We start from the raw sequence: 144,179 nt of genomic DNA on the forward strand, positions 1-144,179 counted from the left end.
GCAAGGATTTTCCAATTTGATGAGAGTTTTGTATGCAAGGCAACTTTGGTATTTTTAACTGCATCATAAAATCCCTATAGCTTGCACTTACTGTTTACTACAAACACCCTTCTAATATCAATAAAACTCAACCATTCACAGATTATCAGTTTCTCTTTTCAACTCTGAGAACCATGTCTCTTTTGAAGGCCTGTAAAAAAACAATTCCCATGTGTGCATACTAAAAGATTGACATACATGATTTATTGGATTCCTAGAAGCAAACTCTTGGCTAATGAAGGAATCACTGTTCCATCTTCACCGGTCAATGTGCAAACAGAAAGGAGCTGTTGTTAACAAATACCAAGGCTCCATCACCATTGCCACAGCTCCTTAAATTTCTTTAAAGGTTCTACAAAAACTTAGTTATGGATGGTTTCCACTTTTTTAAATTGCTACTAACATGTGAGACCAAGCCTAGGAAGGGTTATACCATGAATTGATTGTAGGCCCCGTACTTCAGCATTACGGGACAATGTTTAATTGTGTCTACACTAGCTTTCGATTTTTTAATTTAATTTTCTTTTCTTTTCTTCACTTTCTATTTTGTTCTTTTATTATTTATAGAAATTAAAGTTAAGAACACATGTATACATTACTTAATGTCAGGTCTAGACTCTAGACTCTAGAGTAATCAGAGCAATAAGATATGCTGCTGAACTCCAAGTAACTCAGGAAAGAGGCAAACAAGAAGTAAAGGATCATGCCAAGAAGTAAGCACCTCACCTGTCAATGTACCAACAGAAAGACAAAGAAATATGACTTCAAAGATTCCTCAAAAAATATTCTATTGCTATTTGTAATGCTACGGGAGGAATCACCATTCTATCTTCACAAGTCAATGTACCAACAAAAAAGACACTAATTAAATTAACAACTATAGAGCCCTCATCATCATAGCTTCAGATTCCTCAGTAACTAAAAGATATATACATAGTGAACATGGTTCTCCATTTCTACCTCAAGCCAGTGTACTTGGTTATCATTCCAGTCCAACAACATGACTATTTATCCTTTTAACTCTGTAGTCACCCAAAAACGGATGCAAATTGAAACAAATCCTTTAGTTCTTAGATATTTCATGCATTCTTGCCACTACCTCCATTCGTGATCCTCCAAAATCTGGATCTTCAGATCATTGACTCACACGTTTACATTGACAGTTTTTCACCCCTAAACTAACCACCAAAAAGACTATGAAATTTTTTTCTTGCCGTGTTTAAACAAGACTCTACTCTACCCTATCTTTCCATCCATTTACTCTTCCATTGAAGGTAGCAATGTGACCTTTTCTACTAAATGTGTCATACACGGCTCAAAAAACTTAAAAGAAAATTTTTGGAGCATTTGCTAGATTGAAACCTAACTACTTGTTGGAAGTTCTCAATAATATTGCGATACAAAACATAACTTCCTTGTTATGAAACAGCCCTCACTTTGTAAACTTCTTAATCACTTCTCCTTTCTGTTTCTATTTGTTTTTAATGGGGAGGTTCGTATCTGTTTCTATTTGTTTATCATTAATAATATATAAGAACATTTTTCAGTTCTTCTCTTAGGTCCTTTCAAAGAGCTAATACCAAGAAAATTATCTAATAACATTTTCCAGTTCTCTTATACTCAGTTAGGATTGCAAGAAAAATCTTTCTTGCATAAATTCTTTCTCGAGAACCTTTTTTCCTTTCCACAATTTAGAGGGAGATTACATAACTATGGTTAATTAAGAGGGACAAGATAAAAAATTGAAGGTCCCTCTAAATAAAAATTGAATAGGGTAAGTTCAACTTATCTTTTTTAGTGTAAAAAAGTAGCAAAATTTAGAAATATTTTTCCTTTCCAAACTTTTCCAGAAAATTCTTGCAATCCAAACATGGCCTTAGGTTATGTCAAGAGCTGCCAAGAACTGTTATTAGGATTCGACTGAAGGAAATCCCTAAAATCCGAAGCCCGGTATCGGTATTAGAACTAAAGAATTACTACAATAGGAAGCTAATACAAACAAAATTAGATTAAAAATTAAACTAAACAGGTTGAATTGCACATCCTCATAGAACCCAAAAAAAACACCAATCCAACCTTTTTCACCAACAATATGATGAATCCGACAACAACCCATCAAACCTAATTCAAAAACCCTAGATTTTTTCTATTCAAATAATCAAAACCCAGATGGGAAAAACCAAAATTCAAACCAATCCAACCGTTTTCACCAACAATATGATGAATCCCAGAACAACCCACCAAACCTAATTAAAAAACCCTAGATTTTTTCTACTCAAATAATCAAAACCCAGATGGGAAAAACCAAAATTCAAACCAATCCAACCGTTTACAACAACAATATGATGAATCCCAGAACAACCGATCAAACCTAATCCAAAAACCCTAGTTTTTTTCTACTCAAATAATCAAAACCCAGATGGGAAAAACCTAAATTCTCCACAGAATCCAATCAAAAGCAACAAGAACAATCAAACGGACAAAGAGCCGTACCTCCAGCATCCGATTTTCCTACTCCAAGTTCATCTGCAGAGTAGATGGTGAGTCCATCTAGGGTTTTATGCCTCGGCCGAGGTTCTGGATTGAAAATTCCATCTCCTTTTGAAGAAACCTTGTTCTCCTTCTTGTTTTTCTTCTTTGTCTTTGTATCCTTCAGGGGTTTCGTATTCGCGTCTTTAGCTGCTTCTTTTTCTTCTCCTTTTTGTTTTGTGTCTGATTTTTTACTCTTCTTCTTGGAGGAGAAGATTTCTTCAATTTCTTGGCCTAGTTTTTGCTTTCTTGAAATGGGTTTTTGTTGCGTAGGAGTCGCCTCCGCCTCGGTAGTGGTTTTTTTGGCCATGGAATGAACTGAATATCTCTTGGGTATGATGGTGGCCATACAAACCCGTATTTATCAAAAAGTAGGGTATTGCACACTCCATAGGATGATCCAAACCGTCCATTTGTAGCTATGACCTAAAATCATTTCAATAGGATGATCCTAACCCTCCGATCTATTAAAGTTTCCAAATGTGCAGTCCCTCAATCGATCAAGTAGATAACATACCTATATCCACTCGGTCGGCCTAGAAAACAAATTTGTCTATCGAGTAGATAACATATCTATATCCACTCGGTCGGCCTAGAAAACAAATTTGTGGAGGTTTATACCAGCCGATTTTAACCTCGACAAATCAAAGGGTTGGGATGATCCTATGGAACTGATTTTATTTTTTTTCACACCCTATCTATGTCCGTGCCCATCAAATTAATGGTTTGTATCACGTGAACAATGTGGGTCTCCACTATATTTTGGGCCGATTTTAGCCACCAAGCCCACCTATGAGATAGGACTTTTTGGTTATTGTGGATTGTCTCCAATCACCTAAATCAAGGTGAGACAATCACTTGTAATCCTTGTATCCTAAATCAAAATATATGGAAATTTTCATCGTTAAATGCAAACTTTTCTATTTAAATATAACATGAGTTTTCAAAATGCGTATATGCTATTGCATGATGATATATTATCTTTCAGGAGAATTTATACAGATCGGAGGGTTAGGATCATCCTATGGAAATGATTTTTGGGGCACAACCTATTTATATTGGAGTCTGTTTTGAATCAGTTCTCCAATTTGGAGAATGCAGACATGGTCCTTGTTAACAGTTTTGAGAAGCTGGAGGGTGAGTGGGTCTTAATTTTATTGTAATTTTTTTTCTGGTGCATATGGGATAAAATTATTCAGGCTATGTTTTTTTTTTTTGGATTTTAAGAACCGAGTGTGAGTCCTAACTGATTATTGGACTCAAAATTAATAGGGGTGTCCATTCGGTTTTAACCGAACCGAATAGACCGAACCGAAATAACCGAACCTAATTCGGTTAATTAAAAATGGGAACCGAAACCGAAACTGAATTGCTCCCAACCGAAATAACCGAAACTGAATAAATATTTCGGTTTTTCCGGTTAGTTCGGTAAAAACCGAATAAACAATCAGTTGCTGTTGAAAAAATGATTTCCAAGAAAAAGGCATGCATGACTTCACAACTGCAATTTCTTTTGTTTTAATTTCTAGCACAACAGCACACTTGACACAAATACAACTATACAAGGTACTCTCTTTAATCTATATAAGAGAAATTATATGGTTGTCGACCGTCAAGTCCCGTGTATAGAGAAATTATATGGTTGTCGACCGTCAAGTCCCGTGAAGGTGGTGACGTGGTGTGTCAGATGTACTACTACCCTTGATATTTGATCCAACAGCAGCCTCTTAAAAAGTGGGTTGCTGTTGGATCAAATATCAAGGGTGGTACCGTTTTGACGGTACTTGACAGAATGACAGTCGGGCACCATATAAAAACTCTTTATGTAAATGAACATTTAACAAGAGAATTTTGAACAGAAATGAATGTGAATGAAAAGCTTAAAGCTATATAGGAATTGAAACAATATTCATTTATTTTTAATTTTATTTTTTATCTTTTTCTGAAAGATATTGACTTCCATTCAAAAAAAGATCTTTATATAATTCACACCATGCATCATAGAAACAGATAAACATAAATAATGTGAAGACAGATTTGTGTAGATTACAACTATAAGAACTATTACATATATCTTGCTAATTTTTACAAGCACCACTCAAATATATTGATTAAATAGGCCACAGTAAAAGACCAATATCCTAGACAACAAAGAGAACAGCTTTGCTGACAAATGCAGTTAGCCAGTTAATGAAAATCATATGAAGCATCAAGTCCAACTTTTTGACAAAGATCATCTCAAAGCCACCAATATGAGCTTAGACTAGAAAACAGTTTCACACCATTGACAAAAACATTTGAGAGGCATTTGGTGTTCAGAATCATCTTTTGGCATTGGAAGAAAAAACCAACTTGAAAACCAATTCTAGTCTACTCCATCATCACGTTTAAAATTCAATCAAGATCTTGAAAAACTCATTGATTCATATCGACTTGGGTGACTAGTTAGGTTGAGTAACTCGATACTTTTAAAACCAAAAGTCTCAATACATAACTCAGAAAGAAAAAAAATTAGATTGTACCATAAGCATGTTAAACACAAACTACTCAAGATCTTACCAGAAAAACTCATTGATTCATATCGACTTGGGTGACTAGTTAGATTGAGTAACTCGATACTTTTAAAACCAAAAGACTCAATACATAACTCAGAAAGAAAAAAAATCAGATTGTACCATAAGCATGTTAAATACAAACTACTCAAGATCTTACCAGAACAAGTTTCAAGTTTTTAACCTTCGACCAAAAGGTCATAATATTCAATGATCAGAACCCCCATTTAGAAGTGGAAGAGAGGTAGTTGGACATATCACCAAAAACCACCTACTTACCAAATATCACGTATCTCCCAGGCTCATTTTTTACTATGCCAAGGAAATGATTTTTCAGTGTAGTATCTGGGAAAAGAACTGCCGGGACCTCAGGATTGCTAGTTTCAACAAACTGAATTTCGTTATTAGTAGTTGCTGCTTTCACAAATTCTTCATATTCGGGTCCCTGCAAAAGATCTGACCTAATTAAACCAAATTCAGTAGTACAAGAGATAGGCATAAGTGATAAGACTTATTTGATGGCCAAAATTTACGTGCATGCAATTTCACTACGATTAGAATGGAATATTTAAAATTAAAATACTTAAAAACTCAACAAAACCAGATAGGGCTGATCTTGAAGATAAAAGATTCTGGACGAGAGTAGTAGACACCTAAATACAATGGAAGTCAGCAACAAAACAAAAAAAATCATTAAAAAATATAATGGAAGCCAGCAAGCTGGGTTTTGGTGTAGAAACTTTATCCATTATTTGTGTCTTTAACTCGCATGTGTGCTCAGAGAAAAAATGGAAAGGCTACTTACCTTGTCTTTTCCTTTTTAATTGGCTGCTGAGAACGTTTTGGGAATTGTAATAGCTTTTGACAGCGGCTTAAATAATAAAAGACAAGTTCAGTTTGTCTCGTTATCAAAATATGGTAGTGGGAATATCAGTAGCCTAATGGAAAATATCAAAATTGACAATACAGAAGTTAATTTAGATGCAAGATCATGTTCTACACTAATTTGTTCGCAAAATCTAGGTCAAAGAGTGGTGAGATGAGCCCGTTGTTATAAAATTTTGCACTTATTTCCATGGCTAAGCAAGAACAGAGACTGTAGAATACTCCTGCATTCAATTTAGATGCCCTTCTAGAACTTATAAGACATAATAAACTTGCTACCCTTCCTTTTCCATAAACTTTCCAAGGCAAAGATACTTTGGATCAAACCTGAAAATCATAAACCTCAGGCTTCAAAGATCTTTAGTTGAAGAAACATCCCCAAGGACCCCAACGACCCCAATGTTTGAAAATTTTGCAAATAAGAAAACAAATATTAAAAAAAAACAAGTTCCAAGTCAAAAAATAAAATAAATAGAACACAATGAAAAATTTAAAAATAAAGAAAACAAATTTAACATTTTCAATTGTTTCAAGATCCTCTAAAGCTTCTTCAACATTAACCGAAGATGATCGGAGCCAATCTTGACAACATATAAGAGCTTGTACAATCTTAGGAGTCAAAGAACTCCTAAATGTATCAAGAACACGTCCTCCCGTGCTAAATGTAGACTCCGAGGCAACAGTAGAGATGGGAACCGCCAACACACTTCGAGCCACTTGTGATAAAATAGGAAATCTAGGACTATGAACCTTCCACCACTCTAAAATATCAAAATCATCACTACATTCTTCGGTGTCTTCACTTAAATATCTATCCAACTCTGATTTGTTATCTCCAACACCCGATTCGATCTTGTGCTTCTTATACATTTCTTGCAACACCATCTTCACACATTGTTTCGGTTGTTGAGATTGTGAGTTTTGAGAATTCTCACTTGAAGTTGATTGCCCCAAGTGAACTTGAGGTGTATTGACTGTGTTGATATTGCCCTTGTTGAAGTCATTAGACAATTCATATATGGCATCAAACACTCCCCCCCCCCCCCAACTCTTTTCCTTTTTCATCTCCATACATTGCGATAAGTGCAAACTTCACAAATTCCAATTTATGTCGGGGGTCAAGAACAACCGCTATATAATTATCTTATTCATCTTATCAACGTCTCCCCAATACTTATCATACTTTTCTTTCATTCTTATGGCCATCATTACCAACTCAAAGTCTTCACTCTCTCTCCATTGTTTTAAAAGGCATTCAACCTCGCTAATTTCATGAAAAAAAGTATTAGATGTAACATACAAGGAGCCTGAAACCCGTATGGTGAGCTCATAAAAGTTTTGAAGTAAGGTCGCCATTCTTCTCACGTTTTTCCAATCTTCACAATCGGGCTTCCTAATCCCATTCTCATTCCCTGAATCAAGTTCACTACTAAAGAAAGGATCTTGATCATCATACTTATCAAATGCCTTTTCAAATTTTTCAGTTGTACTCAACATCAAGTAAGTTGAATTCCATCTAGTAGCAACATCTAAACACAAGAAGCTCTTGCTTTGGATTCTTTCGGTCTCAACACACTCTTTGAAGACTTTCAACCTTGCTGGAGAACTCCTCACATATTTAACCGCCGCTCGAACCCGTTCAACTGAAATTTCCACCTCTTTCAAGCCATCACTCACAACTAGATTAATGATGTGTGCAATACATCTCATATGGAGGTATTTTCCTTGTAGAACACTAGACCCCCAATTAACAATTCTTCTCCTCAGGTAACCAACCGCAACATCATTAGAACTTGCATTATCTACGGTAATGGTGAACACTTTATCAATCGCCCACTCAAGTAAACACTTCTCAACCGCCTTTCCAATGGCCTCACCTTTGTGACTAGAAATTGGACAAAAGTTTATTATCTTTTTGTGCATTTTCCAATCATTATCTATAAAATGAGCTGTGAGACACATATAGTTGATTCTCTGCAAAGAGGACCACGAGTCTGTGGTGAGACAAACTCTTTGACTCGAGTGTTTGAAGAAATTTTTCAACTTCGTCCTCTCATCTAAGAAGAATTGGTAGCAATCCCCCGTAATTGTCGAACGTGATGGGATATGAAACCGAGGACACGCAACCGACATCAAATGTCTAAACCCTTCCTTCTCTACAAATTTGAAAGGAAGCTCATCTACAATAATCATATAGGCCAAGGCATTTCTAATAGCCTCTTGATCAAACCTCCAAGTAGTAAGGGTACGAATACCATCCCCCTCTTGACCCTTGATCTGTTGGTAATTCAACTGTGCTTGTTTTGTGTTTATATTGGCGGGAAACTTTTTACATGAAGGTAGGTGATTCCTAAGTGAGGTAGTTCCATTTCTTTTTGGATCACAAAATAACTCATTCTCACAATAGTTACACTTAGCCTTATGATCACCCTTCTCATTAACAAATTTGGTAAAGTGGTCCCACACATCTGACCTTGGCTTCATCCTCCTTCTCTTACGTGAGGTTGAAATTGTTTGGTTTGAGTCAATGGGGTTTGAAGATTCCTCGCTCAAAATAACATTATGAGCCTCTCCTTCGTGCGACATCTAAGGAGAAAAAGAAATGTACGTCATAAATGCATATCAGAATATCAAACCACTACTCAAATTGCAAGTAAATGGTCACTTTAAACTCAAAAATTGCAACTACATCTCTATGAATAGATTAAAGAAGAAGAAAATGGCTCCAAAATGAGAGCAATGACTAGTACATGCAACTAATTTATAAGAAGAATATGGAGATTTTGAAAGAGACTGCAATCTTTTCTCTATAAAGACTGAAAATAAAAAAAAACTATATACCTGATATTTTTACTGTTTATCTCTTCTCCTTCTCTTTTTCTTGTTCCTCTATAACTTCCCCACAATTGCAGAGTGAAGTTGAGAGAACCCAATCCCACCACTGACCACTGTATCCAATCCAATAACAAAAATTACACAGATGCCACAGTCGAGCTGATTTGGAAATATGTTATTTTCTAGGAGAACTAATTTTGGAACAGGCCTGTAATAGCTATTTTATAGGACAAGAACTAATTTGGAATAGGCATGTAATAGCTACTGTAGGAATTTAAGAATTTAAGGCCCTGTATGATTAGGATTTTGATAACGAATTGAGAATCCAAAACTGATTATTGGACTCAAAATTAAATAAGGACCCGTTTGGATACCTCCCATTTTGTATTTGGATTTCGAATTGAGTTTTGACTTTTGAGTACAAAATGAATAGATCCGACAGCAAAGGGACTAAGGGAGAGGTTGAGGAGCAAAGAGGGTGAAAGAAACTACAAGATCTGTGGATTTCCAATTTCTTATTTCGACAGCATATTTAGAAATCTGATTTTTTCACTGTCAGCTGCTGAATTAGGGATCCAAGATTTTGATCCGATCCAAATTACAATGCAAAAGCCAAAAAGGGCTGCAAATGTGAGAAATCCAAATCAAAAGCTTCTCGGCATCCAAACGGGCAAACGGGCCCTAATCAAGTAATCAGATTTGGACTCACAATCATGTATTCATGTTGTCAATATCCAAAACATACAAAATCAGTTTCTCAAAATCCAAAACATACAAATATACAATCATGTTCTCAAAATCCAAAACAAACAGGGCCTAAAATGGGAAAGAACAAATATTACTTTCAAACATTTTCCCCCTTTCAACTTTCAAGCATGAAAATCAGAAACCCTCAAACCCATATCATAAATTTCCCCCTTTCAAGCATGAAAATGGGAAACCCATATCATAAATTTTTCCCCATTTCAAGCATGAAAATCAGAAACCCATATTATAAATTTCCCCCAAAGAAATTAAAATAAATAAAGGTACATGTTCGAGGTTGAGGACTTGAGCCGTGGAGGTGGAAGAAACGAAGAAGAAAACCCTAGGTTAGGGTCGTCGGATGGTGGACCCGTGGAGCCGTGGTAGGAGTTGAGCCGTGGAGCCGTGGAAAATGGAAACTTGAGCCGTGGAAAACCCGTGGTACGGTGGTAGCCTGGTAGGACTTGAGCCGTGGTGGAGCCGTGGAGCCGTGGAGTAGGGTTGAAACTTGAAAGTGAAACGAAGAAGAAAATGGAAAACCCGTGGTAGCCTGGTACTCTGGTAGGACTTGAGCCGTGGAGCCGTCACCCGTAGTCCCGTAGAGTCGTGGTGGAGGCGTGGAGGCGGTGGTCCGGTGGAGGCTTTCTAAGTGAGAAGGAAGAGATGAGAAGAAAACAGAAAGTGAGAAACCCTAACCTAAGTCCCTAACTCTAAAGGTAAAGTACTCTCACGATTTTTCTTTTCTTTTAACTATAATATTCACCCCTTTTTTACTTGGGACACACCCCATTGGGCATTGACCATTGCTAATTTGCTACTTCACTCACTCCTGGCTGTCCCAAGTGATATAATAATTCGGTTTTTTCGGTCAAACCGAATGTTTTCCACTTAAAACCGAAACCGAAACCGAAAACCGAAATTTGGCTTCCATGAAAACCGAAACCGAACCGATTGATCTTCCAACCGAACCGAAATAACCGAACGAATTCGGTTCGGTCGGTTATTTCGGTTGTAACCGAATAATGCACAGCCCTAAAAATTAAATGTAAATTTGAGTCCAATAATCGGTTTTCAACTCAAATCAGTTTTGAAAATATGAGACAAACAACAAGGCCGTAGATTATGAGCTTGTCTTACTAAGGCCCTGTTCATATTGTGTGCCCCAAACCGACTATTGGCCTCAAAATTAAATGCAATTTTCAGTCCAATAATCAGTTTTAATATTCATTCAGGGGAAATAATATTTCTACTCTCTTGTTCGCCTTTTCCAGGAAATGATTTTCTGATTCTTTTGACAGAAAATGAGCTTAAAATAAAGGGAAATGATATCAGGGCAACCATATTTTGATATTTTCCCGAATCCATCTTGTCTTTTAGTGTTTAAGCAGCTGTCAAAAGGTTGTTAAATTTCCCAAAAAGCTCTCACGAGCCAATTAAAGAAGAAAAGACAACTGGGTTTGTGCAAATATCAAAATAAGGTTGGGCTGATTATAAAAAAAGGCATGGAAATATCATTATGAAATATCTTAATAATCTTCTAACAAGTTTACCTTGTCATGTAATTTCCCAAAGGTGGTAAGCTGGCTGGAGGGGCTTTTGCGAGTAAGGACAATAGGGCCTGCGGTGCCATCCATAGACAATATCATCAATGGTGATGAAAACCACTGCAGTGTCAACCTTTGGGACCCAAATAGCTATACATGCATGAAGTGGCTAGATGCAAGGCCAATTGGGTCAGTTGTCTATGTGGCATTTGGAAGCATAGCAGAATTAGAAGCAGTGCAAAGGGAGGAATTGGCATGGGGCCTTAGAGGGACAAACTACTACTACTTGTGGGTATTGAGGGAGTCAGAGGAGAAAAAGCTTCCTTCCAAGTTTGTGAAGGAGAGAATAGAGAAAGGGTTAGTAGTGAGTTGGTGCCCCCAACTGGAGGTGTTGGCTCACAAGGCCGTGGGTTGCTTTGTGACACATTGTGGGTGGAACTCTATATTGGAGGCACTCAGCCTAGGAGTGCCAATGGTGGCCATGCCACAATGGCCTGACAAACCCACTAATGCTAAGTATATGGAGGAGGTGTGGGGTGTGGGATTGAAAGCTAGGGTTGATGAGAAGAGGGTTGTGAGAAAGGAAGAAGTGGAACAGTCTATAAGAGCAGTGATGGAGGGAGAAAGAGCACAAAAGATTAAGAGGAATGCTTGTAAATGGAGGGAATTGGCAAAAGAGGCACTAGAAAAGGGTGGAAGTTCATATAAGAATATTGAGGAATTTGTAGATAAGCTTTTGAGTAAGATCTGATACTAGTTATCTATTCAACTTTTGTAATAATGCACCTTAATTACTGTTAGTGCGTTTACCCTAAAAGCTTGTCGTTGTCGTATTGAAACTATGTTTTATTGACTTATGACATCTATTGGGTACTTACAGGAGTGTGTAATGCGCTTCTAGACGCACGTCTGTCCTTAGGTAACATCATAGGATAGGTCATGCACGTAGAGATTATGTGGCAGGAAGATATGGCCATCCAGTTCATTGCAGACCTATAATGTTCCTGGTTGGAGTTGAGATTAGACATCTCGTACCTGTACACAACCAACATCGATTCTGTCTCCATACACGTATTGGGGTGGCCTATCTTGGTCACTGGGGTAGTTGACCCTAAGTAGGTGGAATGGGTGCAATGATTGGATCACGTACTGAACTCACTTTATAGAATAACCTATGGACATGGATTTGGATAAGGTTATTTTGTCCAACAGGGCCCTTGGAAATGTCCTTAGAGTTGAGGGGTCATTTTGGTTTGTGGACGCAACTTATGGCTTTGGTCTAACTAACTGTAGTCCAAATAGGATTACCAGAGGGTAGCACTGGGTCATCGGGTAAACTCATGAGATCAATAGTTATTCCCAACAAGGAATCCTCCACCTCTCTTGTAGAGGAAGTTCATTTACACTTTCAATCTCAACTACGCCCTTTAAATAATGACTGGCCAGTCGGTTTGATAAATTATTTATCAAAGGTTTTCTGAAAAGCATTAATTGTTTTCAAAAGGTATTTGCAAATGCATTTGCAGGCCCAAGCTTGATAGATCGAAAGGTATACCATTGAGTGGGCCCAGGGATAATTGATGTCCACCCCCTTAGGACCCAACTCGGTAAATGTAGGATTGGAAGAAGAATATGCACATTGGATGTGCATGTGGTATTTAGATATGATGGTCTTATTCAGGGTAATGCTCTGGTGGGAGCCACTTGCCTAATGCAATCATAGGTTAACTACATTACTTGAAATCGTAGTTGGGCACATGGTGGGCCCTACCAGAATGACCATTGGATCCCTGCGACGATCCCACTCACAACTCGCTCGACCCTTTTGGATTATTAGACAATCCGGGTTTCAGATTTGATTGTACGCGTGGAATGGATTGGATCCACTGTATGTGATACAGGAAGGAGGTGCACCATACATAGCTCGCGTGCATAAACATGTACTAAGGAGGAGATGCACTATATTATGGTGGGTACTTGTTTTAATTAACATGTGCTTAATTAATACTTAAAGCTTATTGGTTGATTCATGTTTAAATCCTATTGATTGGGATTTAAGTGCATTAATTGGGCATGTGCTTAATTAATGCTCAAATATAATTGGATGTGAGTAAAGTGAATCATATTGGCTAAGGCTAGCTTAATTCGCATGTGCAAACCCTCCCTCAGGCGTTAAAACCCTTATGTTCGGGCATCCAAATCCGCAAAATTGGGGTTTTCCCCAAGACCGCAAATTAGCAGATTTTGCCGATTTTTCACATCTTTGAGGAATCCTAACTTCTTCATTTGACCTCCGATTTACACGAGGTTGTATCCAATGGAGAAAGAGTCCTCAGTAGCTAATAATTCACTTCAGTAGAAAAAGAAAGAGATGGGGAATTTGGCTGCAACACTTGGAACACTATAAATAGAATCAAAGAGTGAGTCAGAAAGAAAAGATAACAAAGGCTTCCAAATGTTAAATGCTAAAAAACTGGGTATTGACATGGGAACCCCAAACAAGCATCTTATGCTCATCTTATGCATAGATTTAGAAATTCCATTTTGTCTGAACCTGCTAGGTTCTCTCGGAGGCAATTGATATTATCTCTAAGGGAGATGATCCCCCCTAAGGATAATGCGCCCCCCTTTTAACGTGAATTGTGTTGGGTGGGGGGCTTGTGAAAAAATCATCTCCCTAACTCTAATGGCATTTTCCATATTGACACCATTGATTCGGATCTAAGACGCACTATCGGATTTTATTGCTAGGTCTAGATCGCGATCCCAAATAATTTCAGACCTTAGGATACGGATTCAACGAACATGGTCCGAATCGAATTGTTATGCCCAAATCCAGTTCATTAACATTGGATCCTTTGGATACATCAGATCCTCTAGGGTCCATCAACAGCCCTAATATTATCTATGGTTATAACAGAAACATTCAAAGAAATCAACAAATTAAGTTAATGATTCTGAAAAACTTAGGCGTTCTTAAATGAAAATTCAGAAAAGTTAGAAACCCAAATCCATAAAATCACAGACGCAAAATGCTAGATGAGTAGGATTCTTTGTCGACTGAAGCCAGAATGGATATCTTGGAGGGTTTCTTCAATTTCTTATCCGTCCATTACTCTTTCGAGGGCGAATAAGGAAATAAAAAATTAGGACAATCCAAGGCACAATTATTCTAACTCTAGCCGCAGTATTCTCTAGTCCATTAAGAAAAGACACAGAGACTTAAAACTAATCAAACCAGACAACTGGAGTCAATTAAAATAATCTCCCTCTACTCCTATAAAATGTGACTCCTCCCTTATTCACATTAGTCTACAACAATATATAGACTTCAGAGAAAAAAAAATTATATAGGGATGGAGAAGAAAGAGAAAAGAGATAAAGCCCCCCATGTTCTAGTCCTCCCCTTTCCTGCCCAAGGACACACAAACCCAATGCTCCACTTTGCCAAACGCTTAGCCTCTAAAGGCCTCGAGGTCACACTAGCCTCCACTATGTCCATTACAAAGTTGATGCATTTCGGGCACGGCTTCGTCAAGGTCGAACCTATCTGCGATGAAGAAGGTGCAGCTGACTTCAAACATTTCTTTACCCATGGCTCACAAATGTTAGCCAGTTTTATAGAGAAACATGAATGTGACTCTAAGGATTATTTCTCTTGCATCATTTATGATAGTATTATTCCTTGGGCTCTCGACGTGGCCAAGCGACTCGGCCTATATGGGGGGCCTTTCTTCACGCAGTCGTGCGCCGTGGATGCCATCTACTATCTTGTGCACCAAGGAAAGCTGGCTGCGGAATTGGTAGGGACACCAGTTTCGGCATCTGGGTTGCCTCATTTGGGCATATCAGACCTTCCATCTTTTGTTTCAGCGCCCGAATCCTACCCAGTTGTCTTGGAGTCTCTTTTGGAACAGTTCTCTAATTTGGAGAAGGCAGACTGGGTCTTTGTTAACAGTTTTGAGATGCTGGAAGGTGAGGTGGGTCTTAATTTTATTATACTTCTTTGGTTGGATATGGGATAGTGATTTTTAGGCCCTGTTTGTTTTGGATTTGAAGAACCAACTGTGAGTCCAAAACTGATTATTGGAATCAAAATTAAACATAAATTTGAGGCCAATACTCAGTTTTGGGGTCATTATCAGTTCTTAAAATCCAAAACAAATAGGCCCTTAATTGTATTATGAGGTTGTCTTACTAAGGTCCAGCTTGCTTTGGATTTTGAGAACTGGTTGTGAGTCCAAAACTGATTTTTGGACTCACCATCGGTTCTCAAAAATCAAAGACATTAGGACCTTGGTTTTGAATCTAATAATCAGTTTTGGACTTACAATCTGTTCTCAAAATCCAAGACAATGGGCCATGCTATAATGATTTGACCAAGCAATCCTAAGGCCTTATTCATTTTGGATTTAGACAATTGAATTTGAGTCCAATAAGGTCCAGTTTTGAGTCCAAAAAAGCCCGGTTGGTTTTGAATTTTGAGAATTGATTTTGAGTCCAAAACTGATTATTGGACTCAAAATTAAATGCAATTCTCAGTCCCATAATCAGATTTTGGACTTCTAAGAATCCAAAACGAACAAGGTCCAATGAGTTCTGGACTCAAAATGAATAGAGACTAACTGTTTTATTCATGTATATTTAATGTTAAGCTTTTGGAAAATGATCCACATAATTTTCATTCGAATCTTAAGATGAGTTTTCAGGTTTTGAATGCACTTTGTTTCTCAAATACGATCCATCAACATTATCAAAGGGAGAAAATATTCTTTCAAGAAAAAACAATCACCTGAATATGAAGCGTACTCTAAATTTAAAGAAACATGTAGGAAGCATTTGGGAAGCACGCTTCTTCTAAATTTGGAAAGTGAGAAGAAAATAGCATCGGAAGCAAGTTTTCGGGGAAACGAGCTTGCCATCCAACTAGAAAGGATCCGGTTATTATGGTTATGATCGTCCAGTCAACATGAACGGTCCAGATTGAGACTCCAAAAGTGTCAAATACAAATTATTCACCTTTGATTCAATGCTTCATTCAAGGGAAATGATATTTCTACTCTTCTTCTTTTTCCTTTTCTAGGAAATGATTTCCATGTTATACTTGGTTACTTTTGGCGTATCTATGCCCATTTTAAGCAAAAAATAGGCGTAAAATTTGTTTTATGCCCATTTGTATGTAGGAAGAAACACAAAATTTTATTTTTACACCCATTTTATGTCAAACGAAATAGAGCCATTTCTTCCTACATATTGATGGGTATAAAACTAATTTCACACCCGATGGGTGGAAAATGGGTGTAAAATTTGTTTTACACCCTCTATATATATGTCCAAAGAAACACGACCATTTCTTTCTACATACAAATGGGTGTAAAACAAATAATACACCCATTTTATGTGGAAGAGGGGGCTTAAAAATTGTTTTACACATATTTTACATCGAAAGAGAGAGAGCCATAATGAACAAAGAAAAACAAACGAGGTGAAATGCTAGAAAAGGCATGGAATCTCATTCCCCTTCATTAAATTTCTTAAAAATCTTCTAACTAGTTTACCTTGTCATGTAATTTCTCAAGGTAGTAAGCTGGATGGAGGGACTTTTGCGAGTAAAGACGATCGGGCCCGCGGTGCCATCTGTATACTTAGACAATCTCATCAATGGCGACAACCACTGCGGCGTCGACCTTAGAGACCCAAATAGTTACACATGCATGAAGTGGCTAGATGCAAGGCCAATTGGGTCGGTTGTATATGTGTCATTTGGAAGCCTAGCAGAATTAGAAGCAATGCAAATGGAGGAATTGGCATGGGGGCTTAGAGGGACAAATTACTACTTCTTGTGGGTAGTGAGGGAGTCAGAGGAGAACAAGCTACCTTGTAAGTTTGTGGAGGAGAGAATAGAGAAGGGGATAGTGGTGAGTTGGTGCCCCCAACCGGAGGTGTTGGCTCACAAGGCCGTGGGTTGCTTTGTGACACATTGTGGGTGGAACTCTATATTGGAGGCACTAAGCCTAGGAGTGCCAATGGTGGCCATGCCACAATGGTCTGACCAACCCACTAATGCTAAGTATGTGGGGGAGGTGTGGGGTGTGGGATTGAAAGCTAGGGTTGATGAGAAAAAAGTTGTAAGAAAGGAAGAAGTGGAGCGATCTATAAGAGCAGTGATGGAGGGAGAAAGAGCAGAAGAGATTAAGAGGAATGCTTGTAAATGGAGGGAATTGGCAAAAGAGGCATTAGAAAAGGGTGGAAGTTCAGATAAGAATATTGAGGAATTTGTAGATAAGCTTTTGAGTAAGATTTGGTACTAGTTATCTATTCAACTTTTGTAATAATGCACCTTAATTACTATTAGTGCGTTTACCCTAAAAGCTTGTCGTTGTCGTATTGAAACTAGACCTGGCAAGATCATGTTCATTTTGACTTGGTTGGTGTCGGCAATCATGGCGAAGCTAGAGGGGCTGAAATTCAAATAACCTTCGTAAGGTGGTGTTCAAGGTGAGGATGTGGGGGAACAGTGAGCACCCTATTCATCCTCAAGAAGAGGTTCCAATTCCCAAATTTCAACTGCAAGATAAATTGATACCGTTGTTTGGCCGAAACCCCATCTATTAAGATGATGCACCTGTGCAGCATTGGACAAGACGTGTTCACCTATGTTTAGTAGAAGAACTAATTTGAACATGTTTTCTATTAAATAAATAAAATTTTCTTCTAGATGTGGCATTTTTTCAGTTGTCAAGTACCAGCTAATAATCTTCATTGTTAACGGGGCGAATTTAGTACCGTCCTATGGTGCTCGTGCGTTCATGCACGTATGAGGGTACGACATAGGTGCCTCCCTTGATATTTGATCAAACGAAAACCTCCGAGATAGTCAACTATCGCAGGATCAAATATCAAGAGTTGAATGTGCATGAACGCTCGAACACCATATAAAAACTCTCTCTACATGTGTATATATATATATGCATCCACATGTGTGTGTATACAGATACACACTCCCCGACTCGGAAAGCTTCTGCCTACACCCTCTATCTAAATCATCCGCAATGGCTCCTTATTTCTTGCTCCGAGCTTAACGGTCGCTACGAGACTGTGGGTCTCTCTCTTAGTTATATGTTAAGGCTCTTTCTCGTCGTCAAGGTTTTGATCTTTGAACCAAGCATAGAAATTTTCGATTGACTTGGTGAGTGACCGACTTTCCTCAACTAATGACATAGCGCTCAAGTAGTATGGTTCGGTTGCTACGAACGTTACACCTGCTCTGTGTGGTGTTCTCGAGGAAATGAGGAACAGCTCTGACCTTATGTTCCTCCATGGGCATAAGTCGCGCTTCTCCATGATGATATGGACCCAAGGAGACGAAATGCGGGTCATATGCTACATTATTGCGAATTCTCATAAACGACGGCACTCTGTAAATACATTGTTTATTCCAGAGATTCTCATTCCATAGATCGATGGACTGATGTCGCTCCTGAAATTGTACTACCCAATCTCTTCTTTCTTCCATTGTTCTTTCTTGTTCCATCTCTGCAAGCTCCAATTTGTATCTGGTCTTCACTACCTAATACTTAACATGAGAAGCTAAATCAGTGCTATATATATAGTCATCTAAGATGTTATTATTCTTTCGGGAAACCAAAGTAATTCAAACATATATAGTCATCTAAGATGTTATTATTCTTTCGGGAAACCAAAGAGTTGTTGGAAACTAATTCAAACGGTGGTAACTTCTGGGGCCCACCTAAACAAAATTTAGAATTTTTTATTATTAGGAAAGTTGTGTTGAGTCGGTTGGGAGTTTCCAAAGTGAAGGCTTCTTGTGTTATTTTTATCAATAATAGTACTTTTAGAATTTAGCTAGAATTAGGAAAGTGAAAACGTGAGTTTTTTTTTTTTTTTTTGGAGTGTTGCCGTATAGCAACAAGTATATATATATATATATATATATATATATATATATATATATATATATATATATATATATATATATATATATATATATATATAGTGCTATGGTGTAACGTAGGATTTATGAGATGAACGAATAAAACAAAAAGTCAGTGAAAGTTTGTCTTCTTCCTTTTCTTATATATTGTTTTTATTATTATTTTTTCTACAGAGTGGTATCAGAGTAGAAGTTCTTTCGATTTCCATAGAGTAGAAGTTAGATGATAAAAGTAGAAAGTGTATTTTTGTTGGCTATAGTGTGGAGACAAAATGGTACCGACTTTATGATCCTATTTCCAAAAAATTGATCATAAGTTGTGATGTTATTTTTAATGAAAAAGAGGCTTGGAATTAAAAACATGATGTAGAAGCCCCCTTATGTGTTTTAAATGAAAACACATCATATGAGTCATCTCGAGAGGTTAGGCTAGGGTTTCGTCACTTTCGTGGCTGCTTGACTCGAGTGGAAGGAGAGAAAACAAAAGAAAAAACAATGAATCAATATTAATGTTTAGTCTTTTTTTATTCCATAAAAAAAAGACAAAAAAGAATCAATCAATAAAAAAGGACAAAAAAGAATCAATCAATAAAAAAAGACTAAACAAAGACTAAGCAGTAATATTGATTCTTTGTTTAGTCTTTAGTGAATGAAATGTTTAGTCTTTTTTTATTGATTGATTCTTTGCTTAGTCTTTAGTGAATGAAAAACAAAGAAAAAAAGCTAACCCTAGTTTTGACGGGGAACCCGCGGGTACCAGGGCCCGTCCCAGACCCACCTGCTGGTCACAGGTGCAAGCCGGGTGCGGGTCTTTTTTTTTTTGCGGGTAACAAAATTGGTACCCGTACCTGCAAATTTTGCTACAGGCCGGGTGTACCCGCGGGTACGGGTGCCATTTTGCCGGGTCTAGTCATACAAACCCATATTTTTTTAAAAGTAGGGAAGGGCCCCCTACATAGGATGTTCCAAACCGTCCATTTGTTAGGCCACAACGTAAATAGGCTATGCCCTAAAAATCATTTCCGTAGGATGATCTTAACCATCCAATCTATAGATGGACTTCACATTATGAAAACTTCAATAGATCGGAGGGTTTGGATCATACTATGTAAATAATTTTTGGGGCACAACCTACTTCCGATGTGGCCCAACAAATGGACGGTTTAGATCATCTGATGGAGTGGGCCGCACCGTACATTTTGAAAAATACGGGTTTGTACAACCACCCATAGTATAATTTTTCTTTACAACGTAATCTATGTGCAGACTCCACATAAAAGCATAATCTTTAAAATAAAAAAAAAAAAAAAAAAAACTCACGTTTTAGATCATCCTATCGAGTGGGCCACCCATCATTTAAGTCGTCTCATGATGCATATTTATTATAAAATTCTTTGGGACCCACCTTGTTCGAATACCCAAATGTTTATTTCTTGGGTGCAAATAGGCCTTTCCGATAAAATCATCTCTATAGATGATCCTAGTAGAGGTTTATATATGTTGCCATCCTTCTATAGATTAATTGGAGGGTTAGGATTGTCCTATGGAGAACATTATTTGGGCAAGGCTAGTTACATTGGGCCCAACTAATCAACTAATGAATGGTTTGGATTCCGAATAAAGTAGACCCAAGTGTATGATCTCGGCCTGTAGTTGCAAGTATTTTTCTTTTTAAACTACTATGTTTCACCTTTTCAAAGATAAGTGATATATTCACCCCTATTTTACTTGGGACAGCCCCCTCTAGTGTATTTATGACTCCTATTTTACTCTAGAGGGGGCTGTCCTAAGCAATAAAGGAGACAAATATATCATTTACCAATCTATATTCCCCGAGAGAGAGAGAGAGAGAGAGAGAGAGAGAGAGAGAGAGAGATAGAGAGAGAGAGCTGTTTAGTTTATGTTGGGGCTATCTAGTAGGGGTGCAAGTTTGGCCCTGAAAGCCCTCACCTGCCCTGAGCCTGAACAGGGTCAGGGCTGGATTTTCTAACCCTGAGGGTTGGTTAGGGTTCATTTTTTTAGACCCTGACTCAGGTCGGGTGGGTTTTGGGTTAATGCCTCGGGTACCTTGACCCGGTCAGACCCTGAGTTTTCTATTATCGAATTGAACCATCTGGGCATGTTTCTTTTGCTAATGTTTTCTATTATCTTGGATTGATGTTTCTTTAGATTATTATTATTAATTATCTCTGTTGCCCGTCATGTTGTTGAATTCATATTGTCGTATTTTGTTCCCTTTCTCTGTTTATTGATCATTTTGTTCCATATGATAAGTGGTTGCTTTATTTTTAGCACTCTTAACAGGTATTTGCACTAGGGACAATTAGGGCCGGCCCGGCCCGGCCCTGCCCAATTAGGGCGGGCCAAGGCCAGCACAATACCCTGTAGGGCGGGTAATGGGTTGAGGTTTTCCGGCCCCGACTCAGGGTCAGGGAGGGTCAGGGCCGAGATAATAGGATCCAGTGTTGGGCTAGGGTTTTGTAAAACCCGACCCAACCCAACCCTGTTGCAGCCCTACTATCTAGTTTATGTTCATATCTTACCCGAGGGGTGGAGGTATCATTTATTTAATTATTTTCTCGAGCTATGTTTCCAGAATAAGGGGTAGAGGTATCATTTATTATCTTGCATAAAAAATTATATGCCCTTGTCCCTAGTTTATGTTTATATCTTACATGAGGGATATCTTTTTGGCCACATACATTTACAAGACCAACAATTTCAATTACGCACACATACATGCATGTACGCATGTGGGATCCAAAAATCGATCGTTAGAATTGATTAATATATGGTGAGTCTCTATCTAGTCGTTCTCATAATAAATAGGAAAAATAATAATCTCTCTCCCTTGCCCCAGCATTTCTTTCATCCCTAGTGTTAGTCTTTTTTAGGGAAATGACTTCATTTTCATGAAAGGACAAACAAAAGAGATGAAAATACAGTCATTACTTGGTAAAATCTAACAAAGGTGCAAATATTGGAAACATTGGCTGAGATATCACTTCCTATGATCAAATAAAGAAATGATACCTCCACCCCATTTCCTCAGCATTACTACGCCTTTTGTTTCTTTCAACATGAAATGGATGTAAAACAAATTTTACGCCTAGTGACAGAAAATGTAATATTTGTTGAACCCCGATTTTGCATTGAAAGAAACATAGCTGAAAAGACACATAAAATGGAAAGGAAAAGACAAGCAAAGAGATGGAAAGGAAAAATATTTCTAAAAGGGAGATGATGAATTCGCACCCCCTTTAGGATGATTCGCACCTCTTTAACATGAATTGACGTCAAACAGCATAAAAAAGCGTTCAAAGTCCCAACAATTCATGTTAAATGGGGTGCGAATCATCCTACAGGGAGTGTGGTAGTGATAAATTCCCCCCTTTTATGACTTGGGACAACACCTTCTAGTATATTTATGACTCCTCTTGTACACTACTAGAGGGGGCTGTCCCAACTAAAAAAGGGTGAATATATCATTTCCCTTTACAAAAATATATCCTTCAGACCACCCGCGAAATGCCTTTTGCGAAGGACGCTAGCAATTCCCTTACAACATTTCCCTCATGCCAATGCTCACGATTTCGATAGCCATACCAGTGATTTGGAGGAGATCTCTCGAAAAGCATTTAGTGCTCATTTCGGTCAACTCTCCATCATCTTTCTTTGGCTGAGTGGTATGTACTCTTGTTTACTCCCCTTCGTTTCAGAAGTTGTTTCTATTTCTACATCTGTTTCTTCCTCACTTTCCCCCCTTTCTTCCATTTCTGAACTAGTCTCTATTTTTTGTGACATAAGTCCCTCCCTACAACTCATGAATTAAGAATACTCAAAATCATGGAAAGAAAAAAATCCAAGAAAAATGTTTTTTGTCATAAATATTTTTCTTGTAGTCCATTTAGGGTAGGGGTGTAAACGAGCTGAGCCGAGCTTGGCCCAGCTCGGCTCGGCTCGTTAAGCTCAAGAGCTCGGCTCGGGCTCGAACCAGGCTCGAGCTTTGCTCGGCTTGCGAGCCTTACCTAGCTCGGGTTATATTAAGGGCAATCATATATTCACACCCCTCATCTTCCCTGGATAGCCCTATCTAGTGTAATTTGACTACTCTTTTTACACCACAGGGGCTGGTCAAGTAACAAATGGGGTTCCAAAAAAGAAGTGACATATTTTGCCTCCCCTTTTCACTCGCTGGACAACCCTTTTAGTGTAAATATTAATATATAATATATATTTAAATATATTAAATCCTTAACGAGCCGAGCCCGGCCTAGCTCGGGCTTGGCTCATTAAGCTTAACGAGCTCGGCTCGGCTCGGCTCGTTTAGGATTCAAGCCGAGCTTTTACCGAGCCGAGCTCGAGCGAGCTTCCGAGCTGGAGCCAAAATTGACACCCTTAATTCAGGGTTAATCAAATAAACAAATACATGTGCCAAAGGTGGCGAGAAAAGGAGGTTACGGTCTCCTTCTCGAATACGAAGTTGTCATATTATATAGACTATGGCCCTCTCATTTTCCAAGAAAGGTCAGATCCTTCTCATTCCATTAAATGCTCTCTCTCTCTATCACAAGTTTCTTACACCTTAATTTTTTCAAAAAGGTCCTTTATCAGATGAGACATCTGCCATGGGAACACTGCCATAGCTGCTCAGGAGTATTCTAATAAAGGAAACTAACCTTCTAACATCTTAAAAGCATCATAAATTCAAACCTTCTTATTCACACCCCATGCAACCGGTTAAAAAAACCGTTGCTAGGTTTTTTTTGTTCCGGATTTATGTGGGTAAAGGTTTAGTGGTCACATCAGCTTTTTCTTGCCAACATCAACAAAATCTTGTCTTGAAAAGAGTGTTCTCTCTTTCTCTCTCTACCCTCTCTCTCCACTCATCATAATATCTTTATCTAATTAATGCTTGTCCCCTCTTTTGCCTCCTACATTTACCCACATAAATCCCAGGAAAAAAAAAACCCGGCATCCAAACAGAGCTATATTTTAACTAGAAAAGAAGTGAATTTCACGGTTACCGGATTTTATGCCCTATTTGCATGGACCCCTGGTCCTCTCAAGGTCCTCATCGTATTTGGTGCGTTTAACCCCAAATAAAATGTTTTTCTTTTTTTCCCCTTACCCTTTGTTTGGATTGCTAGAAAAACATTTCTAACAGAAAATTTGTTTCTTGTGAAATTTTTTTCTTTCCACATTTTTGGTGGGAAATTCATACAATTGTGGTTAATTTAGATGGACACCAGCATAAATTGAGGCCATGCTTGGATTGCAAGAAAAAACATTTCTAGCGGAATTTTTTTCTTGGGAAATTTTTTTCTTTCTCAACTCAACTCAACAAAGCCTTTGTCCCAAACGAGTTGGGGTCGGCTAAATGAATCCTTTAGAAAAATTTCATGTTTTTCTATAGGATTCATTTCATAGAAGAGTGGAAAAGTTTACGGCCGACTGCCAACCTGACGCCAACCTGACGCCAACCCTCCTCCTTTATCCTGGCTAGGGACAGGCTGTGAAAAATACAATTTTTTTCTTTCCGGGGAAATAATATGATTATGGTTAATTTAGAGGGATATTATCATAAATTGAAGTTCCCTCTAAGTAAAAATTGATTAGCGTTGGTTCAATTTATCTTTCTTCTCGTGTAAAAGAAGTAAGAAATTTTAGAAATATTTTCCTTTCCAAACTTTTCCCAGAAAAATCCTGCAATCTAAACATGGCCTGAAGGTCTCTCTCTAAATAAAATCCTGCAAATTAAATAGGTCAAGAAGGTGCCTAGAGTTAATGGTTTATGCAAAGAAAAACAAGTAGACTTCTTTCACAGCATTGTAACTGTGAGGTGGCTAAATCAGATTCACATAATCATTGTCAATGGCATCGAGCAGAGCATAGAGATAATTTTCAAATCCATTACCTGTATCTATGGAAACCTACGCTTGAGAGAGGAATGATGCAAATTGAAGCTAGAGGTGATTTGGTTTGGTAATATTAACCAAATCTCTTTTAAGAAAAAGATAGCCTTAACCAAAATAGTCGATAAGGCATGGAATCAAAGTCTGAGGAGGAAGAAATAAAAGAAGCATTATTTTTCCTCTATGTATGTATCATTTCATCATGTATTATGAAAGGCAAATGAGGTTGAAAATGTATTAGTTGAGGAATGCGTACGTCAAGATTGCTTGGTAGTGGGTATTCAATTACTTTTGGAGTTCGCTTCAATTTTTCTAATGTTGTTTTGCTTTGGTTCTAATTGTATTATGACCATCTTCGTTCATCCCGGTAAGCTTCGGTTCTTTAAATGAGTTTTATTGTTTAGAAAAAAACAGTATTTGAAACAAGTGGTGATGGGACAATGGGTTAAAGATGACTTTTAGTCAAACAAATATTGAAAAAAGAATTTTCTTACAAAATAATACTTGGGTTGATTGCCACAGAGATGGGATTTTTTGTTGGCAAGCCAATGACGACGCGCTATGATAACCAGACAACTACTTATGTTTCTAGGAATCCAATATTCCACAAAAGAGAGCTAAGCACATCGATGTAGATTGTCATTTTACTTTGTCTGAGATCTATAGATCAGTTGGCAGATATAGTTATGAAGGTGCTTGGTTGTAGTCAATTTGGTATTATTTGTTTCAAGGTAGGCATGTATGATAGCTATGCACCAGCTTTAGGAGGAGTGTTAAGAGATATGGTAGTTCAAATAATCTTATATTAGTTTTGTATGTTGGTCATGTGTAGGTTATTGGGATTGAGCCTCGAACTCAATGGTAAAGGAGTTGTTCTTTGACCTAGAGGATGGTGGTTCAATCCCAGATTACCTATCCAAAAAATGTTGTTCATGTGTAGTTGACTTAGGATTAGGCCCATTATATTGACTGTATACTTGTAATTGTTTGTTCTAGCATATATAAAGAAGCCTTATGGGAGTCTGTTTAGACTTCACTCCCCACAAATTCCCTACTTGCCTCTATCCCTCTTTTCTTCATTCCTTCTTCCCTCTTCTTCTCTTCCTCAATCTCCTTGAATTGAATAGTCTTCTCCAAGTAGTTTCTTCTTTCATTTTACTCCAATGAAACTAATAATTTTTTCCTCTTCATTTCATCATTTTGAAGATTCTCTCTCGTAATATTTATTGTCAGAGGCTGAGAGGCTACATTCTGATAGGCTGATTTTCATATTTGAGGATTGCAGTTCTCTTCTTTGTGGACACTTATATGGTAGGTATTGCATAGAGAGATGGATTCGAAGATGCCGAAACAACAGTGGGAAGGTATTTGTTTTATTGTCCTAATATCATCACTTGGTTGATTATTTCTTCTTTTTCTAGGGAAAGATATCAACTATTATTTCTTCCTTATTTACTTTTCTGGTTGTCTTTTGCAGTGTCCTCAATGCAATGATAAGTGTAAGTTGAAGGATATTATAGATATTTATGCACCACAAGTAGTTGTGGTAGATGATGATCTGCATAAGGTTACTCTTTTGTTTCACTCAATGATTTTACGAAGTCATGATTTTCATTTTGATTGAATGAGTTTGTCTTGCCTGCAGGAAGTTATTTCTCCAACAACCCACTTCCCTCTTTATCCCTCTCACCCACCTATTTATGACAAGATGAGGACACCCATTTTCACACCCATCTTATCTGACCTCCGTTCCATCTTCTTTTCTTTTTTGAAATAGCGATTTGTATTGATTTGTAGTAAATGACAAGGGAGCACCCGAGAAGGGACAACCCCAGAGAACAAAAACAAGAAAGAAGACGAAAGATACAACAAAAATAACAAAATTATATTACGGGGGAAGATGATCGAACCAGAGAATACTCTCCCTCCCAACTCCCTGCTTGGCTAACACATCCGCCTTTTTGTTTGCCGACCTCCAAACGTGATTAAAGACAATATAGTAAATATTTTGTGTGTAATTTCTCGCTATTATTTTCATTTATCGTGTTTCACCCATATTTCTAACTTGAATGTGCAGAGTAGCAAGTATATAAATGATCTCGTGGTAAACTTCTTTCATATAGTAAATATTTTTGTCTTCCAAGTCGATGATAGAACGGACTTGGGTTCCAACACTTTCATGCACATGTTGGCCCTTGCTTGGAAGTGCATGGTTGGAGACTTGTTGGATTCTAACGAACAACCAGGAACAGTATATCTTATGCCCGCAACGCTGTTAAATAGAGATGCCAAAGTGGAGTTTGAAGTAAGCGAAAAAAACAGCCTCAGTGGATTTGCATTCGACAAAGAGAAAGGAATCCTTAACCTCCCATTGATCAACATCTATGATTGTTCTCCGTCCTTACTCCTCAATCTCGTAGCCTTTGAACATCTTCATACAGGGATAAGCCACCATGTCAGTTTTTATGTTTTCTACATTGACGGACTCATCCTATCAATCCAGGATGTGGACTTGCTGAAGCGTGAAGGTATCATTACTAATGATAAAACTTATGACGAGATCGTGAGGCTCATTCAAAAGGTCAATCATGACATGGGGTTCATCCCAAAGTTTACATTGTTCCATGTGATTAACCCCTTGAACGAATATTACCACAAGCGAACGAGAAAGTGGGAGAAACGATTTCGCAAGGCGTTCCAACTTCAGGGAAATGTACTTTGATAGCCCTTGGAGTTTGATCGCCCTTCTCGCAGCAGTTCTCCTTTTGGTTCTCACAGTGTTACAAACTGTTTACGCAATTCTCTCTAACTACAAATCTAAATGACACTCTCCAAACCTACCTTTCTGTGATGCTTTCGTTCTGTTTTTTCTTCTTATTTTAAACAAGATTCAAGTGTTTTGTATAAGTGTGTATGGTGATTGAATCCATTTATAACTTCAATGACTAATGAGGAAAAGTGTTTACTTTCACTGTAAATGAATGGTTTAAAGCTCGTTTAAGTCGATTGGAGCAGACCCTATGCAAAGTTTGAACTTTTTTTCCCTTGGAATATTAGTTTTTTCTTTTGAAATGTTGATGATAAGTTTCTTGATTTATTAGGATTATATTTCCCAAGGTAAGTAGGGTTAGCATCTTTCTGTCTTTTCTCTCCGTTAGGATTAGTGTCTTGTTTTATCTTTAGTCCGTAGGAAGCGGGAAGTTTTAGGAGTTCTTTTTTTATTGGTTGCATTCTATTTTTGACAGGACGTTTTTAGTATTAGTTTGGGTTTGGTCTATTAATGGTAGTTGTAATTGCTAGGATTCTAAGTTTTGCTTTAAATACATGATGTAAAGACGTTAAATCCATTATTGGAATATAATTAGAGATGTTTTTGTCTCTCTATTTCTCTATCTCTTTCTTCTTGTCTCTCTTTTTCCTAGTGGATTCTAGGATTATCGCTCTTCCCTAGTGGACACATTTATCCATAGAGGTTGGGATTATTACTATCACAGCATGCAAGAGCCAAGTCAGCCAACTAGAAAAGTGTTGGGATTCTCAATCCCTAATCCCACTCTAAAATTCAAGGCATTTACACCTCCTTGAAAATGAAAGTCACACAAGAGGTGGGAAACGATAGGAAAGTGGGTGGAAATTCCATTTGGTGCCCCTGTAGGATAATGCCCCCCCCCCCCCGGCGGTTAACTTTAACGCTTTTTGACGTCAATTCATGTTAAAGGAACGCGCATTATCCTCCAGAGGGCGATGATATATAAAATTTTCTTGGCAGAATCTTAAATAATTCTTGATGAATCATGGCTCAGGGCCATCCGGTCATGGTGTTCTCAATAGCATTTGGACGAACTTGTAGATACAAATTTGATAATAAGTGTATTTTAGGAGGGAATTGCTAGCATCCACTATCGCTCTTCCCTAGTGGATTCTAGGATTCTAGGATTATCGCTCTTCTTGTCTATTTCTCTATCTCTTTAAATACATGGATTTTAGTGCATATTTTAGACTAGGATAAAAAGTATATTAGAATTTAGAAGAGTAAGTAGGGTTATGCATGCAGATACATAATCTATGGATAAATGTGTCCACTAGGGAAGAGCGATAATCCTAGAATCCACTAGGAAAAAGAGAGACAAGAAGAAAGAGATAGAGAAATAGAGAGACAAAAACATCTCTAATTATATTCCAATAATGGCTTTAACGTCTTTACATCATGTATTTAAAGCAAAACTTAGAATCCTAGCAATTACAACTACCATTAATAGACCAAACCCAAACTAATACTAAAAACGTCCTGTCAAAAATAGAATGCAACCAATAAAAAAAGAACTCCTAAAACTTCCCGCTTCCTACGGACTAAAGATAAAACAAGACACTAATCCTAACGGAGAGAAAAGACAGAAAGATGCTAACCCTACTTACCTTGGGAAATATAATCCTAATAAATCAAGAAACTTATCATCAACATTTCAAAAGAAAAAACTAATATTCCAAGGGAAAAAAAGTTCAAACTTTGCATAGGGTCTGCTCCAATCGACTTAAACGAGCTTTAAACCATTCATTTACAGTGAAAGTAAACACTTTTCCTCATTAGTCATTGAAGTTATAAATGGATTCAATCACCATACACACTTATACAAAACACTTGAATCTTGTTTAAAATAAGAAGAAAAAACAGAACGAAAGCATCACAGAAAGGTGGGTTTGGAGAGTGTCATTTAGATTTGTAGTTAGAGAGAATTGCGTAAACAGTTTGTAACACTGTGAGAACCAAAAGGAGAACTGCTGCGAGAAGGGCGATCAAACTCCAAGGGCTATCAAAGTACATTTCCCTGAAGTTGGAACGCCACTTGCGAAATCGTTTCTCCCACTTTCTCGTTCGCTTGTGGTAATTTTCGTTCAAGGGGTTAATCACATGGAACAATGTAAACTTTGGGATGAACCCCATGTCATGATTGACCTTTTGAATGAGCCTCACGATCTCGTCATAAGTTTTATCATTAGTAATGATACCTTCACGCTTCAGCAAGTCCACATCCTGGATTGATAGGATGAGTCCGTCAATGTAGAAAACATAAAAACTGACATGGTGGCTTATCCCTGTATGAAGATGTTCAAAGGCTACGAGATTGAGGAGTAAGGACGGAGAACAATCATAGATGTTGATCAATGGGAGGTTAAGGATTCCTTTCTCTTTGTCGAATGCAAATCCACTGAGGCTGTTTTTTTCGCTTACTTCAAACTCCACTTTGGCATCTCTATTTAACAGCGTTGCGGGCATAAGATATACTGTTCCTGGTTGTTCGTTAGAATCCAACAAGTCTCCAACCATGCACTTCCAAGCAAGGGCCAACATGTGCATGAAAGTGTTGGAACCCAAGTCCATTCTATCATCGACTTGGAAGACAAAAATATTTACTATATGAAAGAAGTTTACCACGAGATCATTTATATACTTGCTACTCTGCACATTCAAGTTAGAAATATGGGTGAAACACGATAAATGAAAATAATAGCGAGAAATTACACACAAAATATTTACTATATTGTCTTTAATCACGTTTGGAGGTCGGCAAACAAAAAGGCGGATGTGTTAGCCAAGCAGGGAGTTGGGAGGGAGAGTATTCTCTGGTTCGATCATCTTCCCCCGTAATATAATTTTGTTATTTTTGTTGTATCTTTCGTCTTCTTTCTTGTTTTTGTTCTCTGGGGTTGTCCCTTCTCGGGTGCTCCCTTGTCATTTACTACAAATCAATACAAATCGCTATTTCAAAAAAGAAAAGAAGATGGAACGGAGGTCAGATAAGATGGGTGTGAAAATGGGTGTCCTCATCTTGTCATAAATAGGTGGGTGAGAGGGATAAAGAGGGAAGTGGGTTGTTGGAGAAATAAAGGTGGTTTACTAATCGTACATGGAGGGTGGGAGGGGGGCGGAGGGGGAGAGAGAGAGAGAGAGAGAGAGAGAGAGAGAGAGAGAGAGAGAGAGAGAGAGAGAGAGAGAGAGAGACGTTTATGGGTACATTGAGGAGTAAGGACTCAGTATCATAGATGTTGATCAATGGGAGGTTAAGCATTCCTCTCTCTTTGTCGAAGGCAAATCCATCGTTGCATTCCTAGCAAGGGCCAACATGTGCATGAAGGTGTTGGCACCCAAGTCCGTTCTATCATCGACTTCGAAGACAAAAGCATTTACTCTACGAAAGAAGTTTACCACGAGATCATTTATATGCTCGGTACTCTGCACGTTCAAGTTAGAAATATGGGTGAAACACAATAAATGAAAATAATAGCAAGAAATTACACACAAATCACCCAGTTTCAAAATTTATCAACTAAAATCCACTAATGTTTTTTGTGGATTACTAAAATTAAAAGCCTTTTGCCATAAATAATTTAATAATGCTTTCTCTACTTATTTGTTTTCTTAACAAGATTATTAACATTATTAATATGGCATTTTTTCAGTTGTCAAGTACCAGCTAATAATCTTCATTGTTAACGGGGCGAATTTATTACCGTCCTATGGTGCTCGTGCGTTCATGTACGTTATGAGGGTACAACATAGGTGCCTCCCTTGATATTTGATCAAACGAAAACCTCCGAGATAGTCAACTATCGCAGGATCAAATAGCAAGAGTGGAACGTGCATGAATCCTCGAACACCGTATAAAACTCTCTCTACATGTGTGTGTATATGCATTCACATGTGTGTGTCTACAGATACACACTCCCCGACTCAAAAAGCTTCTGCCTACACATTCGTGCACCTTCTATCTAAATCATCCGCAATGGCTCCTTATTTCTTGCTCGAGCTTAACTGTCGCTACAAGGCTGTGGGTCTCTTTCTTAGTTATATGGTTAAGGCTCTTTCCTGTCGTCAAGGTTTTGATCTTTGAACCAAGCATAGAAATTTTCGATAGACTTGGTGAGTGACTGATTTTCCTCAACTAATGAGATATTCAAGTAGTATGGTTCGGTTGCTACGAACGTTACACCTGCTCTGTGTGGTCATGTGTGTGTATATACAGATACATATGTAGATGGATAGATATAAGACTAAAAGAAAAACTAAAAAAGAGAGTAATTGGGTGTTTGTTTATAGTAGGTCTCACCTGTCCTGTGTCATTCCTTTTTCAACAACTACCAACTTGTTGAGAACAAGCAGGGGCAATTGATTTTCAATCTTCAACGTGTCCTCAAAAAGAACAACACCGATTTTATACAATCCGTGTATGCCAAAAATGGGATCATTGTGAGCATAATCTCCATAGTTAGTGTCGGCGAATTTGCGCAGGATCTCGATTAAGAAACACCCATCATGGAACATTAGCTCCAAGAATTTGTCTCTGTCCCTCCATTTGCACTCAAGCTGGTCATAAGAATCCATCAACTCTTCCACAACTTCCTCCAGAGCGTTCACATAATCAGTCATGGGTTTGTCCGATATCTTGACTAAATGAAGAACAGCTCTGACCTTATGTCCCTCCATGTGCATAAGTTGGGTTTCTCCATGATGATATGGACCCAAGGAGACGCAACGAGGGTCATATGCTTCATTATTACAAATTCTCATAAACGATGGCACTCTGTAAATACATTGATTCTTCCAGAAATTCTCATTCCAAAAATCGACAGACTGATGTAGCACCTGCAATTCACAGCTGGAAGTGGATAAAGAGTATAACTGACTACCCCATACCTTGCTGCCTTTAGCCAGGGACTGTACAGCCTCCTCCTCTGAACTAAACATGAACAATACTTCGTTCGTAGATAGGATACACGGGCAAGGAAGAGAGGGGGTATCCCGAGCTCCTTTAGCCCAGCCAAAGATCATTAAGCATCCCAGAAGTTTCCTTCCTCCTTCCTACCAAGCAGGCTTTTAGAGTATCCAACCTCATTTCCACCTCCTTACCCAAAATAGATAAGAGCAGAGAGCCACCCTCAACCGATGAGGAAATCGTCCCAGAGTCCGGCCATCGGTCATCTTCCTTATTTATCAAGAGGGCTTCTGAAATGGTGTGGTTTACATTAAGGGTTGAAGCATTTTTTTTCTTTTTTGTCTGTCCAAATGGCACCTCCGACATGTGTCCCGCCATCTGAAGTTAAGATAGTCGCAAGATAAGCAACTCCAGTCTCTAGGCCTTCGGATTGATTTCTTCTTGTTTCTTGCTTTCCACAAACCCCCTTTTGTAGATGAGGTAGTTCCAAGTAGGTGATCCTGATTCTTCTGCTTACACCATCGATAACAGCTCCGCCATTTAAAGTTACATTAAGCACACGATAAGCAGAACCAATCCCCCACCCGTCTCCGCTTCATAGATCATCGGTTCTTCCAACTACAAAGAAAATTAGAAAATTATCTCTATCTCTATAATGATGTTCACAGCGTATCATCTGACGAATCTGGTTCTTGATAAACAAGTAGCACCTCTGCCACCACATGCGAATAACATACAACTGCTGGTACTCTTGGGCACAATAATCAAAGAGATGCTGATCAACCTCCATGAACAATCCCGAATGTGGCTACATGGCATGAGTGCACATGTGCATGTGAGCCATATGGCATCCCACACCCAATATGACTCCCTCTGTGAGTGTGAGTCCGTACCGACCCATAGTCATAACCAAACTCATAAGAAGCAGTTGAATCTCAGCTACTCTCAGAAGATACAATTTCGTAACCATGAGGACCATAAATAGTGGACTCCCAACACCAACGCCAGTCAAGCTCCCACCTCCAATGCTGATGTTGTCAAAGGTGTCTGTCAAACTAGCAAAACTCCATAACGATGAGCATCCATGGACTCATCTTCTTTGTTGGTGATGCATAGCCTTCGTCGTTGTCATGCAAATACGTGTCACGCTTGTGGCTGTTCTTGTGCATCATGATCCTAGTCCTGCTTCACATGGTCAAAACCATGCTCCACTGTGAATGGGCTAAGAGTAAGAGGTATGACCACCCACATTGCCTTGAACACCATATTCAGCATCCCCCCCCCCACCAAAAAAAAAAACTGCCAATACCTCCATCATTACCCCCCACCAGAATTTCCAGCACCAATATTCCCACGGCAATCACCATATGTGGGCGAATCCATGGATTAGTCATCAACACTATCTTGTAACGAAACTTTGATGGCAGGAGTTGGCCTTGTGTCGACGACAAGGTATCATCCTCATCTACTCCCGTCCTTGAGGCAATAAAAGTACTCAACCTACCGCCTAGCTCATCCAACATTAGCTCTCCAACATCCTCCTCCCTTGCCCATTAATATAGTAAGTCCTCATTTGCATAGAAGATGTTCACAAAGCCGATGGGTTCAGTTAATCCTTTCAGTTCTAATAAGAAAACAAGTGTTTCATCCTTAACCGAAAGTAATAATGGATACATAAAAGCTTTTGTAGATAAAGAATCAATTTCTCAATGAGTCGCCTAGAAAGACTTCAAGCAAATTTAGAAATAGTATCCTATTACAACTCCTAATTACTAGAAGTCTTAGACCTTCTAACACATAAAAGTGATAATTGACAAACTATCTAAAACAACAGTCCCAAAATTATAAACTATGTATTCAAATCAAACACCTAAAAGATAACAGTCCTAAAAAAAATAGAAACTACTTGTAAGAAAGAAACAACTTCCTAGCTGAACACCAAAAACTAAAACTAAAACTGACTAAGTAAAGGAATCTTCACATGACAAAGCTCACTGTAGACCCAAGGATGTGTGATAACCCAAAATATGGCAAGTAAATACCCACGATTGTTGATGGAAATGAAAGTCGCAAATCGAAAGAAATATCCCTCCCCGTCATGCAGCTCTTGTTCTTGGTTCAATATTTCATGGGTGCTCCCTGTGGGTCCCTCTTTCGAGCATGTTGCTTCCTTCTCTTGCCTTTCGCGAAGACTTGGTCTTCATCACTTTTCCTCAAAATCTCAAATCTTATTAAGCCCATTTAGGATTTTTCCAAACTTGCACACCATCTTATGCAGCTAACCCTGAGCCAAGTCAATGGTTACATGCCTCGAAAACTGAACGATATTACAAGTTTGTTTTAACCATGTGCCATGAGAAGCAAACACTGGGAGTATACATTTTGTATCAATTTTGTGTGTAAGTGACTGTCATCACTTTTCATAACCAAGTAACTTGACTGTAATTTTCTGGTTCTGACTCATTCTTTATCAACTAAAATATCCCCACGGCACCAATATGAGACTTCTCAAACCTAAACAAAGTCTGCCTGCCTGACAAAATGCCACAACTTTTTAGCCCTAGGACTTCATATGCACTAAATGACAGGCTGGAGTGGTTGACAATACATCTATGAAATTTTTAATTTCTTGTGGCGATGTGAATTTTCCATGCTAAGAGAAACTCAATTCAGAAATTCTTCTAAACTTTTCCAGGGCTTTCTCATGTAATATCCATTATCCACAAGATAATCCAAAGACTAATTTGAGGATTTTGCACCACCACAACACCACTAGTAGGAAAGAACAAAGAAAGAATGAATAGATAATGCATTACAATTTCTTACAAAACCTGTAAATGAACCTATAAACAACAAGATTGGATCGATTTTAGAAGAACCAACTAACTAAAAGGACAATTGAATACAATGGTCCAAGAGAAAACAAATCATAGTATACTTCAATAATGCAATAAAGATTAAACAGTGACAGTGAGAAAGTATGACCTTTTATTTGATAGCGTAACTCCCAGATGGCATCCTTGTTCTCCTCCAAAACCTCTGCAACGGCGCATTCAATTTCTTCAATGGAAACATCGACTCCTGCTTGCAAGGGAGACTGTATGAGTCACTAAAAGAAACCTAAAATACAAAATTAAAAAAAAAAGCATATAAAACAATACCAAAGGAGAGAGCCATTACAGGAATTTGAAGTATAAAGTACCATTTATTGATGAGCTGAATTAACAGATATAACACATGCTATGAAACTTCCAAAATACTGCAATGCAAACTTTGGTGCAATCATGAAAGTTGGCAGTAATATGGGCCTTAGATAAAAGAAACTCATACGTTTCCCAATCATCTAATCAGATTCTCTCATATCAGATCAATTTTTCAACTTGAGGAATGTTGGTTTAGGAATGAGATGGGAAATGCAGTGAGGGCTTGGAAACAAGTAGACAGAAGTATGTCCCTAGCTAAACTTACCTGAACCTCTAGAGTCTCGTTAGGAATAAAAAGCTCTTGTCTTGTTGTGAGATTTATTTGTTTTCCCGAGGGGTGGGGATTCTTCCGTCATAACCTAAAGGATGATGAGTTTAACAGTCCTTGTTTGTTGGAACTAGGAAAGTGTGTATGTTTCTCGGGGAAAGAGAGAGAGAAGTATGAGCTCTGGATCCGAAAGGATATTTTTCTGTCAAATTGTTCTTCAAGCTTCTTTGCAATGAGGGAAGATTTACTTTGAGGTGGCAGAGACTAGCATGCCCCTGTTCTGTGACATATTCAAGCTTTTTGGCATTCCCCTGTTCCATCACATATTCAAGCTTACTTGTGGTCATTGCTGTTAAATAAGATGAGGGCCTTGGATAGGCTTCAAAGGTGAGCTGTTTCCACGTTGCCAACACATGTACTCCATGTTTGTAAGAGGAAGAATCAATTGACGAATCTGTTCATGCAGTATGAGGTATCAAGCAAGGTGAGGATTGTTGTTGGTGCAGAACTCAAAGCAAGGTTTTAAATTTCGGTTTCGGCTATAATTTCGGCATTCACCGAAACCGAAATTTCGGTCGAAATTCGGCAAAAGCTAACGAAATGCCTGATTTTTCTCCCGAAATTTAGGTAATTTGGGCTGAAATTCTGTAAAGAAATAAAAATAATATTATTTTATTGAAATTTCAACCGTAATTGACGAAATTTCGACCAAAATTTATTACGTTTCAGGGATTTCGATTTCGGAACGTTTCGGTTTCAGTGTTGAACGAAATCTGAAAAATCCGAAATTTCGGATTTCGGTCGAAATTTAAAACCTTGCATCAAAGGACTAATACTTCACTGATACCAACCTAATGTAGGAGTGAGGACGGATCTATGGAAGGGACATTAGTAGTGAAAAAGATTGGCGAAAACTGTTACTCAAAAAAAAAAGGATGGGTGAAAATTAGGGTTTTGAATCCTAAAATATGTGCTTATATTAAAAAAATATTTCTATTAGGTTTAGGCTAGGTTTGGAGGGGTGCATATGTATGCCGAGAAGGTGCAGTAAGGGTTTTGGGTGAGATCAAGGTTTTAAATTTCAGTTTCAGTTTTGGCCATCATCAAAACTGAAATATTTCAGCTTCGGTATAGAATTTATGCTTAAATCGTGTAAAATCACGGAAACATTTCAGTACAAAATCACAACGGCAATAGATTTTCTTTTAATTTTTTGACCTTTTTTTAGAAATATCTCAAAGGAATCTCATGGTTCTTCTCTTTTCTACAAGTAGAGTTGATTTTTGTCAGGGCTTCCGTTGAAATGTTTTGTTTTTTATCTAAAAAGTTGCATGTTTCGCATTTTTCGACCAAAACATTAATGAAATTTCGAAATTTCGGACGAAATTCCAAAATTTTGGGCAAAATCTAGTATATTTCTGAATCCAAGTAGATTCCGTTTCGGTAGCAGCCGAAATCAAAATATTTCAGCCCAAACGAAATGTTTAGGCCAAAATTTAAAATGATGAGCAAGATTAAGAGATACAGGATTTAGGTTGAGATGGGAAAGGTAAAACAATAAAAAATTAGGGTTTTGAATTTTATCAAAGGAAAGAATATTTCTGATTCCTGAGTGGATTGTTTTTACATAGGAAGCCAAGAAAAGAATAGATAAAATAGGAGAAATCTAGGGCGTGTTCGGAAACCCTTATTAAATGAGGTTTTCCGTTTTGATAGATGACGCAAATGTGAGAAACGAAAAAAATTGCAAAAGTGGGTGTTCAGCAATCACAACCTGCTAGGTCCGTTTCCACCAAATTTGCCATTTTCACCCTTAAAAGATGGGATTCTGTAGAGTGACTAGGAGTTGCTTCCCCAGATTCTCATCAATCTGTTTTGGGCCCAACTTTGTACTAGGGAATGAGAATCATTGCCGAACACGCCCCTAGATTTCAAGTAATGAAAAAAATAAGATACTTACCTCAAGTCATCCCACCAAGACTTTTCTTTGGCATCTTACCAAAGATGGTGAAGATATAGATAGAATCACACAAGCAATCTGGAGGCTTCGCACCAGGAGTACTTCTGGCCACCTTTTGATTGAAAGAAAACAACAGATCATTTAGGAACAAGACTAATATTGTTCAAAAGATATGTTGGAATATTAAGGACTCAATCATTAGGAGTCTTCTATTTCTTTTTCCAGGTTGCAGTCCAAAAGGGAAGTGAGATTATCAATTGCCATATTCTGATGATGATTTCTACTGTGAGATAGTGCCCGTCACCATCCAACACTAAGCTAAATTTCCACGGGTACTCCATGGGTAATCCACGGTCGGCAAGTGCGGGAAACGTGTTTAGAGACAAGAATGGGATTACTCATTATCCGTTCTGTGATCTAATTGATAGAATTGATTCCAATGAGGGACAGATTGGAGCCTTGATAACAGGACTGAGAATATTAAAGTGGGAGTTTAGTGCTCCTCTCATCTGAAGGTGATTCATCAAATGAGATTTTGGGAATAGAAGAAGCATGGGACCGTGGACATTAGCCTCTGTTATTGATGAGATTGTCGATGTTTGTACTGTTGCAAATGTTTCATTCACTTGCACACCAAGATCAGCCAATGACATTGTTGATTCATTGGCTAAATCTGGTGTCTGTAGGGATCATTTGTATGAAGGACAACCTCTAGTCCTATGTAATCTTCGGTTCTTTTTCTTTAGGATATCAATTATCTTTACAGAAAATCTCCCCAGAACTGAAAGAATTGGATGCTAAATTAATTTTACTCTAAATATGAGAAGTTCTATAGATGCTTTAGCCTAGGACAATAGGTACAAGAAGGGTTTTCAGCTTGGAAACCTTCGAAGCAGGAGTTTAGCACTTTCAATGATGATATTATATGTATTGTAGGGAATATCTGTAAAACATTCGTTTTGTTAGATAAACGGGGGAAGTGACTCTACTTTGGTTTGTAATTCTAAATCTATCTAGTAAGGGAATGAATCTGTGTGCCCTTGTCTCCCATCACATGGAGCAATATGGCCCCAAAAGGTAATAAACCTAATTTTAATGGAGGAGCATCACTAAGACCTTCAAATGAACTTTTGACCTTGTCTAAAAAAAGGAGGCTTGTTGGGGTTGTTCTTTAGTCATAACATAAAAGATGATGAGTTTAACACTGTTCTTATAACCTTGTTTGTTGGAAAGTGTATGTTCACAGGGGAAAAGAGATAGACGAGTATTTATGGGAACCGTTCTAGGACCCACATTAAAATTTTAAGTCTCATTTAGGTCCTTTAAGTTATAGTAGGGGTACCACGGTCTTTTTCCATCAACATCACTTAGTTTATTTAAGTTATCGGTGTTTAAAATGGGGTCTACAACTCAACTCAACTCAACTAAGCCTTTGTCCCAAACTAGTTGGGGTCGGCTGTATCCTTTAAAATGGGGTCTACAAATACATTACGAAAATCTTGATAAGGGTAATTAAGTCATTATCATTCAAAAAAGGGGTAATTAAGTCATTTGCAATTAGTCGCTTAAGTTTAAGTGACCCCAAGGGCACACCCTTCCAACTTAAAGAAGTCTATTGGTCTATTTGAAGAGGTGGATTAAGTCTTGGACTTGGGGTCTATTAACTACCAACTTCTCCAAAAAGCTTAAGCTATTGGAGAAAGGCGTTACTTATCTTTTATACTTTTAAAACTCCCCCTTGCACGTGTGGCCCACTTGCCAAACACGTGGCACATGTGGTCCCACTTTGGGCCGACCATCGCATGTGGATTTTGCTATCCGAGAGGTTTGAACTTGAGAACTTTAGCTCTGATACCATGTTAACTTACCAACTTCTCCAAAAGCTTAAACTATTGGAGAAAGGCGTTATTTATCTTTTATACTTTTAACAGGGTCCAAGTTTTATTTGTCTGTAAATGTAAAATTGCAATTTGCTCTCTATCTTGGATGAATGCATGAGAAGAAGACCCTAAGGGGTAATCCCTCTCCCCTTTATTTTTTTTCTCTGATATTTCACTTAATTTTTATTTTTATTTTTTTTGCTCCAATCCTCTTTATTTTCAGTTCTTGATCTTTACATATTATTATTAACCCCGTCGTCCATTAGCCTAATCCAGTGTTGCATGGATTCGAATTCGCGTGTCAAGATCCAACACGGATTTGAGGTGTCGGATTTGGCAAACCCCCAAAAGTAGGATTCGGATTCGGTAATTTTAAAATAAAATAAAATGTTCACTATTTAAAATTCAATTATATGAGGAGAAGATGAGAAAGCACCGCTTAAGATGGTTTGAGCATAACCAACATAGGCCTTTGGATGCTCTAGTGAGAAGAAGTGACTAATGCCAAGTTGATGGAGTAAAACTGTAAAAAGAGGAAGGGGCAGATCGAAAACAACTTGGGTAGAAACAATGAGGAAAGAATTGAGGGCTAGGAACATAACAGAGAATATGACCTTTGGATAGGAGAGAAATGAAGAAAATGATCCATGTAGATGAACCCAACTAATGTCGGGATTAGACTTAGTCAATTTGAGCCGGGTAGACTCTTTCACCTTCTTAATGAAAATTTTCTAAAGGATTCATTAGTCGACCCCAACTAGTTTGGGACAAAGGCTTAGTTGAGTTGAGTTGAGTTGAGTTGAGTTGAGTTGAGTGTGTGTGTGTGTGGGGTGGGGAGGGGGAGGGGGGGGAGGATTTGCTACCATCCATCACAGAAGGCATTTCACAAAGCGTCTGTTGCATGAGAGGGCAGCCAAATAGGCTCAGATTTTGTCTTATTCATTTAATTCATCTGAGGTGGTTGCTCTCTCTTGCAACAGACACTCCGCGAAATGCCTACTGCGATGGACGCTAGCAAATCCCTATGCATATATATTCATGAAAAAATTGAAGGTAGAGAGGGTAGACTCTAGTTGAGGCGAGTTTTGCATTAAGAAAGTTGGGAAGGAGGAAGGGGACGGATGTTCAAGGGTCGAGGAGCTAGGGTTTTTATTAAAAGAGTACGGGTTGTGCTTTCATATTAAAAAAGTTAGGAAGAAAATACGTTTAAAGGGAAAATATATAGGATTCACATTTCAAAAGAGACAACGATGAATCGGATTCGCCCGAAAAAAACAAGATTCATGCGGGACACAGCTACGACAAGAATCCGGGTGCGTCCCACGTGAATCCATGTCCGATTCGGATGCAGAGACGTGTCGACATGGATTCGGCATAGGGGGGCAAAGAATCCATGCAACATAGGTCTCATCAAAACCATTGTTTGCACCTTCCCGACACATTCCTAGCATGCATATGCACCCTTCTAAATCTACGCTAAACCTAGTAGAAATATTTTTCCAATCTAATCACATATTTTAGGACCCAAAACCCTAATTTTCACCCTTAACGTCCCTTTCATAGATTCGTCCTACACCAACTTGTTATTGAGCTGCATGCATAATGATCTTTCCGTACCCATCTGTCATCAATTATGTACTCTGGACCCAAAAGGAGCTTTTTCCTTTAAATCTTTCTTCAAGCTTCTTTGCGAGAAGGGAGGATTTACTTTGAGGTGACAGAGACTTTGGCAGTTTGGCATGCCCTTGTTCTGCATTCAAGCTTTCTCGTGGTTATTGTTGTTAAAGAATATTAGTACCATGGATAGGCTTCAAAGGGGAGGTGTTTCCATATTGCCAACAAATATACTACATGTTTGGAAGCAGAGGAATCAATTGACCATCTAGTCATGCATTGTGAGGTATCAAGCAAGGTGAGGATTGTCTTTCAGTATGGTTTGACATCCAATGGGTAATGCTGAAATCATTTCATGGCCTCTTTGAAGCGCGGAGGTGCATTCATCTTGGCTCTCTAGGACGATGTCTATGGCAGAAGTCTTTGTATAGAACTTCCTAGTGTATTAAGGCGGCAACCATTATTCGCACTCTATCGAAGGAGTTTGTTGTTTCTCTTTTCAGGTTATAGCCCAGAAGTGGAGTGAGACTATCAATTGCCAAATTCTGAAGAAGATTCCTACTGTGTGGAAGTGTTCGCCGCCATCCATCAGTGAGCTAAATTTCAACGCGTGTTCCATGGATAATCCAAGGTCAGTGAGTGTGGGAAGTGTATTTAGCGACATGAATGGGACTGCTAGTTATTCGTTCTCCAATTCAATTAGTGGAAATGATTCCAATGAGGCTGAGATCAGAGCCTTGTTAATAGGATGGAGAATATTCAAAAGGGAGTTTAGTGCTCCTCTCATCTGAAGGTGATTCATCGATTGGGATTTTGTGGGTGGAAGGATCGCGAGACCGTGGAGATTAGTCAATGTTATTGATGACATTGTCGACCTTTGTAATTTCACAAATGTTTAATTCTCTCGCATACCTACATCAAGCAACGACCTTGCTGATTCATTGGCTAAATCCGGTAGGGACCATTTGTATGAGGGGCAACCTCTACCCCTACATAATCTTTTGTTCTTTTTCTTCAAAACACACACACACACACACACACACACACACACACACACACACATATATAAAGGATATATGGTTTGTGAGCTAGAGCTCAGCCTGAGATGGTTTGTTAGGAACACCCTATCTATGTGAGGTCCTATAGAATGAATGGGTTGGATGAGTCAAAGAACATGGAGATGGTGTATTTGTGAGCTCTAGCTCACGAACCGCGCCCCCATATATAAATCAGTTATCTTTAAAAAAAACATGTCTTTCCAAAATAGATAATTTGGATGCTAAATTAATTTTATTTTAAAAAACAGGAAGCCTGATAGATGCCTTAGGCTAGGAGAATAGGAACGTGGAGGGTTTTCAATTTGGAAACATTGGAAACAAGAGTTTAGCACCTACAATGACAATATTAAGGTTATTGTGGGGAATGGCTATAAAAAACTCGTTTTGTTGGATAAAAGCGGGGAGGGAGTCTACATTTTTGTTGGAATTTCCAAATCTATTTAGTAAGGGAATGAATCTGTGTGCCCTTGTCTCCCATTACATGGACCAATATGCCCCCAAAAGGTGATAAACCCAATTTTAAGGGAGGACCTATCACTAAGAGCTTCAAATGAACTTTTTACCTTCTCTAGAAAATTTAAGAGTGTTTTCATCCCATCATCCAGTTAGTCTGATGAGATAATTTGACCCACAGCTCAAAAAGGTGATTTTTGGGTTAAGTCATATTACTCTCTGACGTAATTTTTCCAAGCCTTGGCGCGAGTTAGCTCACTGTTTCAACTAAGTATCACAAACATGGAGGACTGTTCAACTCAAGAATGAGTAAACTAGTGACCAGATAGAACAATGATTATGGTCAACCTAGAGCATAACACATTGATCACTTCTGCGTTTACAAAATATACACATTGATCACTTGTGTCTACAAATATACGATAAATTCTGCTCATAACATCATGGATTCATGGTTTTATGAAAAAACAGGGACTATACGCTAAGTAAACATTAAGACACTAAGAGAAAAACATTATAGCACATAGACATACCTACACCACAGGCTACTTCAAAGTCATTCAATTGAAAATTATCTGGACCAACACTTTTAAGAAATGACAAAGCTGATTCTAACCGTGTTGGATTTTTAATCTGCAATAAGTACACTTCATAATGAGAATACTGGAACTGCAGTAAGTTTCTTGAAAAAGAAAACAATCACAAATATGTTTTGCGAACAAAATATTTCCAATTTAAGTAAAAATTAGTGCAAAATCAACTTCTCCAATGGTCCCAATCAAACAGTGTGCAATTTATATTGAATTTTTCTTATCATTCTTCAAAATATTGTGCAAATTGTTGAAGTTGGATGAAAAAAATAGGGATCACCAAGATTCAACCTTTGTTGAGACAATGTATTCGAGTAAAGTTGGCCTATGAACAAGTGCATTAGCTGGAAAGTTCGTTGCCACCTGCTCCATTTAAATAAGCACCGATATCACAAACCATTATAAAACATCTCTAATAAAAACTTTTGGTAACAACTAAAATGATTACCGTGTATAAAAGATTTCCAACAGCCTTGCTACATCCATTTTCCACAGAAGCCTGTGAAAAAAGGGGGAAAAATGAAAGAACTTCCCCTTTTAAAAATTCTGACTAAGAAAATGACAAAATATTATTGTAAATGCACATTAAAATACTCTCCAACATCTATGTTACATTAAGACTATTAGACACTGTACAGTCCCTTCAAGCCTGCTCGAAAAAGCCAAAAATCAATCTCCCAAGAAACAGCATTTGGATATAGCTCACACGATGGCACAATGTGATAGTACAAAATATTTTAAGAATAATCTAGAACAAGCAATTTTCAGAAAAAAAATCTAGAACAAGCATGGAGCTAGATGGAAAGAAAAAATGAGATAGATGCATCTTCATGGTATGTCAAAGGTGCCTTACATGAAAGACTTAAGTACTTTGAAAAGGCAAACACATTACACATGTACATCTGCTTGAACTTATCTTTAGCATCTACATCTGCCCCTTTAGGGATTAATTATTATGGGAAAATATGGAGACTGGTGTGAGTCGGCAGGACGACAGCTGGGAAGGGGAGTTTGGGGGCATGGTAGTAGGTGTGCTGTGTTAAAGGTGTTTTCTCATCATTCACCAGGGTGGGACAGAAACGGATTAAGGCTTTGGAAGGATTTGTGGCTGAGTCAATTCCCACTATGCCATGCTTATCCAAGTTTCTATATGGTAGTGAATGAGCAGAGGGTTCATGCCATTAATTGCTATGGGTGAGGGGTGCTGTGGTGTGGTCTTGGTCCTTAGCAGTAAATTGAACGATGAGGTGATAGTTTTTACTTGATTTTCTTAGTCAGGGGTGGTGTGGTGTGGTTTTGATCCTTAGCAGTAAATTGAACAATGAGGAGAGAGTTTTTACTTGAATTTGTTAGTCGTTGGATGTGTTTTCCTCCTTCCTTAATGATAGGAGGATTTGGTCATTGGATCCTTGTTGTACGTTCTTGGTTTGTTTGTTATTTCGATGGCTCATTAGAGGATGACCCCCTCTTTCAATTGGATAGAGGTTTGGAGATCTTTTGCACCGCCTAAGGTGCAAAACCTTTGTTAGAAGACGGCTCATCAAAATATCAATACATCAATGTCTTAAATAGAAATATCTGTCATTTGTTGAATAAATGTGTTTTGTGCAAGATGGATGAAGAGTATCACAATCATATTCCCGCTCATTGCAAGTTGGCTTAGAATGTTTGGACTGTTGGTTGTTTAGACAATTACTAGAGGGGTGGAATTATCGCCACCTAGGGAAGAAAGGCTGAAGATTAAGGCTTATGATCCCTAATGTGGGTTGCTTGGGTTTAATGGAACGAAAGAAATAAGACATTTGAAGGCAAAATCACTTGCTCAGGTCATTTGGGAGGTCCTAAAGCCTCATTTATTCATGTACCATTGAGAAGGAGGAGCTTAGTGGATATTCTAACCAACATTTTCATAGAAAATGGGAGTTGACTACTATGGGTAAGCATGGGAAGAAGGACATGAAACATAAATGACCCTCTCCCCCTCTCTTCCCAACTCTGCCACTCCTGTTGCCTCCCAGTACCCTTAAGCTCAACTTTGATGGTACATCTTTGGATAACCCGTGTCCAGTGGGCATTAGGGGGTGAATTGTAGAATCAGTTGGGAAACATGGTGTCAATCTCTCAGGTCCAACTTGGTGGAAGGATTCTAACAAGGCGGAGGCATGTGGACTTTTGAGTTTTGACAGGGATTAAGCTTCTTGACATTGATTATGTAAGTAACCTTAGTGAAAAGGGGAACTTTTCCAATGGCATATTGTCCGGCCCATGGAGCTTAGTCACCACTAGGATGAGAATACAGAACATTGAATTTGGAACAATTTTTCTATTTCTTATATTCCTAGATTGCAGACTTCCCGAGTAAAGGGGGGTTGTTCGAGGAGTTTCTTTGTATGCAGGGAAGCCTCTAACCGTTATACAATTTTGCTTCCTTTCAGTACTTTTATAATTTTGCTTTCATTGAGTTAATAAAGTTTTCTTCAACATCTCAAAAAAAAAAGAGTTGATTGGCCAAACTTGCTCAAAATAGCAGCAAACAAAATTATCGGATCATCAATGTATTGCAAAAGGAAAATCGATATTGCCTAGGTTAATCTCAAAATCTAAGATAATAGCCTATTGCAGCCCATGCTTTGAGCAAAAAGAGCACTAAGCCCAGCCCCAATCCATTATCGAGGAGTGCCTAAATTAGAAAGAAAAATAAAAGAAGACGAGGAAAGAGTGGACAGCAATGATGATGTCATCGATACTTAGGTTGCAACTTGGGTAGAGTAAAACCTGATTCGCATCAGCCCAACCAAAAAATACCCCAAAATGGGTTCAGAAATCCTGGGTCTTGAGATGGAATAATTTTCAGGTTGAAAAAACTGAACCAATCTTGGGTCGGGTTGGTTTTAAAGCAAAAAAAAAACCATCCTAACACCACTAGATCTTCAAAACTATTAAAGTATAAAAGATAAATAACGCCTTTTCTCCAACAGCTTAAGCTTTTGGAGAAGTTCGTAAGTTAACATGGTATCAAAGCCAAAGGTCTCGAGTTCAAACCTCTCGGATAGCAAAAATCCACATGCGATGGTCGGCCCAAAGTGGGAACACATGTGCCACATGTTTGCCAAGTGGGCCACACGTGCGGGGGAGTGTTAAAGTATAAAAGATAAATAAGGCCTTTCTCCAACAGCTTAAGCTTTTGGAGAAGTTGGTAAGTTAACAAAAACATAAAATGTTTTCCTCACTTCTTCATTAAAACTTATAAGATAAACCCTAGCACTCCTCTCTTATCCAACGCACTTGACGGTCGACACCCCTCCACTTCTCTCTTCTCCAATCCCCTTCATTCGTACAAACTCCATGCCACATGGTGAAAACCATTAGTTGCATCAAACAACTCTTCATAGGAGATGCATTTTCAAACCAAAAATCATTAGTTGAATCCTCGCTTGCACTATTGCTTAATGGCACGTGCAAAATCCCGACCCAACCCTACTTGAGAAATTATCTCGGGTAGGGTCGGGTTTATGACTCTGGGGTTTTCCTATAAAAACCCAACCCAAGATAGTTTCATAAAAAGGTAGGGTTCTGGAAAAGCCGAACCCCCGACCCAAGTTGCAACACTATGACATCATGTTGGCGAATAGGGCCCGTGGTGCTTTTGGAATTTTCTGGAGCAGTCTTCAATGATTTCCAAACTTGAATTGCAAAATAGAAACTGGACTGCTACTTTTGTTTATATTTTGGACACTTTCTATGAAAGAAAATACGTCAAGAATAACTATTAGATGGGTCAAAGCTGGGATTTCAAATTAGGAACAATAGGAGACTAAAGAAATTCCCTTTTTAAGAGTCATTTCAGAGACTGTGTTACAGTAATCTTTACTTGTTATTGTTCATGTTACTGTTCACAAGTTCTATTATTAAAGAATTAAAAATTTAGTTGCTTTCACTAAGTCAATTTAATCTCCCAATTCAATTCCTTAATGCATTTGAATTTCTCTTTAGCTTTTTTTTTTTTTTAAATATATTTCTCTTTAGCTATTGTGCCATTTAGATTCTAGTTTTATTGCATTATTTGGCATTAAAAAAACAGTTTCTCACTTAGGCCGATCAGTTTGGTAGGGGGGCTATATAAAATTCTGGCAAAGGTATTAGCAGAGAGAATTAAGAAGGTGTCACCTATGCTGGTCTCTCAAGTCAGTGTACATTCATTACTAAGCGGCAAATTGTAGATTGTTCTCTTATCGCTAATGAGACAATTGACTTCTACTCCAAGATGGGTGAGAAAGGCATTGTCTATAAATTAGACATGGAAAAAGCGTATGATAGGGTGGAGTGGGAGTATCTTGAATACTTGCTTAGCCGTGTGGGATTTGATTCGAAATGGAGGTCGTGGATAAGAATTTGCATTTCATCAGCTTCGTTCTCAATCAAAATAAATGCTTCACCAAAAGGTTTCTTCAAGTCTTCAAGAGGATTGAGACAAGGAGACCCATTATCCCCTTTCCTCTTTGTTTTAGTTGCAGAGACATTAAGCAGATTAGTAGACAAAGGGAAAGAAGTAGGTCTAATCGAAGGCTTTAAGATTGGGGAAGGTCAGCTAGAGGTTGCCCATTTACAGTTTGCGGATGATACTTTGATCTTCAGTTCTCCGAACCTTGTCAGAGTGGTAAACCTTAAAGCAATTATGAGGTGCTATGAGATGATAATTGGTCAAAGAACAAATTTCCACAAGTCGAAAGTTTTTGGCATAAACACTCAATCCGAGAAGATGAGTGGCTTGGCAAGAGTAATGGGTCATATGGACTCTTTTCCATCTACTTACTTGGGATTAACTAGTATTGGTACTCCAAGAAAAGAAAGTTGGGAGCCCATTGTAGATAGAGTAGAGAAGAGGCTTGATACTTGGAAAAGAAATTCGGTGTCCAAAGGAGGTAGACTTACACTGATAAAAGCAGTATTGGCTAATATACCCATCTATCAGCTCTATGTGTTCAAATGTCCTATGAGTATCATTCAAAGATTGGAAAAAATACAAAGGAGATTTTTATGGGGTGGGTCAAATGATAAGAAAGGCATCCCCATCGTAAGCTGGGAAGAGGTGAGCAAGCCCATCAAGGTCAGTGGACTTGGTATCAAAAGAATCAAAGAGACAAATCAAGCTTTGTTAGGCAAATGGCTTTAGAGGTTTGGGGAGGAGGAATCTCAATTGTGGGTTAAAGTCATTGAAATGAAGTATGGTTCACAAAAAGGACACTGGCAGTCTGAGGATAAGTTTAGGAGGTCAGGGAAAACCATATGGAGGGATGTATTGTATTTCAAAGCCAAGTCCTTGGAAGGAATCAGATTCAGAGTTTATAATGGGGAAAGAGTTCGGTTTTGGTAGGACAAATGGTGTACAGATATGCCTCTAAAAGATGTTTTTCCTCGGTTGGTTGCGCTGGCCTCTAATAAGGAAGTTATGGTTAATGAGTGTTTCAGTCGAACAAATGGCAGGTTGATATTGTCTCCTCCTTTTAGAAGAAACTTCTCTGCAGGGAACTAGAAGTGGTGGGAAGGCTTCTACAGTCGCTAGAGCAATGTTATATCAAGCTAGATGGAGAGGATAGAAGAATATGAGTTTGGGACTAAGATGGGGAATTTTCAGTCAAATCTCTTTACCATAAGCTTCTACCTTGCCTCGATCCCTCCAAAGTGGCCAAAGTATGGGCCATCAAAGCACCGCCGAGGGTATGCATCTTTATATGGGTCGCATGGCTAGAGAGGATCCAAACTATTGATTTCCTCCGAAAAATGAAAATGTTAATCACTAATCATTGCGCATTGTGTTTAGATTCGGGTGAATCTGTGCACCATATCCTGGGTCTTTGTAAGATGGCTAGAGAGGTATGGGGTAGATTACTTTGCAGATTCGGGATAGATTGGGTGTTCCCAGCGAAGTTCCAAGAGTTGATGGAAAGTTGGGCAATGGTTCCTTGGAAAAGTAAAGATTAAAGATTGTGGCATGTCTCTTTCATGGCCACGATATGGGTTCTTTGGAAAGAACGAAATGCAAGAGTATTCAAGGGATTTGCTAAAGGAGCCCAATTCCTTTTCAATAAGGTCATTTCCTTAACAATATATCATGGGTAAAAGGCCTAGAAAGCTTCAGATTTGTATCGGCTTACGACTTATGGCACGGCTGGAAGGAAATATGTAGCACTTCTAGTAATGAGCCAAAATTTTCTCAAGCTTGGTCAACCCCGACAGATGGACTATTAAAGCTTAATTTTGATGGCTCTAGCCTTAGTAACTCAGGGCCTTAGAGAATTGATGGTTTGTTAAGAGATGAAAGAGGAGTTTTATGGCCATTTAGTGGCCCAATTGGAGTAGCGGATGCTAACGATGCGGAAGTCCATGCCATTCACCAAGGAATTAAACTGCTTCTCAATGTGGACTTGAACAAGGTTGTGACTGAAGGGGATTCTCTCAACGTCATCAGGTAGGTAAGAGGTGCACATGTGCCTCTCCACAGAGATTTGCCGCCTTATTCGATGAGATTCTTGATAGATTGGGCTCGGCTTCGATCTCTTTCCATCATGTTAAGCGGTCGGCCAATGGGGCTTTTTTATTTTCTCCCTCCCTAATTGTTGATTTCCTATGTTCTTTTTCCTTTCTTCTTTTGCTCTCTTTTGTTGTATTTTTGGGTCCTCCTCCGCCCCTTTCTCGGTAGTGAAATCTTTTAGCCATTCAAAAAAAAAAAAACAGTTTCTCACCAAAGGGCTTGCCAAATTTTGTGATTGCTGCAATTTTTCGACTTCTACTATGGTTGAACAAGGAAGTGGCAAGAATCAACATACAAGGTTAAGAGACCGATCATGATGCACAAAAAGATGCAAAAAATGCGGCTCCTTCAACATCAATATGACAAGTTGAAAACAACAGGAATTGACAATTTGAGGCTTCGACGCAAGGATTCATTCAATGGGACTTAGCCCCTCCCCAATCTGAGTTTGCCTCTAATGCTTCAGTAAATCAAACCACGCGTAACCATTTGACATTGTTGGTGGAAGAAACCTGAACCAAGTTCTGGACTTGGTCCGTCTCTAGTTTCAAGCCACGCATAGGGGAGATGCCGATGATTTTTCCAAACATCCCATGACATCCAAACTTGAGTGCATTAAGAGAGAGACGAGTAACAATAAGTATCAAGAGGCTGCTAACCAAAAATGAAGGTCACGAGTTTCCAACGAAGGCGATCTTGTTATGGTGTATCTTTGACGATAAAGGTTTTGATGGGTACATAAATAAAAGATGACAATTCCTATAAGGTTGAGATAGGAAGGATATGACTCTCCTATATTTAATGTGGCCAATTTGTTCAAGTTTCAAGGTGGTCATAAGACAGGCAACATAGAAGTACACATCCCTTTTACAAAGAAATCTAACGGGAAGATCATGCATATGCTTGACAAGAAGATAATGCAATCTCGTGGTAAGACCACCAGTGGATAGTACCAAGGTGACGGAAGAAGAACTGAGATGCAACAATGTTCAATTGTTTGATGATTTTGAAGATAAAAACTCGAGAATTAGTTCTCTTCAAGCAGGTGGGGTGGGGTGGGGTGAGCCCCCGCCTTCTCAAAATCACTGAGGCTGTTCCAGCAAGCAGCCCATTCATTACTTCTCCCTCCCTGGGTGTAGCGCTCATCAGACGTGTGGCAGCCGCGATGCTGGAATATTGAGTATGTATATGTTTTAGATTTCATATGTGCTATGGGGGAGTGGTGATGGTGGTGGTGTGCGTGCGTGGGTGTGTGGCTGGTGGTGGTGGTGTGTGTGGTGGTGGTGTGGTGGTGGTGTGTGTGTGGGTGTGTGGCTGGTGGTGGTGGTGGTGTGCGTGCGTGCGTGCGTGTGTGGGTGGTGGTGGGGAGGGAGGGCGTAAAATTTAGCCAGCGGAGAGCTATCAGAGTGTGAGAGAAGAACAAGAAAATAAGGAATAGAAGAAAAAAATATATCCGGAAGAGGGGGTGCGAACTGCTGAGATCACCATGACATATGATGATGTCAGCAGAAGCCCATTGGCAGAATGCAAAATGAATTTAAGAATCTCTGTTATTTTTAGGGCACGTTTGGCTGAGAGGAATTTGTTTTCATGATAAATCGGGCATCTTCAAGTGTGAAGTCCCTGAAAATCAGGAAACAAGATCCCGGAAACGGCTGTCTCCGTGATGAGAAGTTGCTAAAAATCTGGAAAACGTAGATCCGGTTTTGAACAGAGTTTTTTGTTTCCAATTTTTATCAACTTCTCATCACGGAGACAGCCGTTTCCAAGATCTTGTTTCCTGATTTTCAGGGTCTTCACACTTGAAGATGCCCAATTTATCATTAAAACAAATTCCTAGCAACCAAACGTGCTTAGTTTCTTATAATTATGGTGAATTTTCATAGAATTGTCAAGGATGTTTACATGGTTCTTGAAAAAATTACAGAAATTCATTAGCATACATGGCCTGCTACATTTAGTAGATGGAATAAATGCTGCAAGGGGGGATTTTACTGCTGCTTCAAGATTTGTTTCGCTGGATTGAGCCACTGCATATGACTGTATAGAGTCCAAGTTACTGGTCACGAGTTATACTACTGAAGAATTTAAATTTTAGTTGCTTTTAGTAGGTTAATTTAATCTTCTAGTTCGATTCCCTGCTGCATTTGCACTTCACTTTAGCTATTATGTGATTTATTTTCTAGTTTTATTCCATTATTAACAGTTTCTTACATGAACTTGCTGAATTTTGTGATTAATGCAATTTTTCAACTTCTATCAAGGCTGAACAATGATGTGGAAAGAATCAACATACAAGGTGAGGAGACCAATCATGGTGCTCAACAATTTTACAGAAATGCAGCTTCCTTCAACGTCAATATGATACCATGAATTCACAAATGGAGGCTTTGATGCTAGGATTAACTCAGCGGGACTAAGCCCTTCCCCAATCTGAGTTTGCCTCGAATGTTTCAGTAAATTGGACCACAAGTAAGTAACTATTTGAGATGGTTAATAGAAGAAGCCTGAACAAAGTTATGGACTTCGTCTGCCTCTAGTTTCAAGACACTCAAAGTAGAGATGCCAATGATTTTTCGAAACATCTCGTGACAGCCAAACTCAAGTACATAAGTGATTGAGACAAGCAGCACCAAGTATCGAGAGGCTGCCAATCAATATTGAAGGTCACAAGTTTCCAACAAAGGAGATCTTATGACGGTATATCTTTGACGAGAAGTGTTTTGATAGACCATAAATGCAAACAAAAGATGAATATTCCTATTGAAGGTCACGAGTTTCCAACAAAGGAGATCTTATGACGGTATATCTTTGACGAGAAGGGTTTTGTTAGACAATAAATACAAACAAAAGATGAGTATTCCTTCAAAATTCTACAACAGATCAATGGCAATTCCTATAAGGTTGAGCTCGGAAGGATATGACATCTCTCCTATGTTTAATGTGGTCAATTTGTTTATGTTTCAAGGTGGCGATAACCCGAGCAACATCGAAATACAATCCCCTTTTCAAAGAAATCAAATAGGAAGATCATGCACATAAGTGACAAGAAGATAATGCAACCTCGTAGTAAGATCACTTATAGCTGCCTTATTCAAATTTTTTTTTCCTTTGGTGTGGGGTGGGGGGGTGGGGGCGGTCCTAAACCAAGTTATGGACTTGGTCCCCTCTAGTTTCAAGCAGATAAAAGTTTAACGAGAAAAGTCAAACAAAAGATGATTATTCCTTCAAAGGTCTACAACAGATCAATGGCAATTCCTATAAGGTTGAGCTAGGAAGGATATGACATCTCTCATATGTTTAATGTGGCCAATTTGTTTTCAAGGTGGTGATAAGATGGGCAACATAGAAATGCAGAACCCTTTTACAACGAAATCAAACGGGAAGATCCTGCATATAATTGACAAGAAGATAATGCAATCTTGTAGTAAGATCAATTGTAGCAACCTCATTCAATATAAGGGAAGATCACCAACGGATAGTACCTAGGTGACGGAAGAACTGATATGCAACAATGTTCAATTTTTTTGATGAGTTTGAAGATAAAAAATCAAGGATGAGTTCTCTCCAACTAGGGGGAGAGGTATAATTTAGCCTGCAGAAAGGTATAAAAGTACGAGAGAAGAAGAAAAAATAAGGCAGAGAAGAAGAAATATCCAGAAGAAGAGGCGCGGACTGTTGACATCAGCATGACATATGTTTGTCAGTGGGAGCCCACTGCTAGAAATACAAATAGAAATTAAGAATTCATGTCCTTTTTATCATCTTGTAATTATGATCAATTTTCCTAGGATTGTTAAGGATGGTTAGATGGTTTTTGAAAAACTCCAGAAATTTATGAACATGGCCTGCTACTTTTAGTAGGAAGAATAAATTCTGCAAGGAAGGATTACTGCAGCTTGAAGACTTATTTGGATGGATTGAGATACTGTATATGGAGTTCGAGTTTAGCTAGGAATTTGAGTATATTTAAATAAGGTTTTAGGAGTTTTCTGAAAAATAAATCGATTTCCAGCAAATAAATTCATCAATTTCTGAGTACACGATGACACAGGGGGTATTTTAAAACTATGGTATATAATAGGATCTCGATTTTAATTTAGTGCGATTATCATTAGATGGTATGTAGGAAAGAGGAGATTGCAAACCAATACAGTATTATGACCTCTCTCATGGATGAGAGAGGTTAAGGTATTGGTAAGTTTATTATTGGCTACTGTATCTTGCGCTCTCCGCTCCTCCAAACCAATCTTGTGAAATAAATCAACTAATTCTTTGCTTTCTCTACTTTTAACCACCATTTCCGAAAATCTTAACAGTATTAGAAAGAACAAATAAATTAAGGAAATAAGGAATCAGATGATAAATAGTAATATAGACTGAGAGAAAAATTCTAACCTTGTAGGGTTTAAGGAAACGAGATAGAGTGGGATTTTCAGTAGGAAACGAGTCCTGGGAAGATACATTATATTCGGAGATTTTTCCTGTTTAGGGTTTTTAAAGGTTTTGGTACTTTTGTAAGTTTGTAACACAGGGAACACTTCTTTTTTAGGACATTTTTGGTAATCTTTTTTTTCAGGGAGATTATAAGGGGGGTGTGCACGTAATGCAGGGGGTGAAAATATCATCTCTCTTTTTTAATGGAATAGAAATAAAACGGGGACCACCGTAGATTCTGTATGGCATGACCATGGATTTCTTTTATGCCGTGTTTGGCAAAACTTGATTTTTTTTCCATGGAATATTAGAGTGTGTTTTATGCCCCGGTTGAGACCAACCCGAATCCAACCGAAGGATCGTTGCTTCAACCCTAATTCGACCCAACGAGGGGTAACCCAAACCCTAACCCTAACTCGAGGGGTCGACTCTACCGCAAATTGCGCCGCTAAAACCCTGAAAAAACATAGTTTTTTTTTTCTACTACAAAATCCATCCATCCAAAGATGCCAAGGAGAATAGAGAGATTTTATTTTATTTTTTTGGAAAAGTACCTCAGTCTAGATTGAAGTATCCAACCCTACAGAAAGAGCTTGAAAGTTGGACCTTAGGGTTAAGAGCCACAGGATAGAGAGATTTGGGATTTGCAGATGACTCTTTAGTCCTTATTGCTCTCAACTAGTTGATGGGCTTCCTTCAAATTTATATATTTCGGGCATGTTTTGAAGCCATCATAAATGGCTAGTGATATTTGCAGCGCCGTAATTTGATAATTGCACAAATGCAGCGTGTCTTTTCTGTTTTGATCCGCTTATGAGAGCTTCTTAGGAACTATAGTAGTGCCAATATCATTAGCCTAAACAATTCCTAAAATATTTTCAGGAAAAGGTTTCTGAGGTATCGTTAGGGGTGCAACTCGGGCAGGTCGGGTTCGGGTTGGCCTCAACCCGACCCGAGCAACCATGTACTCAACTCGAACCCGACCCGAGTTGCAACCCGATGAGGTTCAACCCAACCCGACCCGACCCAAACAGCCCTTTTTGCCAACCCGAAAACGACCAAACCCGAGTTCAACCCGACCCAACCCGAAATTTTAAGCTTAAAACTAAAAAAATTATTAAAAATTTCAGGTTGAACTCGGGTCGGGTTGCCCAAGCCCTCAACCCGAACCCGACTTGAACTCAAGCCAACCCGAGTTTTTCTGGGGTTGAACCCGCCAGGTTCGGGTTGAGCCCGCCCGAGTTGCACCCTTAGGTATCGTGCAGCCTGAGCAGCCCTCTAAATACCCTATGTCCCATAGTTGGTTGAGTCATCCACCCATTAGTTTTGTAGGTTATAGGTAGGATTATGGTTAGGGTTATGAGTTATGGTTATGGTTATGATTAGTGGAGGATTTTGAATGGATGGCTACTAACTATTTGGGTTATGGTTACGGTTAGGGTTATGGGTTATGGTTTGTTACGGACACCTAATCTATGTGAGGTCCTATATGATGAATGGGTTGGATGAGTGAAGCTACATGTAGATGGTGTTTTATAGAGGGTTGCTCACCCTATGCGATACCTCAGAAACATCGCCTCCAAATATTTTTCTTTGGAAATTATTTTATTCCAAATTATGTAAACTCTTTTTTTTTTTTGGAAAAAAACGCATCAGCTAAAGTAATAATATTAGATGCATGACTCGAAGTTTGGTCCCTTTCATAGACTGGAGTACTCAGGCCTCTAAGAATCTTGTCTTTTTGGTTGGGGCTCTTTCCTGATTAGGCTGGTTTCTTAGAATATAGGTTTATGAGTTTATCTTGCTGCCGAAATTGGTTTTTAGGATTTTTGGATGGATTGTGAAAATACCCTTTCGCATAGGCTTCTGCTTACCATTAGATGTCGGATTTATGGCCCCGACAGGTGTGAATGTGTGATCCACAATTTTATACCCATACATAGCAAGGGTGAGGCCCATCATTTTTACACCTCACGTTTTGATGGGTTGGGATCTACCATCTCCCCCCATTCCTATGCATAGGATGGGTTCTAGTGTTCTACACATTTTTACACCACGTGTTTTGATTATAGGATTGCACCAAGAATCGGCTCTAAGCCTTTATCTTTTTACGCTAGTTATGGATGAGCTTACGGAGGGTATCCAGTACAAGGTGTCGTGTTATATGTTATTTGCAAAAGACATAGTATTAATTGACAAAACCAAAGCAGGAGTTAATGCTTAGTTAGAGCTATGGAGAACTACTTTGGAATCTAAAGGTTTTAGACTGAGAAGGACTAAGACAGAGTATATGGAGTGCAACTTTAGTAATGCAAGGAGGTGGGGCGAGGAAGTAGTAAATATGTCTGGACAGGAGGTACCTAAGAGGGATATCTTTCGCTATCTTGGTTCAATCCTACATAAGGAAGGAGAGATTGAAGAGGATGTTAACCACATAAATAAGATCCTATCAGAAGAAATTTGTAAGCTTAAAAAAAAAAGAAGTAAGGAGGTTTACTGATTACCAAAATTTAGGATAAATTTTATTACCTTGAAATGAATTATAATATGGCCGAAGTGCAACCCAATCAAGCAAGTAACAATGGCCATCACAGAACTGTGATCACATAAATAAGAAGGGTCAATTTAAGTATATACTAAAATACTTGTCTCAACAAAATTTTACTATAATGTAGAAACAGCCATAGAATGCTCTTATAAAAAAACATGGAACTGAGGGTGGTTTGAGGCATCATGTTGTCTACATGTAAAGTCATGTAAATATGGCTATCTTTATGAGCCGTGAACCTGAGAATATCCATGCAGAAAAATATGATTTTCTAGTAGAATTCAAAGTAAAACACTTCGAAGAAATATAATATTTAGGAAGAAAGTGAACAAGTTAAAAAAGAAGAGGATTCGATGTGTGAAGAATAGTCAAACTCTGTGTGCTCTGGCAATAATGAATGTTTTAGAACACAGTCCCATTTGCATGTCTCAGAGGTGAATGGCGGAACATTAAGTGACTCACCGAAATATATATATATATATATACATATGAGGAAACTGTTGGTGAGCTTAAGCTCACCAAACTTATGGTGAGCTAGCTTGCCCAATCACATGGGGGCCCACTTTGTTAGGATGATCCAAACCATTCATTTGAAAGTCCCTTACATAGATGGGGGGTGTACCAAAAATCAGCTCCATAGGATCATCCTAACCCCTCCATTTGTGGAGGACAAAAATGGACAAACACAAGTCTGTCCATTTTTGTCCTCCACAAATGGAGGGGTTAGGATGATCCTATGGAGCTGATTTTTGGTAGACACCCTATCTATGATAAGGCCTTGCAAATGAATGGTTTGGATCACTCCCAAAAATGTGGGACCCATGTGATTGGGCAAGCTAGCTCACCATAAGTTTGGTGAGCTTAAGCTCACCAACAGTTTCCTCTATATATATATATATATATATATATATATATATATATATAAGTGATTTCGAAATTGAAAGGCATGAAGAAAGATATCATCATATGCATCATATATGAGAAACAGGCAACATACCTCAAGAGTCCTTCGGGATCAAAGGGGGCTTGACACCATGAAGGAGTTAATACTACATTCCTGCAAACAAAAGATAAAAGACATAAAATGGCATTTCATGAAATTGATAATTCAAAAGAAGACTAAACAGAGAAAGAATAGGAAGAAAAATACAATGCTATTCTATTCAAACCTTTGCTCGTGCGTAGATAGGCCGTTTATATAGATGCTGAATGCCAAGTATTTTACGATCAATCATCCCAACAGCATTACAAGCAGGTCCAGTGTCACCCCTAACTCCACATTCCACCTTACGATAGAAAAGACTAAAATTAATATTTTGGGCCTGAATAATCATCATGAAGTGGAAGCTTGATTCAGTCTTATAAGATAGCTATGAGGGCAGTCATACTGTACTGCTCATAATGTTAGGCCGCAAGATGCAGCATGTGCATAAGATGAGTGCAGCGGAGATGCGAGTGCTTAGATGGATGTGCGGCTATACAAGGTTAAATAGAATTAAAAATGAAGACATCCATAAAAACGTGGGGGTGGCACAAATTGAGGAAAATATGAGAGAGCACCGCTTAAGATGATTTGGGCATATCCAACATAGGACTTTGGATGCTTCAATGAGAAGAAGTGACTCGTGCTAAGTTGATGGAGTAAAAAGAAATAGAGGCATACCAAAAACAACTTCGGTAGAAACAGTGAGGAAAGACTTGATGGCTATGAACATAACAGAGAACATGACCTTCGATAGGAGAGAATGGAAGAAAATGATCGATTTAGATGAACCCAACTAGTGTCAGGATTAGGCTTAGTCAATTTGAGCCGGATAAATCCTTTCACCTTCTTCATGCAAATTTTCTAAAGGATTCATTAGCCGACCCCAACTAGTTTGGGAGAGAGGCTTAGTCGAGTTGGGTTAGTAGATGTTTTGATTATTGTGGGGCCCACCATTTTACACCCATGGGTAGAACACCGTCTCCTTCCAATCCTATGCATAGGGGTGGCCCCTACACATTTCACACCTAATGTTTTAATTATTGTGGGCCCCACCATTTTACACCCATGGTGACCACTATCTTCAGTCGAACCCATGAATAGAGTAGGTCTTGCCATTTTACTTCTTCTACTTTTACGGGTCGGTCCCACTATCTTCACCCAAACCCATGCATAAGGTGAGCCCCACTTTTTACACCTCATATGGGAAATGATAAATTCATCCCCTTTTCTTCCGTTGATCACAGTCCAACATCAGTCATTATCATTAAAGTTAGATTTGAATATTTTATTATTTCTCACGCTTCCTTGTAACTACATTTTTTATATTTTAGTATTATCTTTTAGAGAAACTAGGATAGCATTTAATGCATTTGACCTTAGTTGTCATCATTTGGTTCGCTTGAACATGTGTTTGAACCCCAAAAAGTCTTGGGTTCGTTTTAATCTTTGCCGACTACAATAAACAGAGACTAGAGACTGTTGGATCCTTATCAAGTGGAAATATTTGCATGTATTTCAGATTCCGGCGGCGTACTCTAGAATTCGGCGGCGTACTCGATATGTTTGGAACACATGTTTGAACCAAAAAAAATCTGGCTGCATACTTGATATTTTGGAGGCGCTCTCGATATTCCAGGGGCGTACTCTATAATCCGACGTCGTACTCGATACATTTGGAACACATGTTTGAATCCAGAAAATCCGACAGCGTACTTGATACTCTAGCGTCGCTCTCGTTATTCCGGCGGCGTACTCGATATGTTTGGAACTAATGTTTGAACCAAGAAAATTCGACAGTGTATTTGATACTTCAGCGGCATGCTCGATATTCCGGTGGCGTATTCTAGAATTCAGCGGTGTACTTGATACGTTTGGAACACATTTTGAAACCAGAAAATCTGACGGCGTACTTGATATTCCCGCAGCGTACTCTAGAATCCGACGGCGTACTTGATAAAATATTGAATAACGTAGCAGTTCTTAGCCAAAAGAGAAGTGAGAAACACCTTGGCGTAGATATCATTTCCCTTCATAAAACACAATAGATGATGCTGTACCGGGAAGAAAAGGGGACGAATATATCACGTCTGCTCATATTTCGGTGGTGTGGCGCCCACCATTTTACACCTCAAACTTTGCTAGTGTCAATTTGGTCAAAAGAAAAATCACAGGCGGTCCTTTTGTCTGTGTAAAAGGAACAAAGAAATATTTCGTCTGCCTATTTTTTTAGAAGATGATAACTTCGCGCACCCCGTAGTATAATTCACCCACTGTTTCTTTGAATTGACGTAAAAAAGCGTAAAAAAGGACGGTAATGTGGCACTTAACGCAGTTTAAGACGTCAAATGACGTTAGAGAGGGGCGAGTTATACTAGAGGGGGTGCGGATTTATCAGCTTCCATTTCTTTTCTAATATGTATTTAATTCTTTGCTTCCGACCGTTAGGTTCTCTCAAAAAGCTCTCACCTTTCTCTTTTTCTCTGCCATTTATCTATCTCCTCCCCTTCTCCCCCTCTCTCCTCCCAACACAACCACAGAAAACCCTTAAAAAACCTTAAAGATCTTACCAAACCCTAGCCCAATGCTGAACCCAAAAACCCCCATCTTATTCCTCATCTTCTTCTCCACATTCCCCTCTCTCTCCCTCTCCAAATCCACCATAGAACCCTGTTCAGTCTCAGATACTTGCCCAGCCCTTTTAGGCTACACTCTCTACACAAATCTCAAAGTCTCTGAACTCTCAACCCTCTTTCAAATCGACCCAATCTCCCTCCTCACCACAAACTCCATAGACATCTCTTTCCCAGATATCGAAAACCACATTCTCCCCTCTCAACTCTTCCTCAAAATCCCAATCACATGTTCTTGCTTAGATGGTATTCGAAAATCAGTCTCTACACATTACAAAACCCGTCCCTCCGATACCCTTTTTTCGATAGCTGACAATGTGTACTCTGGCCTAGTTTCTGCTGATCAGATTAGGGACGCTAATTCGAATTCTATATCTGATCCATCTGTTCTTGATGTTGGGCAAATGCTTGAGATTCCCTTACCTTGTACTTGTTTCAATTCTACTGATAATTCGCTCCCTGCGGTTTATTTATCTTATGTTGTTAGGGTAGGGGATACTGTTTCTGATATTGCTGCTAAGTATTCGACGACGGTTTCGGATATTATGAGTGTTAATGCGATGGGGAATCCGTCGGTAAATGCCGGTGATATTCTCGCTGTTCCGTTTCCTGGTAATTTTAGAACTGAAATGGCATGGGGTTAATGGTTGTTTATTTGTTTATTTTGGTTAGAATTGGGTTGGTAGTCTGTTTTGTGGTTTGATTGTAAGGTAATTTAGTTTTTGAGCTACTTTAATAGTGGCGGTGTTGATTTGTTTTAGTAATTTTGTGTTTGATTTTCGTTGAATTGCATTTTAGCAATGCGGTTTTTTCTTTTATTCTGCTTGGGGTTTTTTAGTCAACAGGGAGTAGACAAGATTTGGATTTGTCTGGAACTTACCTTGGAGAGTAGTGGTAAGTACTGTTTGGTTGTCAACCTCTTAGAGTAGTGGTAAGCGATGTCATTAACAATATATATATATATATATATATATATATATATATATATATATATATATATATAGAGAGAGAGAGAGAGAGAGAGAGAGAGAGAGAGAGAGAGAGAGAGAGAGAGAGAGAGAGAGAGAGAGAAACATCATTCCCAAGGACTCTAAGCAAAATTCCACCTTTTTTGTCGTTTTGGGCTTGGATATTATAGGGAGGGGACAAGGGTGACATATCGCAGACATGCAATAATTAACCTGGTGACATCCCTAGGACTCTAGGAATTTCAATGCTATATTGGCAACCAAGCAAGGGGTTATGCTGATGTGGCACCCAAGTGCCAAGCAAAACCCCTAAGCCATGCCGGTTTTTTGCAACCAAACACAGCCTTAGTATATTATAGACATTAAAATGGGGAATCCTTCGGTAAATGCCGGTGATATTCTCTGAATGGGGTTAATAGCTGCTGCTTTGTTTATTTCCGTTAGAAATGGGTTGGTAGTCTGTTTTCGGTTTGATTTAAGTTAATGTAGTTTTTGAGTTACTTAATGTTGGTTGTGTTGAATGTTGATTGGTTTTCGTCCCTTCATTTTTGATTTCTGTGGAATTGCATTCAGTAATTTAAGGCCTCTTTGGATATCTCTAAAAATGATCTTCATACTCTTATTATATATAGTATTGTAGATATGAAAAGGGTTTTGAAGTTAAATATAATTATTTGCAAATAATGGCTGTAATAGTCTTAGAAATGATATAGTTGATTCCAAGAAGGACTTAATGTCCCATTTGCAAATATGGTTAATTTAAATATAATCTTATTCGCAAACAAGATTCAATTTTTGGTGGCACTCAAAGAGGCTTTTAAATTTTTGTAATGTCATAATCAGCATGTGTTTAAGTAATTGTATGTGTTTCAGCATATTGTAATGACAATGTGTTTAATACTTGTATGTGTTTTTGTATGTGATTCGAGTTGAGGTTATTCTGTGATGCTTCTGGGTTACATGGGCAACTTTTCCCCACAAATTGTTTTACGTGTTGTTTACTATAATCTCGTAATGACAATGTGCTGATTTATTTCAGTCTCATTTCAGTCACGTTCGATTCTTGTAGTTAGAAATGGGTTGCTGCTCTGTTCTGCAGTTTGATTCAAGTTAATGTAGTTTTTCAGCTCCTTTAATGGTGGTGATGTTGATTGGTTTTTGTCCCTCCATGTTTGATTTCCGTGGAATTGCATTTTAGCAATGCCATTCTTTCTTTTATTCTGCCTGGGGTGCCAGTAATTTAAGGCCTCTTTTGGATACCTGTAAAAATGATCTGCATATACTCTTAGTATATTATAGATATGAAAATGGTTTTGAAGTTAAATATGACTATTTGCAAATAATGGCTTTAGTAGTCTTAGAAATGATATAGTTGCTTCCAAAGAGGACTTAATGTCCCATTTGAATATAATCTTATTTGCAAATAAGAATCAATTTTAGTGGTACCCAAAATGGCATTTAAATTTTAGTAATGTTATAATCAGCGTCTGTTAAATTAATTGCGTGCATGTTTTGCCATATTCATAAATGGGTTACTTTTTTACCCATTGAATCGAGTTGGTTATTTTTGAGCTCTGATGGGTCTGGGTTATATGTGCAACATCTGTCCACAAATTGTTGTTGTGTTGTTTGATATAATCTCGTAATTAGAATGGTATATGTCCAAGTGATGAATTGCGAATGGAGTTCAGTACATCAGTCTCATTTCAGTCATGCTTGATTCGTGTGGGCCCTGTTCGTTTTAAGATTATTCCAACCGATTGTGACCCCAAAACCAATTATTGGACTCAAATTTACGTTTAATTTTGAGCCCGATAATTGCTTTTGGACTCACAATTGGTTGGCATAATCTCAAATGAACAGGGCCATGGTTACTATTTCATCAATATTTATTGGTTTTTACAGATGGGTTTGGTGCTCTGTTATTGTTTTCATATTGCAGCTTGTGCCTCTTCATTCCGCCGGTATTCCTCAGATTTTAGGTTGATTGTGCCAAATGGGAGTTATGCCATTACAGCTAGTCACTGTGTCCAATGCAGTTGCGGGCCAGGGAATCTCAAGTAATTAAGCAGCATGCCTTTTCATTTCCCTATTAATCTTTCAATTCTTATTCATTTATGTTTCTTCCTTCAGTTCCTTTATTGATACTACTCTTTTTTTTTTTTGCAGTCTATACTGCACACCTTCTCCTTTGGCAGTATCTTGTTCAAGCATGCAATGTAGGAACAGCAACCTCATGCTTGGGAATGTTACTTTGCAACAAACCAGTGCTGGGTGTAATGTCTCTGAGTGTGCATACAGTGGTTTTGTTAATGCCACAATTCTCACTAGGTGAGTGTCCAACCATTCTAACGTTTTCTTGATCTCCTACATTCGAACTCCTTTTTTAGCAGTGTAGTTCTGTTCTGGTTCTGAGCCATGTGTTTTTGTTTTGTCATTCTGCAGGTTGTCCACATCTCTTCAACCCCGATGCCCAGGTAAAAGTTTGATCACCAATTCATACTATTGAAGTATAAATGATTAAATAACACCGACTAACAGCTTAAGCTTTTGGAGTAATTGGTTGTTTCACATGGTATTAGAGCTATTGCCTCATTGCTGTCCTGGGTTCTAAACCCAATAACTCCTTGATAGGTCAACCCAAAAGAGGGTCCATATGTCCCACGTGTACGACCAACCCAAAAAAAAGAGGGGTCACATGTGAGGGGGAGTATTCAAGTATAAATGATTAAATAACACCGACCCAGCTTTTGGAGTAATTGGTTGTTTCCCACATACATATTATTCTTTTCAGTAGATTTTTTGTAACTTTTGTATTCTAATCTCGACAAAATGGTGCAGGAGAACATCAGTTGCCTCCTCTCATAGTCCCACCTTCTGCATTGAGTTTAGATACCTCTCCTGCTCCTGCACCTTCACTAGCTCAATCAGGCGGGCCTGGTAGCATTGGAACGAGAACACCAAAGTCTTCTGTGTCAGGAACCCCAACATATCTAGGCTTGCCTCCTGCAACTGGCCCTTCTGGAAGTACTTCTGATGCTCCTTTCCTGGTGAATCCATTATTTGGTTTCCTAGATGCACTATTTTTATGTCTAGTATTCATGTTAGTGGTGTAGATGGAATTGTATCTTTGGTGACATATGGGGCTAGAATGTGAGTGTTGTTGTTGCTATTTGCCATGTTTTTAGTTGGTTGCACCCCCCGTTAAACTCCTTTCAGTAGAATGGTTTTAGGATGGAGATGAACAAGGGATTTTGTATTTGTGCTATTTTTCATTTCATTCGGTCCATATGTCTACGCCTTACCCTTTCTATAATTTATTGTAATGACTACCATTCAGAGTTCAGTAGAAAGTAGTTGAAATGATTTTTAAAGCTTTTGAAATAACTTGTGTAAAAGCCTCGAAATTACGTATAATCTTGTCATCTTGTTAGCCATTTTCTTGCATGCCTTATGCTGCTGTTGAAACATGTCTGATGAATTGGTTGCACTTTTGTTTATACCAGCTATTTAAAAGAGAAATTGTAGTTATTGCACCCAGCATGTTCTCTACTAGTCAGATGTGAAGATGGTATGGTAGTTGTGCTTTCATATCAGTGAGCGAGAAATAAAGGGATTTTATCCTGTTTTAGGTATTGGAGGTGCCTGGGTCACCTCAAAATCCGAGTGTAACGTCCCCCAGATCAAATCAAGGACTAGTGGGCCACACCCTAGCCGTATTATGGGTTTATCTCAATTTCTTCAATTATTTCATTGCATTAAGGTTTGTTTTTCATTAGCATTGATGTCTAATTATTTAGAAAGTCATAACATTATAGGCAACATTATATGACATGTTGTCCCTTAGCACTTCAATTTATTATTAGGTAGAAGTTAGAATAAGAAATTTATTGCTTTAAAAAATCTAAAGACTAGGTAGACTAGGTTGTTAGGGTTTATTGAATTATTATAAATACCAACAAGATATTAATAGTGAAGAAGCTTTAATGAGTTTTTATTTTGAGTAAAACTTTTGTTCTTCAAAGACCTGCAATGCGTCTCCCTTGATGTGGGTTGGCACTAAGTTAATTCCCTTCAAATTCCTTGTCAGAGTACATTTCTCTACAAAAGCTTTGGATTTAATGGCTTGTTTTAAATATTGTGTTTTTTGGTTCAAAATGCATTACTTAAGTTTATAAAGACCATTCCAACAACACTTTCTTTGGATTCATTATTTAGAAGTTCAATTTTAATTTACGGTTTATAGCCTTCGATTTTTTGAGGATTTTCAAGATAGGTCAAGTGATTGTTTTAGTGTTCTTGGATTGTGGAATCTTTTGCAAATGCTGTGATTTTCTGTGGACACCCTATCTATGTGAGGACCATTCAAATGAATTGTTTGGATCACCCAAACAATGTGGGCCCCCACTGTATTTTAAGGTAGTGTGTAGGTAACTTTCCTACACAAGTGTGTAGGAAATGTTCTCTCATATATATATATATATATAGAGGAAAGTGTTGGTGAGCTTAAGCTCACCAAACTTATGGTGAGCTTAAACTCCCAATCACATTGGGGCCTACTTTGTTAGGATGATCCAAAGCATTCATTTGAAAGGCCCTTACATAGATGGGGTGTGTACCAAAAATCAGCTCCATAGGATCATCCTAACCCATCCATTTGTGGAGGTCAAAATGGACAGACATTATTTGTCCACAAATCTGCCCATATTTGTCCTCCACAAATGGAGGGGTTAGGATGATCCTATGGAGCTGATTTTTGGTACACACCCTATCTATGATAGGGCCTTGCAAATGAATGGTTTGGATCACCACAGAAAATGTGGGACCCATGTGATTGAGGCGCTTAAGCTCACCAACACTTTCCTCATATATATATATATATTTTCTATTTTTTTTATTTTTTTTGAAATAGGAAATTCTATAATATTTATAAGTGACTTTTGTTGTCGTTATTGGTTCTGGAATCTAACACAAGGAATCAAATTAGAGCAACCCTTGTCCATACCCTATTGGTGGAAATTCATCCATGTTTTTCAGATTCTATCATTAAGCCCATCTCCCAAATCAACGTAGATTAGCTTGGATGTTGGAGGAAAACAACAAGTGGAATTGGAGCAGTCTTTGAAGAGTATTATTGGGCTCGACACTACTAATCTCAAGTTCAGAACTCAGCCATATTTCCAGCAGTGATGGGGTTGTTTTTCCTTTCGTGTGCAACCAGACTTGATTTCAAGTGCAGATGATTTAGAACAATTGATCATGTGGATTGATAATCAACGTAGACTAGCTTGGATGTTGGAGGAAAACAACAAGTGGAATTGGAGCAGTCTTTGAAGAGTATTATTGGGCTCGACACTACTAATCTCAAGTTCAGAACTCAGCCATATTTCCAGCAGTGATGGGGTTGTTTTTCCTTTTGTGTGCAACCAGACTTGATTTCAAATGCAGATGATTTAGAACAATTGATCATGGAGTTGTGGATTGATAAAAGCGTTTCTGGATTGAAGTTCATAATTTAACATAATGGAAATTCATTACTAATTACATTTCTGTTTCATCGCTGAATTCATTATGGCTTATTGTTTGTTTGGAATGTGTATATCTCTAAGATCAGTGGTTTCTCTAAAATTCTTCGAACATCCCTCACACGAAGAACACAAACTCAAAGGTAGAAGTTCACCAAGACTCCCATGTTTGCTATCATATTCAGATTGTGGTGTAGAAAGTAGTTTCTCACTAAATTCTTGCATTGAATCTACCGTGATTTGGCATTAGATTCTTTCTATCAAGAAAATAAAGTTCAGCCAAATCGTTTTATAGTTGCTGCCTTGTTTAAATGAGGAGTTTGGAAGGAGAATTAACATGTAGATCCATATGGGTATTACACGTGATTTTAAAAGTGGGCAACTATCTTATTTCTGATTTGATTAATTCAATTTTTGGATTTATTATCACTAGTTTGGATCGTTAGAAACCAATTGTATTGTTCAAGTCTATCAATGTTGAATCCATTTATATGGTTTGAACTTCGATTCAGAATTCACATTATTGCCTGAAGTGGTTATTATAATGGAGTTGCATGAGATTGTAGAGGATTTGCATGGAATTTATCATGCTTTTGCAAATAGCTATGCATATGCTTCAGATCCAATTGTGAATACTGAACTTGAGTTTTTGATTGTTGAATTGGGGTAATGGTAGATTGATTACTTCTATTGTTTGGGAGAAGCACTGTTTAATTTGAAGCACGAAAAGCCTGGAATTATTTTATTATTCTAAGATTTGTATGTAAAATCTACTTGATCTTCATTACAAATTTTTTGAAAATGTTACCATTGTTCTTGGGGTGTTTGTATACATATTGGTGAAGAACATTGAATTGACGTGGTTATTCTTGCTCAGAAATGAATCTTGAATCTTTATGCAACATCGATTGGTTGATTATATACAGCTGAGCTTAGTTGTTGGATTATTACTATGATTAACTGAGTTTGGGAAGAGGAAACATTAACCCATCTCAATGGTACATTAGCTTTCACTTCCTAGGCCCATTCCAAAGTTCTTGATATAATCAACGTTGATTTGGGACAGGTTCGTATTCATAGAGTTTGTTAAAATGTGGATCGATCTTCATGTTTCTGCTATTGTAACTCTTCCCATGTTCAAACAAGGTATGGACGGAGATAATTAAAAAATGGTTTCTCTAATTTGGTTCTTTGAGTCTGATTTCAATGCTAAAGCCTACATCAGAATCCGGTTATAAATCCAACAATCTTTGGAAACAATTGCATAATCCAACTACTCGAAAAATCACTGGATTTTTCTTGCAAATCCTCAAACACTCTTAAGGCTATAAATCACACTTTAAGGCTATAAATCTTAGATTAGAAGTGAACTTCTAGATGATGAATCCAAAGATACAGCTTCTCGGATGAGTATGTAAACTTGAGCAATACATTTTGAACAAAAGCACACAAAATTCAACAAGTTATGTAGATTAACTCCAGAAATCTAAAGGTTCTCTGGAAAAACAAACTAAAAGAAAAACAAACTACCAATCAGTTGCAATCAAGCCTATCAAGCTTAATCTGGAAAGAACTTGAAATCTCCCTAGCACGCTGCTAAGGAAATTCAAAGAGAGTGAACTTACTATCCAACCCACAATCAAGCGAGACATTATCGCTAGAACAAAAGTTTAATTCAATGTAAAAATTCATCAAAGCTTTACATCTCTTTGGTATTTAAAATAATTCAATAATCCGTAAGAACCTAATCTAGATTTCTAAAAGCAATAAAATTCTTATTCTGACTTGTTCTCAATAAAGAAATGAAGTAGTAATTGAGTACAAGTCATAGAATGTTATGACATCCAAAAAAATTAGAAATCAATGCTAATAAAAAAAAACACAAGATGCGGGTAGCTAGAAATCTCCTTGTGGCATTGCAGAGAAGAAATCTCCCCAAACATTTGTTTGCTAAAAAAAAGTAACAATGACACTTAATTTTTGGTCTCTCATGGGAGATTTGGGTTAGAAGTGTGAGCAGCTAGAGGATTATTGCAACTTGGTTCCCTTGGTAGGTAACATCACAAATCAAGCACAATCATAAGTGACTTGACACAGGTTGGCTCACATGTAACATGTACCATGGCCTTGTATTCAGTTTGTGTGCACTCAACCTCACAATTGATGGGTCTTTCTTTCTTTTCCATGTCAGTGTGTTTCTTGTAGCTTGGGTTTTATAAGCTATTGTGGACATCTTATTGGACAAACCATGCTCGATTTGCATTTGATTAGGTTATGAGTTATGACCCAATATAGAGAAAGTAATATCCCTTGTCTTTGTGAATATTTGAGCTACCTTAAAGCTTGTTTGATGTCTTCTTTACTGAGAACTTTGCCAAAATTATGAGTTGTATGAAGGGGCTGGGATTTTTCTTATGCAATCAACTTACTGTGGTAAAAAGAAACATGCAGAATGATTGCCCCTCCCTGATTCTTATCAGCAGCCAAACAGGTTGGCCTTGAAGCCAAGGGCTCAATACATGGGTGTCTCATTGAGATCCAGACAACACCTTAGTATCTCCTTTGCACAGAGGGCTTGTGGTACCTGTTGCCCACCCTTCCTCCGCTTTGAGAACCATGTGAACGGAGAGTGGGCAGAAGAGAAGGAGGTCCTCAAATGGAGTCGCACACTTGAGCAGTGCGGGAGCCCTATTACGTAAAGGGAATGGGTTGAGTAAACTCCCCTGGGGCTGGAAAAATCACAGATGAAGTCAGCCTTTGATTTGATTGGTATTTATTTTTGCTTAGTGATTGGAAAGGTGGGCGCCTGGGTATGTTATAGAAAGGGAAGCCTTTGATTGGGGTAGTACTTCGAATGGCGAAGAGAGGCAGCTCGGCAGGGAAGGAAAGGGAAATCGTCAAGGATGACTTATTTGTTGGCGAAACGAAGGGGGGGGAAACCACGCCACACACATTTATCCATAGATTATGTATCTGCATGCATAACATAAAAGCCTCTTAGATGTGCAAAAACCCAGGAGAATGCATGAACTGACGAATCACATTGACCATGTTACAAGGATTCTTCTAAATGGGCAAAATACCCTTGTCACTAAGACACTTTGACCATGTTTGGCTTGCCATGAATTTTTTTTTTCAACAGAGGTTTATCAGGCTGTGTGAGAGGGCTAGGGAGGGTGAGGGAAGGAAAGAGTAGTGAGGAGAGCGTGAGAAAAGGTGAGGATCAGCCTTTTCTCACCCTCTCCCCTCTCCCACCGTGCCTACTCTTCACTCAACCTCCCTAGCTCTCTATCACCACTTCAAAAACTAATATTTTATCGAAAAAAAAGTGTGACTGAAACATGACCTTACAGATTTCTTTTATCAGTTTCTTAGTGCTACTACCATAACTTTTCAAATAGTACATGTTTTGAGTTTTACCCATCTTAATTGTTTCTTAAATGGAAGTAAAATATTATATTTACTTAACGTATTAAATTTACAATATCTTAATAGATATAATCATTTTGTTATGTAAAAAATTAAAATTTGAGAATCGATTAAAATATTTTGGCAAATTCAAGAATAGTTCTTTTTGAGGTTGTGACGCTGCGGGTCAAATGAAAAATTGTTGCTGAAGCGTGCGTACAGTCTAAATATGCACTAAAATCCACCAGGGAAGAGCGGTAATCCTAGAATCCACTAAGAAAAAGAGAGACAAGAAGAAAGAGATAGAGATTGAGAGAAATAGAGAGACAAAAACGTCTTTCATAGTATTCCAATAATGGATGGCTGTCACGTTTTTACATCATGTATTTAAAGCAAAACTTAGAATCCTAGCATTAACAGACCAAACCCAATAATACTTAATCGTCCTGTCAAAAGTAGAAAGCAACCAATAAAACTACCATTACTAGACCAAACCCAATAATACTTAAAACGTCCTGTCAAACATAGAAAGCAACCAATAAAAAAAAGAACTCCTAAAACTTCCTGCTTCCTACTGACTAAAGATAAAACAAGACACTAATCCTAATGGAGAGAAAAGAAAGAAAGATGCTAACCCTACTACACTTAGGAAATATAATCCTAATAAATTAAGAAATTTATCATGAACGTTTCAAAAGAAAAAACTAATATTCCATGGGAAAAAAAGTTCAAACTTTGCATAGGGATTGCTCCAATCGACTTAAACAAGCTGTAAACCATTCATTTATGGTGAAAGTAAACACTTTTCCTCATTAGTCATTGAAGTTATAAATGGATTCAATCACCATACACACTTATACAAAATACTTGAATATTGTTTAAAATAAGAAGAAAAAAAAGAGAGAACGAAAGCATCACAGAAGGTGGGTTTGGAGAGTGTCATCCAGAGTTGTAGTAAGAGAGAATTGAGTAAACAGTTTGTAACCCTGTGAAAACCAAAAGGAGAGCTGCTGTGAGAAGGGCGATCAAACTCCAAGGGCTATCAAAGTATTTTTCCATGAAGTTGGAACGCCACTTGCGTAATCGTCTCTCCCACTTTCTCGTTCTCTTATCGTAATATTCGTTCAAGGGGTTAATCACATGGAACAATGTAAACCTTGGGTTGAACCCCGTATCAAGTCTGAGCTTTGGAATGAGCCTGACGATCTCGTCAGCATTTTTATCGGAACTAATGGTACTTTTATGCCTCAGCATCTTCAAATCCTCGATTGATTGGATGAGTCCGTCAATGAAGTAAACATAGGAACTGACATGGTGGCTTACGCCTGTATGAAGATGTTCAAAGGCTATTAGATTGAGGAGTGAGGACTCAGTACAATCATAGATGTGGATCAATGGGAGGTTAAGGATTCTTTTCTCTTTGTTGAATGCTAATCCAATGAGGCTGTTTTTTTCGCTTACGTTAAACTCCACTTTGGCATCTCTATTTAACACCGTTGCGGACAAATGACGTACTGTTCCTGCTTGTTCGTCAGAATCCAAGTCTCCAACCATGCACTTCCAAGCAAGGGCCAACATGTGCATGAAGCTGTTGGAACCCAAGTCCGTTCTATCATCCACTTCGATGACAAAATTATTTGCTAGTACGAAAAACTTTATCACGAGATCATTTATATACACCGTACTTTGCACGTTCCAGTTAGAAATATGGGTGAAACACAATAAATGAAAATAATAGCGAAAAATTACACACAAATCACCCAGTTTCAAAATTTATCAACTAAAATCCACTCATGTTTTTGTCGGATTACTAAAATTAAAAGCCTTTTGCCATAAATAATTTAATTATGCTTTCTCTACTTATTTGTTTTCCTAAAAAGATTGATTATTAACATTATTAATGAATCTTAACCCCTCCGATCTCAAGAGGTCTTTGTAATGTTCCATCCCTCAATATACCGGAGGATTAGAACCATTCTATGGGGATGATATTCTGAACATGACATATATAAGTTGCGGCAGAATAAAGGAAGGGTTTGGATAATCAGGTTATCCTAACTATATATATATATATATATATATATATATATATATATATATATATATATATATATATAATCAGGATCTATAAAAGAGTGGTACAAAGTATAACCATGCAGCGACCTAAATTATGGCCCTAAAAATCCTATGAATACACGGTAAAAATCACATCGATGGATCGTACATTGGCATTGGAGGTGTCTTTTCACAACAGGGTGGACCCATTGCCTTTTTTAGGGAAATAATATTTGCACTTCCTCGTTATGATAATGAAATATATATCATGAAATTACTTGGTGAGTGACTGACTTTTCTCAACTAATGACAGAGCGCTCAAGTAGTATGGTTCGGTTGCTACGAACGCTACACCTGCTCTGCGTGGTCATGTGTGTATATATACAGATACATATGTAGATTGATAGATATGAGACTAAAAGAAGAACTAAAAAAGAGAGAGTAATTGGGCGTTTGTTTAGAGTAGGTCTCACCTCATCCTGTGTCATTCCTCTTTCAACAGCTACCAACTTGTTGAGAACAAGCAGGGGCACCTGATTTTCAATCTTCAACGTGTCCTCAAAAATAACATCACTAAACTTATTGAACCCGTGTGGGCCAAAAATGGGGTCATTGTCAGCATAATCTCGATAGACTTTGTTTGACGAATCCAGTGATTCTTCGACGACGAATTTGCGCATGATTTCGAGTAAGAAACATCCATCATGGAACATTAGCTCCAAGAATTTGTCTCTGTCCCTCCATTCGCACTCAAGCTGGTCATAAGAATCCATCAACTCTTCCACAACTCCCATAAGAGCATTCACATAATCTGTCATGGGTTTGTCTGAATTCTTGAGGAAATGAATAACAGCTCTGACCTTATGTACCTCCATGGGCTTAAGTCGTGCTTCTCCATGATGATATGGACCCAAGGAGACAAAATGAGGGTCATACGCTACATTATTGCGAATTCTCATAAACGACGGCACTCTGTAAATACATTGTTTATTCCAGAGATTCTCATCCGAAAGATCAACCGACAGATATCGCTCCTGAAATTGTACAACCCAATCTCTTCTTTCTGCCATTGTTCTATCTCTGCAAGCTCCAATCTGTAGCTGGTCTTCACTACCTAATACTTAACATGAGAAGCTAAATCAGTGCTATATATATATATATAGTCATCTAAGATGTTATTATTCTTTCTTTGAGGTAAACCCAGGAAATATATATTTAATTTTTTTTTTTTAAAATAAAAAAACTTCACAGAGTATCAATTTTTACCACAAGAACCAAATTAGAGCAAATCCAAGTATCCAACTATGATATATCCCCAAAGAACATAGGAACTGGAACTGACCGTATGAAGGTGGTGGCGTACGCCCGTATCGGAGCGAAAAATTACACACAAATCACCCAGTTTCAAAATTTATGAACAAAAATCCACTCATGTTTTTGTGGATTACTAAAATTAAAAGCCTTTTGCCATAAATAATTTAATAATGCTTTCTCTACTTACTTGTTTTCTTAAGAAGATTATTAATGAAAAATTCCTAAAATCTCTCTGCCACCCTAAATAGAAATCATCCCTCTCATCTACGTCTACTATGTCTAAATGAAAGAGATATTCGTATTTGTTAAAATGTGCAGTGTGTCCCACGTGATTGGCACTCAAAAAATATCGACGGACCAGACAAAAGCAATCAATAACAGAGAAAGCTTCTTTTCAAGGAGTCCGTACACCCACGTGGCATGTTCCAATTGGTCTCTCTTTTCTCCGTGCCAAGTAGCTTGCTTAGTTGAGTTGGCAAGTGAGGGTAGGGCTAACTCTCACAAGATACACATGCGCACGTTTTCTAGGGACCCTGAAAACAGCTAAACGAAACAGACAGCTGGCCCCATCTACTGAAAGGTAGTAACTAGCCTGCGATTTGGGAAAAAGGGTAGGGCTAACTCTGACAAGATACACATGCGCACGTTATCTAGGGACCCTGAAAACAGCTAAATGAAACAGACAGCTGGCCCCATCTAATGAAAGGTAGTAACTAGCCTGCGATTTGGGAAAAAGATATCGACACATGTCACCAAAATTATGTATTGCCATTAATGCTTTGTTAGTCATGCCATTAATGCTTTGTTAGTCACTTTCGATCGATGGATCAATTACCAATGAGGGACAAAAATTAGGTGGAATTATCAAGAGGACCCATGCTTTTCAGAAATTATCAGTGAGGGACAAAAGAGGTCTTGTCATTCAAAGCTGGACAAAAATGCCATTTTCTTAAGCAGCACGTTTTGCTTTTCCATTTTTCCCTCTTCTCTCTTCTTTTCCTCTATTTTTTTAACTTTTTCATTTTCAACTTTGTTTTTTTTTTTTACCTTACCAGTTATCTTCTTCATCATTTAGTTACCATTGGAGGTGGGAAAACTCAAAAATTTGAAACGTCATTCTCATCTAACTTTCAATATCTAGGTTTTGTTTTTCATTCGTTTTAGGGTTTTGCATTTCTCCTTCTCCCTTTCAATGGAGGATGAGGAAGATGAATCGTACGGTAGAAAGAAAAAAATATGAAAATGAATGAGTGAAAGAAAACAGGAAGTAAAAACGTGTTCATAAGGGACATGATAAGCCCATTCGAAATTTGACACCCCATTTTGATACTGGATAACTCCAATCCCAGAGACTTGAAAACCCCCTTCCAAAACTCCAGTACCCTTGGGCAATTTTAAGGGACTTGATAAGCCCATTCGTAAATTGGTAACCCCATTTTGATACTAGATAACCCCAATCCCAAATACTTGAAAACCCCCTTCCAAAACTCTAGTACCCTCGGCTAATTTTCAGGGACTTGATAAGCCATTCTGAAACTGGTAACCCCATTTTGATACTTGATAACCTCAATCCTAGAGACTTGAAAACCCCCTTCCAAAACTCCAGCACCCTCGGCCAATTTTCAAGGACTTGATAAGCCTATTTAGAAATTGGTAACCCCATTTTTTATACTAGATAACCCCAATCCCAGAGACTTGAAAACCCCCTTCTAAAACTCTAGTACCCTTGGCCAATTTTTAGGGACTTGATCACCCCATTTTTTTCTCACTCCCTCTCTCCCACCCACACACATAACAAAAATACTCTATCGGCCTTCGTCTTCATCGCCCACTTCTAGCCCTTTACCAAGTACGAGAAGACCTTCAACAAACAAAACAAAATAAAAGAACATGGTCTTTGCCTAAGAAGACAAGATCATGTTGATTTTGACGTGGTTGGTGTCGGCAATCATGGCGAAGCTAGAGGGGCTGAAATTCAAATAACCTTCGTAAGGTGGTGTTCAAGGTGAGGATGTGGGGGAACAGTGAGCACCCTATTCATCCTCAAGAAGAGGTTCCAATTCCCAAATTTCAACTGCAAGATAAATTGATACCGTTGTTTGGCCGAAACCCCATCTATTAAGATGATGCACCTGTGCAGCATTGGACAAGATGTGTTCACCTATGTTTGGTAGAAAAACTAATTTGAACATGTTTTCTATTAAATAAATAAATTTTTCTTCTAGATGTGGCATTTTTTCAGTTGTCAAGTACCAGCTAATAATCTTCATTGTTAATGGGGCGAATTTAGTACCGTCCTATGGTGCTCGTGCGTTCATGCACCTTATGAGGGTACGACATAGGTGCCTCCCTTGATATTTGATCAAACAAAAACCTCCTAGATAGTCAACTATCGCAGGATCAAATATCAAGAGTTGAATGTGCATGAACGCTCGAACACCATATTGTAGACACCCCATTTTGACCTCACCCAAATTTTTCAAAAATTGAATAAATCCCGAAATCTGAGTCTCGGAACCAAATTCGAAGTCCCTAAGAATCAAAGTCAGTCTCAAGTTCTCGAAGTGTCTGAAACCGATTCTCGAAAAGTCCAAGAACCAAATGCGAAGAAAACCCGAATGATTACTTACCCATTGTGCCCATTCTTGGGTGCGAAATTCCCAAGAGGTTGTTGATGTTTCCAAGAGGCCCCTGCAAATTTTTAGATAAGCTGGGCGAAAAATTGCCAAAAAGGACAAGCCGAGCTTGTGCCATTACCAAAGCTAGGTTGAGCCAATATCAGTTGCAAGAAAAAGGGGTGTGAATTTAAATTTCAAAGGTGTGCCTATACCAACCCATGTGCATTGAAACCAAGATTCAAATGACATTCCCCTTCTACCCAGACCACCCCTCGTAGTTAAAAAGAGTAGTCATAAATACACTTGAAGAGGGCTGTCCGGAGGAACAAGGAGGGGGCATGAATATATCACTTCCCTTTAAGCTAACCAAATGGAAGAGATCAAGGGTGGAGATTAGGTAAGGTAAATGGGCTTTGCAATGAAGGGTTTAGATCATACTGATGAAGATGTTTGGGCTATAAAAAGCAAAGAGGGATCGAGCTAGGTTTTGGGAGAGAGAGGAGGAGCCCCATCGCAAAAAAAAAAAAAAAAAGAACCCAAGAGGAGAGAAAAATCAGAGGGAGAGGTAGAAATTGCAGAGGGAGCCTGAGCTCCACCCGCATCCCGCCGGCCACCGACCCTACCTCCACCATCTTCCCCATCCCACCGACACCACCCTCGAAAAAAAAAGAAGAAGAAGAGAGGAGCTATAAAGAGGGAGGAGCAGAGAGAGGGAAGAGGGATCTTCATCTTGCCGCCACCTCCATCTACGCCGTCCACCATCTCCACCATTCCCTCGGCCACCACTTCCCCACCGACCACACCCACATCCCCCCATCGTCTCTACCACCATCTCCACCTTCAGCTTTTTTCTTACAACCCTAAACCCACTTCTCAAAAAACCCGAATCCACCAAAACAGCCACCACCACTCTACACCACCACCACCACCCTTCACAAAACCCTCCTCATCTTCACCTTCTTCAACCCCCAAAACCGAAACCCATTTTCTGCACCTCCAAAAACCGAAACCCACCTCCACCGAACCACCACCAACCTTCACAAAACCCTCTTCATCTTCACCTTCCTCAACCCCCAAAACCGAAACCCATCTCTAACCTCCGACTGGATTTAGCCCAAAACTCTTCAAAATTAATTAAAAATGGCATAAGAGACCAGGTGCTTGCACTTGGGTGAATTGGGGGCGCTTAACACCTTCCTCATTCGTCATCAGGCACGGACTCTTGTATCTCTGGTTATCCGTTGCAACAGAGTATTTCATGGGATCCAGGGCCTACTTCCTTGGATGACGACTCTTCTTTGTTATAGGTACATTTTGGTTCCGGGCTGGTCCTTGAATCGAGAGGTATCTCATTCATATCGCCACCCATGCTGTGAGTGGCATCATTTCGAGAGTTCCTTGGTAGAGCTCTCCTTCACATTGTGGAGATCTTAGAGGATCGGCGTGGGATCTCGTGTCCCTTGCCCACCGTCCTCGGGATCGGGGTCCACACATATAAAAACTCTCTCTACATGTGTGTGTGTGTATATATATATATATATATATATATATATATATATATATATATATATATATGCATCCACATGTGTGTGTATACAGATACACACTCCCCGACTCAGAAAGCTTCTGCCTACACCCTCTATCTAAATCATCCGCAATGGCTCCTTATTTCTAGCTACGAGCTTAACGGTCGCTACGAGACTGTGGGTCTCTTTCTTAGTTATATGGTTAAGGCTCTTTCCTGTTGTCAAGGTTTCGATCTTTGAACCAAGCATAGAAATTTTCGATGGACTTGGTGGGTGACCGACTTTCCTCAACTAATGAGATAGTCAAGTAGTATGGTTCGGTTGCTATGAACGTTACACCTGCTCTGTGTGGTCATGTGTGTATATATACAGATACATATGTGGATGGATAGATATAAGACTAAAAGAATAACTAAAAAAGAGAGAGTAATTGGTTGTTTGTTTAGCGTAGATCTCACCTGATCTCGTGTCATTCCTCTTTCAACAGCTGCCAACTTGTTGAGAACAAGCAGGGGCACTTGATTTTCAATCTCCAACATGTCCTAAAAAATAACGTTACTGATTTTATAGATTCCGTATTGTAAGCACGTGACTTTTTTTAAAGGATCAATTACCAATGGGGGACAAAAATTAGGTGAAATTATCAACAGGACCCATGCTTTTCAGAAATTATCAACGAGGGACAAAATATGTCTTGTCATTAAAAGCTGGACGAAAATGCCCTTTTCTTAAGCAACACGTTTTGCTTTTCCACTTTTCCCTCTTCTCTCTTCTTTCCCTCTTTTTTTTTTCACTTTTTCATTTTCAACTTTGTTTTTTTCTACATTACCAGTCATCTTCTTCATCAGCCACCATTGGAGGTGGGAAAACTCAAACATTTGAAACGTGAGTTCATTCCCATCTATCTTTCAATATCTAGGTTTTGTTTTTCATTTTTTTTAGGGTTTTGCATTTCTCCTTCTCCCTTTCAATGGAGGATGAGGAAGATGAATCGTACAGTAGAAAGAAAAAAATGTGAAAATGAACGAGTGAAAAAAATTAGGAAGTAAAACGTGTTCATAAGGGACTTGATAAGCCCATTCGGAATTTGGTAACGCCATTTGATACTGGATTACCCCAACCCCAGAGACTTGAAAACCCACTTCCAAAACTCCAGTACCCTTGAGCAATTTTAAGGGACTTGATAAGCCCATTCGTAAATTGGTAACCCCATTTTGATACTAGATAACCCCAATCCCAAATACTTGAAAACCCCCTTCCAAAACTCTAGTACCCTTGGCCAATTTTCAAGGACTTGATAAGCCCATTCTGAAATTGGTAACCCCATTTTGATACCTGATAACTCCAATCCTAGAGACTTGAAAACCCCCTTCCAAAACTCCAGTACCCTCGGCCAATTTTCAAGGACTTGATAAGCCCATTCAGAAATTGGTAACCCCATTTTTATGCTGGATAACCCCAATCCCAGAGACTTGAAAACCCCCTTCCAAAACTCTAATACGCTTGGCCAATTTTTAGGGACTTGATCACCCCATTCGGAAATTGGTGACCCCATTTTTTATACTAGATAACTCCATTCCTAGAAACTTGAAAACCCTCTTCCAAAACTTTAGTACCCTCTGCCAATTTTCAAGCACTTGATAAGCCCATTTTGATACTAGATAACCCCAATCCCAAATACTTGAAAACCCCCTTCCAAAACTCTAGTACCCTCGGCCAATTTTCAGGGACTTGATAAGCCCATTCTGAATTTGGTAACCCAATTTGATACATGATAACCCCAATCCTAGAGACTTGAAAACCCCCTTCCAAAGTCAAAACGTGTTGTATATGCCAAAGGGTATTTTCGTCCAGCTTTTACTGACAAGATCTCTTTTGTCCCCCGTTGATAATTTTTGAAGAGCATGGGTCCTGTTGATAATTTTGCCTAATGTTTGTCCGCCATTGGTAATTGGTCCTTTTTTAAAAAAGAAAAGCAAATCCCAAAGCACCCTTGCTTCTCCCGTTATTTACAAGCCATGCCCTCTCTATTTAAATATCCAAATAGTCATAAAACCCATTGAATTTACAAAACTATGCCATCAACCCTAGAAAATGAAATCTCCATTCAAAATGTGATTTTTCTCCCCAAAATCTAAAAGTCAGCTATTTCCTTCCTAATCAAACACAAAGCCATTCCCAAAAAAAAGCCAAATCTACTCAAAATCTCAAAGCTTGCCTTTAAACTTCCATTTTCACAAGAAATCCAATCTTCTTCCATTCAAAAACCTTCCCCAAATGACTAAATCTCTTTCAAATCCCTAACTCCCACCCAAATGATCCATCACCTTGCCTTTCAAGCAACCTTTTTATGCTGATTTCATTCCAAAATTTCACCCAAAATTCAATCAAATCATATTTCAAAAAGATCCTAATTGATCCCTCAAAAATGGTATTTTCCCTCATTTTTACCTATAAATACCCTACTCTACAGCCTTCAAAGACACGAAATTCACAAGAGAAAACCCACACACTACAACCTCAAGCTATCAAGCATTCTTCTCTCTTTCCTTCAATTTTCCTCCATTTCTTCACTTTATTTCAGCATTTTTCTCTATTTTACACTTTTTGCATTTTTTTCTTCGCCATTTATGCCGGGCAGCGGCTTGGACTTCGCCTTCAAAGTCTTCATACATCCCCACAAAACCTCCATCTAAATCCCTTCTTCTCCTAGGTCGGGCACAAGGCATAGTTTGGCTGTCATCTCTCAAAACAGGGAAGGCCTGAACTTTTACTTTAGATTTGTTTTATTTACCAACATTACTTTTCAACTCAGTTTGCTTCTAACTTTGCATAACACCATAAAGCAATCTGTCACATCGTTTCATTGCCGAATTGTCATAAAGCCTCTCACGAATCACGACAGCCAACAAGCTCTCCGTGCCGCAACATTTCAGCCTACTACCCGTTGATAACTGCTAAAGACAGCCAAATAGCTTCATTTGCTGCCACATAGACAAAGCACATTGTAATTAGCTTCTTGAAGTTTTACATTTGACGGTGCAATCCGATTTTACGCTCGCTAAGACAGCTACATTAATCGTTGGCCTCACAACTCGACGGACAAGTTGAGCACTCCACAACACGTTAGTAGCTTGAACCTTAGAGCTTGTTTGCAACACAGTCCAAATCCCTTTCGCAAGTCACCCGACCTAAACTCTGGTTAACCCAAGCCTCAAAGTCTTCTCTTTACTAATTTCTACATTGAATTTGAAATTTCAAAAAAAGTAGTTTTCATTTGGCACGCCCGAATTCCCCCCTTCGCCTATTCATTATGATTCTCATACACTTAATCAACTACACAAAGATCCTTCATTCCGTGTTTGCCCAAAGCAACCCTTATAAAACGTAAGCCCAAATACAAAAGCATAAACAAAGTTACTATGTCTAACCAATTCATTATGCCTGACATCCCAGCTGAAATTTCTACCGTCCACAACTTGGCACCAAATACTTCGCTTGTTAACATCAATGAGTCCCCTCCACCCACGCGTGAACAAAACTTGGAAGAGGCCATCACGGCATTAAACCAACGCCTTGCTGCTCTTGCCACCGAAAACATTGAACTTCGTAACCACATTAAAACAATTACCCAGGTAGCACCGACTCAATCCCAACATAACTCCCCTCAATGACCCCCTTACCCACTTCCCTCTACAAACATTTCACCACAAACCCTTCCTACTCAAAACTCCAATCCTCCAAACTTGCCTCAACCTCAAACCATACACTCACCACCTATCCAAACCCCTCCACAAGACAACCTAAGACAAACGATACAAGCAATTTTGGTCGAACAATTCGCTAGCCAAGACAATCACTCAATCATCCTACAAGAGTTATGCTCGCTTCCATACCCCGACTACATTTCCTCTGTTCCCTTTCCTCCCAACTTCACCATTCCCCAATTTACACTTTACAATGGGACAGGTAACCCTCGTGCCCACATAAAATCTTTTATCTTCAAGTGTGTTAACATCCAACAAAATGAAGCCTTATTACTGCAACTATTCCCCCAAAGCCTCACTGGCTTAGCCTTCACTTGGTTTTCACAAATCCCAAGCCAATCTATTACTTCCTTTTTGCAACTCTCTCGTGCCTTTATCGAACACTTTTCTTATAACTTAGACGCCGAGATATCCCTCGATGACCTCACAACCATGACACAAAAACACACTGAAACTTTTACCCAATTTTACAATCGTTGGAAAATGTTAGCCAGTCAACTACCTGGAAATCATCCTGAACCCTTCATGGTCTTAACATTCCTTCGTGCCCTTGCACCAGAAATGAGATTCCAATTATCTGTCTTGTGTCTCACCTCATTTGACAAAGTAATCCAACATGGTATAGCCATTCAACGAGCCTTCGAAGCTAGTGGAACTTTCCCATTCCGATCACAACAACCCTAAACCACACGTTCACACACACAGCCTCAAACAAATTCCATAAATAATACTGATACACACTTTTGTTATAAACCACCTCTCCAACATAAAGAAAGAGAACAACAAACACTGAAACCACTTGATATTGACTACACTGATCTATTTCACCATCTCATAGAAAGAAACATGATCCTCCATCCACGCATCAAACCAGACGCTTCCAAACACAAAAACTATCGAGAAGATGAATATTGCCAATTTCATAAAAAACCTGGATATCTCATCAATAACTGTCATGCTTTTAAATATTTTGTTCAAGACTTAATCACTAAAAATAAATTATCAATCGACCAAAGTAACCCTCAAACAACACAATCATCCACCCCTTACCACCCCATCCCAACACAACAAGCGGAGTTAGGCATTTACACTAACCCCCTCCCCTCTCACTCTTTAGATACACATTCACCTACCTCTAGCTCCACCTCATACATAGGCACCCAACCAGACTCCGTCGGCACAATAAGACTCCACCACTCAAATACACATTCACCCTCATTTTATTACTCACATTCCCAACCTACCTTTACTTCTCAGCCTTCTTCAACCACCATGCACGCTACTCACGTACAAACTACCCAAATTTCTCTCCTTTCTCTACTTCAATTTTCTTCAGTCCATAGATCATCCTTCAATGTCATACTACTTAACACTTTTGTTTCACCCACTCTCTTACCCTCTGACTTGAAACACATTACACAGTTTTCAATACCTTTTCCTCAATGTCATGCGGTAAACAACATCCAAGTCATACCACAATCACAAACTCACACACTCTTTCCTAGATCTACGTCTTCCATTTCCACTCCCTCACCATCTACTCTACAAACTACTCCGCCTACTCCTCTCCTTCAAGACAATCTTAAAGTAAATCGAATTACAAACACACATCAATCACACATTTTGTCTACTCATTCGAACAATTCACATGTCAACCAAAAACATCTTCCATCCACCTCCACGCAAGCTTCAAAAGCAAAACTTTCACAAAGAACCAACTCCACACCTCTTAAAACTGCCACTCAAAATACTCACAACAATCAACACACCCCAAAAACATATGGCTACAACTACACTCCCACAGGGTATCACGTCCCCAATTTTATTCCTCCACATTATTGGTCTCACTTCTCCTTTCCACCATCCCATATTTCCTATCCGTTTTCATTTCCTCACTTTCCCTTTCACTCACTCTATATGCAACCACCATATCACATGAGTCATCCCTATGCTCATTCTCTACGCCCATAGTAGTATATTTCTTTACACTTTCCTCTCTTTGCTTTGATATAACTTGTCCACCTATATGACAAATAATTTCCATTCCTTGCCCCCTACTGGATTATACACTACAATGTTGCCTCAGAAACAACATTGCCTCGGTTATACAGTTACCTCGATTAAAATGCTGCCTCGGTTATACAGTTGCCTCGAATGAAATGTTGCCTCGATAAACGGTTTGGGGGATCCTTAAAACCTCCATTTATAGTTCGGAATGACTTCAAACTACCATGTATATAGTCTCGTTCGACTCTAATGCACACCATGTCCCGCGGAATAGTTGCCTTTGACTATTATGTTGCCTCGATTATCATGACTTCCAAAACCTTGCATTCACATCATTTACTTTATTTCTCAAATTTTCAACTGGGGCAACCCATTGCTTTACACATGAGCACCACGCTCGTTTTCAACATTTTATTTTTCAAATTATTTTCAACTTCAAAACTTGCATGCATTCAAGGCAAGTCGGATAACCTGAGATAGCTCCATAGCTACTCTCACACATCCCCTTTGCCAAATCATCATGAAGACCACACTGACGTCGTTGTACGCTGCTGCCCTACTATATTGTCTCCTCCTTTTACCTTCCTTAACTTTACTTTATTTTCAAAGTTTTTTTTTATAATCACTTCATTTCCTTATTTCGTGCCTATCTTCTTCTTGGCTACCCCATCTCTTCACATGGGGCATCCAAGAGGGGCACCTTATAGGCACTCACCTTCAACTTAAACGCCTAAAACTAGAAATTCCATTTCGTACACTTCACTTCTTTGTCACTTATTGCACACAACAAGTGACAAAGAGGGGCAAATGTAAGCACTTGACTTTTTTTTAAAAAAGAAAAGCAAATCCCAAAGCACCCTTGCTTCTCCCGTTATTTACAAGCCATGCCCTCCCTATTTAAATATCCAAATAGTCACAAAACCCATTGAATTTACAAAACTATGCTTTTCAGAAAGGGTTTTGCTAACGAGGGCACTCGTTAAGGAGCATTTAAAGCACCTATTTTCATGTACCCACACTTTTATCCTCAAAACGCATTTATTATTAGAGAACCATTTCCCACAATTTCATTTCTATTACGAGAAAATAACAAGAATTACCCTATGTCATAAAAGATAATAGCCAAAGTACCTTAACCCATTTTCCATGAGATTGAAATATTTTATTATTTTATATGAGATAAGTTTATTTTTGTCATTTTCATGAGATAGTGTATTTTGTCATTTTTATGAGATAGTGTATTTTGTTCATAGGATCGATGATCCTAACCTTCCAATCTATGCATTTTTTTTAATTGTGGTGTCCATTTTAAACTTCCTCAAATCAAAGGGTTAAGATCATTATATGGAGAAGATTTTACGGGCCCACATTATCTACATTAGGGCCCAACAAATGAATGGTTGGATCACCCACCCAAACAATGTCGGCACACGTATTTTTTTCATTTGTTGGGGGTGTGCCCAGAAAATATATTTCAATCCTAACCCCGATCTATGTAGTTTTTTTATATTGCGGTGTCCATTTTAAACCTTCTCAAATCAAAGGGCTAAGATCATTCTATGGAGAAGATTTTATTAGAGAATAAAGTTAGATCTGAATTAGAGAATAAAATTTGGGCCCAACAAAATGAATGGTTGGATCACCAAAAGATGCGGCCACCAGTATTTTTTTTGGGTTGCACGTAAGTGCAGAGCCGTCCACCATGTAAATTGTCTTGCATTAGATAGGTCTTTTTTATTATTTTCTATGAGATATAAGTGTATTGATCATTTTTTATGAGTGAGTGATACTTTGATCATTTTCAATGAGATAGGGTCTTTTTATTTTCCATGATCTATGAGTTTTTTTTTTCTTTTCGAAGAGATAGGTGTATTTAACACTTTCTATGAGATATAAGTATTTTTGTCATTTTTCATGAGATTTAAGTAGGGATATTTTCGTTATCTTTTATGAGATAAGGGTATTCTTGTTATTTTGTCATAGTGTGGGTATTTTTGTAAAAACCAAACCCAAGCCTCTTTTGTTGAAATTGTAATTATGGAAATAAAATCTCGACTACAATCGTTGCTCCAGTAATAAATGTGTTTGAGGATATATGCGTGGTGGTGCATGAAAATAGGTGCTTTAAATGCTCCTTAACGAGTGCCCTGAGGGCACTCGTTAGCAAAACCCTTTCAGAAATTATCAACGAGGGACAAAAGAGGTCTTGTCATTAAAAGCTGGACGAAAATGCCATTTTCTTAAGCAACACGTTTTGCTTTTCCACTTTTCCCTCTTCTCTATTCTTTCCCTCTTTTTTTTTTTTACCTTTTCATTTTCAACTTTGTTTTTTTTTTTTTTTTTACCTTACCAGTTATCTTCTTCATCATTTAGCCACCATTGGAGGTGGGAAAACTAAAAAATTTGAAACGTGAGTTCATTACCAGTTTTTCCTTTATATGTGTGCAACCGGACTTGATTTCAAATGCAGATGATTTAGAACAATCGATTATGGAGTTGTGGATTGATAAACGCATATTTCTGGATTGAAGTTCATAATTTAGCATAATGGAAGTAGTACTTGAGTACAAGTCATATAATGTTATGACATCCTAAAAAATTAGAAATCAATGCTAATAAAAAAACAACTAAAGAAATGGAATAACTGAAGATATTGAGATGAACCCATAATGTGGCCAGGGTACCCGCTAGCCCTTGATTGGATTTGTGTGACATTACACCGAGGCATGGCAGATGTGGGTAGCTAGAAATCTCCCTATCGCATTGCAGAGAAGATATCTCCCCAAACATTTATTTGCTAAAAAAAAGTAACAATGACACTTGATTTTTGGTCTCTCATGGGAGATTGGGTTAGAAATGTGAGTAGCTAGATGATTATTGCAACTTGGTTACCTTGGTAGGTAACATCACAAATCAAGCACAATCATAAGTGACTTGACACAGGTTGGCTCACATGTAACATGTACATTGGCCCTGTATTCAGTTTGTGTGCACTCAACCTCACAATTGATGGATCTTTCTTGCTTTTCCATGTCAGTGTATTTCTTGCAGAAAAGAAAGAAAGATGCTAACCCTACTTACCTTGGGAAATATAATCCTAATAAATCAAGAAACTTATCATCAACGTTTCAAATGAAAAAACTAATATTCCAAGGGAAAAACAGTTCAAACTTTGCATAGGGTCTGCTCCAATCGACTTAAACGAGCTTTAAACCATTCATTTATGGTGAAAGTAAACACTTTTCCTCATTAGTCATTGAAGTTATAAATGGATTCAATCACCATACACACTTATACCACACACTTGAATCTTGTTTAAAATAATAACAAGAAAAAACAGAGAACGAAAGTATCACAGATCGTGGGTTTGGAGAGTGTCATCCAGAGTTGTAGTAAGAGAGAATTGAGTAAACAGTTTGTAACACTGTGAGAACCAAAAGGAGAGCTGCTGCGAGAAGGGCGATCAAACTCCAAGGGCTATCAAAGTACTTTTCCTTGAAGTTGGAACGCTACTTGCGAAATCGTTTCTCCCACTTTCTCGTTCTCTTTTCGTAATATTCGTTCAACGGGTTAATCACATGGTCCAATGTAAAGTTTGGTTGGAACCCTATGTCATGTTTGAGCTTTGGAATGAGCCTGACGATCTCGTCAGGACTTTTATCGATAATAATGGTACCTCCACGCTTGAGCAAGTGCGCATCCTGGATTAATTGGATGGTCCGCTAATGTAGAAAACATAGGAACAGACATGGTGGGGTAGGCCCGTATGAAGATGTTCAAAGGCTATGAGATTGAGGAGTAACGACTCAGTATAATCAGTGATCTTGATTAATGGGAGGTTAAGGATTCCTTTATCTTTGTCGAATGCAAATCCACTGAGGTTGTTTTTTTCGCTTAAGTTAAACTCCACTTTGGCATCTCTATTAAACGCCTTTGCGGAACACATATTTACTTGTCCTTCTTGTAGGTGAAAATCGAAGTCTCTAACCATGCACTTCCAAGCAAGGGCCAACATGTGCATGAAGGTGTTGGAACCCAAGTCCGTTTTATCATCCACTTCGAAGACAAAACCATTTACGCTAATAAAGAAGTTTACCACGAGATCATTTATATACTCGGTACTCTGCACGTTCAAGTTAGAAGTATGGGTGAAACACAATAAATAAAAATAATAGCAAAAAATTACACACATATCACCCAGTTTCAAAATTTATCAACTAAAATCCACTCATGTTTTTGTCGATTACTAAAATTAAAAGCCTTTTGCCATAAATAATTTAATAAATCTTTCTCTACTTATTTGTTTTCTTAACAAAATTATTAACATTATTATTAATGAAAAATTCCTAAAATCTCTCTGCCACCCTAAATAGAAATCATCCGTCTTATCTTAAGTCGATGGTTAAATAGCTTATGCTCCGTAAGTACGAAAAGCCCTGTTTAAATAGAACACTCAAGGGATAAACATAGAAACATCTAGAAATTTCTTAAGATAAGTATGGAAATAAATAAATAAATATTACCCTAATCTAGACTGGTATCCGAATCAATCCTAGTTGCTTAATCTAGCAATGAACGATCCAACAGTGAGATCTCAAAAGATATGGGTCAAATCTCAGATGATTTGATATATATTCTAATGTAGGATGATCTTAACCCTCTGATCTGAAGAGGTCTTTGTAATGTTCCATCCCTCAATATATCGGAGGATTAGAATCATTTTATGGGGATGATATTTTGGACATGACATATTTAAGTTGGGTAGAATAAACGAAGGGTTTGGATAATCAGGTTATCCTAACTATATAATCAGGATCTATAAAAGAGTGGTACAAAGTATAAACATGCAGTGACCTAAATTATGGCCCCAAAAATCCTTTGAATACAGGGTAAATACACGGTAAAAATCACATCGATGCATCGTACATTGGCATTGGAGGTGTCTTTTCACAATAGGGTGGACACATTGCCTTTTTTAAGGAAATAATATTTGCAATTCCTCGTTATGATAATGAAATATGAGAAATTATAGGTGCAAGGCCTTACAACAATAAGGCCCTTGTACGGTGGAAGTACCAACCTTGATATTTGATCCAACAGCAGCTTCTCAAAAAGTGAGCTGCTGTTGGATACCCCTACCGTATTGTTGTAAGGCCTTACACCATATAAAAACTCATGAAATATATAGTGAAATATATAACGAAATAATGTGCCTTTACTTTTTCTCACTCCCTCTCTCCCACCCACACACATAACAAAATTACTCTATCGGCCTTCGTCTTCATCGCCCACTTCTAGCCCTTTACCAGTATGAGAAGACCTTCAACAAACAAAACAAAATAAAAGAACATGGTCTTTGCCTAAGAAGGCAAGATCTTGTTAATTTTGATGTGGTTGGTGTCAGCAATCATGGCGAAGCTAGAGGGGCTGAAATTCAAATAACCTTCGTAAGGTGGTGTTCAAGGTGAGGATGTGGGGAACAGTGAGCACCCTATTCATCCTCAAGAAGAGGTTCCAGTTTGCAAATTTCAACTGCAAGATTGATATCTTGGTTTGGCTGAACCCCCATGTATATGTACAACTCTACCGGGCGTATTAAGATGCATGATGCACCTGTGGAGTATTGGACAAGTATTGGACGACATGTTTTCTAGTAAATAAATATATTTTTCTTCTAGAGGTGGCATTTTTCTAGTTGTCAAGTACCAGCTACTAATCTTCACTGTTAAGGGGGCAAATTTATTACCCTCCTATGGTGCTCATGCGTTCATGCACGTTATGAGGGTACGATATAGCTAGGTGCCGCCCCTGATATTTGATTAAATGACAACCTCCGAGATAGTCAATCCACCCATGTAGTCAACTATTGCAGGATCAAATATCAAGAGTGTCAAGCGTATGAACACTCGAACACCATATAAAAACTATATATATATATATATAGAGAGAGAGAGAGAGAGAGAGAGAGAGAGAGAGAGAGAGAGAGAGGAGGGTTCCTGAGGTGGCGCTAGCGCTACCTTATTATATGAGGTGGCGCTAGCAAAACATAGGGGGCCCACCTTGTTTGGATGATCCAAAGCATTCATTTGATAGGCCCTCACATAGATAGGGTGCCAAAAAAAAATAAAAAAATCAACTCCATAGGATCATCCTAACCCTTCCATTTGTGGAGGTTAAAATGGATGGGTATAAACCTCCACAAATCTAAACCTCCACAAATGGAAGGGTTAGGATGATCCTATGGACCTGATTTTTTGTTGGCACCCTATCTATGTGAGGGCATATCAAATGAATGGTTTGGATCATCCAAACAAAGTGGGCCCCCTATGTTTTGTGAGCGCCACCTCATATAAGGTAGCGCTAGCGCCACTCTAGGAACCATTTTCTATATATATATATATATATATATATATATATATATATATATATATATATATATATGAGAAAACTGTTTCTACACATAAGTGTAGATAAGTTATCTACACACTAGATTAAAATACAGTGGATGGCATATTGTTTGGGTGATCTAAACCGTTCATTTGATTGGCCCTATTCATGGAAGAGCCTTTCAAATGATTGCTTTGGATCACCCCAAAAATGTGGGCCACATGAGTTTTTGAAGTAGCTGCTCAGATAAGCTATCTGAGCAGCTGCGAAGGAACACTATTCTCATATATATATATATATACACACACACGTGTGTGTGTATATACATATACATATACATATACACACTCCCCGAATCAGAAAGCTTCTGCCTACACCTTCATACGCTCTCTATCTAAATCATCCACAATGGTTCCTTATTTCTTGCTACGAGCTTAACGGTCGCTACGAGATCGTGGGTCTCTTTCTTAGTTATATGGTTAAGGCTCTTCCCCCTCGTCAAGGTTTTGATCTTTGAATCAAGTATAGAAATTTTCGATTAACTTGGTGGGTGCTGGCTTTCCTCAACTATTGACATAGCACTCAAGTAGTATGGTTCGGTTGCTTTGAACGCTACACCTGCTCCGCGTGGTCATATGTGTATATATACAGATACATATGTAGATGGATAGATATAAGACTAGAAGGAGAACTAAAAAAGAGATGGTAATTGGCTGTTTGTTTAGAGTAGGTCTCACCTGATCCTGTGTCATTCTTATTTCAATAGCTAACAACTTGTTGAGAACAAGCAGGGGCACTTGATTTTCAATCTTCAACATGTCCTCAAAAATAACAAGACAGACTTTACGGGCTCCGTTTAGGCTAAAAACTGGATCATTGTAAGCATAATCTCCACAGTTACTGTCGGTGAATTTGTGAATGATTTCGAGTAAGAAACATCCATCGTGGAACATTAGCTCCAAGAATTTGTTTTTGTCCCTCCATTTGTGGTCAAGCTGGTCATAAGAATCCATCAACTCTTCCACAACTTCCTCCAGAGCGTTCACATAATCAGTCATGGGTTTGTCTGATTTCGTGAGGAAATGATGAACAGCTCTGAGCTTATGTTCCTCCACGGGCATAAGTCGCGCTTCTCCATGATGATATGGACCCAAGGAGACGAAATGAGGGTCATATGCTTCACTATTGCGAATTCTCATAAACGACGGCACTCTGTAAATACATTGTTTCTTCCAGAAATTCTCATTCCAAAGATCGAAGGACTGATGTTGCTCCTGAAATTGCACAACGGCCCAATCTATTCTTTCTTCCATTGTTGTTTGTTGTTCCATCTCTGCAAAGCTCCAATTTGTAACTGGTCTTCAGTACCTAATACTTAACATGAGAAGCTAAATCAGTGCTATTTATATAGTCATCTAAGATGTTATTATTCTTTCTTTGAGGGAAACCAAAGAGTGATGGGGAAGGAAAGATGAGTCATTCCCTTTAACAAAAGGGAATGACTATGTGAACTGGGTCTCGGACCACCATACATGTGTCATCAATACCATTGATTTGGTCGATCCCATGAGGACCAGCTATGTGAACTGGGTCTCGGACCACATGCATTCCCTATCTGTAAAATTAAACAAAACCAACTATTTAACTTATTTTTGGAAGGTTCTTAGGGTGCATTTTGATTGCTTGAATCAAGCATTGGAATCGAGATCGGATTCTAGTTCCACTACATTCCGACATTTGGTTAAAAAAAGAAAGAAATCAATGGGGAAGAATTCACACCCGGGTAGAATACTAGAATCATAGGAGAAAAAGTCGGAATCATGTACCCATCCCAATAGGTGGTATTGTGATTTCACCCGGGTCAGAATGGAATTTTTATTAAAAATAAAATTTCAGTTAAAATTTTGTTTTAAATGTTTTCTCATTCCATTTTAGGGAGAATAGGAATATGATGTCAATTCCGATTCTTGATTCCGGCAATCCAAGCACAGCCTGAATTAAAGATGCCTTATCCGAAGTTTCTAGGATAGTCCAATTGTTAAGGAGGGAGAACTGTGTTGCTAGACTTGTGGTTGCCCACATTTTTAATGGATTCAATTATGTACGCTTCACATGCTACACTTAGAGATATGCTTTAGGTATAGAATGACCATATTGTCCTTCTAGTTAAAAACAAATTCCAAATAAGCCTTTATTGGGCTGGACTTAAACTCAACACATTGAGAATCCATGATAAGACCATAAAGTTGCATCTTTCCCAAGCCTGGGCATCGGAGACTGGAGAACTTGTCTTGGGTATGGAACCGTCTACAAACCCCATTTTATTCTTTGCATAAAGCGCCATTCTCATGGCACGACGCCAAGTAGGATAGTTGTCACCATTTAAGGGTGTTGAGACGAGTATTGTGCCCAGCTTGTCCGAAGAATGCAGATAATATGGGGAAGATGGATCAATAGGGGTGAAGGTTCCAGCAATGGCGACATTGGTAAGACGAGTCACGTCCTCGCTAGCAGTGAGAGGCCAGTTGTTGACATTAGAGACGTGAGATGAATCAACGGCCATGACAATGATGTAGATGATTATTTGAATGAGTGAGAAGACGTGCTGGAAAATCAGACTTCTGTAGGTGTGAATAGCCACGTGAGATGACGGAAAAATGGAAGCCAAAGGGAGCAAAAGCATTATTTATTTTTTAGGATAACATATAACATGACCTTGCATAGGAGAGAATGGAAGAAAATGATCCATGTGGGTAGCATGGCCCAAGAATTTTAGTGATTTAATTGTGTGCGTGCTAAGTTTGGCATTTTTCAAAAGTACTAAGAGAACCACTTCATAGGATGACACAAACTGATCATTTGTTAGACCACAACCTAAATAGAATGCACCGTGTAAATCATCTCCATAGCAATAGAGGTTTCTATAACGGGCTATCCCATTGTAGATCAAACGGTTAGGACCATCCTATGGAGATGATTTACAGGATGCAACCTATTTACATTGAGGCCCAACAAATGAACAGTTTTGATCATCCTATGAAGTGGACCCCAAATACTTTTTTAAAAATAATGGACTTTAGGCTTTTAAGTGCACACAACATATAAAATTTCATAAATACTAGAATGCCATTCCGTTAGCCCCCTGTCAGATAAGATTTGCCAATTAAGGAGAGAGAGAGACTTAAGAAAATATCCTAAAATTAAGGGGAAGTTTATACGGAAAAAAATTTAATGTAGGAAAGAATCCTGAAATTAAAGTTGGCAACTTTACCGGAAAAGAAAAAATCAAACTTAACAAGGAAAAATCCGAAATTAAGGTGGCAACTTTAACGGCAAAAATCAAATAAAAAGGAAAATCTTTATTTCCAGGGGGCCAATTGCCCACTTGACCCCCCTAGATCCACCCTTGAATGTGACTCAAATTCAAAATACTTGCCTTACAACGAACACAAGGCATAAATAAGTCTTTTTGCTTTTTAATCTTTTGATTTTGATCTATTCTTCATCGGCTACGCTTAGGGGTGTAAATGGATATTCGAAAATTCGATTACCGTCCGCATCCGAATCCGTTTAAAGCGAATATTATCCGGATCCGTTTCAAGCGGATATTTTCCAAATTTGTTTATGAGATATCCGGCTCTTAGCGGATGTGAATCTGGTAAATGGTATATCCGATCATTTTAACATCCGAATCCGAGAAGTAAATCCTTTTTATTTATTATTAATAATATCATTAATATTTATTTTTAGTAATGACACACTATCTTTTGTTTCTAAAAGAAAAGAGAATTTTCTATTTAGAAAAAAAAACAAAAGCAAAAAGTGTTTTGGGTAGGAAATGAAGTAATCTCTCATTTTAAGGGCATTCTTGGAGTTTGACATGGCTTCTTTATGAAGCAACAAATGTGGGTTGTAGGATGAAAGAGACAAATGGATGATGGTAATTGAAAGAAAATGTCATAGTTTCTAGAGAATTCTAGAGCAAAAAGGCCATAGTCATTGATGCTAAATGAACGGCTCAGACCAATTTTCCAACTTAGGGTTATATAAAAACCCAAAATGCAATTAAAAGAGGGGACTTCTAAGGTTTGCAAGGAGAAGCAAGAGAGAGGAGAAAGGAGAAGGCTGAGACACTATCTTCGACATTTCTCTCCATCTTCCACAATCAGCACTCCCACTTCCCCTGTTCAAAATAACCCAAACCCATTCCATCATATACATAAAAAAAAAAAAAAAACCCAAAGACCACTACCAACACCATCATCCATCCCCACCACCTCTCTTTCTCTGCCTTTGTCTTAAAGGGAAGAAGAGGATCTCATATATTTTAGGGTTTGAGAGTTAATTTTGTGAAGAAAAGGTAGAGGTCTGGTTTTAGGGTTGGAAAATTTATTCGAGGAGTAAGAAGGAGAAGAAAGATAAAGTGCTGCAATAAAACGTTCGAATTTACCGGACAAACGGATACAGATAATATCCGAATTCGAACAATATCCGACGGACGCGAATTTGGTAATAGATATTAAATATCCGTCAAATTCGAATCCGAATCCGAATTCGGATAGTGTATACTGTAATCGAATTCGGATATAGCCATATCCGATTCGAATTCGATCCGTTTACACCCTTACCTACGCTCCTTCAAAGATTAGAATATATTTGTCTTATTGGCAACGACAAGTAATCTTAATATACAACAAGAAGACCAAAACTAGAGCACTCTATGAGCAGACAAACACGATTCACGCAAAAGATCTATACTTTTAATGCCCACGTTTTTTAGGAGGTAAAAAATAGGGAAGTAAAGAATCCGAGCATAGATTAATTAATGAGTTTACAGCCAAAATTATAATTCCAAAGATATGGTCTCAATGATCCACTGTAGGTCCCACAATGCATACATGTGTCATCAATACCATTGATTTGGTGGATCCCATTAGTACCAGCTATGTGATCTAGGTCTCGCGCCACACGCATTCCCTATCTGTAAAATTGAAATAAATCAACTATTTAACTTCTTTTTGGAAGTATCTTAGGGTGCATTTTGATTGCTTGAATCAAGCATTGGAATCGAGATCGGACTCTAATTCCACCCCATTCTGACACTTGGTTCACAAAAGAACGAAATCAATGGGGCAGAATTGACACTAGGGTGGAATCATAGGAGAAAAAGCTGGAATCATGTATCCCATCCTAATATGTGGTATTCTTATTCCACCCAGGTCGGAATGTAATTTTTATTAAAATTAAAATTTCAATTAAAATGTTATTTTAAATGTTTTCTCATTCTATTTTAGGGAGAATCGGAATATGATGTCAATTCCGATTCCTGATTCCGGCAATCTAAGCACAGCCTTAATTAAAGATGCCTTATCCTCGTCCAATTACCAAGGAGGGAGAACTGTGTTGCTAGACTTGTGGTTGCCCTCATTTTTAATGGATTCAATTATGTACGTTTCACATGCTTGGGTATCAGCGGGTCGGATCCAAATAAATTTCCTTATGTTCGGCTCAAATTTAGATTTGGGCTATTAATTTTTCTATTAAACTCGTGATCGTGTCCGGCCCATTTACACTCCTACATTGCTAATTGAATATAATAAATTCCCCTCTGATCGGGTTGAATTTAGATTTGGGTTATTAAGTTTCTATTACTTGCTTTGCTAGTTTTTTCAACTCCTTGTGTCCGGCCCATTTAAACACCCACATGAATAGGCCTAGATCCGGTTTTTCCTTTTCTTCCCCTTCTTCATTTTTTAGCCCCAGTGCACTTTTCTTTGTTATTATAAGTTTATTAAAAGTTTATTAAGTGTCTTAATAAACCCCTCCCACGTGCATTACATGGTCAAGCTATTAAAAAAGAGCGCTAGAGAGAGAGAGAGTCCATGCTTACATTTTATTTTTTCAAGGAATTGATATTTTCACACCCCTGCTATTAGACTATTAGCAAGGGGTCTGGATAGAGGAAAGTTCCTCCAACCGATCTGGAGCCAAGTTAATTTCATGACGCACCCACCCACGTCTAATTCTCTATGGTGTGTTCCAAGGGCCATTACTATTGGAAGATAATTAAAAAATTTGCCGGATGGAGCTCTTTTTGCCAACGATTATCGAACCACAGACCCACCGCTTGGTAAAGGTGGTCGGAATGGTTAAATTCTTAGGTGACAAAGAAGATAGCTGAGGTTGTGTTTGGAATGTGTTGCGGGGTACAAAATAAGCACCCAATCGGAGACTGACACGTGGTATGAGCAGACCCAAACTCGCAGGGCTAAAAGGGTAATCTCATCGCTTTTGTGGAAAGTTACATGGATTCTTCTAAATGGGAAAAGTACTAGTGACACTATGGCTTGCCATGATTTTTTTTTTTTTTTTTCCATAGAATTTTAGCTTATCAAGTGGTGTGAGAGGGCTAGGGAGGGTGAGGGAAGGAAAGAGTAGTGAGGGCACGAGTGAGGAGAGGGTGACAAAAGGCTGAAAAACAAGTCAAAAAAAAAAAAACTCTAATCAAAATACAATGTATATTTTAATTGTTTTTCAGCATGTTTTGAGTCTTACCCATCCTAATTGTTTCTTAAATGGAAGTAAAATATTATATTTACTTAACGTATTAAATTTTCAATATCTTAATAGATATAATCATTTTGTTATGTAAAAAATTAAAATTTGAGAATCGATTAAAATATTTTGGCAAATTCAAGAATAGTTCTTTTTGAGGTTGTGACGCTGCGGATCAAATGAAAAATTGTCGCTGAAGCGTGTGTATAGTCTAAAATATGCACTAAAATCCACTAGGTAAGAGCGATAATCCTAGAATCCACTAGGAAAAAGAGAGAGAAGAAGAAAGAGATAGAGAAATAGAGAGACAAAAACGTCTTTAATTATATTCCAATAATGGCTTTAACGTCTTTACATCATGTATTTAAAGCAAAACTTAGAATCCTAGCAATTACAACTATCATTAATAGACCAAACCCAAACTAATACTAAAAACGTCCGGTCAAAAATAGAAAGCAACCAGTAAAAAAGGAACTCCTAAAACTTCCCACTTCCTACCGACTAAAGATAAAACAAGACACTAATCCTACTGGAGAGAAAAGAACGAAAGATGCTAACCCTACTTACCTTGGAAAATATAACCCTAATAAATCAAGAAACTTATCATCAACGTTTCAAAAGAAAAAACTAATATTCCATGGGAAAAAAAGTTCAAACTTTGCATAGGGTCTGCTCCAATCGACTTAAATGAATGTAAACACTTTTCCTCATTAGTCATTGAAGTTATAAATGGATTCAATCACCATACACACTTATCCAACACACTTGAATCTTGTTTAAAATAATAACAAGAAAAAACAGAGAAGGAAAGCATCACAGATGGTGGGTTTGGAGAGTGTCATCTGCAGGTTTGTAGTAAGAGAGGATTGCGTAAACAGTTTGTAACACTGTGAGGACCAAAAGGAGAGCTGCTGCGAGAAGGGCGATCAAACTCCAAGGGCTATCAAAGTACATTTCCCTGAAGTTGGAACGCCACTTGCGAAATCGTTTCTCCCACTTTCTCGTTCTCTTGTCGTAATATTCGTTCAAGGGGTTAATCACATGGAACAATGTAAACTTTGGGACGAACCCCATGTCATGATTGACCTTATGAATGAGCCTGACGATCTCGTCAGCATTTTTATCGGAACTAATGGTAAGTTTACGCCTCAGCAAATTCAAATCCTCTATTGATTGAATGAGTCCGTTAATATAGTAAACATAGGAACTGACATGGTGGCTTACGCCTGTATGAAGATGTTCAAAGGCTATGAGATTGAGGAGTAAGGACTCAGTACAATCATAGATGTTGATCAATGGGAGGTTAAGGATTCCTTTCTCTTCGTCGAATGCAAATCCAATGAGGCTGTTTTTTTCGCTTACGTCAAGCTCCACTTTGGCATCGCTATTAAACGCCTTTGCGGAACACATATTTACTTGTCCATCTTGTAGGTGAAAATCGAAGTCTCCAACCATGCACTTCCAACCAAGGGCCATCATGTGCATGAAGGTGTTGGAACCCAAGTCCGTTCTATCATCCACTTCGAAGACAAAAGCTTTTACGCCAATAAAGAAGTTTACCACGAGATCATTTATATACTCGGTACTCTAGACGTTCAAGTTAGAAATACGGGTGAAACACAATAAATGAAAATAATAGCGAAAAATTACACACAAATCACCCAGTTTCAAAATTTATCAACTAAAGTCCACTCATGTTTTTGTCGGATTACTAAAATTAAAAGCTTTTTGCCATAAATAATTTAATTATGCTTTCACTACTTATTTGTTTTCCTAACAAGATTGATTATTAACATTATTAATGAATAATTCCTAAAATCTCTCTCCCCCCTAAATAGAAATCGTTCATTTCTTTAAGTCGATGGTTAAATAGCTTGTGCTCCGTAAATCATCTCCATAGGATGACAAGTAATGGAGATTTTATTACGAAAAGCCCTAATGAGTGTTTAAATAGAACACTCAAGGGATAAGCATAGAAACATCTAGAAAGATCTTAAGACAAGAATGGAAATAAATCAATAAATATTACCCTAATCTATATATATATATATATATAACCAGGATCTATAAAAGAGTGGTACAAAGCATAAACATGCAGCGACCTAAATTATGGCCCTAAAAATCCTCTGAATACACGGTAAAAATCACATCGATGGATCGTACATTGGCATTGGAGGTGTCTTTTCACAACAGGGTGGACCCATTGCCTTTTTTAGGGAAATAATATTTGCACTTCCTCGTTATGATAATGAAATATATAGTGAAATATATATCATGACATTACTTTTTCTCACACCCTCTTTCCCACCCACACACATAACAAAAATAGTACTCTATCGGCCTTCGTCTTCATCGCCCACTTCTAGCCATGGTTTTAAATTTCAACCGAAATCCGAAATTTCGGTGGAGACCAACACCGAAACCACACAAAACCGAAACAATCATTTATTTTGGAATTTCGGCCGAAATTTCGGAAATTTCCGAAATTTGACCCAAAATATCTGTATTTTTTAAAATTAATATAATATTAAACCGAAATTTCGGTAATTTCGGCCGAAATTTAATATTGATTAAAATATTGTTTTCCATTTTTGTACCAGATTTGGACCGAAATTTCAAAATTTAGGTCGAAATTTCAGGTTCCGAAACCGGTACCGAAACCGAAATTTTAATCCTTGCTTCTAGCCCTTTACCGGTATGAGAAGACCTTCAACAAACAAAACAAAATAAAAGAACATGGCCTTTGGCTGAGAAGGCAAGATCATGTTGATTATGACGTGGTTGGTGTCGGCAATCATGACAAAGCTAGAGGGGCTGTTCAAGCTTCTAATGTGGTGTTCAAGGTGAGGATGTGGGGGAACAGTGAGCACCCTATTCATCCTCAAGAAGAGGTTCCAATTCCCAAATTTCAACTACAAGATAAATTGATACCGTTGTTTGGCAGCAAACCCCACCTATTAAGATGATGCACCTGTGCAGCATTGGACAAGATGTGTTCACCTATATTTAGTAGAAAAACTAATTTGAACATGTTTTCTACTAAATAAATAAATTTTCCTTCTAGATGTGGCATTTTTTCAGTTGTCAAGTACCAGCTAATAACCTTCATTGTTAAGTACCAGCTAATAATCTATTATATATATATGCATACACATGTGTGTATACAGATACACACTCCCCGACTCAGAAAGCTTCTGCCTACACCTTCGTGCACCCTCTATCTAAATCATCCGCAATGGCTCCTTATTTCTTGCTACGAGCTTAACGGTCGCTACGAGACTGTGGGTCTCTTTCTTAGTTATATGTTAAGGCTCTTCTCGTCGTCAAGGTTTTGATCTTTGAACCAAGCATAGAAATTTTCGATTGACTTGGTGAGTGACTGACTTTCCTCAACTAATGACATAGCGCTCAAGTAGTATGGTTCGGTTGCTACGAACGCTACACCTGCTCTGCGTGGTCATGTGTGTATATATACAGATACATATGTAGATGGATAGATATAAGACTAAAAGAAGAACTAAAAAAGAGAGAGTAATTGGGTGTTTGTTTATAGTAGGTCTCACCTGATCCTGTGTCATTCCTTTTTCAACAGCTACCAACTTGTTGAGAACAAGCAGGGGCACTTGATTTTCAATCTTCAACGTGTCCTCAAAGATAACAACATTAAATTTAAAGAACCCGTCTAGGCCAAAAATGGGGTCATTGTCAGCATAATCTCCATAGTCATCTTCGACGAATATGCGCATGATTTCGAGTAAGAAACATCCATCATGGAACATTAGCTCCAAGAATTTGTCTCCGTCCCTCCATTTGTGGTCAAGCTGGTCATAAGAACCCATCAACTCTTCCACAACTTCCACCAGAGAGTTCGCATAATCAGTCATGGGTTTGTCTGAATTCTCGAGGAAATGAAGAACAGCTCTGACCTTATGTTCCTCCATGGGCATAAGTCGCGCTTCTCCATGATGATATGGACCCAAGGAGACGAAATGCGGGTCATACGCTACATTATTGCGAATTCTCATAAACGAAGGCACTCTGTAAATACATTGGATTCAATTATGTACGCTTCACATGCTTGGGTATCAACGGGTCGGATCCAAATAAATTTCCTTATGTTCGGCTCAAATTTAGATTTGGGCTATTAATTTTTCTATTAAACTCGTGATCGTGTCCGGCCCATTTACACTCCTAGATTGCTAATTGAATATAATAAATTCCCCTCTGATCGGGTTGAATTTAGATTTGGGTTATTAAATTTCTAATAAATTCCCCTTCTGGAAGTACTTCTGATGCTCCTTTCCTGGTGAATCCATTATTTGGTTTCCTAGATGCACTATTTTTATGTCTAGTATTCATGTCAGTGGTGTAGATGGAATTGTATTTTTGGTGACATATGTGACTACAATGTGAGTGTTGTTGTTGCTATTTGCCATGTTTGTAGTTGGTTGCACCCCCGTTAAACTCCTTTCAGTAGAATGGTTTTAGGATGGAGCTTAACACAAGGGATTTTGTATTTGTGCTATTTTTCATTTCATTTCGGTCCATATGTCTACGCCTTACTGTCGAGCTTGGGCAGTAACCCTTTCTTTAATTTATTGTAATGACAACCATTCAGAGTTCAGTAGAAAGTAGTTGGAATGACGTTTAAAGCATTTGAAATAACTAGTGTAAAAGCCTCAAAATTATGTATAATCTTGTTAGCCATTTTCTTGCATGCCTTATGCTATTGTTGAAACATGTCTGATGAAATGGTTGCACTTTTGTTTATAGCAGCTATTTAAAAGAGAAATTGTAATTATTGCACCCAACATGTTCTCTACTAGTCAGATGTGAAGATGGTATTGTAGTTGTGCTTTCATATCAGTGAGCGAGAAATAAAGGGATTTTATCCAGTTTTAGGTATTGAAGGTGCCTGGGTCACCTCAAAATCTGAGTGTAATGTTCCCCAGATCAGATCAAGGACTAGTGGGCCACACACCCTGGCCGTATTATGGGTTTATCTCAGTTTCTTCAATATTTTTTTACTCATTAAGTTTTTTTTTCATTAGCATTGATGTCTAATTATTTAGAAAGTCATAACATCATAGGCAACATTATATGACATGTTGTCCTATATAATAGGAAATTCTATAATATTTATAAGTGACTTTTGTTGTCGTTATTGGTGCTGGAATCTAACTCAAGGAATCAAATTAGAGCAACCCTTGTCCATACCCTATTGGTGGAAATTCATCCGTGTTTTTCAGATTCTATCATTAAGCCCATCTCCCAAATCAACGTAGATTAGCTTGGATGTTGGAGGAAAACAACAAGTGGAATTGGAGCTGTCTTTGAAGAGTATTATTGGGCTCGACACTACTAATCTCAAGTTCAGAACTCAGCCATATTTCCAGCAGTGATGGGGTTGTTTTTCCTTTTGTGTGCAACCAGACTTGATTTCAAGTGCAGATGATTTAGACCAATTGATCATGGAGTTGTGGATTGATAAAAGCATGTTTCTGGATTGAAGTTCATAATTTAACATAATGGAGATTCATTACTAATTACATTTCTGTTTCATCGCTGAATTCATTATGGCTTATTGTTTGTTTGGAATGTGTATATCTCTAAGATCCCTGGTTTCTCTAAAATTCTTCGAACATCCCTCACACGAAGAACACAAACTCAAGGGTAGAAGTTCACCAAGACTCCCATGTTTGCTATCATATTCAGATTGTGGTGTAGAAAGTAGTTTCTCACTGAATTCTTGCATTGAATCTACCGTGATTTGGCATTAGATTCTTTCTATCAAGAAAATAAAGTTCAGCCAAATCATTTTATAGTTGCTGCCTTGTTTAAATGAGGGGTTTGGAAGGAGAATTAACATGTAGATCCATATGGGTATTACACGGGATTTTAAAAGTGGGCAACTATCTTATTTCTGATTTGATTAATTCAATTTTTGGATTTATTATCACTAGTTTGGATCGTTAGAAACCAATTATATTGTTCAAGTCTATCAATGTTGAATCCATTTATATGGTTTGAACTTCGATTCAGAATTCACATTATTGCCTGAAGTGGTTATTATAATGGAGTTGCATGAGATTGTAGAGGATTTGCATGGAATTTATCATGCTTTTGCAAATTCAGATCCAATTGTGAATACTGAACTTGAGTTTTTGATTGTTGAATTGGGGTAATGGTAGATTGATTACTTCTATTGTTTGGGAGAAGCACTGTTTAATTTGAAGCACGAAAAGCCTGGAATTATTATATTAATCTAAGATTTGTATGTAAAATCTACTTGATCTTCACTACAAATTTTTTGAAAATGTTACCATTGTTCCTGGGGTATTTGTATACATATTGGTGAAGAACATTGAATTGACGTGGTTATTCTTGCTCAGAAATGAATCTTGAATCTTTATGCAACATCGATTGGTTGATTATATACAGCTGAGCTTAGTTGTTGGATTTTTACTATGATTAACTGAGTTTGGGAAGAGGAAACATTAACCCATCTCAATGGTACATTAGCTTTCACTTCCTAGCCCCATTCCAAAGTTCTTGATGTAATCAACGTTGATTTGGGACAGGTTCGTATTCATAGAGTTTGTTAAAATGTGGACCGATCTTCATGTTTATGCTATTGTAACTCTTCCCTTGTTCAAACAAGGTATGGACGGAGATAATTAAAAAAAGTGGTTTCTCTAATTTGGTTCTTTGAGTCTGATTTCAATGCTAAAGCCTACATCAGAATCCGGTTATAAATCCAACAATCTTTGGAAACAGTTGCATAATCCAACAACTCGAAAAATCACTGGATTTTTCTTGCAAATCCTCAAACACTCTTAAGGCTATAAATCACACTAAGGCTATAAATCTTAGATTAACTCCAGAAATCTAAAGGTTCTCCGGAAAAACAAACTAAAAGAAAAACAAACTACCAATCAGTTGCAATTAAGCCTATCAAGCTTGATCCGGAAAGAACTTGAAATCTCCTTAACACGCTGCTAAGGAAATTCAAAGAGAGTGAACTTACTATCCAACCCACAATCAAGGGAGACATTATCGCTAGAATAAAAGTTTTATTCAATGTAAAAATTCATCACAGCTTTACATCTCTTTGGTATTTAAAATAATTCAATAATCCCTAAGACCCTAATCTAGATTTCTAAAAGCAATAAAATTCTTATTCTAACTTGTTCTCAATAAGGGAATGAAGTAGTAATTGAGTACAAGTCATATAATGTTATGACATCCTAAAAAATTAGAAATCAATGCTAATAAAAAAAAACACAAGATGTGGGCAGCTAGAAATCTCCTTGTTGCATTGCAGAGAAGAAATCTCCCCAAACATTTGTTTCCTAAAAAAAAGTAACAATGACACTTAATTTTTGGTCTCTCATGGGAGATTTGGGTTAGAAATGTGAGCAGCTAGAGGATTATTGCAACTTGTTTCCCTTGGTAGGTAACATCACAAATCAAGCACAATCATAAGTGACTTGACACAGGTTGGCTCACATGTAACATTTACCATGGCCTTGTATTCAGTTTGTGTGCACTCAACCTCACAATTGATGGGTCTTTCTTTCTTTTCCATGTCAGTGTATTTCTTGTAGCAAATGTTTTATAAGCTATAGTGGACATCTTATTGGACCCAATATAGAGAAAGTAATATCCCTTGTCTTTGTGAATATTTGAGCTACCTTAAAGCTTGTTTGATGTCTTCTTTACTGAGAACTTTGCCAAAATTATGAATTGTATGAAAGGGACTGGGATTTTTCTTATGCAATCAACTTACTGTGGTAAAAAGAAACTTGCAGAATGATTGCCCCTCCCTGATTCTTATCAGCAGCCAAACAGGTTGGCCTTGAAGCCAAGGGCTCAATACATGGGTGTCTCATTGAGATCCGGACAACACCTTAGTATCTCCTTCGCACAGAGGGCTCGTGGTACCTGCTGCCCAGCCTTCCTCCGCTTTGAGAACCATGTGAACGGAGAGTGGGCAGAAGTGAAGGAGGTCCTCATATGGAGTCGTACACTTGAGAAGTGCGGGAGCCCTATTACGTAAAGGGAATGGGTTGAGTAAACTCCCCTGGGGCTGGAAAAATCACAGATGAAGTCAGCCTTTGATTTGATTGGTATTTATTTTTGCTTAGTGATTGGAAAGGTGGGCGCCTGGGTATGTTATAGAAAGGGAAGCCATTGATTGGGGTAGTACTTCGAATGGCGAAGAGAGGCAGCTCGGCAAGGAAGGAAAGGGAAATCGTCAAGGATGACTTATTTGTTGGCGAAACGAAGGGGGGAAAACCACGCCACACACATTTATCCATAGATTATGTATCTGCATGCATAACATAAAAGCCTCTTAGATGTGCAAAAACCCAGGAGAATGCATGAACTGACTAATCACATTGACCATGTTACATGGATTCTTCTAAATGGGCAAAGTACCCTTGTCACTTAGAAAGCAACAAATAAAAAAGGAACTCCTAAAACATCCCACTTCCTACTGACTAAAGATAAAACAAGACACTAATCCTACTGGAGAGAAAAGAAAGAAAGATGCTAACCCTACTTACCTTGGGAAATATAACCCTAATAAATCAAGAAACTTATCATCAACGTTTCAAAAGAAAAAACTAATATTCCATGGGAAAAAAAGTTCAAACTTTGCATAGGGTCTGCTCCAATCGACTTAAACAAGCTGTAAACCATTCATTTATGGTGAAAGTAAACACTTTTCCTCATTAGTCATTGAAGTTATAAATGGATTCAATCATTATACACACTTATACAACACACTTGAATCTTGTTTAAAATAATAACAAGAAAAAACAGAGAAGGAAAGCATCACATATGGTGGGTTTGGAGAGTGTCATCCTGCAGGTTTGTTGTAAGAGAGAATTGCGTAAACAGTTTGTAACACTGTGAGGACCAAAAGGAGAGCTGCTGCGAGAAGGGCGATAAAACTCCAAGGGCTATCAAAGTACTTTTCCCTGAAGTTGGAACGCCATTTGCAAAATCGTTTCTCCCACTTGAAAATTAGTTTGTGTTCGTCGCATATGAATGGTTTCTTCAACTTTGTCCTTCTCATGTGGTAATATTCGATCAAGGGGAGCCTCACATGGAACAACGGAAAGCTTGGGATGAACCCCATATCATGATTGACCTTTGGAATGAGCCTGACGATCTCGTCATCACTTTTATCGGTACTAATGGTAAGTTCAGGCCACAGCAACTTCAAATACTCGATTGATTGGATGAGTCCGCCAATGTAGTAAACATAGGAACTGACATGGTGGCTTACGCCTGTATGAAGATGTTCAAAGGCTATGAGATTAAGGAGTAAGGACTCGGTACAATCATAGATGTTGATCAATGGGAGGTTAAGGAGTCCTTTCTCTTCGTCGAATGCAAATCCACCGAGGTTGGCACCTCTATTGAAATCCGTTGCGGAGAATAATCGAGTTTTGTGTAAAACCATGGTTTTGTGAGAATCCAACAAGTCTCCGACCATGCACTTCCTAGCAAGGGCCAACATGTGCGTGAAGGTGTTGGAACCCAAGTCCGTTCTATCATCGACTTCGAAGACAAAAATATTTACTCTACGAAAGAACTTTACCACAAGATGATTTATATACTCGGTACTCTGCACGTTCAAGTTAGAAATATGGGTGAAACACAATAAATGAAAATGATAGCGAAAAATTACACACAAATCACCCAGTTTCAAAATTTATCAACTAAAATCCACTCATGTTTTTGTCGGATTACTAAAATTAAAAGCCTTTTGCCATAAATAATTTAATTATGCTTTCTCTACTTATTTGTTTTCCTAACAAGATTGATTATTAACATTATTAATGAATAATTCCTAAAATCTCTCTGCCCCCCTAAATAGAAATCATTCATTTCTTTAAGTCGATGGTTAAATAGCTTGTGCTCTGTAAATCATCTCCATAGGATGACAAGTAACGGAGATTTTATTACAAAAAGCCCTAATGAGTGTTTAAATAGAACACTCAAGGGATAAACATAGAAACATCTAGAAAGGTCTTGAGACAAGAATGGAAATAAATAAATAAATATTACCCTAATCTAGACTAGTATCCTAATCAATCCTAGTTGCTTAATCTAACAATGAACGATCCAACGGTGAGATCTCAAAAGATATGGGTCAGATCTCAGAGGATTTGATATATTCTAATGTATGATGATCTTAACCCCCTCCGATCTGAAGAGGTCTTTGTAATGTTCCATCCCTCAATATATCGGAGGATTAGAACCATTCTATGGGGATGATATTCTGGACATGACATATATAAGTTGGGGCAGAATAAAGGAAGGGTTTGGATAATCAGGTTATCCTAACTATATATATATAATCAGGATCTATAAAAGAGTGGTACAAAGTATAAACATGCAGCGACCTATATTTAATATTGATTAAAATATTGTTTTCCATTTTTGTACTAGATTTCGACCGAAATTTCAGGTTCTGAAACCGGTACCGAAACCGAAATTTTAATCCTTGCTTCTAGCCCTTTACCAGTATGAGAAGACCTTCAACAAACAAAACGAAATAAAAGAACATGGCCTTTGCCTGAGAAGGCAAGATCATGTTGATTATGACGTGGTTGGTGTCGGCAATCATGACAAAGCTAGAGGGGCTGTTCAAGCTTCTAATGTGGTGTTCAAGGTGAGGATGTGGGGGAACAGTGAGCACCCTATTCATCCTCAAGAAGAGGTTCCAATTCCCAAATTTCAACTACAAGATAAATTGATACCGTTGTTTGGCCGCAAACCCCACCTATTAAGATGATGCATTTGTGCAGCATTGGACAAGATGTGTTCACCTATATTTAGTAGAAAAACTAATTTGAACATGTTTTCTACTAAATAAATAAATTTTCCTTCTAGATGTGGCATTTTTTCAGTTGTCAAGTACCAGCTAATAACCTTCATTGTTAAGTACCAGCTAATAATATATTATATATATGCATACACATGTGTGTATACAGATACACACTCCCCGACTCAGAAAGCTTCTGCCTACACCTTCGTGCACCCTCTATCTAAATCATCCGCAATGGCTCCTTATTTCTTGCTACGAGCTTAACGGTCGCTACGAGACTGTGGGTCTCTTTCTTAGTTATATGTTAAGGCTCTTTCTCGTCGTCAAGGTTTTGTTCTTTGAACCAAGCATAGAAATTTTCGATTGACTTGGTGAGTGACTGACTTTCCTCAACTAATGACATAGCGCTCAAGTAGTATGGTTCGGTTGTTACGAACGCTACACCTGCTCTGCGTGGTCATGTGTGTATATATACAGATACATATGTAGATGGATAGATATGAGACTTAAAGAAGAACTAAAAAAGAGAGTAATTGGGCGTTTGTTTAGAGTAGGTCTCACCTGATCCTGTGTCATTCCTTTTTCAACAACTACCAACTTGTTGAGAACAAGCAGGGGCAATTGATTTTCAATCTTCAACATGTCCTCAAAAAGAACAACACCGATTTTATACAATCCGTGTATGCCAAAAATGGGATCATTGTCAGCATAATCTCCATAGTTATTGTCAGTGAATTTGCGCATGATTTCGAGTAAGAAACATCCATCATGGAACATTAGCTCCAAGAATTTGTCTCCGTCCCTCCATTTGTGGTCAAGCTGGTCATAAGAACCCATCAACTCTTCCACAACTTCCACCAGAGCGTTCACATAATCAGTCATGGGTTTATCTGAATTCTTGAGGAAATGAAGAACAGCTCTGACCTTATGTTCCTCCATGGGCATAAGTTGCGCTTCTCCATGATGATATGGACCCAAGGAGACGAAATGCGGGTCATACGCTACATTATTGCGAATTCTCATAAACAACGGCACTCTGTAAATACATTGTTTATTCCAGAGATTCTCATTCCAAAGATCGACAGACTGATGTCGCTCCTGAAATTGTACAACCCAATTTTTTCTTTCTGACATTGTTCTATCTCTGCAAGCTCCAATCTGTAGCTGGTCTTCACTACCTAATACTTAACATGAGAAGCTAAATCAGTGCTATATATATAGTCATGTAAGATGTTATTATTCTTTCTTTGAGGGAAACCAAAGAGTGATGGGGAAGGAAAGATGAGTCATTCCCTTAAACAAAAGTAAGAAAAATAAAGAGCGCTGATAAATTCGCCCCTTTTTTACAGGCCTTTTTATTTTTCTTGAAATGGTGAATCATATTAGAATGGAAAGGGAAGCCCGAGATGGGACATCCCAATAGAACAGAACCCCTTTTTTACAGGCTTGTAAGGCGAAAACCGGCATAGACAGTATTTCTTCTCATACATGCTGTTGACGTTGACATCTCTCTCCCCAAAAAGATGAGCATATGGTAATCCAAGTATGAAATATCCCCAAATAACACAATCTTTGTATATGGTAATCCTAAAGAAGCCTATGTAACCCACAAAAATAAACATATTTACAGCTTTTTAAAGATTTCTAGGAGAAAAGTACCTGCTAAAGAGGGCTCTTGTAGTTGCAGGGGCGAGAATATGAGATTTAGGGTTTTGAGGCGCCAAAAATAAAATAAAATGGAAGCTTATTCTCTGGCGAGATTGTTACGAGGATGCGGTCGTATATCAGTTGGATGAAGACTCCTCTCCCTCTACTCCTTGAATTTTTTTCCTCTTGTTTGCTACCCAAACCCTAATTTATAAAGACTACAGGAGAGAGAGAGAGAGAGAGTGTTAAAAGGCATAACGTTTGCCAAAGAAACTTCTGCGAAGGAGAGTGTCGTACAGTGGTTTGAAAATTGTTATATCCAGTCTTTATTTTATATATGTGAAAGGCAATAAAGCTACTTCGGCGGAAAGAGAAGACAAAAGGTTGAGTCTCGAGTCTTGACTCTCTCAGTGTCATTGTCATATATGGATTTTGGCACGACAGGCCTTCTTTGTCCTCTTGTCTGCTCTTGGATTTTGGACCAAGTCACATAGTAAAGTAATGTGGACTTCAATGGTACTCGGTTTCTTCTAAGTTCTATCTCAAGTAATAGGCCCACCATCCTTAGGTGTATTTGATGGACACTCCCGATCATTTCCTACTTACTTGTTTATCAACTATAATTTCTTAGGATAGCTACCCCATGATTTAATAATCTCCATGACTTGGGTCTGATAAAAGATTAAAAATTGACCTATATCTATCCAACCCAAAAATACCAGAGGTTGAGTTTTGGGTCTTGGGTTGGGTCGGTTTAGGTCGAAAAACTTGATCAAATCTCGATTACGATGGGTTTAAAAAAAAAGTGAAACCTTAGCTGACCTGTTCTTCATTAAACAAAAAACCTTAGTCAACATCGATTCTCCATTTCCTCCAGTTTTTTAATAGTCATTCTAAATCAAGATTGCATTAGGGGGTCCACATTATTGGATGATCTAAACCATTGATTCGTTGGCCCTGATGTAGATAAAATTAATTTTGAACCCATCCATAGACAGAGTATTCTCATTATCAATGTACTTGAAAACTAAACTAAACAATAAATTTCAAACCAAAATGGCCACAAGAATCTCCTCTCATGCAAAATCATAGTCTCTTAAATTAAATTAGGGAAAATGACCAAATAGAAGGAGTTTCTACTGACTATCACATGTGAAGAGGGGTGTTTTCTAAATCACCAATCAAGAGTGCATATGACTAAAATGCGCTTGATTCTCTCTCTCTCTCTCTCTCTCTCTCTCTCTCTCTCTCTCTCTCTCTCTCTCTCCCCTATCAAATCACCTTTTTTGAAATGATTACATTTAGAATACAAATCCCAAAACCCACATTTTTCCTCTTCTCCTACAAAAAAAAAAACGTACGTATGAAAAACCCAAAAACCTCCATTGTTAGATGCCAAAAGCTCGATTCTATTGCTGAAAACCTCATTTTTAGATGTGAAAGCATTCCTAACCCTTCATTGCATTGCACAACGCCTCCATTTACAACAACTATTGCAAAAACACGTTATTGGATTCCGAAATCGCAAAAATCTTCACTAGAAACCACCATTCCATTGCACAAAGCCTCCATTGAATGGAAAGGTGTGTATTTCTAGCCCTCTCCCTTCTCTTTCCATTATAAGGCATGTTTATAAACTTGAATGAAAGTTTTTCATGTTAAACTACTGTCTTCTATTGCACAAAGCCTTCAATCACTATTTAATCATATTTAAATTACTTTAAACACTTTATAATCATTGTTATTTTACTGTAAACCACTAATTTCTTAAGTTAACCCACTATTTCACTACGATAAACCACTACTGAAGTGGGTGTTTATAAGTGGTTTATATAGTTTCTTTGGTTAAGAATCCTCAGTAGTGGTTTATAATCCTAAGTAGTGGTTTATTAAAGCTTACCAGTGGTTTTGAGTGTTTATAATTGGTTTATAAGATTAACAATTATTTAAAGTGTTTATAAGTGATTTTATACAGGGTGAGCAGTAGTTTATAGTGTTTATAAGTGGTTTATATAGGCTTATCAGTGGTTTAGAGTGTTTGCAACCGGTTTATATAGGGTAAACAGTGGTTTATCTAAGCCTATCAGTGATTTAGAGTGTTTATAAGTGGTTTATATAGGTTTATCAGTAGTTTAGAGTGTTTATACATGGTTTATACAGGGTAAGAAGTAGTTTATATTGTTTATAAGTGGTTTATATAGGCTTATCAGTGGTTTATAGTGTTTACAACTGGTTTTTATAGGGTAAACAGTGGTTTATCTAAGCCTATCAGTGGTTTAGAGGTTTATAAGTGGTTTATATAGGCTTATCAGTGGTTTAGAGTGTTTATACATGGTTTATACAGGATAAACAGTGGTTTAAAGTGTTCATAAGTATTTTATATAAGCCTAGCAGTGGTTTAGAGGATTTATAAGTGTATAATATATGGTAAACAATGGTTTAGAGTGTTTATAAGTTGTTTATATAAGCCTAACAGTGGTTTAGATTGTTTATAAGTTGTTTATATAAGCCTAACAGTGGTTTAGATTATTTATAACTGGTTTATATAGGCTTAACAGTGGTTTAGAGTGTTTATAAGTTGTTTATACAGTATAACCAGTGGTTTATATAGGGGTAAGCAGTAGTTTAGAGTATTTTACAAGTGATTTATATAGGGTAAACAGTTGTTTAGAGTGTTTATAAGTTGTTTATACAGTGTAAGCACTAGGTTAAAGTGTTTATAAGTGGTTCACGTAAGCCTAACAGCGGTTTAGAGTGTTTATAAGTTGTTTATATAAGCCTAACAGTGGTTTATAGTGTTTATAAGTGGTTTATATAGGCTTAACAGTGGTTTAGAGTGTTTATAAGTTGTTTATATAGTGTAAGCAGTGGTTTAGAGTGTTTATAAGTAGTTCATGTAAGCCTAACAGCAGTTTAGGGTGTTTATAAGTGGTTTATATAGGGTAAGCAATGGTTTGGAGTATTTACAAGTGGTTTATATAGGGTAAACAGTGGTTTAGAGTGTTTATAAGTGTTTTATATAAGCCTAGGAGTGGTTTAGTGTGTTTACAAGTGTTTAATATAGGGTAATCAGTGGTTAGCAGCGGTCATCTCTTGGGCCCGTTCTCTTCCTCTTTTTCGGTTTGTTTCTGCTTATGCCCTCTGGGAAGGGTGGCCAACCATTTGTATGGAATTAGTTACCAAAGTGAAAACTCGACCTTCCTGGTCTCCCCCTCCGCCGGGGTCCCTGAAGCTCAATTTTGATGGTTCCTCTATCGGCAATCCAGGAGCGGCAGGAGTGGGGGGGTTATGTCGGAATTACAGAGGGGAAATCATTTTGGCCTATTCGGGGCCTATTGGATTTGCAGACTAGACTGAGGCGGAGGTTAGAGCCGTACACAGCGGGATTCTCTCCATGCCTTGCTTGGAGTGCGACAGACTGATAGTCGAAGGCGACTCCGTAAATGTTATTCGCTGGTTTTCGGGAGCCGCTTCTCCCCCTTGGCGACTTGTGCCTTTCTTTGAGGAGATAGAGGATAGAGCTAAGGGCTTCTCCATGGTCTTTCAGCATGTCTGGAGATCAGCCAATGTGGCAGCCGACTCCCTGGCTAAGAGCAGTGTTTCTCGAGCCGAGTTGGAGTGCTTTGACTATCTCCCCCCTTGAATTCTTGTATTGCTATTTTCTTTTCTCATTGTTCCTTCAGGACCATCTCGGTTCTGCTTATTCATCTATATATACATATTCTGTTGCCTTCTTCAAAAAAAATAAAAAAAATATAGGGTAATCAGTGGCTTAAAGTGTTTATAAGTGGTTTATATAACCCTATCAGTGGTTTAGAGTGTTTATAAGTGGTTTATATAGACTTAGCAGTGGTTTTAGAGTGTTTATAAGTTGTTTATTTAGGATTACCAATGGTTTAGAGTGTTTATAAGTGGTTTATATTGGCTTAACAATGGTTTATAGTATTTATAAGTGGTTTATATAGGGTAAGCAGTGGTTCATATTTCCTTGTCATGACTTAGTAGTGGTCTAGAGTGTTTAAAAGTGGCCTGAATTGTCTTAGTAGTGGTTTATGTTGTTTTATGGAGACTTAGTAGTGGTTGAAGTTGTGCATAATTCTAAAATGGCTGCTTTACTTGTTAATTGGAATGGTTTTTTTTCAATTGGTTATTTTGACAATGGTTTAATTTTGTGTAAACAGAAGAACGGTAGAACGAAGAGCTTCTTTTATCTTACACGTCGACGGCTTTGTAAAGGATGCGGTATCATTTGAATACGTCGGCGGGAAGAAGTTGCCAGTAATTGTGGGTCGGAAAACAAAATTTAGAGAATTTGACACTCTAATTCACAGCAAAATTGAGACTAATCAAAGTAATGTTTGTTTATCTATACAATTCTAAAAAATTAGGGGTTCTCTAAATTGAATAGGGGTTTTAACAAAATATTTCTATTAAATATTGGTTAAAACCATTGTTTTTCAAAACTTAGGGGCTGATTTCGAAAATATAGGATTTTCTCAACTGATTTGGGAAAATATAGGGTTTCCTAAACTCATTTTCTCAATTTTAAACCAATGATTTCTACCAAATTATTGGTTTAAACCAAACTTTGGGGGTTTAAACACATAATTTGTGAAAAAATTAGAAGCAATTAGGGATTTAAACCAAACTTTAGCGCTCTAAACCATACAATTCTAAGAAATTAGGGGTTCAAACAAAACTTTACGACTTTAAACCATATATTTAAAAAAAAACATAACCCAACTTTAGGGCTTTAAACCATAGATTTCTAAAAAAATTAGGGTTTTAGTTGCTGATTTTTCAAACTGAAAGAGAGATTGTACCAACCCTAACTTATTGGTTTGAATATAAACTGATTTGAGAAAATTATAGAGTTTTCTAAACTGATTTTCCAAAATATACGGTTTTCTCAACTAATTTGGGAAAATATAGGATTTTCTAAACTGAATTTATAAACCAAACTTGGAGGTTTAAACCAATAATCTGTGAAAAATTTGGGAAAAATTAGGGGTTTAAACCAAACTTTAGTGCTTTAAACCATAGATTTCTAAAAAATTAGAGGTTTAAACAACTGAGAGGGAGAGACTACCAACCTATAAGAGGAGGTTCACTCAGAATAAGAGGATACCGGAGAGAGGTGCACGAACCTGCGGGGCATTGTGACCCTCTAATGGACGGTTGTGATCATCCCATGAGAGAAAGAGGGCATTGTGGTCCTCTAATGGACGGTTGGGATCATCCCGTGAGAGAGAGAGAGGGGCATTGTGGGCCTCTAATAGACGGTTGGGATCATCCCATGAGAGAGAGGGGGCATTGTGGCCCTTTAATGGACGGTTGGGATCATCCCATGAGAGAGAGAGGGGGGCATTGGGGCCCTCTAATGGACGGTTGTGATCATCCCACGAGAGAGAGAGAGAGGGGGGTATTGTGGCCCTTTAATGGACTGTTGGGATCATCCCATGAGAGAGAAAGAGAGAGGAATTGTGGCCCTCTAATTGATGGTTGGATCATCCCATGAGAGAGAGAGAGAGAGAGAGAGAGAGGTGACGGTATTTTAAAAATGAGGGTATTTTTGTCTTAAACCCTTGCAAACCAGTCACCATCACTCTAGATTGGTTATTTCCAAGTTTCTCCTCTTGACATGTCATAGTCAGTAGAAAGCCCTTTCATTTAGTCATTTTCCCATTAAATTAAACTAAGCAACCATCAATATCACAATATCACATGGGGCCTCAAACAAGAACACCACCACCACCCCCCCCCCCCCCCCCCCCCCCCTTTATGAATATTAAAAGCCGTTACGTCAACTACCCTCGAGACTCCCACCACCGGCATTTCACTTTCACGAACTATATTTGCATGTGCCATAACCTGAAAACAAAATTAAAATAATTTAAAGACATAATAATAAAACAAAATGTTATTGGTATTGACACTCCTAATTATAAAAACACTTACTGGGATCACTAGAAGTGCCGAGTCCAGTTTGTGAGAAATAGCAATCGTAGTCGTGGCGACCGGAGGACTGGTAGTAGGCGTTCATGGCATCGGCAGCGTGAGATTGTATCGTATCGGGTTGAAAGCAGGCCCCACCTGATTGTATCGGTTTACAATCTAACCCTTTACTGCAAACGTAGTCTATGTTGGATTGGAGAGCTTGCACGCTTATCCCTGGCTTAGCCACACCCCACTTTCTGCCTGACACGGATGGTGATGGCAAATTACCTCCAGCCTGCAAAAATATTATTACATTTGAATGGGTGTGTGGGTGTCAGATTATAAAAGGACAAAGATATTCTCACGAGGTGTCAGAGATCTTTTTCTCGACTCACGCTTGAAAGGGAGAAAAAAGCGTACACGTTATCTACCTCCAGATTTTCACGCGCAAGACAAAAGCTGTAAACTATAACAAGAAACCCTTCATATATCGGAGAATTACGAAATTGCCACTACATTCCACAAACCGCGTTTTCTCTGCCGGATAGCTATAGCTGGCACCTTGGTTTCGAATGGTATTTTCGTAATTATAATGGGAAAAAAACCACATCTACACTCCCTACGTTTAGTGCCATTATAAGAAACCATCCTTTTTCACCAAATATATTTCCCATATTATAAAAAAGATGAGGGTACTTTTGTCCAAAAAAAATGTTCATTAATGCATTTGTACGTTGTGTATCTTGTTAGGAAACTCCTTGAAACCATAGTAGGGGTGGCAACGGGGCGGGTCGGGGCCGGATGTTGGGGTCCCTTTCCCTTCCCCTCTGCGGGGAATTTTCCCCCTCCCCTTCCCCTTCCCCTCTGCGGGGATGGTGGGGAATCCCCCTCCCCTCCCCGCGGGGAATATCTAATCCCCTTCCCCTCCCCGCATCCTTCGGGGACAAAATCCCCGCCCCGCCCCCTCTTTGAAACCCAACCAAACCAGCAAACAGAGCTTCCTTCTTCTACGTCCATTACAGACAATATTGTGATGAATGCTATGATTCTATTCATGTGATCAATAAACAGATAGACAAAATCAGAAATGCATGGATGAGACAACAAACATAAATAACAACAGGACCTCATCTTTCAGCAATTTTCTGCATAAATTATGGAATGATAAATAGGAAATGAGCACCAGGATTACCTTCATTAACAGGCAGCCAATGTGCAAAAAGTAACTATTTCAGTAGTCACAATGAACTTTAAAAGTCCATAAGTGGGCGCTCACACACGCAAAATAATGTTCATTAGTTCATTCTGTATAGCATGTTAACCCCCATATGAGCATGAGAAATGAGAATGGAGAAGAGAACAAAATCAACAAATGACTTATTTCTTTAACTGCAATTCAGTCTAGTACTGACATGAAACAAATTTCTAGTAGCTAAATTTTTCTTGTTGAAAATTAAAACCTGCAATCAAACCCTAAAATTTTGTTGGCACTACGATTTTTTGATAATTGCCTACACTCAGCGTCTCAGGCTCTCAGCTTGTCTTTATTATTTCAACATCTGTGAAAAGGTTATTATAGTTCCCAAAATGCTCTCAGAAGCTAATTAAAAGGAAAAGACAAGCTAAGTTTATGTTTGGGGGAATCTTGTAGCCGATCCACAGAGTTTCTAGTAGTTTTCCTTAAAAAAAACACTTAAAATTTACAAAAAATGGCATTGATTAGCGGGGCGGGGCGGGGACAACTCCATCCCCTTCCCCATCCCCTCCCCGCACCGGGGAATTTTTATATTCCCCTTCCCCTTCCCCTTCCCCTTTCAAAATCGGGGAATCCCCTCCCCAAACGGGGCGGGGCGGGGCGGATCCCCACTTTTTCGGGTGAAATTGCCAGCCCTAAACCATAGGAAGAGAAAAAAAGTGTTCTGGTCTGACTCACCTGACGACCTCGCATAATACCAACATCATAAACCGGAGTCAAATCGGGCCGAAACAACCCAAGTTCCTCTCAGCAGTCGAACCGGGTTTCTGATTCTCATTAAACAACGCAAATATAAAAGCATCGACTTGGAAGACAAAAGCATTTACTCTACGAAAGAAGTTTAACCCGAGATGATTTATATACTCGGTACTCTGCACGTTCAAGTTAGAAATATGCGTGAAACACAATAAATGAAAATAATAGCAAAAAATTACACACAAATCACCCAGTTTTAAAATTTATCAACTTAAATCCACTCATGTTTTTGTCGGATTACTAAAAATTAAAAGCCTTTTGCCATAAATAATTTAATTATGCTTTCTCTACTCATTTGTTTTGTTAACAAGATTATTAATGAAAAATTCCTAAAATCTCTCTGCCACCCTAAATACAAATCATCCGTCTCATCTATGTCTACTATGTCTAAATAAAAGAGATATTCGTATTTGTTAAAATGTGCAGTGTGTCCCACGTGATTGGCACTCCAAAAATATCAGAGGAAGCTTCTTTTCAAGGTGTCCGTACACCCACGTGGCATGTTCCAATTGGTCTCTCTTTTCTTCGTGCCACGTAGCTTGCTTAGTTGAGTTGGCAAGTGAGGGTAGGGCTAATTCTAACAAGATACATATGCGCACGTTATCTTGGGATCCTGAAAACAGCTAAATGAAACAGACAGCTGGCCCCATCTAATGAAAGGTAGTAACTAGCCTGCGATTTGGGAAACTGTGGCCTGAAAAAGATATCGACACATGTCAACAAAATTATGTATTGCCATTAATGCTTTGTCGGTCACTTGGCTCGCTTCGGTAGATGGATCAATTACCAAAATTATGTATTGCCATTAACAAAAATACTCTATCGGCCTTCGTCTTCATCGCCCACTTCTAGCCCTTTACCAGTACGAGAAGACCTTCAACAAACAAAACAAAATAAAAGAACATGGTCTTTGCCTAAGAAGGCAAGATCATGTTGATTTTGACGTGGTTGGTGTCGGCAATCATGGCGAAGCTAGAGGGGCTGAAATTCAAATAACCTTCGTAAGGTGGTGTTCAAGGTGAGGATGTGGGGGAACAGTGAGCACCCTATTCATCCTCAAGAAGAGGTTCCAATTCCCAAATTTCAACTGCAAGATAAATTGATACCGTTGTTTGGCCGAAACCCCATCTATTAAGATGATGCACCTGTGCAGCATTGGACAAGATGTGTTCACCTATGTTTAGTAGAAAAACTAATTTGAACATGTTTTCTATTAAATAAATAAAATTTTCTTCTAGATGTGGCATTTTTTCAGTTGTCAAGTACCAGCTAATAATCTTCATTGTCAATGGGGCGAATTTAGTACCGTCCTATGGTGCTCGTGCGTTCATGCACGTTATGAGGGTACGACATAGGTGCCTCCCTTGATATTTGATCAAACTAAAACCTCCGAGATAGTCAACTATCGCAGGATCAAATATCAAGAGTTGAATGTGCATGAACGCTCGAACACCGTATAAAAACTCCCTCTACATGAGTGTATATATATATATATGCATCCACATGTGTGTGTATACAGATACACACTCCCCGACTCGGAAAGCTTCTGCGAACACCCTCTATCTAAATCATCCGCAATGGCTCCTTATTTCTTGCTATGAGCTTAACGGTTGCTACGAGACTGTGGGTCTCTTTCTTACTTATATGGTTAAGGCTCTTTCCTGTTGTCAAGGTTTCGATCTTTGAACCAAGCATAGAAATTTTCGATGGACTTGGTTGGTGACTGACTTTCCTCAACTAATGAGATAGTCAAGTAGTATGGTTCGGTTGCTATGAACGTTACACCTGCTCTGTGTGGTCATGTGTGTCTATATACAGATACATATGGGGATGGATAGATATAAGACTAAAAGAATAACTAAAAAAGGGAGAGTAATTGGGTGCTTGTTTAGTGTAGATCTCACCTGTCTTTGTTTAGTCTTTTTTTATCACATAAAAAAAGGACAAAAAAGAATCAATCAATAAAAAAGGACAAAAAAGAATCAATCAATAAAAAAAGACTAAACAAAGACTAAACAGTAATATTGATTCTTTGTTTAGTCTTTAGTGAATGAAATGTTTAGTCTTTTTTTATTGATTGATTCTTTGTTTAGTCTTTAGTGAATGAAAAACAAAGAAAAAAAGCTAACCCTAGTTTTGATGGGTAACCCGTGGGTACCAGGGCCCGTCCCAGACCCACCTGCTAGTCACGGGTGCAGGCCGGGTGCTGGTCTTTTTTTTTTTTGCGGGTAACAAAAGTGGTACCCGTACCTACAAATTTTGCTACGGGCCGGGTGTACTTGCTGGTACAGGTGCCATATTGCCGGGTCTAGTGATACAAACCCATATTTTTTTAAAAGTCGGGAAGGGCCCCCTACATAGGATGATCCAAACCGTCCATTTGTTAGGCCACAACGTGAATAGTCTGTGCCCCAAAAATCATTTCCGTAGGATGCTCTTAACCATCCAATCTATAGATGGACTTCACATTATGAAAACTTCAATAGATCGGAGGGTTTGGATCATACTATGCAAATGATTTTTGGGGCACAACTTACTTACGATGTGGCCCAACAAATGGACGGTTTAGATCATCTGATGGAGTGGGCCGCACTCTACAGATGATCCTAGTAGAGGTTTATATATGTTGCCATCCTTCTATAGATTAATTGGAGGGTTAGGATCGTCCTATGGAGAACATTATTTGGGCAAGGCTAGTTACATTGGGCCCAACTAATGAATGGTTTGGATTCCGAATAAAGTAGGCCCAAGTGTATGATCTTGGCATGTAGTTGCAAGTATTTTTTTTTAAACTACTATGTGTCACCTTTTCAAAGATAAGTGATATATTCACCCCTATTTTACTTGGGACAGCCCCCTCTAGTGTATTAATGACTCCTATTTTACTCTAGAGGGGTCTGTCCTAAGAAAAAAAGGAGACAAATATATCATTTACCAATCTATATTCCCCGAGAGAGAGAGAGAGAGAGAGAGAGAGAGAGAGAGAGAGAGAGAGAGAGAGAGAGAGAGAGAGAGAGAGAGAGAGAGAGAGAGAGAGCTGTTTAGTTTATGTTGGGGCTATCTATTAGGGGTGCAAGTTTGGCCCTGTCAGCCCTGACCTGCCCTGAGCCTGAACAGGGTCAGGGCTGGATTTTCTAACCCTGAGGGTTGGTTAGGGTTCATTTTTTTAGACCCTGACTCAGGTCGGGCGGGTTTTGGGTTAATGCCTTGGGTACCTTGACCCGGCCCGACCCTGAGTTTTCTATTATCGAATTGAACCATCTGGGCATGTTTCTTTTGCTAATGTTTTCTATTATCTTGGACTGATGTTTCTTTAGATTATTATTATTAATTGTCTCTGTTGCCCGTCATGTTGGTGAATTCATATTGTCGTATTTTGTTCCCTTTCTCTGTTTATTGATCATTTTGTTCCATATGATAAGTGGTTGCTTTATTTTTAGCACTCTTAACAGGTATTTGCACTAGGGACAATTAGGGCCGGCCCGGCCCGGCCCTGCCCAATTAGGGCGGGCCAGGGCCAGCACAATACCCTGTAGGGCGGGTAATGGGTTGAGGTTTTCCGGCCCCGACTCAGGGTCAGGGAGGGTCAGGGCCGAGATAATAGGATCCAGGGTTGGGCTAGGGTTTTGTAAAACCCGACCCAACCCAACCCTGTTGCAGCCCTACTATCTAGTTTATGTTCATATCTTACCCCAGGGGTGGAGGTATCATTTATTTAATTATTTTCTCGAGCTATGTTTCCAGAATAAGGGGTAGAGGTATCATTTATTATCTTGCATAAAAAATTATATGCCCTTGTCCCTAGTTTATGTTTATATCTTACATGAGTGATATCTTTTTGGCCACATACATTTACAAGACCAACAATTTCAATTACGCACACATACATGCATGTACCCATGTGGGATCCAAAAATCGATCGTTAGAATTGATTATTATATGGTGAGTCTCTATCTAGTCGTTCTCATAATAAATAGGAAAAATAATAATCTCTCTCCCTTGCCCCAGCATTTCTTTCATCCCTAGTGTTAGTCTTTTTTAGGGAAATGACTTCATTTTCATGAAGGACAAACAATAGAGATGAAAATACAGTCATTACTTGGTAAAATCAAACAAAGGTGCAAATATTGGAAACATTGGCTGAGATATCACTTCCTATGATCAAATAAAGAAATGATACCTCCACCCCATTTCCTCAGCATTACTACGCCTTTTGTTTCTTCTCATGAAAAATGACTTCATTTTCATGAAGGCTCCATTTCTTTCAACGTGAAATGGATGTAAAACAAATTTTACGCCTAGTGACAGAAAATGTAATATTTGTTGAACCCCGATTTTGCATTGAAAGAAACATAGCTGAAAAGACACATAAAATGGACCGAAAATGCTGTCATTGATAGGAAAAGACAAGCAAAGAGATGGAAAGGAAAAATATTTCTAAAAGGGAGATGGTGAATTCGCACCCCCTTTAGGATGATTCGCACCCCTTTAACATGAATTGACGTCAAACAGTATAAAAAAGCGTTAAAAGTCTGCAACAATTCATGTTAAAAGGGGTGTGAATCATCCTACAGGGAGTGTGGATTTATCATCGCCCTTTATGAAATGGAAGTGATAAATTCCCCCCTTTTATGACTTGGGACAGCACCTTCTAGTATATTTATGACTCCTCTTGTACACTAGAGGGGGCTGTCCCAACTAAAAAAGGGTGAATATATCATTTCCCTTTACAAAAATATATCCTTCAGACCACCCGCGAAATGCCTTTTGCGAAGGACGCTAGCAATTCCCTTATAACATTTCCCTCATGCCAATGCTCACGATTTCGATAGCCATACAGTGATTTGGAGGAGATCTCTCGAAAAGTATTTAGTGCTCATTTCGGTCAACTCTCCATCATCTTTCTTTGGCTGAGTGGTATGTACTCTTGTTTAGTCCCCTTCGTTTCAGTAGTTGTTTCTATTTCTACATCTATTTCTTCCTCACTTTCCCTCCTTTCTTCCGTTTCTGAACTAGTCTCTGTTTTTGGTGACATAAGTCCCTCCCTACAACTCATGAATTAAGAATACTCAAAATCATGGAAAGAAAAAAATCCAAGAAAAATGTTTTTTGTCATAAATATTTTTCTTATAGTCCATTTAGGGTAGGGGTGTAAACGAGCTTGGCCCAGCTCAGCTCGGCTCGTTAAGCTCAAGAGCTCGGCTCGGGCTCGAACCAGGCTCGAGCTTTGCTCGGCTCGCGAGCCTTACCGAGCTCGGGTTATATTAAGGGCAATCATATATTCACACCCCTCATCTTCCCTAGATAGCCCTATCTAGTGTAATTTGACTACTCTTTTTACACCACGGGGGCTGGTCCAGGTAACAAATGGGGTTCTAAAAAAGAAGTGACATATTTTGCCTCCTCTTTTCACTCGCTGGACAACCCTTTTAGTGTAAATATTAATATATAATATATATTTAAATATATTAAATCCTTAATGACCCTTAACGAGCTGAGCCCGGCCTAGCTCAAGCTTGGCTCTTTAAGCTTAACAAGCTCAGCTCGGCTCGGCTCGGCTCGGCTCAATTCGAATCCCCGATTCCGGGGAACCCCGATTCCCAATTTTGGGAAACCCCAATTCCTAGGCGATTCCCTGCGAATCCCCAGCGAATCCCAACTCCTCAGCGACTCTCAGCGAATCCCCGACGAATCCCCATCGAATCCCCGTTGACTCTCTGGCAAACCCACGATTCCCGCTTCCAACCATCCCAGGAGCCTTCGATTCCCACTTTCGAATCCCGAATCGAATCCCGCTTTCGATTCCCGCCTTGGCAACCTTGATTCTAACCTGGGTCTGAAAAAGCTGATGTCAAACAGCCTAGAAAGATAGGGTTGTTCACTTGTTCCTTGAGAATACAGATGCCTAGACCTAACCAAATATGAACTGGGTCCTCTCTGTAAACAAAAAGATCAACCAAACCAACAACATTCAAAAATGCAAATATCTAACATTAGCAAAACAAATCAACATATCCCTTCAAATTGTAAGAGAAATATGTAGGTTCTTGGAAAGAAAAAAAAAAGTAGTTTCTCACAAAATTCTTGCATTGAATGTACCGTGATTTGGCATTAGATTCTTTCTATCAAGAAAATAAAGTTCAGCCAAATTGTTTTATAGTTGCTGCCTTGTTTAAATGAGGGGTTTGGAAGGAGAATTAACATGTAGATCCATATGGGTATTACACATGATTTTAAAAGTGGGCAACTATCTTATTTCTGATTTGATTAATTCAATTTTTGGATTTATTATCACTCGTTTGGCTCGTTAGAAATCAATTATATTTTTCAAGTCTATCAATGTTGAATCCATTTATATGGTTTCAACTTCTATTCAGAATTCACATTATTGCCTGAAGTGGTGGTGGTTATTATAATGGAGTTGCATGAGATTGTAGAGGATTTGCATGGAATTTATCATGCCTTTGCAAATAGCGATGCATATGCTTCAGATCCAATTGTGAATACTGAACTTGAGTTTTTGATTGTTGAATTGGGGTTGGATTGGGTTAATGGTAGATTGATTACTTCTATAGTTTGGGAGAAGCACTGTTTAATTTGAAGCACGAAAAGCCTGGAATTATTTTATTATTCTAAGATTTGTATGTAAAATCTACTTGATCTTCACTACAAATTTTGTGAAAATATTACCATTGTTCTTGGGGTATTTGTATACATATTGGTGAAGAACATTGAATTGACGTGGTTATTCTTGCTCAGAAATGAATCTTGAATCTTTATGCAACATCGATTGGTTGATTATATACAACTGAGCTTAGTTGTTGGATTATTACTATGATTAATTGAGTTTGGGAAGAGGAAACATTAACCCATCTCAATGGTACATTAGCTTTCACTTCCTAGGCCCATTCCAAAGTTCTTGATGTAATCAACATTGATTTGGGACAGGTTCGTATTCATAGAGTTTGTTAAAATGTGGACCAATCTTCATGTTTCTCTCTTCCCATGTTCAAACAAGGTATGGACAGAGATAATTAAAAAATGGTTTCTCTAATTTGGTTCTTTGAGTTGGATTTCAATGCTAAAGCCTACATCAGAATCCGGTTATAAATCCAATAGTCTTTGGAAACAATTGCATAATCCAACTACTCGAAAAATCACTGGATATTTCTTGCAAATCCTCAAACACTCTTAAGGCTATAAATCACACTTTAAGGCTATAAATCTTAGATTAGAAGTGAACTTCTAGATGATGAATCCAAAGATACAGCTTCTCGGATGAGTATGTAAACTTGAGCAATACATTTTGAACAAAAGCACACAAAATTCAACAAGTTATGTAGATTAAGTCCAGAAATCTAAAGGTTCTCTGGAAAAACAAACTACCAATCAGTTGCAATCAAGCCTATCAAGCTTGATCTGGAAAGAACTTGAAATCTCCTTAGCACGTTGCTAAGGAAATTCAAAGAGAGTGAACTTACTATCCAACCCACAATCAAGGGAGACATTATCGCTAGAACAAAAGTTTTATTCAATGTAAAAATTCATCAAAACTTTACATCTCTTTGGTATTTAAAATAATTCAATAATCCCTAAGAACCTAATCTAGATTTCTAAAAGCAATAAAATTCTTATTCTAACTTGTTCTCAATAATGAAATGAAGTAGTAATTGAGTACAAGTCATATAATGTTATGACATCCTAAAAAATTAGAAATCAATGCTAATAAAAAAAAACACAAGATGTGGGTAGCTAGAAATCTCCCCAAACATTTGTTTCCTAAAAAAAGTAACAATGACACTTAATTTTTGGTCTCTCATGGGAGATTTGGGTTAGAAATGTGAGCAGCTAGAGGATTATTGCAACTTGTTTCCCTTGGTAGGTAACATCACAAATCAAGCTCAATCATAAGTGACTTGACACAGGTTGGCTCACATGTAACATTTACCATGGCCTTGTATTCAGTTTGTGTGCACTCAACCTCACAATTGATGGGTCTTTCTTTCTTTTCCATGTCAGTGTATTTCTTGTACCAAATGTTTTATAAGCTATAGTGGACATCTTATTGGACAAACCATGCTCGATTTGCATTTGATTAGGTTATGAGTTATGACCCAATATAGAGAAAGTAATATCCCTCGTCTTTGTGAATAATTGAGCTACCTTAAAGCTTGTTTGATGTCTTCTTTACTGAGAACTTTGCCAAAATTATGAATTGTATGAAAGGGACTGGGATTTTTCTTATGCAATCAACTTACTGTGGTAAAAAGAAACTTGAAGAATGATTGCCCCTCCCTGATTCTTATCAGCAGCCAAACAGGTTGGCCTTGAAGCCAAGGGCTCAATACATGGGTGTCTCATGAATTGAGATCCAGACAACACCTTAGTATCTCCTTCGCACAGAGGGCTCGTGGTACCTGCTGCCCACCCTTCCTCCGCTTTGAGAACCATGTGAACGGAGAGTGGGCAGAAGGGAAGGAGGTCCTAATATGGAGTCGCACACTTGAGCAGTGCGGGAGCCCTATTACGTAAAGGGAATGGGTTGAGTAAACTCCCCTGGGGCTGGAAAAATCACAAATGAAGTCAGCCTTTGATTTGATTGATATTTATTTTTGCTTAGTGATTGGAAAGGTGGGCTCCTGGGTATGTTATAGAAAGGGAAGCCTTTGATTGGGGTAGTACTTCGAATGGCGAAGAGAGGCAGCTCGGCAGGGAAGGAAAGGGAAATCGTCGAGGATGACTTATTTGTTGGCGAAACGAGGAGGGGGGGGGGGGGGGGGGGGGGAACCACGCCACAAACATTTATCCATAGATTATGTATCTGCTTGCATAACATAAAAGCCTCTTAGATGTGCGCCCCCCCCCCCCCCCCCCCCCCCCCCTGCTTGCATAACATAAAAGCCTCTTAGATGTGCGCCCCCCCCCCCCAGGAGAATGCATGAACTGACGAATCACATTGACCATGTTACATGGATTCTTCTAAATGGGCAAAGTACCCGTGTCACTAAGACACTTTGACCATGTTTGGCTTGCCATGAATTTTTTTTCCACAGAATTTGAGCTTATCAGGCAGTGTGAGAGGGCTAGGGAGGGTGAGGGAAGGAAAGAGTAGTGAGGGCAGGAGTGAGGAGAGCGTGAGAAAAGGTGAGGATCAGCCTTTTCTCACCCTCACCCTCTCCCCCTCCTCCCCACCCTCCCTACTCTTCACTCAACCTCCCTAGCTCTCTATCACCACTTCAAAAACTAATATTTTATCGAAAAAAAAGTGTGACTGTGAAACATGACCTTGTAGATTTCTTTTATCAGTTTTCTTAGTGCTACTACCATAACTTTTCAAATAGCGCATGTTTTGAGTCTTACCCATCTTAATTGTTTCTTAAATGGAAGTAAAATATTATATTTACTTAACATATTAAATTTTCAATATCTTAATAGATATAATCATTTTGTTATGTAAAAGATTAAAATTTGAGAATCGATTAAGATATTTTGGCAAATTCAAGAATCGTTCTTTTTAAGGTTGTGACGCAGCGGATCAAACGAAAAATTGTTGCTGAAGCGTGCGTATAGTCTAAAATATGCACTAAAATCCACTAGGGATGAGCGATAATTCTAGAATCCACTAGGAAAAAGAGAGACAAGAAGAAAGAGATAGAGAAATAGAGAGACAAAAACGTCTTTAATTATATTCCAATAATGGCTTTAACGTCTTTACATCATGTACTTTAAAGCAAAACTTAGAATCCTAGCAATTACAACTACCATTAATAGACCAAACCCAAACTAATACTAAAAACGTCCCGTCAAAAATAGAAAGCAACCAATAAAAAAAGAACTCCTAAAACTTCCCGCTTCCTACTGACTAAAGATAAAATAAGACACTAATCCTAACGGAGAGAAAAGAAGGAAAGATGCTAACCCTACTTACCTTGGGAAATATAATCCTAATAAATCAAGAAACTTATCATCAACGTTTCAAAAAAAAAAACTAATATTCCAAGGGAAAAAAAGTTCAAACTTTGCATAGGGTCTGCTCCAATAGACTTAAACGAGCTTTAAACCATTCATTTATGGTGAAAGTAAATACTTTTCCTCATTAGTCATTGAAGTTATAAATGGATTCAATCACCATACACACTAATACAAAACACTTGAATCTTGTTTAAAATAAGAAGAAAAAAGAGAACGAAAGCATCACAGAAAGGTGGGTTTGGAGAGTGTCATTTAGATTTGTAGTTAGAGAGAATTGCATAAACAGTTTGTAACACTGTGAGAACCAAAAGGAGAGCTGCTGCGAGAAGGGCGATCAAACTCCAAGGGCTATCAAAGTACATTTCCCTGAAGTTGGAACGCCACTTGCGAAATTGTTTCTCCCACTTTCTCGTTCGCTTGTGGTAATATTCGTTCAAGGGGTTAATCACATGGAACAATGTAAACTTTGGGATGAACCCCATGTCATGATTGACCTTTTGAATGAGCCTCACGATCTCGTCATAAGTTTTTTCATTAGTAATGATACCTTCACGCTTCAGCAACTTCAAATCCTGGATTGATTGGATGAGTCCGTCAATGTAGTAAACATAGGAACTGACATGGTGGCTTACGCCTGTATGAAGATGTTCAAAGGCTATGAGATTGAGGAGTAAGGACTTAGTACAATCATAAATCTTGATTAATGGGAGGTTAAGGATTACTTTCTCTTTGTTGAATGCAAATCCACTGAGGTTGTTTTTTTCGCTTAAGTTAAACTCCACTTTGGCATCTCTATTAAATGCCTTTGCGGAAAACATAATTACTTTTCCTTGTTCTTGGTGGTGAAAGTCGAAGTCTCCAACCAAGCACTTCCAAGCAAGGGCCAACATGTGCATGAAAGTGTTGGAACCCAAGTCCGTTCTATCATCGATTTGGAAGACAAAAATATTTACTATATGAAAGAAGTTTACCACAAGATCATTTATATACTTGGTACTCTGCACATTCAAGTTAGAAATATGGGTGAAACACGATAAATGAAAATAATAACGAGAAATTACACACAAAATTTATCAACTAAAATCCACTCATGTTTTTGTGGATTACTAAAATTAAAAGCCTTTTGCCATAAATAATTTAATAATGCTTTCTCTACTTCTTTGTTTTCTTAACAAGATTATTGACATTATTAATATGGCATTTTTTCAGTTGCTAATAATCTTCATTGTTAACGAGGCGAATTTATTACCGTCCTATGGTGCTCGTGTGTTCATAGGGCTGGCAATTTCACCCGAAAAAGCGGGGATCCGCCCCGCCCCGTTTGGGGCGGGGATTCCCTGATTTGAGAGGGGAAGGGGATTTAAAAAATTCCCCGGTGCGGGGAGGGGAAGGGGAAGGGGATGGAGTTGTCCCCGCCCCGCCCCGTTAATCAATGCCTTTTTTTGTATATTTTTAAGTGTTTTTTTTTAGGAAAACTACTAGAAACTCTGTGGATCGGCTACAAGATTCCCCCAAACATAAACTTAGCTTGTCTTTTCCTTTTAATTAGCTTATGAGAGCATTTTGGGAACTATAATAACCTTTTGACAGATGTTGAAATAATAAAGACAAGCTGAGTGTATGCAATTATCAAAAAATCGTAGTGCCAACATCGGTAGCCAAAATAAATTGCATTTTTATTTTGGTTAGAGTTTCCTTAATTTCTTCCCAAGAAATATATCTCCTTCGTCTATAAGTATGTTAGTTTATAACATATTTATATATTGAAATTGCATCAAGTTGATTAGGGACACCGAGCATTAGTGTATCAACGACTAAAGAGGGGATTTTGTCCCCGAAGGATGCGGGGAGGGGAAGGGGATTAGATATTCCCCGCGGGGAGGGGAGGGGGATTCCCAACCATCCCCGCAGAGGGGAGGGGGGAAATTCCCCGCAAAGGGGAAGGGGTAGGGGACCCCAACATCCGGCCCCGTTGCCAGCCCTATGTGTTCATGCACGTTATGAGGGTACAACATAGGTGCCTCCCTTGATATTTGATCAAACGAAAACCTCCGAGATAGTCAACTATCGCAGGATCAAATATCAAGAGTGGAACATGCATGAATGCTCGAACACCATATAAAACTCTCTCTACATGTGTGTATATATGCATAGACATGTGTGTCTACAGATACACACTCCCCGACTCAAAAAGCTTCTGCCTACACATTCGTGTGCCTTCTATCTAAATCATCCGCAATGGCTCCTTATTTCTTGCTCGAGCTTAATTGTCGCTACGAGGCTGTGGGTCTCTTTCTTAGTTATATGGTTAAGGCTCTTTCCTGTCGTCAAGGTTTTGATCTTTGAACCAAGGATAGAAATTTTCGATAGACTTGGTGAGTGACGGATTTTCCTCAACTAATGAGATAGTCAAGTAGTATGGTTCGGTTGCTACGAACGTTACACCTGCTCTGTGTGGTCATGTGTGTGTATATACAGATGCATATGTAGATAGATAGATATAAGACTAAAAGAAGAACTAAAAAAGAGAGAGTTGGGTGTTTGTTTATAGTAGGTCTCACCTGATCCCGTGTCATTCCTTTTTCAACAACTACCAACTTGTTGAGAACAAGCAGGGGCAATTGATTTTCAATCTTCAATGTGTCCTCAAAAAGAACAACACCGATTTTATACAATCCGTGTATGCCAAAAATGGGATCATTGTGAGCATAATCTCCATAGTTAGTGTCGGCGAATTTGCGCAGGATTTCGAGTAAGAAACACCCATCATGGAACATTAGCTCCAAGAATTTGTCTCTGTCCATCCATTTGCACTCAAGCTGGTCATAAGAATCCATCAACTCTTCCACAACTTCCTCCAGAGCGTTCACATAATCAGTCATGGGTTTGTCCGATATCTTGACTAAATGAAGAACAGCTCTGACCTTATGTCTCTCCATGGGCATAAGTTGGGTTTCTCCATGATGATATGGACCCAAGGAGACGCAACGAGGGTCATATGCTTCATTATTACAAATTCTCATAAACGACGGCACTCTGTAAATACATTGATTCTTCCAGAAATTCTCATTCCAAAAATCGACAGACTGATGTAGCACCTGCAATTGTACAACCCAATCTCTTCTTTCTTCCATTGTTCTTTCTTGTTCCATCTCTGCAAGCTCCAATTTGTATCTGGTCTTCACTACCTAATACTTAACATGAGAAGCTAAAGGAGTGCTATATATATAGTCATGTAAGATGTTATTATTCTTTCTTTGAGGGAAACCAAAGAGTGATGGGGAAGGAAAGATGAGTCATTCCCTTTAACAAAAGTAAGAAAAATAAAAGGGCATCACTTTAGACAAAGTGGGAAATACTTGCCTAACAACGAAGACAAAGCATAAATGTGACTCAAAATCAAAATACTTGCCTTGCAACGAAGACAAGGCATAAATTAAGTCTTTTTGCCTTTTAATCTTTTGATTTTGATCTATTCTTCATCGGCTAAGCTCCTTCAAAGATTAGAATATATTTGTCTTATTGGCAACGGCATGAGTAGGCACATGCATACTTGTGTCATCAATACCATTGATTTGGTGGATCCCATGAGGACCAGCTATGTGATCTAGGTCTCGCGCCACATGCATTCCCTATCTGTAAAATTAAACAAAATCAACTATTTAACTTCTTTTTGGAATGCTCTTAGGGTGCATTTCGATTGCTTGAATCAAGCACTGGAATCGAGATCGAATTCTAATTCCACCCCATTCCGACATTTGGTTCAAAAAAGAACGAAATCAATGGGGCGGAATTGACACCAGGGTAGAATCATAGGAGAAAATGCTGGAATCATGTATCCCATCCCAATATATGGTATTCTGACTCCACCCAGGTCGGAATGGAATTTTTATCAAAAATAAAATTTCAACTAAAATTTTACTGTAAATGTTTTCTCATTCCATTTTATGGAGAATCAGAATATGATGCCAATTCCGATTCCTGATTCCGGCAATCCAAGCACAGCCTTAAAGATGGCTTAATAAGGAGGGAGCACTGTGTTGCCCACATTTTTAATGGATTCAATTATATATGCTTCACATGCTTGGGTATTAACGGGTCGGAGCCAAATAAATTTCCTTGTGTTCGGGTCAAATTTAGATTTTGGCTATTAATTTTTCTATTAAATTCGTGATCGTGTCCGGCCCATTTACAGTCCTACATGCTAATTGGATAAAATAAATTTCCTTGTGATCGGGTTGAATTTAGATTCGGGCTATTAAATTTTCTATTACTGGCTTTGCTCCTGGTATTGTTTTTTCAACTCCTTATGTCCAGCCAATTTACACACGTACATGAATGGGCCTAGTTTTCACTCCTTGATCTTCATTGCGTATTTTCTATTATGGGACCCACGTCTAAAGGGCCTTCCAATAGGCCCACATCCATGGCCCATCTTAGGAAACCCTCTAACTAGGTCCAACTTGCCAACCTAGACCAAACCTACGACCATCTCTTCACTCTCGAACTTGCGATTCTAACAGTCATGATGCAGGACCGCACCACCTCTGGGTCGATCGGTACATATTCAACAACTTTCCCCATGAAGAACCCACGTCTAATTCTCTATGGTGTATTCCAAGGGCCATGACTATTGGAAGATAATTAGAAAAATTTGCCAAGATGGAGCTCATTTTGCCAAGGATGATTGAAGCTAGCGCAGGCCCACCTCTTGGTGAAGGTGGCTGGAATGGTTAAATTCGTAGGTGACAAAGAAGGGAGGCTGTGAAGATAGGTGAGGTTGTGTTTGGGACCCGTTGGTGGTAAAAATCAGCACCGACCGACACGTGGCACGCGCAGACCCAAACTCACAAGGGTAAAAGGTAATCTCACCGCTCTTGGGGAAACTCTAGAAAGTCTAAAGCTACAACTCCAAGACGCAGCTGCCAGAGATAATCTTGGAAACTCACAATTCCAGGAAACCCAACCAATTAGTAAAGAGCCCCAAGAGGTAACTTTCCCAACTTACCACGACTCCCACTCTATAAAAGGGCTAAGGCTCAAAGGTATGGATTATGAAACCACTCTAGTGTTTTTCCTGCACCTTCTAAGTTTTCAGCCTTTGCATCTGTTGCCGTTACTGATATAAGCATCGAAGAACCTCACCGGAGCCCAAACTTTGGCTGGTATTTTGATGATTCTTTTGTGCGCGCAGGTTGTAGATCTTTGCCTCGAGAGCTGCCTTGGCCACCATCCAGATTTCAGTACACTTGAAAGTATGAGTAAGCCCCAGGGAGAAGCAACCGCACGAATTCCAATCAGAAGGCGCAAATGCTTCATAAGAGTGAATCCTCGAGCCACCTAGCAGCCTCCCACACCGTTCCTCCTCTAGTGCTCAACGGCCACGCTGATACTTCACAACTTTCTCAGCCACAGGCCACCGTTTAGACTGTGGAGAAGTGTTGGTATTTTGATACAAAATAGCCCTTGTTGGTATTTTACAAAGTTCTTTTTTTTACAAAAAGAAGCAACTTTGGTTTGTGAAAATGGTTTGCTCACTTCCTTCACAAAAACGAATAGTCCCATATTGAAAAATGGAGAAAAGCTTCATGTGGTTATATAGCTTTTCACTTCCTTAGCTTTGTGAATGAGAAGAGGAGAAACGGGGCCTACACGCATGAGCCACCAAGTGGACCCGGTGGGCTTTTGGCTATACCACGCGTGCCGCCCGGCTTGGCGCGGCTCGGCCAGCCTCGCGTGTAGTTTTTGATTGTTGAATTGGGGTTGGATTGGGTTAATGGTAGATTGATTACTTCTATTGTTTGGGAGAAGCACTGTTTAATTTGAAGCACGAAAAGCCTGGAATTATTTTATTATTCTAAGATTTGTATGTAAAATCTACTTGATCTTCACTACAAATTTTGTGAAAATGTTACCATTGTTCTTGGGGTATTTGTATACACATTGGTGAAGAACATTGAATTGACTGGTTATTCTTGCTCAGAAATGAATCTTGAATCTTTATGCCACATCCACTGGTTGATTATATACAGCTGAGCTTAGTTGTTGGATTATTACTATGATTAATTGAGTTTGGGAAGATGAAACATTAACGCATCTCAATGGTACATTAGCTTTCACTTCCTAGGCCCATTCCAAAGTTCTTGATGTAATCAATATTGATTTGGGACAGGTTCGTATTCATAGAGTTTGTTAAAATGTGGACCGATCTTCATGTTTCTGCTGTTGTAACTCTTCCCATGTTCAAACAAGGTATGGACGGAGATAATTAAAAAATGGTTTCTCTAATTTGGTTCTTTGAGTCTGATTTCAATGCTAAAGCCTACATAAGAATCCGGTTATAAATCCAACAATCTTTGGAAACAATTGCATAATCCAAATACTCGAAAAATCACTGGATTTTTCTTGCAAATCCTCAAACACTCTTAAGGCTATAAATCACACTTTAAGGCTATAAATCTTAGATTAGAAGTGAACTTCTAGATGATGAATCCAAAGATACAGCCTCTCAGATGAGTATGTAAACTTGAGCAATACATTTTGAACAAAAGCACACAAAATTCAACAAGTTATGTAGATTAAGTCCAAAAATCTAAAGGTTCTCTGGAAAAACAAACTACCAATCAGTTGCAATCAAGCCTATCAAGCTTGATCTGGAAAGAACTTGAAATCTCCTTAGCATGCTGCTAAGGAAATTCAAAGAGAGCGAACTTACTATCCAACCCACAATCAAGGGAGACATTATCGCTAGAACAAAAGTTTTATTCAATGTAAAAATTCATCAAAGCTTTACATCTCTTTGGTATTTAAAATAATTCAATAATCCCAAAAAACCTAATCTAGATTTCTAAAAGCAATAAAATTCTTATTCTGACTTGTTCTCAATAATGAAATGAAGTAGTAATTGAGTACAAGTCATAGAATGTTATGACATCCAAAAAAATTAGAAATCAATGCTAATAAAAAAAAACACAAGATGTGGGTAGCTAGAAATCTCCTTGTCGCATTGCAGAGAAGAAATCTCCCCAAACATTTGTTTGCTAAAAAAAAGTAACAATGACACTTAATTTTTGGTCTCTCATGGGAGATTTGGGTTAGAAGTGTGAGCAGCTAGAGGATTATTGCAACTTGGTTCCCTTGGTAGGTAACATCACAAATCAAGCACAAGCATAAGTGACTTGACACAGGTTGGCTCACATGTAACATGTACCATGGCCTTGTATTCAGTTTGTGTGCACTCAACCTCACAATTGATGGGTCTTTCTTTCTTTTCCATGTCAGTGTATTTCTTGTAGCAAATGTTTTATAAGCTATTGTGGACATCTTATTGGACAAACCATGCTCGGTTTGCATTTGATTAGGTTATGAGTTATGACCCAATAAAGAGAAAGTAATATCCCTTGTCTTTGTGAATATTTGAGCTACCTTAAAGCTTGTTTGATGTCTTCTTTACTGAGAACTTTGCCAAAATTATGAATTGTATGAAAGGGGCTGGGATTTTTCTTATGCAATCAACTTACTGTGGTAAAAAGAAACATGCATGATTGCCCCTCCCGGATTCTTATCCGCAGCCAAACAGGTTGGCCTTCAAGCCAAGGGCTCAATACATGGGTGTCTCATTGAGATCCAGACTACACCTTAGTATCTCCTTCGCACATAGGGCTCGTGGTACCTGCTGCCCACCCTTCCTCCGCTTTGAAAACCATGTGAACGGAGAGTGGGCAGAAGGGAAGGAGGTCCTCATATGGAGTCGCACACTTGAGCAGTGTGGGAGCCCTATTACGTAAAGGGAATGGGTTGAGTAAACTCCCCTGGGGCTGGAAAAATCACAGATGAAGTCAGCCTTTAATTTGATTGGTATTTATTTTTGCTTAGTGATTGGAAAGGTGGGCGCCTGGGTATGTTATAGAAAGGGAAGCCTTTGATTGGGGTAGTACTTCAAATGGCGAAGTGGCGAAGAGAGGCTGCTCGGCAGGGAAGGAAAGGGAAATTGTCAAGGATGACTTATTTGTTGGCGAAACGAAGGGGGGGAAACCACGCCACACACATTTATCCATAGATTATGTATCTGCATGCATAACATAAAAGCTTCTTAGATGTGCAAAAACCAAGGAGAATGCATGAACTGACTAATCACATTGACCATGTTACATGAATTCTTCTAAATGGGCAAAGTGCCCTTGTCACTAAGACACTTTGACCATGTTTGGCTTGCCATGAATTTTTTTTTTCAACAGAGGTTTATCAGGCGGTGTGAGAGGGCTAGGGAGGGTGAGGGAAGGAAAGAGTAGTGAGGAAAACGTGAGAAAAGGTGAGGATCAGCCTTTTCTCACCCTCTCCCCCCTCCTACCCTGCCTACTCTTCACTCAACCTCCCAAGCTCTCTATCACCACTTCAAAAACTAATATTTTATCCAAAAAAAAGTGTGACTGAAACATGACCTTACAGATTTCTTTTATCAGTTTTCTTAGTGCTACTACCATAACTTTTCAAATAGCGCATGTTTTGAGTTTTACCCATCTTAATTGTTTCTTAAATGGAAGTAAAATATTATATTTAATTAACGTATTAAATTTTCAATATCTTAATAGATATAATCATTTTGTTATGTAAAAAATTAAAATTTGAGAATCGATTAAAATATTTTGGCAAATTCAAGAATAGTTCTTTTTGAGGTTGTGACGCTGTGGATCAAATGAAAAATTGTTGCTGAAGCGTGCGTATAGTCTAAAATATGCACTAAAATCCACTAGGTAAGAGCGATAATCCTAGAATCCACTAGGAAAAAGAGAGAGAAGAAGAAAGAGATAGAGAAATAGAGAGACAAAAACGTCTTTAATTATATTCCAATAATGGCTTTAACGTCTTTACATCATGTATTTAAAGCAAAACTTAGAATCCTAGCAATTACAACTATCATTAATAGACCAAACCCAAACTAATACTAAAAACGTCCTGTCAAAAATAGAAAGCAACCAATAAAAAAGGAACTCCTAAAACTTCCCACTTCCTACCGACTAAAGACAAAACAAGACACTAATCCTACTGGAGAGAAAAGAAAGAAAGATGCTAACCCTACTTACCTTGGGAAATATAACCCTAATAAATCAAGAAACTTATCATCAACGTTTCAAAAGAAAAGAGTAATATTCCATGGGAAAGAAAGTTCAAACTTTGCATAGGGTTTGCTCCAATCGACTTAAACAAGCTGTAAACCATTCATTTATGGTGAAAGTAAACACTTTTCCTCATTAGTCATTGAAGTTATAAATGGATTCAATCACCATACACACTTGAATCTTGTTTAAAATAATAACAAGAAAAAACAGAGAAGGAAAGTATCACAGACGGTGGGTTTGGAGAGTGTCATCTGCAGGTTTGTAGTAAGAGAGAATTGTGTAAACAGTTTGTAACACTGTGAGGACCAAAAGGAGAGCTGCTGCGAGAAGGGCGATCAAACTCCAAGGGCTATCAAAGTACATTTCCCTGAAGTTGGAACGCCACTTGCGAAATCGTTTCTCCCACTTTCTCGTTCTCTTGTCGTAATATTCGTTCAAGGGGTTAATCACATGGAACAATGTAAACCTTGGGATGAACCCCTTGGCATGATTGATCTTTTGAATGAGCCTCACGATCTCGTCATCATTTTTATCGGTAATAATGGTATCTTCAAGCTTCAGCAACTTCAAATCCTCGATTGATCTAATGAGTCCGTCAATGTAGTAAACATAGGAATTGACATGGTGGGGTACGCCCGTATGAAGATGTTCAAAGGCTATGAGATTGAGGAGTAAGGACTGAGTACAATCATAGATCTTGATTAATGGGAGGTTAAGGATTCCTTTCTTTTTGTCTAATGCAAATCCACCGAGGTTGTTTTTTTTGCTTAAGTTAAACTTCACTTTCGCATCTCTATTAAACGCCTTTGCGGAAAACATAATTACTTGTCCGCAAGGGTCGTGAGAATCCAAGTCTCCAACCATGCACTTCCAAGCAAGGGCCAACATGTGCAAGAAGGTGTTGGAACCCAAGTCTGTTTTATCATCCACTTTGAAGACAAAACCATCTACGCCAATAAAGAAGTTTACTACGAGATGATTTATATACTCGGTACTCTGCACGTTCAAGTTAGAAATATGGGTGAAACACAATAAATGAAAATAATAGCAAAAAATTACACACAAATCACCCAATTTCAAAATTTATCAACTAAAATCCACTCATGTTTTTGTCGGATTACTAAAATTAAAAGCCTTTTGCCATAAGTAATTTAATTATGCTTTCTCTACTTATTTGTTTTCCTAACAAGATTGATTATTAACATTACTAATGAATAATTCCTAAAATCTCTCTGCCCCCCTAAATAGAAATCATTCATTTCTTTATGTCGATGGTTAAATAGCTTGTGCTCCGTAAATCATCTCCATAGGATGACAAGTAATGGAGATTTTATTACGAAAAGCCCTAATGAGTGTTTAAATAGAACACTCAAGGGATAAACATAGAAACATCTAGAAAGGTCTTAAGACAAGAATGGAAATAAATAAATAAATATTACCCTAATCTAGACTAGTATCCTAACTATATATATAATCAGGATCTATAAAAGAGTGGTACAAAGTATAAACATGCAGCGACCTAAATTATGGCCCTAAAAATCCTATGAATACACGATAAAAATCACATCATTGGATCGTACATTGGCATTGGAGGTGTCTTTTCACAACAGGGTAGACCCATTGCCTTTTTTAGGGAAATAATATTTGCACTTCCTCGTTATGATAATGAAATATATAGTGAAATATATATCATGAAATTACTTTTTCTCACACCCTCTTTCCCACCCACACACATAACAAAAATAGTACTCTATCGGCCTTCGTCTTCATCGCCCACTTCTAGCCATGGTTTTAAATTTCAACCGAAATCCGAAATTTCGGTGGAGACCAACACCGAAACCACACAAAACCAAAACGGTCATTTATTTGGGAATTTCGGCCGAAATTTCGGAAATTTCCAAAATTTGACCCAAAAAATCTGTATTGTTTTAAATTAATATAATATTAAACCGAAATTTCGGTAATTTCGGCCGAAATTTAATATTGATTAAAATATTGTTTTCCATTTTTGTACCAGATTTCGACCGAAATTTCAGGTTCCGAAACCGAAATTTTAATCCTTGCTTCTAGCCCTTTACCAGTATGAGAAGACCTTCAACAAACAAAACAAAATAAAAGAATATGGCCTTTGCCTGAGAAGGCAAGATCATGTTGATTATGACGTGGTTGGTGTCAGCAATCATGACAAAGCTAGAGGGGCTGTTCAAGCTTCTAATGTGGTGTTCAAGGTGAGGATGTGGGGAACAGTGAGCACCCTATTCATCCTCAAGAAGAGGTTCCAATTCCCAAATTTCAACTGCACCCTTGATATTTGATCCAACAGCAGCACACTTTTTAAGATGCTGCTGCGGGATCAAATATCAAGGGCGGTACTTGATATTTGATCCAACAGCAGCACACTTGTAGCTAGATGTTCAGCCACCATATAAAAAACTCCCATTTACAAGCCACCAATTACTTTCAGGATCACATATAATGAAGATTTTTGGGACATTGTGGGGCAAATGAGCAGTAGGGATCATCCAACAAGCGGCCGCCATCATCTATTATTTTTTTCCAAGGAAAAGATCATTCATACATTACATATGAGCCTTTATACTATGTTTGCCCCATACCTGTAAGTGAACACAACCCACAAAACCCCTTTTACAACCGCTCAAACAAACCGAAGAAAGTTTTCATGAAAACGTGTGGATCCATTCTCTTAAATAATTGAAGACTTTTGTGGAAGAAAGATATCATGAAAACGTGTGGACCCTTTCTCTTAAAGATCCATTTGAATTGAATGTTAGATTGTAGACCAATTCACATCCAATGTAACTATACCCTTTTGGTAATATGAGCATTAAGATTAGGGCAGTGATAAATCGACCCCCCAAAATGATAAATCGACTCCCCATGTGTCTATCTCTCTCTAACCCAGAGGAGAGAGAAAGACACATGGGGAGTCGATTTATCATATTTGGGAGTCGATTTATCACTCCCCTAAGATTATTGTGCTATTTTTGTTAGAGCTTCACTTTTTTCTACCATTTCTTTCTATTGACGACTATTGGGTTCTCCATTTATGAGCAGTCATGCTTATTTTTCCTTTTAGTAGAAAATTTAAATCAGAGGGATTTGCTAGGCAAATTTGTCCTATTCATCTGAGGTGGCTGTTCTCACCTTCAAAAGGGAGCCGCAAATTGGCTTTCTGCAAAATAGCTTAGGCCCTGTTCGGTTGGGATTATGTACAGCTGATTGTCCAGCACAACCGATTCTTTAATCCGTTATGCTGAAAACTGAAAAGGGTGTTCGTTTTAGATTATGAAAACAGATTGTGAGTGCTAAACCGTTTATTGGACTCAAATTTAAACGCAATTTTTCATTAAATAATAGGTCAAGCACTCACAATCAGTTGACATAATCTTAAATGAACATGAGAATGTGGGTCTGCGTATCCGATCATCACTTTGATGTTAAAAGAATTACAAAACAAATTATAGAATCTGCAACTAAGGACGGAAGTAACCCCTCAACCATGTATCTATTGCAATCTCATATTCAAATGTTTCTATATGGAAAGAGATATTTACTCATCTTAGATGATGTGTGGAACGAAGATCATGACAAGTGGGATGAGTTGAAGACTTTATTGAGTGGTGGTGCAAAGGGAAGCAAAATAATAGTAACCACTCGTAGTGAAAAGGTTGCCATGATCATGGGTGCACTTCCACAACACAAATTAAAAGGATTATCACAAGATCATTGTTGTACGCTGTTCAAAGATAGAGCATTTGGGGCAGAAAGAGTAGAAGAGACTACAAACTTGGTAGCAATTGGGAAGGAGATTGTCAAAAAGTGTAGAGGTGTTCCACTTGCTGCAAAGGCTCTTGGAAGCCTAATGTTCTTTCAACGCAGTGAACACGAGTGGTTGTCCATCAAAGAAAGTAACACTTGGAATTCAATAGAAGATGAGAATAAAATTTTATCTGCATTGAGATTGAGTTGTGATCATTTGCCATCACATTTGAAGCAATGTTTTGCATATTGTGCCATATTTCCTAAAGATCATACAATCGAAAAGCATAAATTAATCCAGCTTTGGATGGCAGAAGGCTTTCTTCGACCATACACAAATAGCGAAATGCTGATGGAGGATATTGGCAGTCGATATTTCGATGATTTGTTGTGGAGGACTTTTTTCCAAGACGCAGAGAAAGATGAATACGGCAATATAACAAAGTGCAAGATGCATGACCTTGTAAGTGATCTTGCAAAATCAATTGTGGGGGCTGAATGTTTAATGATGAAGACTAAAGAGGCTGGTAGCATTCGTAAAACAACTCGGCATTCATCATTCGATTGTGGAATAGAAGTACCATCAATGAATTTGAAGGCCCTACAAAAGGCAAAGAAGCTGCGTACATCCCTTTTATTTGGTCAAACAATCCACAGAAAAGAGGTCCCTTATAACATTTTCTTAAGTTTTAGGTACTTGCGCGTGTTGGATCTAAGTTGGACTAACATTAAAAAGCTGCCGATTTCAATTGGCAAGTTGAAACATCTTATGTATCTAGACCTCTCTGAAACTGGTATTAAGAAATTTCCTAAAACTATTTCCGACCTATATAATTTGCAGACATTAAAGCTCTTGAATTGTAGATCACTTCAGGAGTTGCCTAAAGACATGAGGAAGATGATTAGTCTCAGACATGTTGAAATTGATTTACTCCAATCATCATATAATACTGATTTATTTGAACGAGTAATGTTTCGAGGAACAATAAGACTGACTAAGATGCCGGCTGGAATTGGACGACTCCATTGTCTTCAAACATTGGGAAAATTCATTGTTAGCAAAGAAAGTGGACGTGGAATAGAAGAGTTGCAGGATTTAAACCTCCAAGGGAACCTAGAGATTGAAAAACTTGAGAATGTGAGAAATTCTACAGATGCTAAAAAAGCAAACTTGAAGGGGAAGCCAAACCTTCTCCTTTTGTGCTTATCATGGAGCGAGAAGGTGGATGCCAATAACATGCTAGATAATGACGAGAACATTCTTGAAGGGCTCCAACCACATGCAAATTTAAAAAGGTTAGGTATTTATGACTATACTAGCTTGAAATTTCCAACTTGGATGATGGATAATTCATTGCTCTCTAATCTGGTTGAAATCCGACTGGTAAGTCGCAAAAAATGTGAGCCATCTCCCACCATTTGGGCAATTGCGCTTCCTCAAGGTTCTCGTCATCGAAGAAATGAATAATGTGAAGTATATGAGCAATGAGTCCTATGACAATGACTCTGTAAGACAATTATTCCCCTCATTGGAAACACTTCATCTTTACAGTATGCCTAATTTGGAGGCGTGGTGTAGAGAAGTGGGAGGGGGAGAAATACTTCTATTCCCTTTCCTTAGTTCATTGTGGATCTATGAATGCCCTAAGTTGAAGAGTTTACCACGATTGGCTCCATCATCTCTTACAAATTTACGACTAGTGGGAACTAACGAGTTACTGCTAAGGTCATTGTCGCACTTCACCTCACTTGTATCTCTTCGTATTGGTGGGTTTCCAGACATGGAGTCAGTACCAGAAGATTTGCTGCAGAATCGTACTCTTCTCAAGTCATTGGAAATTAGCACATTCCCAAAGCTAAAATCTCTTCCAAGGGATCTAGACATTCTTACTACTTTGGAAGAATTAAATATTGACGAATGCAACGAGGTTGAGGCGTTGCTAGTGGGATTGCAGAACGCCCCCTTCAAAATTTTGCATATCGCATGCTGTGATAAATTGAGTTCTTTGCAGATCAACGATGCACAAGGCTTGAGTTCTATTACAGTTCTCACTATTTTATCTTGCAAGAATCCAGTATCTTTGGGAGAAGGACTGAAAAATCATAATGCACTTCAATACTTGTTTCTTTTGAATTGTCCTAAACTGGTGTATTTACCGGAGTCGTTAGGCAACATCTGCTCCTTGTTTATTGAGGATTGCCCTTCCTTGACTCGTTTGCCATCAAGCATTAAAGACCTCACCTCACTCTCTGCCTTATGGATTAGTGGTTGTCCCCAATTGGAGAAACGATGCCAGAAGGGGAGAGGCGAGGATTGGGACAAGATAGAACACATCCTATGGATCAAAATCGGCAGCCTAAGAGTATAAAATCAGTCTTCGTTATTATTAGGTTTGTCATCTCCTACTCTTTTTTATCTTTTTTTTGCAATCATAGCAACATTATATGATGTGTTCTTGTTGCCCATTTTTAGAATTTTTATGTTTCCTAATTAGAATTTATGTTTTTTTTTTTTTTTCAGATTCTGATTTTTCTATAATAGGGTTGATACAATTGTGCATTTCGGATTTCCTTGATTTGTGTATCTTTTTCATGATTTATGTGTTATATTTAGAGGTATGGGGATTTTCTATTGATTTAATTTATTTATATGATCCCATCTTATCCCTCCTTTTTATGAACATTTTGTGTTCTTGAGTTCCATAACCTTTACCCCATGGCATGCCTTCAAAGGCTAACTACAAATATCAGGAAAAGCAACATCCAGCCATATCTCAATTATAAATATCAACATATGTAGAAAACAAGAGAAAAGCCAGGAAAATGGAACAAATTGCTTGGTTAATATTAATAGAAGTAACTCAAAATATGTTGGGCCGCATATCGCGACAGGATTCAAACCATTAACTTTCTGAGAAACCGAGGTATGTGGCTTGTTGATCATTGCCCCCTATGTCTTGCGGATGGGGAATCTGCGGATCATCTATTTATGCATTGTTCGTTAACCCGGTCTATATGGGGTCGCATATTTCTGAGATTTGGGATCAGCTGGATTTTTCCTAGATCTATTGAATTGTTGTTGCAACAATGGAGCTTTGTGCCTTGGAAGAAGAAAGGAAAAATTTTGTGGGAAGTATGCTTGCTTGCCACTTGGTGGGTGGTATGGAAGGAGAGAAATGCGCGGGTGTTTGAGGGAATGTCCAAGGCTCCTCATTATCTTTATATGCGGATAATTGCTTTGGTTATTAATTGGACGAGATGTCATCCATCTTTCCGGTTTGTCTCAGCGTTTGATCTTTGGGAAGGATGGGGGGTGGTGTGCTTGAGTAGTGAGTGGGCTAATAAAGTTGTGCAGTGATGGGAACCACTGCCTCAAGGAGTGTTAAAAATAAACTTTGATGATGCTTGCTTTGGGAATCCTGGTCCAGCCGGGGTGGGAGGTTTATGTCGTGATGATGCCGGCAAGGTTCTTTGGTCTTTTTGGGGCCCTTTAGGTGTGACTGACGCTACGGAGGCAGAAGTCCAAGCAGCTTTCAATGGCATAAAAAAGGTGAGTAGGGACCGTCCGAAGAGTGTAATTGTTGAAGGGGATTCGTTTAATGTTATCCGGTGGCTAAGGGGTGGGATAAGGGGTGGGATAAGGGGTGGGATGGCTCCACCTTGGAGGTTTTTGGATCTTTTTGGCGAAATGGAAGATATATTGGCGGAATCAGATATTGAGTTGATTCATGTTAGAAGGTCTGCTAACGAGAAGGCAGACGCTTTGGCTAGAAGAGGGGTGGTATGCATCTCGATGAATTGGTCTGATCAATTTCCTATTTGATGGCCTAGTCATTTTGTAATTAGTTTTTATTTTTTATTTTTTGTTCT

At 38.4% G+C, this 144,179-nt stretch overlaps 6 protein-coding genes, 1 long non-coding RNA gene and 2 pseudogenes across 11 annotated transcripts in view; 4 read left to right on the forward strand and 5 right to left on the reverse strand.

Moving 5' to 3' along the window:
* The first annotated feature begins 11,288 nt into the window (after positions 1 to 11,288).
* LOC143857594 (mogroside I-E synthase pseudogene) lies at positions 11,289 to 11,879 on the forward strand (annotated as a pseudogene).
* Positions 11,880 to 14,304: 2,425 nt separating this feature from the next.
* LOC143858134 (mogroside I-E synthase-like) lies at positions 14,305 to 17,834 on the forward strand. The gene is made up of 2 exons (XM_077368767.1): positions 14,305 to 15,108; positions 16,708 to 17,834. Exons 1-2 carry the CDS (start codon positions 14,485 to 14,487, stop codon positions 17,437 to 17,439), a joined length of 1,356 nt encoding a protein of 451 aa, XP_077224882.1. The 5' UTR covers positions 14,305 to 14,484; the 3' UTR covers positions 17,440 to 17,834.
* Positions 17,835 to 19,515: 1,681 nt separating this feature from the next.
* LOC143857937 (uncharacterized) lies at positions 19,516 to 54,812 on the reverse strand. Of its 4 annotated transcripts, none has more exons than XR_013238811.1 (6): positions 54,666 to 54,812; positions 44,184 to 44,234; positions 44,027 to 44,098; positions 43,679 to 43,778; positions 32,466 to 35,790; positions 19,516 to 19,534 (listed from the first exon to the last, which is right to left on the reverse strand). It is a non-coding gene; the product is annotated as an uncharacterized LOC143857937 (long non-coding RNA). The 4 variants fall into 4 exon arrangements; XR_013238812.1 differs by having other exon boundaries at positions 19,516 to 19,537; XR_013238813.1 differs by lacking the exon at positions 19,516 to 19,534 and having other exon boundaries at positions 31,909 to 34,333; positions 35,695 to 35,790.
* Positions 54,813 to 60,704: 5,892 nt separating this feature from the next.
* LOC143858176 (lysM domain-containing GPI-anchored protein 1-like) lies at positions 60,705 to 65,222 on the forward strand. The gene is made up of 5 exons (XM_077368815.1): positions 60,705 to 61,479; positions 63,778 to 63,895; positions 64,005 to 64,166; positions 64,281 to 64,312; positions 64,677 to 65,222. The coding sequence occupies exons 1-5, from the start codon at positions 60,819 to 60,821 to the stop codon at positions 64,949 to 64,951; spliced, it is 1,248 nt and encodes a 415-aa protein (XP_077224930.1). The 5' UTR covers positions 60,705 to 60,818; the 3' UTR covers positions 64,952 to 65,222.
* Positions 65,223 to 71,707: 6,485 nt separating this feature from the next.
* LOC143857595 (UPF0481 protein At3g47200-like) lies at positions 71,708 to 72,322 on the reverse strand. The gene has a single exon (XM_077368058.1). It carries the CDS (start codon positions 72,320 to 72,322, stop codon positions 71,708 to 71,710), a length of 615 nt encoding a protein of 204 aa, XP_077224173.1.
* Positions 72,323 to 97,810: 25,488 nt separating this feature from the next.
* On the reverse strand, positions 97,811 to 100,938 carry LOC143857596 (UPF0481 protein At3g47200-like). The gene is made up of 2 exons (XM_077368059.1): positions 100,561 to 100,938; positions 97,811 to 98,584 (listed from the first exon to the last, which is right to left on the reverse strand). Exons 1-2 carry the CDS (start codon positions 100,936 to 100,938, stop codon positions 97,811 to 97,813), a joined length of 1,152 nt encoding a protein of 383 aa, XP_077224174.1.
* Positions 100,939 to 105,706: 4,768 nt separating this feature from the next.
* LOC143858268 (UPF0481 protein At3g47200-like) lies at positions 105,707 to 109,435 on the reverse strand. The gene is made up of 2 exons (XM_077368922.1): positions 108,405 to 109,435; positions 105,707 to 106,297 (listed from the first exon to the last, which is right to left on the reverse strand). The coding sequence occupies exons 1-2, from the start codon at positions 108,975 to 108,977 to the stop codon at positions 106,292 to 106,294; spliced, it is 579 nt and encodes a 192-aa protein (XP_077225037.1). The 5' UTR covers positions 108,978 to 109,435; the 3' UTR covers positions 105,707 to 106,291.
* A 17,862-nt stretch (positions 109,436 to 127,297) lies between these two features.
* On the reverse strand, positions 127,298 to 130,732 carry LOC143857902 (UPF0481 protein At3g47200-like). The gene is made up of 3 exons (XM_077368436.1): positions 129,972 to 130,732; positions 128,133 to 128,408; positions 127,298 to 128,044 (listed from the first exon to the last, which is right to left on the reverse strand). Exons 1-3 carry the CDS (start codon positions 130,560 to 130,562, stop codon positions 128,039 to 128,041), a joined length of 873 nt encoding a protein of 290 aa, XP_077224551.1. The 5' UTR covers positions 130,563 to 130,732; the 3' UTR covers positions 127,298 to 128,038.
* Positions 130,733 to 139,941: 9,209 nt separating this feature from the next.
* LOC143857598 (putative disease resistance protein RGA4 pseudogene) overlaps positions 139,942 to 144,179 on the forward strand; it is a 7,087-nt pseudogene continuing 2,849 nt past the window's right edge. The window contains exon 1 of the transcript XR_013238728.1: positions 139,942 to 142,700. The product of XR_013238728.1 is annotated as a putative disease resistance protein RGA4 pseudogene (transcript). The remainder of the gene's footprint in view (positions 142,701 to 144,179) is intronic.

Source organism: Tasmannia lanceolata, unplaced genomic scaffold (genome assembly GCF_043159265.1).
Source record: "Tasmannia lanceolata isolate RefF3 unplaced genomic scaffold, GAP_Taslan_0.1 ptg000025l, whole genome shotgun sequence".
Taxonomy (NCBI): Eukaryota; Viridiplantae; Streptophyta; class Magnoliopsida; order Canellales; family Winteraceae; genus Tasmannia; species Tasmannia lanceolata.

Bases quoted from the DNA above. Each gene is read 5' to 3' on its own strand.
- LOC143857595 (XM_077368058.1), bottom strand. From the start codon at position 72,322: ATGGTTGGAGACTTGGATTCTGACGAACAAGCAGGAACAGTACGTCAT.
- LOC143857596 (XM_077368059.1), bottom strand. From the start codon at position 100,938: ATGGAGGAACATAAGGTCAGAGCTGTTCTTCATTTCCTCGAGAATTCA. The intron at 98,585-100,560 runs GTGAGACCTACT...TTGAACGTCTAG, and splicing joins AAGGAATGACACAGGATCAG to AGTACCGAGTATATAAATGA.
- LOC143858268 (XM_077368922.1), bottom strand. From the start codon at position 108,977: ATGTCAGAAAGAAAAAATTGGGTTGTACAATTTCAGGAGCGACATCAG.
- LOC143858134 (XM_077368767.1), top strand. From the start codon at position 14,485: ATGGAGAAGAAAGAGAAAAGAGATAAAGCCCCCCATGTTCTAGTCCTC. The intron at 15,109-16,707 runs GTGGGTCTTAAT...TAATTTCTCAAG, and splicing joins TTGAGATGCTGGAAGGTGAG to GTAGTAAGCTGGATGGAGGG.
- LOC143858176 (XM_077368815.1), top strand. From the start codon at position 60,819: ATGCTGAACCCAAAAACCCCCATCTTATTCCTCATCTTCTTCTCCACA. The intron at 61,480-63,777 runs GTAATTTTAGAA...TTCATATTGCAG, and splicing joins TCTCGCTGTTCCGTTTCCTG to CTTGTGCCTCTTCATTCCGC. The intron at 64,167-64,280 runs GTGAGTGTCCAA...GTCATTCTGCAG, and splicing joins AATGCCACAATTCTCACTAG to GTTGTCCACATCTCTTCAAC.
- LOC143857902 (XM_077368436.1), bottom strand. From the start codon at position 130,562: ATGGAACAAGAAAGAACAATGGAAGAAAGAAGAGATTGGGTTGTACAA. The intron at 128,409-129,971 runs GTGAGACCTACT...TTGAATGTGCAG, and splicing joins AAGGAATGACACGGGATCAG to AGTACCAAGTATATAAATGA.